The sequence below is a fragment of the Nyctereutes procyonoides genome, unplaced genomic scaffold (assembly GCF_905146905.1).
Source record: "Nyctereutes procyonoides isolate TBG_1078 unplaced genomic scaffold, NYPRO_anot_genome, whole genome shotgun sequence".
Lineage (NCBI taxonomy): Eukaryota > Metazoa > Chordata > Mammalia > Carnivora > Canidae > Nyctereutes > Nyctereutes procyonoides.
In genome coordinates this window covers 78,745,871-78,886,064 of record NW_026575146.1, presented here as the reverse complement: position 1 = coordinate 78,886,064, position 140,194 = coordinate 78,745,871, and the positions used below count along the sequence as shown (strand labels likewise).

The 140,194-nt window shown below is 49.8% G+C and overlaps 4 protein-coding genes, 1 non-coding gene and 1 pseudogene across 13 annotated transcripts; all 6 read left to right on the top strand.

The window, feature by feature from the left end:
- The first annotated feature begins 1,610 nt into the window (after positions 1–1,610).
- Positions 1,611–3,150, top strand: LOC129499630 (hsc70-interacting protein-like; annotated as a pseudogene).
- A 35,574-nt stretch (positions 3,151–38,724) lies between these two features.
- On the top strand, positions 38,725–50,599 carry LOC129500964 (cytochrome P450 2S1). Of its 3 annotated transcripts, none has more exons than XM_055311894.1 (9): positions 38,725–39,158; positions 40,285–40,450; positions 42,885–43,034; positions 43,457–43,617; positions 43,782–43,931; positions 45,521–45,662; positions 47,374–47,561; positions 49,071–49,212; positions 49,307–50,599. In XM_055311894.1, the coding sequence occupies exons 1-9, from the start codon at positions 38,988–38,990 to the stop codon at positions 49,486–49,488; spliced, it is 1,452 nt and encodes a 483-aa protein (XP_055167869.1). In that variant the 5' UTR covers positions 38,725–38,987; the 3' UTR covers positions 49,489–50,599. The 3 variants fall into 3 exon arrangements, with proteins under 3 accessions (XP_055167869.1, XP_055167870.1, XP_055167868.1); XM_055311895.1 differs by having other exon boundaries at positions 43,752–43,931; positions 47,374–47,545; positions 49,307–49,422; XM_055311893.1 differs by having other exon boundaries at positions 38,727–39,158; positions 43,752–43,931.
- An 8,715-nt stretch (positions 50,600–59,314) lies between these two features.
- Positions 59,315–86,931, top strand: AXL (AXL receptor tyrosine kinase). Of its 4 annotated transcripts, none has more exons than XM_055311026.1 (20): positions 59,315–59,848; positions 61,006–61,228; positions 61,556–61,656; positions 62,248–62,424; positions 67,385–67,465; positions 67,606–67,721; positions 72,063–72,273; positions 72,585–72,724; positions 73,378–73,528; positions 73,735–73,761; positions 75,024–75,156; positions 75,453–75,544; positions 78,076–78,171; positions 78,348–78,425; positions 79,842–79,934; positions 80,338–80,459; positions 81,051–81,160; positions 83,707–83,866; positions 84,318–84,454; positions 85,057–86,931. In XM_055311026.1, the coding sequence occupies exons 1-20, from the start codon at positions 59,785–59,787 to the stop codon at positions 85,406–85,408; spliced, it is 2,664 nt and encodes an 887-aa protein (XP_055167001.1). In that variant the 5' UTR covers positions 59,315–59,784; the 3' UTR covers positions 85,409–86,931. The 4 variants fall into 4 exon arrangements, with proteins under 4 accessions (XP_055167001.1, XP_055167004.1, XP_055167003.1 ...); XM_055311025.1 differs by having other exon boundaries at positions 59,316–59,848; positions 61,003–61,228; XM_055311029.1 differs by lacking the exon at positions 73,735–73,761.
- Positions 86,932–88,757: 1,826 nt separating this feature from the next.
- HNRNPUL1 (heterogeneous nuclear ribonucleoprotein U like 1) lies at positions 88,758–124,171 on the top strand. 4 transcript variants are annotated; one of them, XM_055309880.1, is made up of 15 exons: positions 88,758–88,776; positions 93,136–93,258; positions 95,398–95,551; positions 97,488–97,561; positions 99,056–99,195; positions 101,085–101,184; positions 102,835–102,947; positions 107,394–107,660; positions 108,827–108,949; positions 109,048–109,176; positions 118,728–118,896; positions 119,482–119,766; positions 120,775–121,064; positions 122,442–122,633; positions 123,229–124,171. In XM_055309880.1, the coding sequence occupies exons 2-15, from the start codon at positions 93,141–93,143 to the stop codon at positions 123,343–123,345; spliced, it is 2,271 nt and encodes a 756-aa protein (XP_055165855.1). In that variant the 5' UTR covers positions 88,758–88,776; positions 93,136–93,140; the 3' UTR covers positions 123,346–124,171. The 4 variants fall into 4 exon arrangements, with proteins under 4 accessions (XP_055165855.1, XP_055165852.1, XP_055165854.1 ...); XM_055309877.1 differs by lacking the exon at positions 88,758–88,776 and adding an exon at positions 89,189–89,631; XM_055309879.1 differs by lacking the exon at positions 88,758–88,776 and adding an exon at positions 89,388–89,525.
- Positions 118,099–118,206, top strand: LOC129501151 (U6 spliceosomal RNA). Its single transcript, XR_008662691.1, has one exon. It is a non-coding gene; the product is annotated as a U6 spliceosomal RNA (small nuclear RNA).
- A 2,301-nt stretch (positions 124,172–126,472) lies between the features above and the next one.
- CCDC97 (coiled-coil domain containing 97) lies at positions 126,473–137,664 on the top strand. Its single transcript, XM_055309876.1, has 5 exons — positions 126,473–126,645; positions 130,617–131,072; positions 132,656–132,934; positions 133,372–133,501; positions 135,560–137,664. The coding sequence occupies exons 1-5, from the start codon at positions 126,597–126,599 to the stop codon at positions 135,678–135,680; spliced, it is 1,035 nt and encodes a 344-aa protein (XP_055165851.1). The 5' UTR covers positions 126,473–126,596; the 3' UTR covers positions 135,681–137,664.
- Positions 137,665–140,194: the final 2,530 nt, after the last annotated feature.

Sequence of the window (140,194 nt, the reverse complement as noted above, 5' to 3'; positions counted from 1 at the left end):
AAAAAAAAAGGAATGTGAAACGATACAGCCACTCTGGAAAACTGTGTGGAGGTTCCTCAAAGAGTAAAAATAGAGCTACTCTACAACCCAGCAATTGCACTGCTGGGGATTTATCCCAAAGATACAGATGCACTGAAAAGCCAAGACACCTGCACCCCAATGTTTATAGCAGCAATGTTCACAATAGCCAAACTGTGGAAGGAGCCTCAGTGTCCATCAAAAGATGAATGGAGGGCAGCCCCGGTGGCGCAGCGGCTTAGCGCCGCCTGCAGCCCGGGGCCTGATCCTGGAGATCTGGGATCGGGTCCCGCGTCGGGCTCTCTGCATGGAGACTGCTTCTGCCTCTCTCTCTCTCTCTCTCTGTGTGTGTCTCTATGAATAAATAAATAAATAAATCTTTTAAAAATTAAAAAAAAGATGAATGGATAAAGAAGATGTGGTCTATATATACAATGGAATATTACTCAGCCATTAGAAACGATTAATATCCACCATTTGCTTCGACGTGGATAGAACTGGAGAGTATTATGCTGAGTGAAGTAAGTCAATCGAAGAAGGACAATTATTAAGTGGTTTCACTCATATGAGGAATATAAAAAATAGTGAAAGAGATTAAAGGGGAAAGGAGAGGAATGAGTGGGAAATATCAGAGAGGGTGACAGAGCATGAGAGACTCCTAACTCTGGGAAATAAACAAGTGGAAAGGGAGGTGGGTGGGGGGTTGGGGTGACTGTGACGGGCACCGAGGGAGGCACTTGACGGGATGAGCACTGGGTGTTATGCTATATGTTGGCAAATTGAACTTCAATTAAAAAAATATATACAACACCCCCCCCCCGCTCTGTTCTGGATCCTAGAACCATAAACAGGGCAAAAATAAAGTCTGTATTAAAGTCTGTATAACACTTGGAGCTACCTAAATAAAATTTAAGCAGGTTAAAGTTATTTAACCTGTTCTAGAAGGATTTTTCCCCACACATTTCAAGGAATATGGGCATACGTAGAAAAGAATTTAATTCTGTTAAGAAAACACAACCTAGAGAAACCGGGTCTATTAGTAACCATGTTCTGTGCAATATTGAAAGATTGTACTATTAAGAGGTACATGTTTCTAGAAAAAATTTTTTAAAGTGCCATTGTTTAGCTCCTCCTTGGACAGAGGGGTGGTTTTGCTTCTCAGATGGAGCTGTCCACATTCTCTAAGATGACCACCTAGGATGCACCTGCCCTCACAGGTAGATAAGAGAATATAGCATCCTGGCTCATGGGAGAATGAAGGTATATGTTCAAGAAGGAAATCAGGAAAGACTTAGCTAAGGGGTGCCTGAGTGGCGCAGTTGGTTAAGCGTTGGACTGTTGGTTTTGACTCAGGTCATGATCTCAAGGTCTTGAGATCAAGCTCTGCATAGGGCTCTGCACTCAGCGCAGAGTCTGCTTAAGATTCTCTCTCCCTTCTCCTCTCTATGCTCACCTTTCTTCTCTCTCTAAAAATAAGTAGATCTTGCTCACAGTAGCTGCCCCTTTCTGGATGGTCACACTGAGCTAGTACTCGCGCCTGGAATCAGGTCGCAATCTCAGCTGCACCTGCAGCCTGCCACCACCTCTGGACCATGGACCTCCACAAAATGAGCAAGCTTCGGGCATTCTTGAAAATGTGTAAGCAGGATCCAAGTGTTCTGCACACTGAGGAAATACGCTCCCTGTGGGAGTGAGTGGAGAGCATGGGGGGTAAAATACCACCTGCTATTCATAAAACTAAATCAGAAGACAATATCAAGGAAGAAAAAACAGTAAGAAGGTGGAAGAAAACATAAAGACAGACACATCAAAAAAAAAACAAAAACAACAACACACATAATGAAGTGAGGAAAGTGATCTAGAAATTGACAATGAAGCTGTGATTGAGTCAGATACTGACGCCCCTCAAGGAATGGGAGATGAAAATGTAGAGATAACTTAGGAAATGATGGATCAGGCAAATGATAAAAAAGTGGCTGCCACCATTGACGCCCTAAATAATGGCGAACTACAGAAAGCCATTGACTTGTTCACAGATGCCATCAAACTGAATCCTCGCTTGGCCATTCTGTACCCCAAGAGAGCCAGTGTCTTCATTAAATTACAGAAGCCATGGGGCAGCCCCGGTGGCTCAGCGGTTTAGCGCCGCCTTCCGCCCAGGGCGTGATCCCTGGAGACCCGGGATTGAGTCCCACGTCGAGCTCCCTGCATGGAGCCTGCTTCTCCTTCTGCCTATGTCTCTGCCTCTCTCTCTCTCTCTCTCTCTCTCTCTCTCTCTCTCTCTGTCTCTCATGAATAAATAAATAAAATCCTTTAAAAAAAATTACAGAAGCCAGGGATCCCTGGGTAGCTCAACAGTTAAGTGCCTGCCTTCCTGATTACCTGGAGTCCCAGGATTGAATCCCATATCGGGCTCCTTGCATGGAGCATGCTTCTCTCTGTGTGTGTGTGTCTCTCATGAACAAATTTTTAAAATCTTTTTAAAATAGATAAATAAATTACAGAAGCCAAATGCCATTCGAGACTCTAACAGAGCTATTGAAATAAATCCTGATTCAGCTCAGCCTTACAAGTGGTGAGGGAAAGCACACAGGCTTCTGGGTCATTGGGAAGAAGCAGGATATGATCTTGACCTTGCTCGTAAACTGAATTATGATGAAGATGCTAGTGCAATGCTGAAAGAAGCTCAACTGAGGACCCAAAAAATTGCTGAACATAGGAAAAAGTATGAGTGAAAACATGAAGAGCGAGAAAGCAAAGAAAGAAAGAAAGGGTTAAGAAGGCTCAGGAAGAAAATGAGAGAACCCAGAGGTAGGAAGAAGCCAGATGACAATTAGGAACTCAGTATGGCTCTCTCCTCCTAGGTGGCTTTCCTGGGGTAATGCCTAGTAATTTTCCCGGAGGAATGCCTGGAATAGTGGGAGGGGGGGAGTGCCTGGAATGGCAGGAATGCCTGGGCTCAATGAAATTCTTAGTGACCCAGAGGTTTTCGCAGCCATGCAGGATCCAGAAGTTATGGTGGCCTTCCAGGATGTAGCCCAGAATCCAGCAAATATGTGAAAATATCAGAGCAACCCAAAGGTTATGAACCTCATCAGTAAATAGCCAGCCAAATTTGGAGGTCAAGCATAACATCCTTCTGACAAATAAAGCCCTTGCTCAAGGAAAAGCAACTTTGATCACCTAATGGATGTCGCAATAATACAAACCAGTGTACCTCTGACCTTCTCGTGAAGAAGGCTGGAGTGCTGTGAAGCGAATCCCTACCCCTCAGCCCCACCTGCAACTGAAACATTCTACAGTGGTTTGCCATTAGGGTATCCATTCAGATAATGTTTTCCTACTAGAAATTACAAACTTTAAACATTTTTTTTAAAGATTTTATTTGGGATCCCTGGGTGGCGCGGCGGTTTGGCGCCTGCCTTTGGCCCAGGGCACGATCCTGAAGACCCGGGATCGAGTCCCACGTCTGGCTCCCAGTACATGGAGCCTGCTTCTCCCTCTGCCTGTGTGTCTGCCTCTCTCTCTCTCTCTCTCTGTGACTATCATAAATAAATAATTAAAAAAATAAATAAATAAAGATTTTATTTATTTATTCATGAGAGACACAAAGAGAGAGGCAGAGATACAAGCAGAGGGAGAAGCAGGCTCCCTGCGGGGAGCCCAATGTGTGACTTGATCCCAGGACCCTGGGATCACGCCTTGAACCAAAGGCAGATGGTCAACTGCTGAGCCACTCAGATGTCCTTTTTTTTTTGTATGATAGTCACACAGAGAGAGAGAGAGAGAGGCAGAGACACAGGCAGAGGGAGAAGCAGGCTCCATGCACCGGGAGCCTGACGTGGGATTCGATCCCGGGTCTCCAGGATCGCTCCCTGGGCCAAAGGCAGGCGCCAAACCGCTGCGCCACCCAGGGATCCCTCAGATGTCCTTTAAACACTTTTTAAACTTTAAAAATATTTAAAAACATTAAAAGGGGGTGTTAGTAGTCCCTACATTTCTCTACTAATTATTTCCGTTTTTCCCCTTTGGATTATTTGGGCAAGGAAACCACTTCAGCATGGAAGATTTATTGCTCAGTTTGAGGGAAATAAAAGTTTATTAGCAGGAGGCAAATATAACACTTAAATAGATGAAGTTTGAGTCGGAGATGTGGTTACTGAGGCATTTTGACTTGTCTTTTTAAATGCTTTATTTTTGAGGGTACCTGGGTGGTTCAGTTGCTTAAGCATCTGCTTGCTGTTGGCTCAGATCATGATCCTGGGGTCCTGGGATCAAGTCCCATGTTGGGCTCTTTCCTCAGCGGCGGGCCTGCTTCTCCCTCTCCCTCTCCCTCTCCCTGCAGCTCCCTCTGCTTGTGCTTTCTCTCTCTGTGTCAAATAAATAAATAAAATCTTTTAAAAAAATAAGTGCTTTATTTTTTAAACACAATTTATTTGTATAAAACCATTGGGCCATCAGTATTACAGTAGGACCTGGGGAGGGACCAGAACTGCATAGCAGGGCAGTAGCAACCTTACTCCTTTTATATAGTGTGCACCCTTGTGCAGATGCATTTAAATCTTATACTGTGGTGAAGGGATGATTTCTATAATGTACAGTAGAATTGGATTACTTAGCTGTGTTCTTGTCTGATTTACAATATAAATGTTTTGCATTATTTTCACATAGGGGAAACAAGGGAATACTTTTCTTTTTATATTTCTGTGGGTTTTTTTAAAAAAAGAGTTTATTTATTTATTCATGAGAGACACACAGGGAGAGGCAAAGACACAGGCAGAGGGAGAGACAGGCTCCCTATGTAGAGCCTGCTGTGGAACTCAAGTCCAGGACCCCAGGATCACGACCTGAGCCAAAGGCAGACACTCAACCACTGAGGCACCAGGTGCCCCTATCTGTGTTTAGACTGATCTTTCCTGGCTGGAAAATACCCATCTCTTTGTATGCTTTTTACTTGTTTACACCGCCCCCACCCCAGTACTCTTTTGGGGCTAAAGATGGTCCTTTTTCACGGACATCATCACTACTATCATCATTCACAGCACAATTGTGCAAGCATATGTAATGCTGGGTTTAATATATAATACACGTAGTGATTATGTAAGGTAATACCCACAACAGCTGTAGTTACTTACTTGGCCAAGCAATTTCATATTTAAGTGTTAGGTTTCCACTTTGGCAAAATCTTACCACGTCAAAAGATGTTGGAAGGAGGGATTCCCTCTGGTGTTCAGTCTTCTTAGGATATACCTATTGCAGTTGGAGTTTATCTTATATTATTCATCTTCGAGTTTTGGAGAGTATGAGGTTTGAATTCATTGATATACAGAGGGGAACCAAACTTCTTGATCTAACATGAATTATAAAATTGATGAGATCCATGGTTCTTCATTGTAGAATTGATGGCATTATGAGTCACCATGCTCCTATTCAGCTCTTAAATACTGCACCATATCCCCCACCTCTTCTTTTTCTCCCTTCCTCTACTCCACCAACGATAAAGGAATGATAGATTTTCTGTCGTACATTCAACTCCTACATTAATTAAGACTAAGTCCAAGTGCTGTACCAGGAAATGCTAGGTTTCTACCTATCTTTCCATTTTAAGTGGTGGTGTTTAAAAACAGTTTCAAGGGATGAGGCCCTCTGGACTTTGCTTATTTGAAGAATCAGTGGTAAGAGCAGTGAAGAAAATTCCATGGAATACATTTCTCATATAGCACATTTCTGCAGTCATAAGTAAGTTGATTTGGTTTATAACCCTTTGCAGTACGCAAGCAGATAGAAATGCATCTGTTATATAAGTGAGAAAAGGCTGTATGCTAACTGCGCATGTTTTTTAAATCCTTTAAAAGTACTCAGCATAGGGGTGCCTGGGTGGCTCAGGGGAGCATGTGCCTTTGGCTCAGCTCTTGATCCCACAGCCGCGGGATCCAGCTCCCCATGGGGAGCCTGCTCCTCCCTCTGCCTTTGTCTCTGCTTCTCTCTGTGTGTCTCTCCTGAATAAATAAATAAAATCTTTAAGAAAACTCAGCATAGGGCAGCCCCGGTGGCGCAGCGTTTTAGCGATGCCTGCAGCCCAGGTGTGATCCTAGAGTCCCAGGATCGAGTCCCACATTGGGCTCCCTGCATGGAGCCTGCTTTTCCCTCTGCCCGTGTCTCTGCCTCTCTCTCTCTCTCTCTCTCTCTCTCTCTCTCTCTCTCTCTCTCGTCTCTCATGAATAAATAAATAAAATCTTAAAAAAAAAACTCACCATATAAACTTGCATTTGAGCTTGCCAGTGTTTTTTATTGCTGTTGTTGTTAATATGTGTTCTCAAATTTTCTAATGTGTGCTGTGAATAACTCAATAACCAGTTCCTTTCTGGTTCCTTATTTGATTTACTTAATTATATATTATTTAAGTACATTCTAACATTGCAGATATTACCATAAACAGGTAAAAGTAAAATTGGTCTTCTGAAAATGTGTCCCAGGTCCTGGAGAGATCACGACCTGAGCCGAAGTCAGACACCTAACCGACCGAGCCACCCAGGCGCCCCTGACTTAAGTTTTTATTTTTAAAGATTTATTTATTTACTCATGAGAGATACAGAGAGAAATAGGGAGAGGGAGAAGCAGGCTCCATGCAGGGAGCCCAGTGCAGGACTCGATTCCAGGACTCCGGGATCAGCCCCGAGCCAAAGGCAGATGCTCAACTGCTGAGCCACCCAGGTGTCCTGAAATCTATTTTTTAAGATCAGCCTAAAAGGCTCACTCTCTACTGTCACCTTGTAAAGGGGTGAGTTATACCAAAGACGATTCTTGGCCCAATGAGTGCAGGACAGCCTAGTTGACGCTCCTTGTCCTGGCTCAATTATTAAAAAAAAAAAAAAAATGAGGTGCCTGGGTGGCTCAGTCAGTTGAGCAGCCGACTCTTGATTTCAGCTCAGGTTGCTGCGATCTCAGGGTCATGGGTCATGGGATGGAGGTTCATGTTGGGCTCCTTACTCCTCCTTACTCAGTGGGGAGCCCACTTAAAATTAGCTCTCTCCCAGCATCGGTGCCTGGGTAGCTCAGCAGTTGAGCATCCCCTGTCTGTGTCTCTATCTCTCTCATAAATAAATATATCTTTTTTTTAATTAGCTCTCTCCCTCCCCTCTGCCCCTCCCCCAACTCCTCTCATATTTTGTCTCTCTTAAATAAATAAAAAATCTTAAAAAAAAAAGATTGTATTTTTAAGTAATCTCTACATCCAACATGGAGCTCAAACACAATCCCAAGATCAAGAGTCCCAGGCTCACCAACTGAGCCAGTCAGGCATCCCATGGCTTAATTATTGATAGCACCTCTTTTGCTCTCAAAACAATCCTGGTGCAGACAATAAACTATATGGTTTCTAATTTAAATGAGCTTTGATTTTACAGCCCATTTATCTGGGGGGAAAAGTGGCTTTAGGGGCTTTAAGAGTAAGTAGTTAATATCATAAGTAGGTTGAATGCGAGAATCATGGGCTCTTCAAACAACCAAAATATTAACCACTTACTCTGTGACAGGCAATGCTGTCAGTATTTTACAGTGATTAATTCAATCCTTCACAGCTTCAAGAGGTGAGTACTGTTCTCTCCATATCGCAGCTGAAGGAACTGAGAGGGATTGGGGGATCGAATTCCACGTCGGGCTCCCGGTGCATGGAGCCTGCTTCTCCCTCTGCCTATGTCTCTGCCTCTCTCTCTCTCTCTCTCTCTCTGTGTGACTATCATAAAAAAAATTGCTACTATAATACTTTCTGGGTTTAGGGGTACCTGGGTGGCTCAGTGTCTGACTCTTGATTTTGGCTCAGGTCACGATCTCAGAGTGGAGATCAATCCCCATGTCTAGCTCTGTGCTCAGCTTGGAGTCTGCTTGAGATTCTCTCTCTCTCTCTTTTTTAAAAGATTTTATTTATTTATTCATGAGAGAGAGAGAGAGAGAGAGAGAGAGAGAGAGGCAGAGACATAGGCAGAGGGAGAAGCAGGCTCCACACACGGAGCCTGATGTGGGACTTGATCCTTTTTGTCTTTTTGACCTGTACTTGTAAGAGGTCTTTTCATGAATCTCTTTGAAGATGAAGCATTTTTACAAAAGCATCAGAGGAAAACAATAACTATAATGACAAAAAGTCTTAAAAATGTCCTTGGTTAAAGATCTGACAAGAGGGAGCCTGGGTGGTTCAGTGGTTGAGTGTCTGCCTTCGGCTTAGGGCATGACCCTGGGTCTCGGGATTTAATCCTGCATTGGGCTCCCTGCAAGGAGCCTGCTTCTCCCTCTGCCTATGTCTCTACCTCTCTCTGTGTGTCTCTCATGAATGAATAAATAAAATCTTTAAAAAAAAGATCTGATGAGAGTTCATTATAATGCAGTTGATAAGAAAATTTATTTCTGTGATAAATAATATTTTAAGTTGATAATTGGAATTATGACTGATAATAGTACATATCTGATTTTTTAGGATTCATGTAATTTCTGGAACACTTATATTAATAACATATATCCATACAAGGATACTCATTAAGAAATTTGGCATTATTTCTTATTTACATTGCTTCCTGTGCAATTTAACATGTCAAATAAGCCCAGTTAATGCAATACCTCTCTTTTTATAAGGAGAAAGAACAAATCCTTTGAGATGTTCCAGGGACCCTATGAAACATCTCAAAGTTATTTCCAAGATCAAAAAGACTTTAGTTTTTGTTTGAAGATTTATTTATTTATTTATTTATTTATTTATTTATTTATTTAATTTGAAAGAGAGAGCATGCATAAGTGGGGAAGGGAGGAAGAGGGAGAGGGAGAAGCAGATTCCTCCCTGAGCCCCCAGATATGTGACTTGATCCAAGCTGAAGGCAGACGTTCAACCAGCTGAGCCACACAGGCACCCCTCAAAAAGACTTTAGAATTGGATTTTGAGAAGTTTGTGAAAAATATCAAAAGGTTTCAGACACTTGACTAAATAGGATCACAGACCATTGTGAAACAATTATCTAATAACAAAAGTGACAAAATATTTTTTTTAAGTAGGCTTCACGCCTGGCTTGAAATAGGGCTTGAACTCAGGACCCCAAGATCAAGACCTGAGCTGAGATCAAGAGTCAGACACTTAACCAACTACACCACCCCAGAAGCCCCAAAATGACAAAATACTTTTTTTTTTTACAAAATACTTTTAAAGCAAATATGGAAGGCTACATTGCTGTGAGCAAAACTTATCTCTTTAAATATTGAGATTCAGTTTTGTTAAGTTATCAAAGACCTGAGTAAGACATGAAGCGCAGGAAATTTTCCTTAAATTTTTTATTTATTTAAGTAATCTTTCCACCCAATGTGGGGCTTGAACTCACAACCCTGAGATCAAAAGTCACACACTCCTCTGACTGAGCCAGCTAGTTGCCCCCACAAGAAATTATTTAGATGGGACACAAACTTTTTGCTTTCTAGGCAGATTACTTAAAATGTAAAGAAAACCTTTCACAATTTTTTATCAGGAGCTAACAAATACTTAAAAAAAACATAGTCCTTTCAGCTGATGAAAGAAAATTGCATACGCATATTATTGATATTAAAGTTTTTTTTGAGCACTGGGTGTTATTCTGTATGTTGGTAAATTGAATAAAATTTAATTTATTAAATTAAATAAAAATTAATTTATTAAAAATTTTTTAAAAAAAATAAAGTTGTTTTTTTTTTAAATGCTTGTAGGGGATCCCTGGGTAGTGCAGCAGTTTAGCGCCTGCCTTTGGCCCAGGGCGCAATCCTGGAGACTCGGGATTGAATCCCACGTCAGGCTCCTAGTGCATGGAGCCTGTTTGTGTCTCTGCCTCTCTCTCTCTCTCTATCATAAATAAAAAAAAGGTTTTTATTGTGGAAGATTTCAAGCACATACAAAGGTAGATATACAGTATATCCATCATCCTGTTTCAGCAATGATCAACTTACGGCCAATCTTGACAATCCTCTCCCCACAACCTCCCAAAAATCTGGATTGTTTTGAAACAAAGCCTAGACATTGTATCAACTTGCCTATAAATATTTTTAGTTATGTATCCCTAGGAAGTATCCCCATTTTACTGTTGGGGAAACTGAGGAATCAAGACGTTAAGTGACCTGACCAAGGTCTCTTTGCTGATGGGATGCAGAAGCTGGATCAAACCCCGGTGATCTAGTTGCAGAGACTTTCCCTTTAACCATGGTGATGCCTCTGGATGACAATAAGTCTGCCATTTCTTTTCAAAGTTTTCAAATTGCTTCTCAAATTGCCAAAATTAGAATACAGTAGAGATGAAAGTATGGTATCCATGTTAACTTTACTTAAATGGATAACTATGGCAGCTATATTGGAGAATATCTCTGTTGCTAGGAAATGCACACCGAAGGATTTAGGTGATTGACCCTAAATGATTCAGAAAAAGTATAAGGTAGATAGATGAGAAAGACAGACAGGACAAATTATATTGGAAATGGGGTAAGATGTTAACCAGTGTGAATCTGCATAAAGAGTACAATGGAGGGGATCCCTGGGTGGCTCAGCGGTTTGGCGCCTGCCTTTGGCCCAGGGCGTGATCCTGGAGACCTGGGATCGAATCCCACGTCAGGCTCCCGGTGCATGGAGCCTGCTTCTCCCTCTGCCTGTGTCTCTGCGTCTCTCTCTCTCTCTCTCTCTCTCTCTCTGTGTGAGTATCATAAATAAATAAAAATTTTAAAAAAAAATTTTAAAAAATTTTTTTAAAAAGAGTACAATGGATGTTATTTGTAATATATATATTCTTTTTATTAAATTTTTATTTATTTATTCATGAGAGACACACAGAGAGAGAGGCAGAGACACAGGCAGAGAAGAAGCAGGTTTCTCGAAGGGACCCCAGTGAGGGACTCAATCCCAGGACCCCAGAATCACACCCTGAGCCAAAGGCAGACGCTCAACCAGTGAGCCACTCAGATGCCCCTGTACTGGATTTATTTTTGAAACTTTTCTGAGTGTTTGAAATCACTTCCCCTCGAAAGTTTTAGAATTTAGAAAAATAATGGATACTATATATATGATTCTATGTGTGTTTTCAAACAGGCAAAAGTACTCTAGATGACAGAGGTCAGAACAGTGGTTCCACTTGGTGGGTATCTACTGGAAACAAGACAGAACACAGCCACGCAGGGGTACCCCCAAAATTCTATTATGAACATGTCTCATTCAGCCGTGTGCTTAATTAAAGGTTTTGCACTTGGGGCAACTGGTTGGCTCAGTCAGTTAAGTGACCAACTCTTGATTTTAGCTCAGGTCATGGTCTCAGGGTCCTGGGATCAAGCCCTGCATCAGTGCTCAGCAAGGAATCTGCTTGAAGATTCTCTCCCTTCCTGCTCATGCCTTCCTCATGCTCATGTGCGCTCTCTCTCTCATTCTCTCAAATAAATAAATAAATAAATAAATAAATAAATAAATAAAGCTTTATGCTTTGCACTTTATGGTATGTCAATTATACCTACATAAAAATGAAAGCAAAGAGACAGGGCAGCCCCGGTGGCGCAGCGGTTTAGCACCGCCTGTAGCCCAGGGTGTGATCTGGAGACCCAGGATTGAGTCCCACATCAGGCTCTTTGCATGGAGCCTGCTTCTCCCTCTGCCTCTCTCTCTCTCTGTGTGTGTGTGTGTGTGTGTGTGTGTCTCATGAATAAATAAATAAAATCTTTTTTTAAAAAAAGCACCAGTATAAGAAAATGAATAGGCAGGGGCCCCTGGGTGAAGCTGTAGGGGGCTGTCTGACTCTTGGTGTAGGCTGGGGTCATGATGTTAGGATATTGGGATCGTGAGTTTGAGCCCCACATTAGGCTTCAAGCTCAGCGAGGAGTCTGCTGAAGTATCTCTCTCCCACTTCCCCTCCCTGTGCTCGCTCACACTCCCTCTCTCTCTCTCAAATAATTAAATAAAATCTTTTATTAAAAAAAGAAAATAAGCAGACAAGTTACCTACTGGGAGAAAATATTCACAACACCCATCTCACAAAAGCCTTGTACCTTGAATATACATAAAGAACTCCTACAACTTGGTAAGAAAAAAAAATCTGACAAAAAGTAGTTAATAGGCACATGAAAAGGTGTTTCGTATTATTAGTCATAAGGAAAATACAAGCTAAAACCACACTGAGATACAACTCCACAACCTCTAGGATGACTACATTGAAAAAGGCAGACAATACCAAACACTGGGAAGGATCCCCAGAACTGTTGTACATCACAAATGGGAGTAGAGAATATAGCACAACTGCTTAGAAAAATTTGTTCAAGTTTCCCACTGAGCAGGGAGCCTGATTGAAGATGTGATCCCAGGACCCTGAGATCATGACCTGAACTGAAATTGAGAGTCAGACACTTAACCAACTGACCCACCCAGGTTGCCCTTGGTAATTTCTTTAAAGCGAAACAACATGCAACCAACCTAGATTAATTCCAAAACATTATGCTAAGGAAAATAAGTCTTTTAAAAACAGAATTCAGGGGATCCTTGGGTGGCTCAGCGGTTTAGCGCCTGCCTTTGGCCCAGGGTGCGATCCTGGAGTCCCGGGATCGAGTCTCATGTCGGGCTCCTTGCATGGAGCCTGTTTCTCCCTCTGCCTGTGTCTCTGCCTGAGTGTGTGTGTGTGTATGTGTGATATAAATAAATAAATAAATAAAATCTTAAAAAAAAAAACAGAATTCATGGAGTGTCATTCCATTTGTTTGAAGCTCTAGAACAGACAACACTAATTTAGCTGGGGAGAAAAACAGAACTGCTCTTTAGGAGACCCTGACTGGGAAAGAATTTGAGATAACTTTTGGAGGTTATGATAGAGTTCTATATTATGCATTTTATTCTATGTCAATTTTACCTTAAAAACATAGTTTTTTTAAGCGATGCTATTGACACTCAAGAAGTGTTTGCAGTAAAATGTCTCGATGTCGGCCATTTAGTTCAAAATGCTGGAACAGGGATCCCTGGGTGGCTCAGCGGTTTGGCGCCTGCCTTTGGCCCAGGGCGCGATCCTGGAGATCCGGGATCGAGTCCCATGTCGGGCTCCCGGTGCATGGAGCCTGCTTCTCCCTCTGCCTGTGTCTCTGCCTCTCTCTCTCTCTGTGTAACTATCATAAATAAATAAAAATTTTTAAAAAATGCTGGAACAAATTGGGATGTGCAGGGCTTGAGCAGCCCGAGGCTGATGAATTAATTTTTTACTGCACATGGCCCTACTCCTGCCTCTCCAGGGCCCGGATGTCCCTCACCAAGGGATGTGCTCTGTCTTCCCACCTATAGCATAGAGAGAGAATAAGATAGCTGCTTGCACACTGCCCAGCACACCAGAAGCCCCAGTGACAGTAACACTAACACACACGCAGCACTGCAATATACCAGGCATGGGTCTGAATCCCTCATTTTATTCTCACCTCAAACTTATGACATAACAACTATGATGATCACCATACTCTACAGTTGAAGGAACCCCAGCATCGACAAGTTGAATGACTTATCCTCAGTCACTTAGGTAGTTAAGTGTCAACACTGGAGCTGGACCCTCTTAACTATCCTACCACACAGAACCTCAGCAAACTGGAGCTACTTGTGAGTGGTGACATTATTATTATAACTTTGACCTGTATACATGGGGCTGCGGCTGTTTCATGGATGCTGGCAAGGATATTTGATACTTCTGAGATAAAGCAAATTTGATAAATAAACATTTCAGCCGAAGTGGTTTTGGCTGACTGGGTTGTTAGATGAGCAGATCTGGAGATAAACAGGACAGAGGTTTGAATGAGTTTGTGGTGAATAAAAAAGATAAACTGTAAAGGACTGTTGCCCATGAAGGGGGAGAGGGGGATGAAAATACAGAAAAGAGTCATTTCTAACCATACTTTGTACAGAAATCTGGTCCAGCTAATATACACAGACACTGAAAAACATACAAAAGCCAGTCAGCTTTCCATGACAGTGTGGTAATTGCACATGTAGTATTTCACACTCAGAAGTATCCAGATGCATATACACACACTTATGACCGGGCATGAACCCATAGTCTAACAAAGTCAGGAGTGTCACCCATTGCTCTGAGGGAGAGAGCCTCCATCCTAGAGGAACCATGGGGCATCCCATCAAACAAAAGGAAAGATACAGATTTGCAGGAAGGGTGCTGTTTTGGTTACATGTAAAGGAAATAGTGTTGGGGTGCCTGGGTGGCCCAGTCGGTTGAGCACCCAACTCCTGATTTAAGGTCAGGTCTTGATCTGATATTGAGTCCCGCCTGGGGCTCCACTCTCAGTATGTGTCTGCTTAGGATTCTCTCTCCCTCTCCCTCTGCCCCCACCCCACCGCGTGCACCCATGCATATGCACGAGCTCTCTTGCTCTCTTTCTTCAAAAAAAAAAAAAAAAAGAAACAGTCTTTTCACAGGCTCAAAGCAAGACTATGTATGTGAAAAAGGATCAACATCAGAAATGGACTAGAAAATGAGACCCTGAGAAGGGTCTTGTCGACCTAGAACTCTTTTTTTTTTTTTCAACCTAGAACTCTTAACGTTAAGTTAAATGTAGAATTGTGTGTTCAGAAACCCCTTATCCAAAGTTCTGAACCTCAGTTGGAAACGGCAGTTGCTTCTCCATATCACAGAGCCTTAGATCCACCAGGCAAGGCGGGGAAGTGTTTCATTCTCCCCATCATAACTTCAAACAGCAAAACTTGCGATTATCAGTGATTTAAAGCACAAGATTTTCTCAGTAAGAAAGCAGTAGTCACTCAAGAAAGGAAGTCATTAAGATATTTCCAGTTGACCTTGGGAGGAATACTGATTCCTATTAATATTGCAGCTGGGCTTTAACACGTGGCTATGCCAGCGTGCTGAATAACCAGGCAATTATTACTTTTTCATTAGGAGCTAATTTTTACCTTTTCCATTGAAAATTCAAATAAAATGCTCAGTACTTTGCAGCGATATGTGAAGATTTAGCAAGATTATGTAGGTCAAGGTCTTAATACAACATGGCCTGGCACATAGGTAGGAAGCCCTCAGTAAGTATTAACTACTAATGTTGTTAGAAGTATTATTAACATTATTTTCCGGGTGCCTGGGTGGCTCCCTCCTTAGGTGTTCTGAGCTGTCAATTTCAGCTCAAGTCATGATCTCAGGGTCATAAGACTGAGCCTGGAGTCAGGCTCCGCACTCAATGCAGAGTCTACTTGGCCTTCTCCCTCCCCCTGCTAGCTGCTCTCTCTCTCTCTCTCTCAAATAAATAAATAAATAAATAAATAAATAAATAAATAAATTTTTTAAAACATTACTTTCACACAGATCGTTTTGATGGGCTGAAAACCCCACCCACCTCCATGCACACTAGCCCAGTCGCATTGTCACACACGGTCCTTATGAGAAAGGGCCTTTTGCCAGATCATCTAGGTTCAAGCTCCTTTGCTTCTGAGCTGTGTGAACTTAATTGCCTCTCTGAGCCTCGGTTTCCTTATAGATAGGATGGGACTGACTCATGAATGTAGTTTCAGAGGGATTTTGTGAGAATTAAACGGGATATCATTATTATTATTATTATTATTATTATTATTATTATTATTTAAGATTTTATTTATTTATTCATCAGAAACACAGAGAGAGAGAGAGAGAGAGAGAGAGGCAGAGGGAGAATCAGGCTCCATGCAGGGAGCCCGATGTGGGACTCGATCCCGGGTCTCCAGGATCACGCCCTGGGCTGAAGGCGGCGCTAAACCGCTGAGCCACCCGGGGTTGCCCAGTATTATTATTATTATTATTATTATTATTATTATTATTACTACTACTACTACTACTACTACTACTACTACTACTACTACTAACTCTCCCTCCGTGTTTTGCCTTCTACCTCTCCAGCTATTTCTGTCGGCAATTCACCCTCGAAATCCCCCCCACCTCCCCGCCTCTGACCTCACCTGGGGCAGTCATTTGTGCGCTCACAGCGCCATCTGGTGGTCCTGAGGGTCTGAGCCTTGGGGCAAGTGCAAGGCGAGGTGTCGGTGAACGCGAGGGTGCTGGGCTGGAGAGGGTTATAGAGCCCTGGGAAGTTAACCGGCGGTGGCTGAAAAGAGATTGTGGTTTGCGTGTGGGAGATAGAGGGTGCCCCTGTGCACCCACCCCTATGTATGGGTCTGAGCTCTGTGAACGCGTGGGTGCGTCCGTGTAAGGGTGTATGTGAAGGGCAGTTGAAAAGTCTGAGACATACCTGGAGGTTTCTGAGTATGAAAGACAAGGTGTTCGCAGGTCCCTCAGAGGGGGTGTATCAAAGCTAGGTCTGGGCCCCAACTGAGTACCTGTGTTGTTGGGACGCTTGCGTAAGTGTGAATACGTGAGTGTACCGCATGGACCCGATACCTCCCTGAAAACCAAGAGAAATGCAAAAACATCTGAAGTGGCTTTCATTAATGATATTATGATAATATTGATGCTGTTATTCTGAAATCCTTAGATGGATATAAATATAGACTATGGATATGGATATATAATACTAACATAGGTATATACAGATGGTATTGATACAGATAGGCAGTATAGACATATATAGTATAAAGGTGACATAAAATATAGATAAAAGGATAAATTATGTAGATGGAGATGACATAGAGGTAGACAATTTAAACAGGTGGTACAGTACAGACATATGATATTGATGCATAGATACAAGGGATTATAGAGAATATAAAGCAGGTAATTACCATTAAGCAGTAACTACCATAAAGCAGTTAATCCCATTAAGAGCTAAGATCTTTAGCTTCAGAGAAAGGGGGTCCTAAAGTACAGTTTGTCTAGAAAAAGCCAGAGAAGTGCTTGATTCCTCTATTGCTTTATCAATTTTCAAATAATGAATTGGCTCCATAGCATCCTTCAAAGATAACCCATGAGGTTCTTTGGAGTATCATGATGCTAATTCCCTGATATGCTTGATCAGAATGAGAGTTTTATGGTTATGTCAGAATCTAGGGAGGAAATCTGAACAAATGCTTAGAAAGGTAAGCAAAGGAATGACAAGCAGTTATTAACTCCAGGAAAAACCAGCCTGTAGACAAAGGAAAGTGTAGCTGTAGGTCACTACGTGGCCCATCTGTGAACTCTATTACACATTCATGATAATGTAAACACTAAATATTGATTTAACTAGAAATGGAGATAAATTCAACTGAGGGACTGTGAGGAAGGGAAGGAGTGTTCTCTGAAGGCATCTCAGGATTTGGTCCGGGAAGGAATTCCATTGGAGACTGGAGTCCCTGCAACTGCTTTGTCCTCATGTGGAGGGCTGGAAATACTCATCACCCCCATAGATGCCCATGCCCCCATCCCCAAATGTTCTCCCTCCCATGGTGAAAGAGACTTTGCAGGTGTGATTAAATTAAGGATCTTGAGATGGGGAGATTATTCTTGATCATCCTGGTGACCTGGTAATCTCAAGGGTCCTTATAAGAGGGTGTCAGGAGGGTCAGAGTCAGAGAGGAGTGATGCAGTCAGGAGCCAAGAAATGAGAGCAGCCTCCAGATACTAGAAGAGGCTGAAACAGGTTCTCCCTGGGGCCTTCAGAAGGAACCAGCCCTGCTGACACCTTGACATTAGCCCTCTAAGACTCATTGCAGTTGTCTGACTTTCAGAACTGTAAGAGAATAAATGCTATTTTAAGCAAAGTTTGTGGTCATTTGTTACAGCAGCAATAAGCAATTAATACACCCTACTATCAAATCCATCTGAAATGGGGTGAAAGGAATGCCCTAGATCTGAATGATCTATGGAATGATCATTCCTGAATGATCTAGGAACCTCCAGCTCCTCCCTTCCATACCCCTTCTGTGGCTTTTGAGGCAACAAAGAGCTAGGGGAGTCCATCTGGCTTAAACAGCCTTGTCCCCATATCAGACTACATATACCTCACCTCCTGGCCTTTGCCCAAGCTCTCCCTGCTCCCTGGTGCCTGGTTTGAGGTTTCATTGAAGATCTAAGGTTAAGATTCATTCTGAGGCTTCAATCAGCGCAGTTAGTTTGTACCTGGAGTCAAGACTGCTGACTTTTACCCTCTTGGAATGTCCACTGGGTGAGATTATCCAGGCCCTGCTCATTTAGTCCTGGAACATGAAGCTAAGCTATTGTAGCATCTGATTTAGGCTTCCCTGAAGTCACCACAGGCAGGCCCTTGACTCCTGGAGAAATCTCCCAAGAGATTAAATAACTCATTCAGCACTTGCCATTAAGTGTTTATCTTCAAAAGAAACTGTGCCAAAGTCCTTGGTATCAGAATGTCAATAGGGAGAGGTTCCCACCCATGCCTCCAGCTCCCCCCACCCACCCCACTCTTTGCACTTGTTTGCCTGAGTGGATGACATTGTGAAAGCCACTTCCTGACTCCAGTCCCAGGCTCTCCTTCACAAAACAAAGGTGATGGGTGAGAAGGTCTCTAATGGGGTTCCAAGATTAAAATTCCACAATTCTGAGAGCCCAGAGTCCCCAGGCAATGTGGCACAGGTTGGATTCAGACTAGAGCTCAAGGCTTAAGCCTGTCAGTTATCAGTTGTTTGCTCTTAGGAAACTGACTGAACACTCTTGAGTATCAGTGTCATCTGTAAAATGGGGATTAAATAAGGCAATGCCTCTTGAGTGCATGACACAGTACCTGGCACCGCACCCACTCCATATGCCATTGCTATCATTTGTAATCGTTATTTATAATTAGGTCTGTGCTAGTGGTGCCCAGCAACTTAGGGCCAAGCATTCATCAGCACACACCGTCCTGAACACTCTGGGTTGTGATATATGAAGTACGGCCAACTCCTTTATTAACACAGGTCACAACAGGTCAGAATGTACAACAGAAAACACTGACCTCTCTTCAAGGTGGAGGCCAGTCCTTAAGCTGGGATACAGACACACCTGCAAGGGTCCGGGAAAATTGTCCACCAGATAAGCAGACACAGGGAAAAATTAAAGGAAATTAATGCCCAAATCCTCATCCTCCCAATGTTCAATTCCCTAAACGAATCTGCCTGAAAATGTCCCTGGCTGTGTAGGACTTAGCCATTTCCTATTTCAGTCCTTCACCCACTTTTTAATTTTTTTTATTTCTTTAAAAGATTTTATTGATTCATGAGAGACACAGAGAGTCAGAGACATAGGCAGAGGGAGAAGCAGACTCTCCACAGGGAGCCCAAGGTAGGACTTGATCCCAGGACCCCGGGATCACAACCTGAGCCAAAGGCAGATGCTCAACCACTGAGTCACCGAGGTGTTCCCCTCATCCACTTTTTTTTAAAATACAAAAAGCAAAAACTCTAACTTCCCTCACAGCCTCAATTCATACTCTCAGGGCAGAAAAATCCTCTGGTAACCAAAGAAAGAGACGTAGGACACTGATGTTGGTGTTAAGAAAGGGAAGAACTCTAATGACTGGATGATGAGTCCTTGTGCAAGTCTTTGCTTTTCGGGTTTTTGCTTCCAACACTTTGCATTCAAGAAAATTGGGGGAGGGGTAGACAAACTATCAGCTGAGAAATCATTAAACTATGTTTTGGAGTTAGATCACAATTGATTTCTGCCATATTGCTTAAGAGTTTAAAGAATTAAGGGACACCGCTATACTGATATTTGTTGGATTCCCATCTGTTTAATGGAGTGAACACATTTTCTCCATGCTTGCTTAAAAAGAGAGAAAAAGGGGACATACTCATTTTTCCCTGGATATCTCCTATGAATCCATGAGATATACATGTTAATATGCTTCCATTTGTTTTTCTCCTATTAAAAAAAAAAGAAAGACAAGGAAAGGAATGAAACTTTTTAAAACAAAAACAAACATAAGAAAGAATACCAGACCAATCTTATGCCAAAAATTTTTAAGAAATAAATTAAGTAGATAAATTCCTGAAAAAATAATAATAAGGGGCGTCTGGGAGGCACAGTCATTAAGCAACCAACTCTTGGTTTCAGTTCAGGTCATGAGCTTAGGGTCCTGAGATGGAGCCCCCCATCAAGCTCCGTGCTCAGCACGAAGTCTTTAAGACTCTCTCTCCCTCTGCCCCTCCCCCTTCTCTAAAATAAATAAATAAATCTTTAAATATTAATAATAATAGAACTTCCCAAAACTGACATAAGAAGAAATAATAAACATGAATAGTCCCATAATGATTAAAGAAATTGAATCCATAATTAAAATTTCCCCTCTGTTTCTGAGAGCCCCACTAGGGAATTTTGGCAAACAGTTAAGGAAGAAATAAAGCCAACCTTATACAAAATCATTCAAGGAAAAAAAAAAATCATTCAGGGAATAGAAAAAGAGCAGCTTTTAGGAGGCCTGGGTGGTACAGTCAGTTAAGCATCTGACTCTTTACCTCAGCTCAGGTCTTGATCTCGGGGTCGTGAGTTCAAGCCCTGTACTGAGCTTCACATTCCACATGGAACCTACTTAAAAAGAAAAGATAAAGAGCATTGTTTTGTGCAGCCAGCAGAAATATGATACCAAAACCTGACTAAGACAATATAAGACAATTAGGACGCTCAGTGGTTGAGCCTCTGAGCAGGGAGCCTGCTTCTTGCTCTACCTATGTCTCTGCCTCTCTCTCTCTCTGTCTCTTATGAATAAATATATAAAATATTTTTTTAAAAGACGATTCATTTACAAGTCAATCTCGCTAATGAACTTAGATGTAAAAATCACAAATAAAATATAAGCAAATAGGATTTAGCAAAATATAAAAAGGACAATATATGACAGTTCAGTTGCCTTTGTCCCAGAAAGGATCATTTAACATTAGAAAATCATTCAATGTAATTAACAGGAAAAAAATTATATGATGATCTCAATGGATCTAAAAAGTATTTGACAAAAAATGTAACACCTACTCATGATTTTATTTAAAAAAAACAACTCCTAGCAAACTAAGAATAAATGCCTTAATCTGATCAATTTTCTTGTACCAAACTGCATAACGAATAGTGAAACATTGCAACTGTTCCCTTTGAGATTGGCAGCAAGTCAAGGATGCCTACTTTTCTTCAACACTGTGCTGGAGGATTTACCCTGTGCAATGAAGCAAATAGATAAATAAATGGCATAAGAGTTGGTAAGGAAGAAAAAAAGTACCATTACTTGTAGATGACATAATTTATACATATATATACAAAAATTAACAAGTGAACATAGAAAGATTGCTGGATACAAAATCAATATATTCATTCCTTTTTTAAAGATTTTATTTATTCATGAGAGACACAGCGAGAGAGAGTGGGGGGCAGAGACACAGGCAGAGGGAGAAGCAGGCTCCATGCAGGGAGCCCCATGTGGGACTTCATCCTGGGTCTCCAGGATCAGACCTTGGGCCAAAGGCGGCACTAAACCTCTGAGCCACCCAGGCTGCCCAATATATTCATTTCTAAAAGGACAAACAGTGTATGTTCTCACTCATTTGGGGAATATGAATAATAGTGAAGGGGAATATAAGGGAAGGGAGAAGAAATGTGTGGGAGATATCAGAAAGGGACACAGAACATAAAGACTTCTTAACTCTGGGAAATGAACTAGGGGTGGTGGAAGGGGAGGAGGGCGGGGGGTGGGGGTGAATGGGTGATGGGCACGGAGGGGGACACTTGACGGGATGAGCACTGGGTGTTATTCTGTATGTTGGTAAATTGAACACCAATAAAAATTAATTTATAAAAAAAATAAATGAAAGAAACAATCAGCAGATGGCATCTTATTTTTTATTTTTTAAAGATTTACCTATTTATTTTAGAGAGAAGGAGAGAGAGAATCCTGAAGCAGGCTCCTTGCTGAGCACAGATCCTAACATGGGGCTTGATCCCAGAACCCTGAGATCATGACCTAAGCTGAAATCAAAAGCTGGCTATTCAACTAACTAAGCCACCCAGGCATCACACAGATGGCATTTTAAAATAACATTTGTGGGGCGCCTGGCTGGCTTGGTTGGTGGAGCATCCACTCTTGATCTCAGGGCTGTGGGTTCAAGCCCCATTTAGGGTTTAGAGAATACTTAAAAACAATCTTAAAAATATATAAATATGGGGCTCCTGGGTGGCTCAGTGGTTGAACGTCTGCCTTTGGCTCAGGGTATGTTCCCGGGGTCCTGGGATTGGGCTCCCTGTGGGGAGCCTGCCTCTCCCTCTGCCTGTGTCTCTGCCTCCCTCTGTGTGTCTGTGTGTCTCTCATGAATAAATAAAGAAAATTTTAATATGCATATATAATAAAATAGCATTTAAAAATATCAAACACATAAGAATAAACTTAACAAAAGCTATGCAATAACACTACAGAGAAAAGCAATGCAATATTGTTGAGATAAATTTAAAAAGACAAATAAATGGAAAGAAGAACTGTGTTCCCAGATTGGCAGACTTAATATTTGAAATGTGTCAGTTCTCCCCGATGGATCTGTAGATTCACTCTAAATCAAAAGGTTATTTTGTGAAATTTGATAAGCTCATTCTAAAATGTATACGCACGGTATACCTTAAACTTACACAGAGTTATATGTCAAGTATATCTCAATAAAGCTGGAAAATAAAAATTAAATGTATATGGAAACACAAAGCATCAAGAAAAGTCAAGGAGTGCCTGGCTGACTCAGTTGGTGGAGCACGTGACTCTTGATCTCAAGTTTGTAAGTTTTTGAGCCCCATGTTGGGTGTAGAGATTACTTAAAGATCTAAAAAAAAAAATCTTTTAAAAAAAATGAAGAAAGAAAAGCCAAGACACTCCTAAATAGGAACAAGGTGGGAGGACTTCCTCTATTCGGTTTTAAATTTTATTATGAAGCTAGAGTAATTGGGAATGCTGTGCAGTTGCCATAAGCATGAACAGAGACCAATGGATGAAAGAAATTGGGCAGCCCAATATAGGGACCCACATTTGGATGATGCCAGAGATGGCATTATGGAGCAATGGGAAAGGTACTGTCTTTTCAATAATGGGACTGAGACAATTAAGTAATGCAGAAAAAGGAAATTCAATATTTACCTCACATCACCCCAAATATTAATTCTAGGTGGATCGTAGGTCTAAACATGAAAGGCAAAACATAAAGGTTTTAGAAGATAATACAGGAGTACATCAAGGAACAGATGGCATTCCAAAATAGGACCCAAAAAAGCACTAAAAGGGGCTCCTGTTTGGCTCAGTCACTTAAGCTGTTAAATGCTGCCTTTGGCTCTGGTCATGATTTCAGGGTCCTGGGATCAAGCCCCACATCAGCTCCCTGCTCCACGAGGAGTCTGCTTCTCCCCCTGCCTCTGCTTGCCACTCTCCCTGCTTGTGCTCTCTGTCTCTCTGTCAAAAAAATAATTTTTTTTTTTAAAAAGCACTAACAATAATGGAAAAATTGATAACTGGGATTACATTGAAAAATAGTTCACGATGGGGATGCCTGGATGGCTAGTCAGTTAAGCGCCTGTCTTCAGCTCAGGTCATTATTCCAGAGTCCTGGGAAGGAGCTCCACATCAGGCTCCCCTCTCAGCAGGGAGTCTGCTTCTCCCTCTCCCTTTGTCTCCTCCCCTCTGCTCATGCTCATGCTCATGCTCATGCTCTCTCTCTCTCTCTCTCTCTCTCAAATAAATAAAAATAAAATCTTTAAAAAAAGATAGTTCAGGGATCCCTGGGTGGCGCAGTGGTTTAGCGCCTGCCTTTGGCCCAGGGCGCGATCCTGGAGACCCGGGATCGAATCCCACGTCGGGCTCCCGGTGCATGGAGCCTGCTTCTCCCTCTGCCTGTGTCTCTGCCTCTCTCTCTCTCTCTCACTGTGTGCCTATCATAAATAAAAAAAAAAAAAAAGATAGTTCACCATGAAAAGAGCGAAAAATTAAGCCATAAGGTGAAGAAGACGTTCACAACAAATAACCAACAAACAGCTCAGATCCAGAAAATATAAAGAATTCCTAGAAATCAGTCATAAAAAGAAAGACAATCTAAAAGAAAACTGGAGGGCATCCCTGGGTGGCGCAGCGGTTTGGCGCCTGCCTTTGGCCCAGGGCGCGATCCTGGAGACCCGGGATCGAATCCCACGTCGGGCTCCCGGTGCATGGAGCCTGCTTCTCCCTCTGCCTAGTCTCTCTCTTCTCTCTCTGTGTGACTATCATAAATAAATAAAAATTAAAAAAAATTAAAAAATAAAAGAAAACTGGACAAAATTTACAACAATAGACATTTACAAAAGAAGTTTAAGTGGCAAATGAACATATCAAGAGATGGTCAACCTCATTAACCAATAGGAAAGGCAAATCAAAACCACAATGGAGGGCCACCTGGGTGGTTCAATTGGGTTAAGTGTCTGCCTTCAGCCCAGGTCATGATCTTGGGGTCCTGGGATGGAGGCCCCCCCCCCGCCCCTGCCAAGCCCTAGAGTGACCTCCACATTGAGCCAGAGTCCCCTACTCAGCAGGACGTCTGCTTCTCCCACTCTATCTGCCCCCCAACCCCCACCCCTATCCTCTCTCTCTTTCAAATAAACAAATAAAATCTTTAATTTTAAAAAGACCCACAATGAAAAAAAAAAAAAAAAGACCCACAATGGAGGGACGTCTGGGTGGCTCAGCGGTTGAGTGTCTGCCTTTGGCTCAGGGCGTGATCCTGGAGTCCCGGGACTGAGTCCCACATCGGGCTTCCTGCATGGAGCCTCCTTCTCCCTCTGCCTGTGTCTCTGCCTCTCTCTCTCTGTGTCTTTGATGAATAAATAAATTAAAAAAAAAAAAAGCTTTCCGTCTCTTACTTAAAAAAAACAAATATAATTTTGTTTCTTATGTTTAATAATTGCATATCAAATTATGTAATGACATCTGTTTCGGCATTTGCATACAAATAATAGTTGTAATAAAAACCCAATTCAGGGACACCTGGCTGGCTCAGTAGATAGAGCATGTGACACTTGATCTCCGGGTTATGAGTTCAAGTCTCATGCTGGGTGTAGAGACTACTTAATAAAATCTTAAAAAAAAATTTAGTAGAAAAAAAATGTTAATTTCTTAGAGCCTAATGGTCACAAGAAACAAATTTTATTTAACATTTCCTTATTTGGGATCCCTGGGTGGCGCAGCGGTTTAGTGCCTGCCTTTGGCCCAGGGCGCGATCCTGGAGACCTGGGATTGAGTCCCACGTCGGGCTCCCGGTGCATGGAGCCTGCTTCTCCCTCTGCCTGTCTCTGCCTCTCTCTCTCTCTCTCTCTCTCTCTCTCTCTTTCTCTCTCTCTCTCTCTCTCTCTGTGACTATCATAAATAAATAAAAATTAAAAAAACATTTCCTTATTTACATATATTTGTTGGACAGAAATATGATGAATAATCACTAAAAATTATTTAAGCATAAAAATATTTTAGGATATGAGGCATCAGGCTGGCTCAGTCAGAAGACAGTGAGACTCTTGATCTCAGGGTCATGAGCTCAAGCCCCATGTTGGGTATAAAGATTACTTAAATAAATTAATATAATACATATGCATGTATAAAATTCTATGGTGGTAATGCAATGAAATACAAGTTCAAAGACAAAAAAGAACTATAAAATTAGAGAAAAACATGCTTATGTCTTTTGTAAATGGTTAATGGTAGATCTCAGTTCTTGAAGACTCCACTGGAGTCTTTCATATTTTAAGAAGTGGCACACCTTTTACTTTTATTTTTTATTTTTTTCACCTTTTATTTTGAAATGTCAATATTTACAATACACCAATGGTAATAATTTAAACTGATGGAAAAAAGTTTGCCATCTACTTGAAAGTGTGAAGATACAAAATTTTAAAAAGAATTTTATGAACTACATAAGCAAAATAGTGAGAAGACTACTACTTTTCAGGTATCTGAAAAGGAACTCAGGCAAAATTGTGGCACCAAATTCAAGGATTCACAGAGCAGGATCCCCAAAGCTATGGTTTTAAGCAATATTCAACTCTTGTTAATAAAATTTACAGTATTGATAAAAACTTCCTCGAAAATAGTTAAGTGAAAGTAGAATCATCTCCAGTGATCCCCAAGACTGGCACAAAATCCCAAAAGGATAAATTTAAATACAAAATAAAATATTAGCCACACATCATTTTTTTAAGATTTTATTTATTTATTCATGAGAGACACAGAGAGAGAGGGGCAGAGACATAGGCAGAGGGAGAAGCAGGCTCCATGCAGGGAGCCTGATGTGGGACTCGATCCCAGGACTCCAGGATCATGCCCTGAACCAAAGGCAGACGCTCAACCACTGAGCCACCCAGATGTCCCAGCCACACATCATTTTTGAAAAATATAAAATACGAATTTTGGTGGGGAGTCAGTTGAGAACCTGTGCTTCCTTTCTTCCACCTCTCCAAGGGTGGGTCTCACTTTATGGTGCCAGGTGGCCTTCCTCTTTCCCAGGCCTTCATCCTCAGTTCTTTGATTCCCTTTCCTCCTCTGCCCCATGTCCAAAAGCTGGGATTCCTAGGGGCTAGAACCCAGTCTTGCTCTCTCTCTCCTGGTGAGTCCAGCCACTCATAGGCTTCAAATGCCACCTCTGTCCACTAAGTGTGGAGCATCATACCGATTTGATGGTGGCCAGCAGCACCGTTGGTGAAAGAATTCACCCAAGGCAGAACAAAGAAGATAGAAGTTTTTTTTAATACACTGCAAGGGCGCAGCCAGCAGGACAGCAAAAGAGAGTATCTGTGTGCCACGTGGCAGTAGTGAGGGACTATAGTTATAGGGTAGAGTGAGGGAATATGGCGATGTATGGAAATCTTCCCTTTTATTGGTAATCTTGGGAGCTGTGCCTGGTTTGAAGTAGCCCATTGGGGCAGCCCTGGTGGCTCAGCAGTTTAGCGCTGCCTTCAGCCCAGGGTGTGATCCTGGAGACCTGGGATCGAGTCCCACGTAGGGCTCCCTGCATGGAGCCTGCTTCTCCCTCTGCCAGTGTCTCTGCCTCTATCTCTCTCTGTGTGTCTCCCATGAATAAATAAATAAAATCTTTTTTAAAAAAAAATAAATAAATAATAAGTAGCCCATTGGTCAGTTAGGGCCTATGGCTTAATGAGCTTATTTGCATTAGCTCTGTAGTCACTGTGGGCCCTTTTGCCTTGCTCAAGTTTCCATTGCTCAATCCTGTTGCCTAAAAGCAGCCTCTACACTAAGGACCCCCAAACCTATGCCTGCTGCCCAGATCCCCTGCCTGTTCCCTTTCTACTCCATCCACAAAGACCCTGCTGGGCCTCCAGGCTACCTCTCAGGTCTCAGGAAAGGCTGTTTCCCCACCTGGAATGTTCACTCCCTCTTTCGACCCAACCCCTACCCTCCCTGGAGGTGAGAAACCAACTGCCCCATCTGCTCCCCAACACATTGTGCTGGAATCATCATCAACAACCCTGAGCTTCTCTAATCCCCTGTGTTACCCTCTGAGCCTCCCAACAGGCTATTCCCTCTGCAGAGAACACTCTTGGCCATGATCTTCTATACTCATTCTTTGGATTCACATATGCCCTACTCCAGGAAGCCCTCCCATTCCCAGGCTAGCAGGTACTTCCTCTGGGCTCCCACAGTCCCCTGTGCCTCCTGGATTCCAGTTCTGATCACACTGGGCAGTAAATGATGGTTAATCTGTCCTCCCCCTGGACTGTGAGCCCCATGAGGCAGAGCGTTATGTCTCCACTGTGACCTCAGCATCATCCAGCCAGGCCTGGACACAGAGCTGGCTGGCATCAACCCTGGATGTAACCAGCTGAGGCCCAGGTTCTCCAGGGCATTCAGCATCTGGCACGGGCAGAGGGGCCTTCTGCATCTTCACCTTCTCATCACCTCCACTTACTCTGGAAGCTAGAAATAAATTGAAATAAAACAAGGGATTAAATGCAGATGGGATTTACTGAAGATCTGGAGACCATGGGTGCATACAGGGAAATGTGACTTCCCCGAAGTAACACTAGGATCCAGGAACCCCCTGACCCTGGACCCCACCTTTTGTCAGCTCTCCAAGGGTGGGTCTCACTTTATGGGAAGATAGAAAACAATGGAACCGGTCCAGGCTGGTTCCTGCAGGCAAACTGAGAACATCAGTGACCTCAGGAACTCCTCCCGAAGTCATGACCTGGCAGGACCAGGGAGCAAGGAGCTGAAGGGAGACAGGGTATTCTTTTTCTGTAGTCTGAAATTTTTAATGAGCTCATAATCCTCTACTATGTGTATAACTGACTATGAAAAATTATAGGAGATAAAGGCACTGAGTTCAGGCTGGCTGTTGTGCAGTTTGGGCACCACGCCCAGCTCACAGCAAACACCCAGAGCAAGATAGCAGCCAACTGTAGTGCCCTGTTGGCCATTAATCAGGCGATGCCCTTCATCCTCTGAGGGAGGACTAATATACCATCCCCATTCTACTGAGAACAGGAATAGAGGAAGGTCATGTCACCGGCCCAAGGTCATATAGCTCAAGGCCAACGCGGTACTTGAACCCACGCAGCTCTCCGGCCCCACAGGACAGGTGAAGAGGAGGAGGAGGGCAGGGAGCAGTCAGCCCCTCTAGGGTTCTCCTCATCCCGCTCAACTCCAACCCAAAGCAGACACGTGTGTGACAGAGGGCGCCCCCTGGTGGAGCGGCGGAGCCAGCTAGGGGGTGCAAGGACACGTGCAGATGGGGGCAGAGCCCTTGCAAGGAGCAGGGTACTTTCAGGTTATGGAAAGGTGGGGGTCAAAGAGGGGCTCATTCATTTCGTCATCACCACCCAGAGCGACAGGTCTGTACTGGACAGATGGCGAGTAAGGATCTCTCAAACCCAGAGAAGGGACAGGGAGGGAGGGAGGGACAGGAGTGTAGAAACAGCCCAGAACAGTAAGCGCTTAGGACCTGCTGACCTTGAGGATCTTTCTTCTGCCCCTATTTCCTCTTCCATCAGTAATGTGAGGAGAGTAGGATTCGTGCATTTTGTTGGAGGAGCCCAAAAGGGATTCCCTAACCCAGCCAGGGACTGAAGGGGAGGAGTCACACTTGATATATGTACTGAGCCTTTAAAGCCTGCGGGTTCAAAGGTGGACAGAAAACCCAGCCCCTACCTTCACGGGCTTTGTGTGTTGTGTGTGGGCTTCGGTGCAGTATAGCACCTATACAGCATTTGATGGGTACTGCATCTCTGGGAGTATTATGAGCCCATTTACCAAAGACAAAAACTGAGAGATTGAATAACTTGGCCAAAATCACACAGAGACCTGGCAGTGGCAGGGCATAGCTGCGTTCAGCTGACTTCTGTTCCCAGAAGTTCCCTCCAAAACTCAAATTTGGACTTCGGTGTCATCCCCACACCACACCACCTCCCCAAACATTTCCTGTTCCTTCTGTTATTTTTTTTTTCTTCCTTTTTAAAGTAAGTTCTATGCCCTACATGGGGCTTGAACCTAGGACCCGATCAAGAGCCATATACTCTACCCACTGGGCCAGCCAGGTGCCCTTTCCTTCTGAATGCAAAGATTTTAAGCTAGCTCCCTTGCTGCCCTGGCTTCAACTAACCAATTTTTTTTTAAGATTTTATTTATTTATTCATGAGAGACACACACAGAGAGAGAGAGAGAGAGAGAGAGAGAGAGGTAGAGACATAAGCAGAGAGAGAAGTAGGCTCCATGCAAGGAGCCCAATGTGGGACTCTATCCCAGGACTCCAGGATCATGCCCTGGGCCTAAGGCTCAACCACTGAACCACCCAGGCCTCCCTCTAACCAACCAAATCTTAAGACGCTGCCCTCCACCCTTCTTCCACTCCCCGGTCTCCACCAACCGGCCGAACCACATATTTTCCTCCACCAGGACAGTTCTTGCCTTATGAGAGAGAACTCCAAAGTCAGCTGCTGAAACTGGGACATTTTTATCTCATTTAATGTGTCTTCCTGATCAGGTGCCACATCAAGCAGGGTGCCCAGGGTGAGGAAGATGCCCTGTTCCCACCCTCATCCAGCTTTGGGCTTGGAAGTACACCCAGTGTCAGGCAAATGATCACAGACAGGTAGTTTTAAGAGCCTTGGCTTCAAGTGGAGAGTGGACTGGAAGGGGAGCCTGGGAGCCTGGAGCTCTGGGAGGGGACTGGGGTGAACCCGAGAGGGGAGAGCAGAGTGAAACCAATGCTGTAGGCATAAGGAACCAGACTTCCATGACTTGACATTTGAAATGAGGAAGTTATGGTGCCCGGCTGGCTCAGTTGGTAGATCATGTGACTCCGCATCTCAAGGTTGTGAGTTCGAGCCCCACATCGGGTTTGGGGACGACTTAACAAAATAAATAAATAAAATGAAATGAGGAACTTCTCAACTAAGTGAAAGATGTAGTGCTGTCGGGATCCCTGGGTGGCGCAGCGGTTTGGCGCCTGCCTTTGGCCCAGGGTGTGATCCTGGAGACCCGGGATCGAATCCCACATCGGGCTCCCGGTGCATGGAGCCTGCTTCTCCCTCTGCCTATGTCTCTGCCTCTCTCTCTCTCTCTCTCTGTGAGTATCATAGAAAAAAAAAAAAGATGTAGTGCTGTCTGCAAGAGGAGAAAACTGAAATATCCCAGAAATTAATCCAAAGGGAAAATGGATGGCTTTGCATCACACCCATTCACCAAGGGCAGCCCGGGTGGCTCAGTGGTTTAGTGCCACCTTCAGCCCAGGGCCTGATCCTCGAGTCCCAAGATTGAGTCCCACGTTGGGCTCCCTGCATGGAGCCTGCTTCCCCCTCTGCCTGTGTCTCTACCTCTCTGTGTGTGTATGTCTCTCAGAAATAAATAAAATCTTTAAAAAAAAAAAAAGAGCCATTCACCAAAATACCTCCCCGAAATTAAATCAAGTGAACCAGAGTGGCAAATATAGATATAAACTAATCTCAAAAACAGAAGAAAAAGGCTAGTTTTTTAATCTACAAAGGAATACTTTCCCAAGTATGGTGTAAGGATGCACAGATATGTGTAAAAGATAAAAACCAAAAAAGATGTCTCAGGCATCGAGATATTACCTGTAAGAGAGCAGTGCCCTGGGAGAGGGAGGGAGTGAGGAATATAACATTTAGGAAGGGACACAAGAGACCCCAGTTCCCTCGGGAATATCTTATTTCTCTAAAGAAATAAATGGTTAAAATTAAAATGTAATAAAAGTGGGTGTGCACACACAGTTGAGCAAGGCAATTTCTCTGAACCTGTCCTGTCTCTGTATTTGAAATAATTCTTTCTAGGGATCCCTGGGTGGCACAGCGGTTTGGCGCCTGCCTTTGGCCCAGGGCGCGATCCTGGAAACCCGGGATCGAGTCCCGCGTCGGGCTCCTGGTGCATGGAGCCTGCTTCTCCCTCTGCCTGTGTCTCTGCCTCTCTCTCTCTCTCTCTCTCTCTCTCTCTGTGACTATCATAAATAAATAAAAAATTAAAAAAAAAAAAAAGAAAGAATTCTTTCTAAAACAGAAGAAAGGGTGGCTGGTAGGGGGCCCACTGATAAATGGGTACAGACATGGAGGGGAGGGGGCCAGGGCCATGAAGACCTGCAATTTTATTGTCCTCAGCCTTTGGTTGCCTTCCTATTGTGGATTTGTGGGAGCAGCGCCTTATTTTTTTACTACCACCCCATCTCCCTAGCGTCCCTTCCACTCCCCACAGTTTATGGTCATAGAAGATATATGAAAACAAAAGAAAAGAAGGTATATAAAAACAGAGAATGGGGTGCTATGGAAGAGGGATGGGACCTGGGGATGGGATAAGGGAACAGCAGTAGAAGATTTATGAAAAAAGAAAAGCACAGTGGGACACCTGGCTGGCTGGCTCCGTCTGTAGAGCATGTGACCCTTGACCTCTGGAATCCTGAGTTCAAGCCCCACATTGGGCATAGAGCTTATCTTAAAAAAATTTTTAAAACAAAACCAAAATATAAAAATCACAAAGCTTCCAAATAGTGTCATTTTTTAAAAAGATTTTATTTATTTATTCATGAGAGACACAGAGAGAGGCAGAAACACAAGCAGAGGAAGAAGCAGGCTCCCCGCAGGGAGCCCAATGGGGACTAGATCCCAGGACCCCAGGGATCATGCCCTGAGCTTAAGGCAGATGCTCAACCGCTGAGCCACCCAGTCGTCCCCAAATAGTGTCATTTAGACCAAGTTCCCAAACCAGGGCTTGATACTTAATCTAACTGCAGTTTTAACCTCCCCAGAAATACAGACTTACCCCAACCTCCCCCAGAAATGTAGACTTAACCAGTCAGTCAGGGACTTTTCAATTAGCACCATGAGTCTGCCACTTGGACCCTCTCCAGTCTCCAAAGAAAGATGAGGTAATCTGCACGATAAGACCCCTTGCTTTTCTCCTAAGGGAAAGCCACCGTGCCCAAAACGATGGAATGAGGCTAATAACTTTCTTGCCCCACCCTTCTTCTGTAAAAACCTTCCATTTTGCACATTTCTTGGGAGCACCCCTGTATTTGCTGATTGATGAATCATTTAATAAGGCCAATTAGAGCTTTAAATTTTACTGAGTTGAATTTTCGTTACTTAACAGATTCATGAATATTGCTGCTTTGCTTCCTGTGACACAGTCAATTCCCAGATGTTACTCACGGCCAAGGATGCTCTTAGAATCTAGGGAAGCACCAGGGCAGGGGTGCCAGGAAGGAAGCAAGACTCATCCTTAACTTCTCCTTTTGCCCAGTTCTGGGTGCTGGGTTGGGAGGCTTTGAGAGAGGGGAAGGCTAGGAGAAGAGAGAGAATCAGGGGGAAGGCGTGGGAGCCAGATAGCAGACCGGATGGATCATGGCTTATCCCCACACAAGTCAAGTTCTAAAACCATGAGGCTTGGAGGATCCCAAGCAAAATAACTGCCCCCACCCAGCAATTTCCAGAACCCACCTACTCAGCCTGCTGGACCCCTAGGGATGGCAGCCTCTAGAGTGATCTAACAAAACGCATACAGTAGGAGCTGAATTTAAAGAGAGTCACTCTCCAACCTCACCCAGCCCAGATCAGAGGGTATCTGAGAAGTAGCTGGTAGTGGAGAGGGGTCAACTGTCGGCCACCCAGGGTGAAGAGAGACTGGGATCCACCAGGGATGATTCCACTACTGTGAAATCTATTTTGGGAGCCAGACTTTTTTGCTCTTTAGACTGAAGAATTTGGAAACCTTGATTGCTCTTTACACAAATTTGAGAATACTAACAAATTGTATTCATTCATTCAACAAAATATTTATTGGGCACCTACTGTGTGTCAGCCACTGGGAAGTCCCCGCCCTTCATGAAGAAGGCAAAATAAAAATGTAAATGCAGGGCACCTGTGTGGCTCAGCGGTTTAGCGACGCCTTCGGCCCAGGGCCTGATCCTGGGGACCTGGGATCAAGTCCCACGTTGGGCTCCCTGCATGGAGCCTGCTTCTCTCTCTGCCTGTGCTCCTGCCTCTCTCTCTCTCTCTCTCCCTCTCTGTCTCTCATGAATAAATAACTGGGTGGCTCAGTGGTTGAGCATCCACCTTTGGCTCAGGTCATAATCCTGGGGTCCTGGGATCTAGTGCTGCATCAGGTTCCCAGTAGGGAACCTCTTTCTCCCTCTTCCTCTGTCTCTGCCTCTGTCCCTGATTCTCTCATGAATAAAAAAGTAAAATCTTTTTAAAAAATGTAAATGCGTATATGACATGCTCAGGCTATGATGAAATTTTTTATGTGTATAACAAACACATTCAAAGAGTCCTATATGCCAGGCACTATGGTAAGTGCTTTAAAAACTTGTTTCATATTTATTAAATGCCTTATTTATCAAATTGGAGCAGGGTTTGGGGTTGAGAGAGAGAGCTAATCCAGTTTGTGTGGTCTGGGAAAGTCTCATGTGGACAGAACTGGCCTTGAGCTGGGAACAGAAACTGAGCCAACTTCAATCTCCAGATCAAACATTTTAGCCTGAGAGCTAGGACAAAGGCCCTGAGGCTGGCTTTGGTGTTCAAGAAACTGAAAGAAGGGGACACCTGGGTGGCTCAGCGATTTAGTGCCACCTTCAGCTCAGGTCATGGTCCTGGGGTCCTGGGATCGAGTCCTGCATTGGGCTCCCCGCACAGAGCCTGCTTCTCCCTCTGCCTCTGTCTCTGCCTCTCTCTCTGTGTGTGTCTCTCATGAATAAATAAAATCTTTTTTAAAATAAAAAAAAGAGGGGATCCCTGGGTGGCGCAGCGGTTTGGCGCCTGCCTTTGGCCCAGGGCACGATCCTGGAGACCCGGGATCGAATCCCACATCGGGCTCCCAGTGCATGGAGCCTGCTTCTCCCTCTGCCTATGTCTCTGACTCTCTCTCTCTCTCTCTCTCTCTGTGACTATCATAAATAAATAAATAAAATATATATAAAAAATAAATAAATAAATAAATAAATGAAAGAAATTGAAAGAAGGCCAGTGTGAGTGGAGTTTCGTGAGCAGAGAACAGAGTGGGCCAAGATGATGGCAAACTTTGCAGCCAGTGGACAGATTCTGAAGAGCATTGTAGGCCATCAGTTGAGGCTTGAATTTTATTACCAGGGTAGTGGTGAAGTCTTGTCTCGGAGTCTTTTTAGAATCTTGGAGACTTGGAAGTTTTCTTATCTATAAGATCTTGTAAAAAAGTAAAGGGAAACCTCACTAAAATGAAGTCGGGAGGTTGGACGGGGAGAGCTCTCACACCCTGCCACTCAAAGTCAATTACATATCCAACAGGAAGAGAAGAACCTTGCCCTTGCCCACTTTACTACACTGGAGGGAGAGAAGAAGACTTTGATGAAGTTCTAGAATATAGGTGAGGTCCGGAGCCGACGACCAAGAAAGAATTCTTGAGTCTTTGGTGCAAAATGGTAGTTTTATTAAAGCACGGGGACAGGACCCGTGGGCAAGAAGAGCTGCTGCCCTGGGCCTGTGAGGGGTGCTAGTTATATACCTGGGAGTCAGGAGGGGTTTGAGGATAGTGCACTCTCTAAGGAATTTTGGAAGCAAGGTTTCCAGGACCTTGAGGGGGGAGCTATTGTTGGGAAAAGGGCACTTATTACCGTCTAATAAAACCTGAGTCATGAGACCCTGCAGATGTATATCAGTGGGCCATGTGTTTGGGAGATGATTGCCAACATGTGTCTTGGGGGGTAGAGTAAAGGAAATTTCTTTTTTTTTTTTTAAGATTTTATTCATTTATTCATGAGAGACACACAGAGAAAGAGAGAGAGAGAGAGAGGCAGAGACACAGGCAGAGACATAGGCAGAGGGAGAAGCAGGCTCCATGCAGGGAGCCCAATGTGGGACTCGATCCTAGGTCTCTAGGATCACACTCTGGGCGGAAGGCAGGCACCAAACCACTGAGCCACCCAGGGATCCCTGAGAGATAAAGGAAATTTCTAAAGGAATTTGTATATGTGAAAGTAGACTGACAGGATCCCAGGGGTTGGGCTTAGGTTGCCCTTTGCCCTTAGCAAAGTATGAACAGTAAGGCAGTTGAGTCCCTAGAGGAACTTCCCTCTGCCTGTTTCAAGGATTTGTCAGTGTGCTGCCTGGGGCTTGTGCTTTGTCCTCAGCTAGCCCTGTTCCCCATCTTGGCTCCCCCCCACCTGGAGAGCCCAGCCAGTGACAGGCAGTGACAGGCAGTCACAACCAGCCAGAGAGGAGCCACTATACTTCCAACTCCCAGTTTGTTCCAATGAATTTTTTGTTTAAACAGCCTTCCTGGGCACCGGGGTGGCTCAGTGGTGGAGCCTCTGCCTTTGGCTCAGAGTGGATCCTGGGTCCTGGATCCCCTTCTACCCCAAGGGAATTTGCTTCTCCCTCTGCCTGTCTCTGTGTCTCTCATGAATAAATAAATAAAATCTTAAAAAAATAAAAAAATAAAATAAAATAAATAAGCAGCCTTCCCAACGCCCCCACCCCTTCCTCTATAAAAGAGCACACCTTGGCTTTGTTCTCTGGATTTGCCTATCTGTGCTTTGGCGGTTGCTGCTTTCCCTGTAATGCGATTCTCTGCTAATCCCAAATAAACCCATATTTTGCTAATAAAATAATTGGAAGTTTTATTTTTAAATTTAACATTTGTAATTAAAGTCACCTTAAAACATTAGACTCTTAGGGATCCCTGGGTGGCCCAGTGGTTTGGCGCCTGTCTTTGGCCCGGGGCGCGATCCTGGAGACCCGGGATCGAATCCCACATCAGGCTCCCGGTGCATGGAGCCTGCTTCTCCCTCTGCCTGTGTCTCTGCCTCTCTCTCTCTCTCTCTCTCTCTCTCTCTCTGTGACTGTCATAAAAAAAATAATAATAAAATAAAAAAAACATTAGACTCTTAGAACCGGTGCAGTCTTCTAATTTCTATCTTAGGCCAGAGCTGCTTCACTCAAAAAGCTGGTCACAATGCTCCCTGCAGTCTCCTCTGGTCTTGATTCTAGCCTCTGACATCCAAGGCGTGTGCCCTGAAACCAGGGAAGGAGAAATGTGAAGGGTAGCCTACACTTTGTTGCCACAAAATAGGTGCAACATTTGCTAGAGTTCCTTAGTTCCTCCTTTGCCTTGTTCTGGAGGGTTCCACAAGGTCCCCCAACCAACCTCTAACCTTTCTGGCCACTGGAGCTTTAGTCTTGAGATACCCAACAGGTATCTCAAACTTAATGAAACTAAATGAGAATTCATGATTTCCTGACTTCCTGCAAAACCTGTTCCATTCTGCTTCCCATAGGTTCCCTCATCTCCTTTTTCGCCTCTAGAAAAGGCATCACCGTCTTTTTCCACTTGCCCAAGGCAACAAAACTAGGAGTAGGGGGAAAAAATCGTTTAACAAGAAAACATCCTCTTAGGTTATCAAATCCCGGTTTTGTTTCCTGTCTTGTGCAATAGTCTCCTCTCTCTCCTATAATAGGCTTCTAGAAGAAAACCTCTCCTTACCTAACTCCAGAACTGTTTCTATTTAACAGGTTGACCTTGATTCCTTCCTTTACTGCCAAACGTAATTTGTCAGCAAATCTGGCAGGCTCTACCTCCACGTACATCTCAAATGTATCCATTTCTTTCTCTCCCCACTGCCTCCCACTCTACTCCAAGCCACCAGCATCACTTGCCTGGACTTCGCTCACCCTAGATTCTTGGCTTTTTCTCCACCTGCTCCCCAGTTGCCCACAACTCATTCACTAGGGGGTAGCCAAAAATATCTTTTTAAGTGCAAAAAGAAAACTAATCTGGGAGGTGGTGGGCCATAATCAGTGCCTGGGGTGGGAGAGGGGGTAGTTGACTGGGAAAGGGCATGAGGGAGATTTCTGGAAAGATGGTAACTGTATCCTATAGGAGTCGGGGACACATAGAAATAAGCAGTTGTTGGGATGCCTGGGTGGCTTAGCAGTTGGGCATTACCTTTGGCTCAGGGCGTGATCCCGGAGTCCCACATTGGGCTCCCTGCAAGGAGCCTGCTTCTCCCCCTGCCTATGTCTCTGCCTCTGTGTGTGTGTGTGTGTGTGTGTGTGTGTCTCATGAATAAAGAAATAAAATCTTAAAAAAAAAGAAATATGCAGTTGTTAAAAAGGCATCTTAAACACGCTTATGATTTGTGCACTTCACTGCATGTAAATTTACCTGGGAAATGCTCGGAAAACAAATATTGAACTCCAGCAAATGATGCGTGCTGCTGTGTTCAGAAGTGAAGTGTACTGGCGTCTGCAACTGTCTGAAATGCATCCAAAAAAATAAGATGGGTGGATGGGGCAAGATGAATAGGTAAGCAACACAGCAAGGATAGTAAAATGTTACTGGTGGAATCTAGGTGGTGAATATACAGGTGTCTACTATACGTTTGAAAGTTTTCATAATAAAATGTTTAATGAAAGTACAAAGCAAACTAAGTAACTGTTCTGCTGGAAACCCTGCACCTGCTTCCTTTTGCAGGAGAAATACAATGCTGGTTGTTTTCCAGGTCCCTGCATACCCCCCCCCCCCCGCGCTGACTTCATCTCCTACATTCAATCTTCCAATGCAACAAATATTTATTGAGCACCTACTGTGTGTACAGCTTTGAACCAAGCAGCCTGGACCTGACATTGTAACTGTCTTCCTCAATGAGCTCACTGCCCTGGCAAACCTTTGAACAACTTGAAATTATTGTAATTTATTACTGTATTTGCATATCAATGAGCTCAGGGAAGGCCAAGCCCTTCTCTCTTACCTGCATCTCCAGGTCTAGACAGTCTTGTTTATGGTTGGACCTCGGTGACAATCAGTTGAGAGAATATTAGCTGACCTTTACGTGATGACTTGGTATATACGCACCTGGCCCTGTCTGAAGTTGTTTACACGTGAACCTATTAATCCTGAAACTATCCCCATTCTGCAGGAGTTAACAGAGGCACCCAGAAGCTAGGCCGTGAACTCAACGGTCTGGCCTCAGGCAGCATGTTCCCAACCACTAGACGAAACTGCTAAGTGAAGGAATGAGTCCATCAATCATTCAGAATGGCTGGAGTTCAAATCCCAGCTCTGGCAGCTTGTTGGCCGCGTGGCCTGGGGCCAACCGATTTATCTCCCCAACCTCGGATTCCTTACTGTTGAAGGTCAAGTCCTCCTCCTGCTTTACCGTAAGGAGGTTAAGATGCTGCAGGAAACTGGCTCAAAGACGCGCACACGCGCACGCGAAGTCCCACCCGGACAGGCGGGAGCCGGGGAGGGCGGCGCGGGCTCCCGCTTCGGACACGGGGTGTGGCCTCCTGGAGGCAAAGTCTCCGCTTCCAGGTTCTCCAGCGGGCCCACGCCCTACCTGGGGCCCAAAGCGCTGTCCCCGCCCCGAACCTGGGGGACCCAGTAGCCGTCCGTGCGCGAGCGGGTCCCCGCACCAGGCGGACCCCGGGCGGGGAGCGAATCCGGCCGGGAGGTAGCGGGAGGGGCTGGCTGCCCCGCCCCCCGCGCCCCGCCTCGCCCCGAAGGAGCCGCCCGGCCCCCGCCCCCGACTGGCCCGGCCTCGTGGAGCGTCCGGCCAGCGGGAGAAGGAGCCGACCTGCCCGATGGAGGCGGCCGGCACCTGGACGCTGCTGCTGGCGCTGCTGCTGCTGCTGGCGCTGGCGCTGGCGCGGCCCCGGACCCGCGGCCACCTGCCCCCCGGGCCCCCGCCGCTGCCGCTGCTGGGGAACCTCCTGCAGCTGCGGCCCGGGGCGCTGTACTCGGGGCTCCTGCGGGTGAGGGGCCGCGGGGACGCCCCGGCTGGGGCGGGGGCCAGGGCCCAGAGAGCACGGGGCCCCAGGGCAGAGAGGCCTTGGGGCATCCTCGGGGAGGCAGGCCGCGGGTGCAAGGGCAAAGGGACTAGGGGTGTCCTGGGGCGGAGGGGGGTGGGGCGGGGGCAGCGCTCCAGAGCTGAGGGGGCCCGGTGGAAGGGGGTCCTGGGGAGAGAGGACCCCGGGATGCGGGCCCGGCCGAGAGGGGCAGAGACCTCTGCCCGCGGAATCCTGGAGAGGATGAGCCGGGAAGCAGGGTCCAGCGGCAGGGGTACGGGGCAGAGGGGTCCACAGAATCCCTGGGAAGTGATAGAAGCAGGGGATTAAGGCGGGAGGCCGCAAGCTGGTGCTGGGATGCGGGCGGGTTTATCCCTGGGGGAGAGGTAACTGGGGATGGGCCGAGAAGAAAAGGGAGGAAGGGGAGGCTTGGCTGGAGGGTTCCAGGTGCAAGTGTGCGGAGGATCTGGGCGGGGCAGTCCTGTGCGGCTCGGCTAGGAGGGAGCTGGGAGGTCCCGGGATAGCGGGGAAGGAGCGGGGAGGAAGACAGAGGCAGTTCTAACCTTTGGGGGGTTGGGGGCAGAGGTTCTCTGTCAGAAAGAGTCTGGTGGGGGGAACTTCAGGACATGGGGAAAGGGATGGGGGTCTTGGGGAAAGATGGGGCGGGGCAGGTGCCCAGCATTATCCACTCCAGAATTTGAAGGTTTAGCAGAGTGATTAAAAAAAAAGGGGGGGGGTGGCTAGTTTTGAGGTAGAGGCAGAGCTGAGGCGTTAGGAGAAGCCAGAGTCTCAGGTGTCTATTTTTGCTGCATATGTCTAAGTTGGGGGATAGAGGTGGTTCTGGGTTGTCCCAGGGTCCAAACTTGGGGCTCTGTAGGAGGTAAAGGGTTGAGGGCTTTATTGGCAGAGGGGACCTGGGAGCCTGATGCAAAAAGAGAACTGAGCCTCCTGAGGGGGCTATTTCTGTCTGGGGGTGGGGCAGTTTCCTCTTAGATGTCTCATCCAGTGACAGGGCCATGATGGGGACATCTAGACAGAAAGAGGCAATAGGCCTGCCCCTCAAAACCCGCCCCATATCCCTCTCTGCCTGCAGCTGAGTAAGAAGTATGGCCCGGTGTTCACCGTGTACCTGGGACCCTGGCGGCGCGTGGTGGTCCTGGTTGGGCACGAGGCTTTGCAGGAGGCCCTGGGAGGTCAGGCTGAGGAGTTCAGTGGGCGGGGGATGTTGGCAACGCTGGACGGGACCTTTGGCGGCCATGGTGAGTCATGAGCAGAGCTGGGGACTGCTGGCTCCTTCGCTCAGAGCCTGCCACCACCACTTACTGGTGTGACTTCTGTGCATCACTTAGTGTCTCTGGGCCAGTTTTCCTCATCCATCAAGTGGGGTGATGATACTGCCTATTACAAAGAGTCATCCTGAGGATTGAATGTGGCCTGGGTGTGGTGTGGTGGTGTTCTCACTGCTCCAGGTGAGGAGCCCAGGACTGGGAGGGACAGGGAGAGCTTTCTAGGCACTGGTAATGGGTGGGAACACATAATGTTTAGAAATGAATTTCAGCTAAGCCTGAAAGTAGAAGCCTGGTGTTGGGGGCACTGTGGGGACACAGCTGTGACCAAGAGCTTGTTGGCCAGTGGGGAGAAAGTCCTGTGCCAGGCTGGGATGGGGGAAGGTAGAGGGGTCAGGGCCAAGATAAGGAAGCCCTGAGATTACTGGAACCAGAGGAGGTGTCTGCCCCAGCCTGTTTGATAGATGTCCAGGGAATCTTGAAAGACAGGTTGTCTGAGCACCAACTCCTAGGAGTGAGAAGGGTGTTCCGGGCAGAGAAGTAAAAAACCCTGGAGGTGAGAGAAGCAGCAATCATTCATTCAGTTGACAATTTTTTTTAAAGACTTTATTTATCCATTCACAAGAGACACAGAGAGAGAGAGAGGCAGAGACACAGGCAGAGGGAGAAGCAGGCTCCATGCAGGGAGCCCGACATGGGACTCAATCCCAGGACTCCAGGATCACGCCCTGAGTAGAAGGCAGATGCCCAACTGCTGAGCCACCCAGGCATCCCCCAGTTGACAAATTTTTATCACGCCTGGCCCTGTAGTGGTTACTGGGGACACAGAGGTGACCAAGACAGATGTGGTGTACTGTCTCACTGTAGGAGAGATAGGCTTGTCCTAGGCCTGGAGGGAGGGAATAGAATTCTAAAATGAGAGGTACAGCTCTGAGAACAGGACACAGGGGAACTGTACTGGCCCAGGTGGAGGGAGGAGAGGGGGCCTGGGAGGAATTAAGGAAGGCTTCTCGGGAGGAGATGACAATCCCAATGAGACCTGAGGATGACTGGAGTTAGTTGAGTGAGGATGGAGAGGTGAGTGATCCAGGCAGAAGGAACAGTAGAGGCAGAGGCCTCGAGGGGGGATCCTGATACCACTGAGGAAGTGAGAAAAAGCCAACGCAATTGTAGCTGGGTGAGTAACAAAGCTGGTGAAATGGGTCGGTCACGCAGGGCCTGAGTCACACCAGAGTGCTCAGCTTTGGGATTTTCTGGGGGCTATAGATGGAGGGAGGGGAGTCATAAGCAAGATCCTCAGGTCACTGTGCAGGAACCCGGAGAGGAGACTGTGCTGTCCTGGGGCTGGGGGTGTCGGGAAGGGAGGGGTGGTTGGAAGAGGCATCCAGGGCTCTCTGGCCAGGGACCAGGGGACAGTGGGCTGAGACAGGAAGGAGGAGAGGTGCTGAGGCTAGTTGGGGACACACTGGGAGAGTGGATGGGGGACACCCTGGAGGAGGCTTCCAGGAGGCCACTAGGGTATGGCATTGTCCACTTGGGACCTTGAGCTCAGAGAAGCAAGGTTTGTCCAGAGCAGACCTTTAGCTAAAGGACAACAGTCCATCCTCCTCTCTCCTGGTTCAGCTTCCAAATGATGTGGGGCAGGGGACCCAGTAGCCCTCTGTAAGTGTTGGGAAGGAAGGAAGGAAGGAAGGAAGGAAGGAAGGAAGGAAGGAAGGAAGGAAGGAAGGAAGGAAGGGAGGGAGGGAGGGAGGGAGGGAGGGAGGGAGGGAGGGAGGGAGGAAGGAAAGAAGGGAGGGAGGAAGGAAGGGAGGGAGGGAGGGAGGAAGGAAGGAAAGCGGGAGGGAGGGAAGGGTGCTGGGTGGTTCAGTCGGTTAAGCATCTGCATCTACCTTCAGCTTGGGTCATGATCTCTGGGTCCTGGGATTGACCCCTGCATCCGGCTCCCTGCTCAGCGGGAAGTCTGCTTCTCCCTCTGCCTCTCCCCTGCTCATTCTCTCTCTCTCTCTCTGTCTGTCTCTGTCTCTCTCAACTCAAATAAATTAAATCTTAAAAAAAAAAAGGAGGAGAGAGAGAGGAAGAGGAAGATGGATGGATGGATGGATGGATGGATGGATGGATGGGTGGATGGGTGGAAGAAGTTTTCACTCATCCTGGTTCATCACAGATCACAAGGGGCCTGGATAATCTCAGTTACCAGCTTTCCAGGAGAATGTCCCCTTCTGCCCCAAGGGTAGGCATTTATTGAGCACCTACTGAGTCCTCAACCCTGGCTAGGCTGGAATGGACTCAGGACAGGGCCTGCAGAAACCCCGGCCCACCCCACCAGGGCACCTCACTGGGAAGGAGTAGTGCTGGGGAATGGGGAGAGGGGCCAGTCCATCCTTGAGTCTAGCCTTCTGTACAGGGGTTTTCTTCTCCAATGGGGAGCGGTGGAGGCAGCTGAGGAGATTGACCACGCTGGCCCTGCGGGACCTGGGCATGGGGAAGCGAGAAGGCGAGGAGCTGATCCAGGCCGAGGCCCAACGTCTGGTGGAGGCATTCCAGGGGACGGAAGGTCAGCAGGGTGGGGTGAGCCCGGGGTCCCCTGGGGCGCCCCTGAGCATGGGGAGGGCCTTCCTTCCGGGGCTCTGCTCACCACCGCCTCTGGCTCCTCCACCTTCTGTCTCTGTCCTCCCGTCTCCCTGGGGAATCTCTGTGTCCCCAGTACTGTCACTTCACTCTTTCTGTTTCATTTCTTTCTCTATTCTTCTGCTTTTCTCTCCTGTAAGTCTGTCTCTGTCTTTGTCTCTCCTCGTCTGTCTCCCTATCTGTCCTTTTGCCCAGTCTTTCCCAGCCTGTCTCTCTTGCATGTCTGTTTCTCTGCCTCTTTCCCTGTGTCTCTGTCCGTCTTTCTTGCCCTGTCTGTCTCTCTGGATGCCTGTCTCCTTCCAGTCCCCCTCTCCATCACGGCCCTCCTCTCTGCCCTCTCCCCCCCAGGACGCCCATTTGACCCCTCCCTGCTGCTGGCTCAGGCCACCTCTAACATCATCTGCTCCATCACCTTCGGCTTCCGCTTCCCCTACGAGGACAAGGAGTTCCAGGCCGTGGTCCAGGCGGCCGGCGGCACAGTGCTGGGGGTCAGCTCCCCCTGGGGCCAGGTAAGCCGGTGGGGCCCCTCTCCAGCCACCTTCCCCAGAGGTTCCCGCCCATGGTGTCCAGGTGACCCCCAGAGGGACCCTCCATGCTGGTGCAGGACCAGGCCCCAGGGGAACCGCTGCCCTTTTCCCCACAGACCTACGAGATGTTCTCCTGGCTCCTGCAGCACCTGCCCGGCCCCCACACACAGCTCCTCAGCCACTTGAGTGTCCTGGCCACCTTCGCCGTCCAGCAGGTACAGCGACACAAGGAGAGCCTGGACACCTCGGGCCCCCCACGCGACGTTGTGGATGCCTTCCTGCTGAAGATGGCAAAGGTAGGGAAAGGTCGGGTTGGGGGCCTTCGGAATGAGGCTGGTGGCTTGGCTGGTCCCAACTCCCGTATGGCTGGGAATCTATCAGGCCTCCCTCTCTCTCTTCTTCCCCCTTTCTCCCTCTCTCTCTCCCTGACCTTATGCCCCTGTGCAGGCCCCATGCCCAGTGGCCTGCCACCAGCAATCCTCCATGTCACTGTACCCCACCCCCACAGGACATGTCATGTCAAGTAGAATCATTTAATTATGGAACCTGGCAATATCAAATTATAGGAATAAAGTCCACTTCCTTAATTATATTAGAACAGGGGCGCCTGGTGGCTCAGTCAGTTAAGTGTCTGCCTTCACCTCAGGTCATGATCATGGGATTCTGGGATCAAGCCTCTCATTGGGCTCCCCTCCCTGCTAGCAGGGAGTCTGCTTCTCCCTCTGTCTCAGCCGCTCCCCCTGCTTGTGCTCTCTCTGCGTGTCAAATAAATGGATAAAATAATTCTTAAGATTTTATTTATACATGAGAGACAGAGAGAAAGGCAGAGGCAGAGGGAGAAGCAGGCTTCCTGTGGAGAGCCCAGTGCGGGACTCGATCCCAGGACCCCGGAATCACGCCCTGAGCTGAAGGCAGATGCTCAACCGCTAAGCCACCCAGGCATCCCAAACATTTTATTTTAAAGTAATCCACACCCAAACGTGGGACTCAAACTTACAACCCCAAGATTAAGAGTTTCACATGCAAAAAAAAAAAAGTTTCACATGCTCTTCCCACGGAGCCAGCCAGGCGCCCCTGCCTTTGCCACTTTTAAGTGTCAAGTTCAGTAGTGTTAATTCCATCCACAATGTTGTGTAGACAATCTCCAGAACTTTTTTCATTTTATCAAACTGAAACTCTTTATTGTTAAACAGCAGCTCCCCATTCCCCCTCCCCAGCTCCTGGCAACCACCTTTCAGTCTCTGAATTTGCCAACATTAGGGACCTCATTATTTAGCCTTTTGCAACTGGCTTATTTCCCTTAGTGAGATGTCCTCAAGGTTCATCCAGGTCCTAGCGGATGACAGCATTTCCTTCATTTTTAAGGCTGAATCCTTATTCCACATTTGGCTTACCCATTCATCCATCAGTGGCCACTTGGGGTGCTTCCCCCTTTTGGCCGTTGCGAATAATGCTGCTGTGAACATAGGTGTACAGATACCCCTTCGAGACCTTGCTTCCCACTTTCTGGGGTACATGCTCAGAAATGGAATTGCTGGATCATATGGCAATACTATTTACATTTTTTAAGGAACCTGATACCATTCTCCATAGCAGCTGCACCATTTGGAGCCCCATCGTTGGTGACAGGGCTCTAGTTTCTTCACTTCCTAACCACATGTCATTCTCTGTTTGTTTTGTATAGCGGCCGTGCTCTTTCATTTTCAAAAACATTGCAACCAAAGAGAACTAATATATCAAGAGTCCACTTCCCCACTTGCCCAAACATTTATACAAACCCCCTGACAAAGCTTGAACTTGCTGTGTTGCGCTCCAGGCGTGGCTGGGCTGGCCTCTGTTCCCTGTGGCCTGAGTTCTCTGAGCCCCTCTGCCTGGTTTCTCCCAGGAGGAGCAAGACCCGAACACAGAACTGACGGACAAAAACTTGCTGATGACGGTCATTTATCTGCTATTCGCCGGGACGGTCACCGTCAGCACCACGGTCCGCTACACCCTCCTGCTTCTGCTGAAGTACCCTCAGGTCCAAGGTAGGAGGCTTGTGCACCAGTCAGCCTTGGGGACGGAAGTGAGGGCTCAAGAGAAAGAATGTTCAGGAGAACGAACAGCCTGATCCAGAGCCTAGAAGCGAGAATGAGCCCAGCATCGGGGATGTCTAAAGAGCCAGAAGTTGGGGGGCTGCTGGTTGCAGTTTGAGGTGTAGTAAAGTGAGAAATGAGGCAGGAGGGGTGCTGGTGGCTCAGTCGGTTAGTGTCTACTTTGGTTCAAGTCATGATCTTGGGGTCCTGGGATCAAGCCCCACGTCTGGGTCCCTGCTTTTTTTTTTAGGTTTTTTTTTTTAATTTTTATTTATTTATGATAGTCACACACACAGAGAGAGAGGCAGAGACATAGGCAGAGGGAGAAGCAGGCTCCATGCACCGAGAGCCCGAAGTGGGATTCGATCCCGGGTCTCCAGGATTGTGCCCTGGGCCAAAGGCAGGCGCTAAACCACTGCGCCACCCAGGGATCCCTGGGTCCCTGCTTAATGGGAAGCCTGCTTCTCCCTTTCCCTGCTTGCTGCCCCCCTGCTTGTGCTCTCCCTCTCTGTGTCAAATAAATAGGTAAAATCTTTTTTAAAAGAAAGGAAAAAAAGAAAAGAGGCAAGAGACCTCTCAGGGCTGTGTCGCCTTGGTGGTACCTCATTTGCCTGATCCTGAGCAATGGGGAGCCATGGAAAGATGCTGAGGAGGGGAGAGCAGGGTCAAATTAGCATTTTAGAAAAATCCTTTGGGCTGAAAGAGGTAAGATGTGCAAGAGGATGGCAGGAGCTCAGGGAAGAGGATGAGGACAGTCCTGGGCAGGAGAGGACAGTTCTGGGCCAAGCTGTGGGGCGGGAAGAGGAGTCGGGTGGGCAGTTAGAGAACAACCTGGGAGCCCCAGGGAACTAGGGGATCCGGGGACCATGGGGCCACCCTGAGATAGAAAGAATGAGGGGCTGTTTCAGAGGAGACACTGAGGCCAGTTGGACAAGTGTGAGGGACCTGGGGCCACCTGTGAGGAGGTAAAACAAGACACCTGTTTCAGGACTGGAGACAAAAAACAAACTGGGGTCCTTGTTCTCAGGGTCCTTCCTGAGTTCAAGCAGCATGTTGAGCATAGAGTTTGCTTAAAGGAGAGGGAGGGTACCTGGCTGGCTCAGTTGATAGAGTGTGTGACTCCTGATCTTAGCGTTGTGACTTCAAGCCCCACATTGGGTGTAAGGGAATAAAAAAGCTTGGGGTCATCAGGGCACAGACAGGAAGTGAAACTGCAGGAAGGGTACCTGCCTGAGAGGCAGAACAGGCCATGAGCTCCAGGGAAGCCCAGGATTTTGCAGTCAGGCAGCTGCATTAAATGTTGTCAGGCCAGTAGGGTGGGCTGACCTGGAAGATGGGGCTTAGGGTCTGGTGGCCTCAGTGGAAGGGAACCCACTGTGACTTCAGCTCTCTGGGCCTCGGTTTCCTCATCTGGGAAATGGGGATGGATAATGGTACCCACCTCACAGGATTGCTGTGGGAATTGAGAGAGGAGAGACCTTGTGCCCAGCACACAGGACATCAGGGACCCAGGCTCAGCAAAGCCTGGGGGACTCCTCCTCCTCCTCCCCACCCGCCAGCCTGCCCCAAAGCACTGCCACTCTGAGAAGATGGGGCTTCCGAGGGTAGGATCACAGAGCCCCACCCCACCTCTGACCTCCCGGCCCTCTCTTCCTGGGTGCAGAGCGTGTGCGGGAGGAGCTGAGCCGAGAGCTGGGGGCCGGCCGTGCACCAGGCCTGGGGGACCGAGCCCGCCTCCCCTACACCGACGCGGTTCTGCATGAGGCGCAGCGGCTGCTGGCTCTGGTGCCCATGGGGGTGCCCCGCGCCCTCGCGAGGACCACCTGCTTCCGAGGGTACACGCTGCCCCAGGTGGGCCAGCCATCGGCCACGTCCAGGCGCTGCCTCGCCTGGGGCCCGAGTCTGTGGCTGGCTGAGTGTCTGGCTTTTTCTGATTATTGGTCTCTCTCTCCTCTCTGACATCTCCTTTCTCGGGGTCCCTCTCTCTGCACCCCTTTCCCTCTCTGTTTCTTTCTGTGTGCATTTCTCCTGCCTCTGACTGTCTCAAGGCCTCAGTCCAGAGGATTAGGATACCCTCTGTCCAACAGATATCCTAATTCCACCTTCTTCCAAGGTGTTTGGGACAGTCACATGCCAGAGGCTACAGACAGGGAAACAACTTGAGAACTGAGGGCCGGAGTCTCACAATCATGAGTCCCCGGCCCTCCTTCCACTCCCCCCTCCTCCCTGCCCCCCTGCCCCCCTCTTACCCCCTGCGCCCCAGCTCATGCTCTCCGTTAAAGAGCGACTCATCACCAGCACCACCAGGGGGCGATGTCTCCCCGGAAACCCCAGGTGCCTTCCCACCAGCAGCTCCCTCCTTGAGCTTCATTGTAGAATCAAACCCAAAGCAGTTAGACCTAGTCCTGGTGTTTTCTGGTCCTGGTGTTTTCGCGCTGGTGGCACCTCTCCACAGGCATCAATGACTGAGGACTTGCTCTGCACCAGGTATTATTCTAAATGCCTCATAAATATGGTTTAATCTTTGGAGCCACCTTAAGCATTATCATGCCCATTTTTACAGATGGGGAAACTGGCCTTGCAAGAGTGGGAAGACTCTTTGGGGTCACCCAGCCTACAGTGGTACAGGGAGGATTTACACCCAGGGCCTGTGCTTTAGCCACAGCTATTGGCCTCGTTTTGATAGCCACAGCGTGACCCCATCTTCTCCTGGAGCCTCCCTCCCCTTCCCAGCTCAGACCATGCTAGCCATGGACCCCAGCAAAGGAGGTCCCCGTCCCTCACACTTCCTTCCTCCACTGCACAGCCCTGGGATCTCAGTAACTGCTCCCGGCTGCCACCCAGGGGCCCGGGGTGGGGCGCCTTCAACCGACAGCCCTCACCTACCCACCCTTGGCCTTACCTCTGGAAGTGGGAAAGAGCTGGACTCGGGCCAGGTGGCTTAGGACAACCACAGATGAATCACAACGTACCCTCAAAGTTTAAAAACAAAATTGACAAAGAACTAGCCCCGCCATGTCCAAATGCTATGTTGGGCAAGTTGTTTCAGTTTGGGGGAGGAACCTCTGTTTTCCCATCTTTGAAATGGGAATCATGTTAGAAATTGCTTCGTAGACTCGTTAAAAAGATTCAATGAGTTTGAATGTGTGTGTGTGTGTGTGTGTGTGTGCGCGCGCGTGTGAGAGAGAGAGACGTACCTATTGCACAGGAGGTAGTCCCTACCCCATAATAAGCCCTTGAAATATATTGATGCCATTGTGCCATGTGAACCGGTGCCCTGGACACTCCAGACTCTTGTGTTCTGCCCTCGGGCCTGGTGGGGGAAGGATATTTGTCATTTGATTATTGCTCCCCGCTCAGGGCACCGAGGTCTTCCCCCTCCTCGGCTCCGTCCTGCATGATCCTGAGATCTTTGATGAGCCAGAAGAATTCAATCCAGATCGATTCCTGGATGCAGACGGACGGTTCCAGAAGCAGGAGGCATTCCTGCCCTTCTCCTTAGGTATCTGCTGGGGCTCTCCCTGCTCACCTGCGGGTCCCCCCAACCCTGGGTGTGAGGGGGACTGACCCAGTCCCATCCCCCTTGTTCCCTTCAGGTAAGCGCATCTGCCTGGGAGAGGGCCTGGCCCGCACAGAGCTCTTCCTCCTCCTCACCACCATCCTGCAGGCCTTCTCCCTGGAAAGCCCGAGCCCACCGGATACCCTGAGCCTCCAGCCAGCTGTCAGCGGCCTTTTCAACATCCCCCCAGCCTTCCAGCTGCGAGTCCGGCCCCACTAACCTTCCTTGACCCCCACCGTGTGGACCAGATGAAGGAGGGAGCCTTGGGAGATTGGTGGCCCCCTGGTGGAGGCGGGCATCAACTCGTCTCCGGAGCCCCCCAGGCAGCCACATCCATGCACCCGGAGCTCCTCTAGAGTCACTCACACAGATAATCGGCCTACATGTCCCCAGGGCCCTGCTTACTCAGCCTATGCAGCTGTTGAGACACACAGCCCTCACCCGGTCACCAGAGCCACGGGGCCACTCTGACACATAGGCTTCCTACAGGCATAGATTGAGTTTGTCTGGAATCGTGATCGCGTGCCTAGATAACACACCATCCCCTACATGACACAGCTCCCCTGGATTCACAACCCACATGTGGGAATTTGGCTCCTACCTTCATAAGCCACAGAAACAGCTGCTGTGTTGGACCCACAAGCCTTCTTCACCCATCCACCCGCCAATTCTGGGAGCCTGGTGTAGAGAGGTGAACATGCCGCTTTCTGGGTCACGTCCCCACACAGAGAGACCGTCCCTGAGTTCAGCCCCAGCATCCCCTCTCTTGCTGTCACAGCACGATCCAAGCAGATGACCACTGCTGTCCGCATGTCCCCAGTACTGAACCACACAGCTAGCCCACACAGGATACCGTCCCACTCCCAAATATCTTCACTCAGACACACCGTTCTTGGGGGGGCACATCCCCCACCTCCTCCAGGCCTTCAGCCCTCAAGGACACCCCTCTTTCCGAGCACCTTGATCCTCAAATTCTCCCAAATATAAATATAAGCGCAGCGTGCGATTATGCACACAGGCCTGGGAAGCAAGTCAACTAGGACACACCGGACCCTCTGCCCAGAGAAACACCTCCCCCTCCTGCTGCTTATGTAACCCTATTAAAAGCCTCCCCTGACTGCCCCTCCTCCCCACCCACACACTGACCCACCTCCCCTCCCCAAGTCCCAGTTAGACCCAGTAGAAGGGGCTAGTTGACCCAGTAGGGGCCAGATTCCAACTCCCTGGGTCAGAGAAGAGGCCATCTCTGACGTCCCTGTGACTTGAAAGTCCCCATTTTGCAATAAAAGTTCAGTTCTGGCCCTAGGTCTGGCCCACGGCAGGGCCTGGAGTGCCTGTGACAGTGTCTGTCATTGTGAGTAAGGGGTGGGAATGGGGGGTCCGCCCCTCCCTCGAGGCTGGGCGGGAGCTAAAAAACAGGGCTCCCGCCTGCCCTGGCTGTTGACATCAGTACCAGATGTGGAGATGGGGGGAGGGGGGCCTGTCCTGGGCCTGACTTCCGGTGAAGCTGATGTGGGGAGGGAGGTGTGGGCAGGGAGAAGGTAACCCGAGGAACTGCAGGCTTGGGGTTAGGCTTGTGGGGTGCCCAGCTGGGGAAGGTGGGCAGGTGAGGATCCTGATCCAGGCCCTGGGAGCTCTCCCAGTCAATCGGTTGGTTGGTCGGTCCGAAAGCAGCTGGAGCACAGTTCCTAACCCAGCTCTGCCTCTCACAGGCTCCTTTCCTCCAGCCTTTTCTCCACCAGGAAGGCAGACACATCTTTTTATGTGTTAGTTACCTAGGGAGGAAGTTTTCCAGCACACAGAAGTAGAGAGAATAGTACAGTGAACCCCTGTGCCCATCACCTGGGCTCCTTTGATAACTGGCAACTTTACTAGTTTTATTTCTGCTACCACTGTACTACGATTGTTTTTATTTTATTGTTTAAAAATGTTTTTAAGCTTTTGTTTCTAAGTCCTCTTTCCACCCAACGTGGGGCTCAAACTCAAACACCCCCACCCCACCCCGAGATCAAGAGCGCACACTCCACTGACTGAGCCAGCCAGACTCCCCTGTTACTGTTTTAAAGCAAATCCCTGGGCGGCTCAGTCAGTTAAGTGTCCCACACTTGGTTTTGGATCAGGTCATGATCTCAGGGTCCTGAGATGGAGCCCCAGGGCAGGCTCCAAGGTGAGTGGGGAGTCTGCTTGGCCCTCTCCCTCTACTCCTCCCCCAAATCATGTGCTCTCTCTCTAATATGTTTTAAAAAGCAAACCCCAGAAATCACTGAATATGCATTTCTCATAGTAAAGGACGTTGCCCCCACACACAAAGTTTTATGACAGTTTTCAAATATGCAGCAGACTTGAGGGAATGACACAAGCAATGCCTGTGTGCTCCTGCCCTGACTCTCCCACAATAAGTCCACCACCCTGCTGAGCGTACTTCCATCCACCTGTCCTTCCGGCTCCTTTTTTAGGTGTTTCAAAGTAAACCACAGACATTGGTTCATCTTCCCCTAGATGCTTCAGCAAAGCATATAACATTAGCTATGAGTTTCCTTTAAAAAAAATTTTTTTTATTTATTTATTTGAGAGAGAGATGACAAGTAGGGGGGAGAGGGAGAAACAGAAGCAGACTCCCCACTGATCAGGGAGCCCAATGCAGGGCTGCATCCCAGGACCCTGAGATCATGACCTGAGCCAAAGGCAGACACTTAGCCAACTGAGCCACCAGGGCACCGCCCCCCCTTTTTTTTATTTTATTTTTTGTTTCCTTTTTTAAAAAGTTTTTCATGAAGGATGCCTGGCTGGCTTAGTCCGCGTAGCATACAACTCTTGATCTTGGAGTTGTGAGTTTGAGCCCAATGCTGAGTGTACAGATTACTTAAAAATAAATTAAGTAAGTAAGTAAATAAATAAAATTCACACTGAGGGAAATCTGGAATCAGAAATATCATCACTGGGGGATCCCTGTATGGCTCAGCAGTTTAGCCCCTTCCTTTGGCCCAGGGCGCGATCCTGGAATCCCGGGATGGATTCCCACGTCGGGCTCCCGGCATGGAGGCTGCCTCTCCCTCTGCCTGTGTCTCTGCCTCTCTCTCTCTCTCTCTCTGTGTGTGTCTATCATGACTAAGTAAATGAAAGAAAGAAAGAAAGAAAGAAAGAAAGAAAGAAAGAAAGAAAGAAAGAAAGGCCATCACTTAGGGAAGGACAGACTGTGCTACATCAGTATGAAAGCTGGCATGAATTAGGATCATTTCAGTAGCAAGTAAAAGAAAATCTAAATTCAAAAGGGCTTAATAGGAATTATTGGACCCCAAAGTGAAAATGTAGAATTAGTGTGGTCTTCAGTTTTGTGTGTCCGGTAAAATACATAAAACATCATTTTAACTATTCATAATTGTGTAAGTCAGTGTTAAGTGGTGTTAAGCATGTTCACAATGCTGTGTAACCATCACCACTATCCTCAAAAATTTTTTTTTAATTTTTTTTAATTTTTATTTATTTATGATAGTCACAGAGAGAGAAAGAGAGAGAGGCAGAGACATAGGCAGAGGGAGAAGCAGGCTCCATGCACCAGGAGCCCAACGTGGGATTCGATCCCGGATCTCCAGGATCGCGCCCTGGGCCAAAGGCAGGCGCCAAACCGCTGCGCCACCCAGGGATCCCCTCAAAAATTTTTATATTCCCCCCAAAAGTCTCTTTATTAAGCAGTAATTCCTCCCTTTCAATTTATTTTATTTTAAGATTTTTATTCATTTGACAGAAAGAGAGAGCACAAGCAGGGGGAGCAGTAGGCAGAGGGAGAAGGAGAAGCAGCCTCTCTGCTGAGTCGGGAGCCTGATGCAGGGCTCAGTCCTGGCACCCCTGGAACACGACCTGAGCTGAAGGCAGACGCTAACTGACTGAGCCACCTGGGCACCCCTCAATTAAAAAAAAAAAAGATTTATTTGTTTGAGAGAGCTCAAGAACATGGGGTGGGTGGGGCAGAGGGAGAGGGAAAGAGAATCTCTAGCAGAAACCCCCACCCCCAGTGCGGGGCTCCATCTCCCAATTCTGAGACCATGACCTGAACTGAAATCAAGAGTAAGACCTTTAACCAACTGAGCCACCCAGGCACCCCACCTCCTTTCAGTTTTTTTTTTTAAAGTCAAGGCAAAAACACACTTCACTCCACTCACAAATAACCGAACATGCAAACTCTATATTCACCATTTCCCTGACCATCTCATAAGTGTACTCAGTAGTTGGGTTTTGTTCAAATAAGGATCCAAAAACTCACCACACAGTGCCATCCTTTGAACCTCTCAGGTCTTTGAAATTTGTAGCCATTCCTCAACTTGTATATGCCACTTGTTTCTTAAAGAAACTAGGTCACTTGTCCTGTACCAATTTTCACCAATTTTCACATCCTGGATTTGGTGGACACCATCTTTGTGGCACCACTCAAGATGTCTTTCCATTCCAGGAATTCCCTGTAAAGTGGGAATTAGATCAGATTCTGGCTCATTCTGGCAAGAGCTTCTCACTGGAGGTGCTGGGTCCCTTCCTGGTGTATCATGGTGCAATAATCTATGACTCGATGTACTGCGGCCAGGTCTTGATCTCTCTGTGAGAAAGTTTCCCATCAACCTTTCACTTACTGGTCTTGGAGGGATCCTCTGACACCAAATCAAACCAAGTTTCTCCCCTGCTCAAGCCCCACCCATCCACCCCCGCCCCTGCAGTGGGGAACCCTCCTGCATTGTAGGTAGCAAGATAAACTGGTATAGCCACAATGGAAAACTGTGGAAGTGTCTCAAAAAATTAAAAATGGAACTACCATTATGACCCAGCGATCCAACTTCTGGGTATATATTCAAAGGAAACAAAATCAGTATGTCGAAGAGAGATCTGCACTCCTGTGTTCATGGCGGCAGTATTCACAGTAGCCAAAACAGAAATAACCCTAGTGTCCATCAGCAGATGAATGGATAAGGAAAATGTGATATATATGTGCGTGATGGAATACTATTCAGCCATGAAAAGGAAGAAACTCCTGCCATTTGGCAACAACATGAATGGACCTCGGTGCATGTGCTAAGTGAAAAAAGTGAAAAAAAGACAGAAAGACAAATACTGTATGATCTCACTTATAGGTGGAATCTAAAAAATAGCTGAACTCAGGGAAACAGGGATGTAATGTACAGCATGGAGCCTATAGTTAATACCACAGGGGTGCCTGGCTGGCTCACTCACAAGGGAATGTGACTCTTGATCTTGGGTCCTGAGTTTGAGCCCTATGTCTGAGGGTAAGGTTTACTCAGAAAGAAAGAAAGAAAGAAAGAAAGAAAGAAAGAAAGAAAGAAAGAAAAGAAAGAAAGAAAGAAAACAGAAAAGAAAAGAAAAGAAAAGAGAAAAGAAAGAAAAGAGGGAAGGAAGGAGGGAAGGAGGGAAGGAAGGAAGGAAGGAAAGAAGGAAGGAAGGAAAGAAGGAAGGAAGGAAGGGAAGAAGTTCTGTATTACATATTTGAAAGCTGCTAAGAGACTAGTTCTTAGAAGTTCTCATCACAGGGCCCCTAGCCAGCTCAGTTGGAAGAGCATGCAACTCCTGATCTCAGGGTTGTAAGTTTGAGCCCTGCATTGGGTATAGAGATTACTTAAGAATATAAATCTTAAAAATAAAATGAAAAGAATATAAATCTTTTTTTTTTAAAGATTGATTGATTGATTTACTCATGAGAGACACAGTGAGGAGCAGAGACATAGGCAGAGGGAGAAGCAGGCTCCCTGCAAGAAGCCTGATGTGGGACTTGATCCCAGGACCCCAGAATCATAACCTGAGCCAAAGGCAGATGGTCAACCACTGAGCCACCTAGATGTCCCTAAAAATATAAACCTTAAAAAAAAAAAGTTGTCATCACAAGATAAGCTCTTGCATTGGTTGGTGGCAGATGGTAACTAAAATTGTTGTGGTAATTATTTAGAAATAGACGCAAATATCAAATCACTAGTTGTACACCTGAAGCTAATGTCCTTGGTAGGCCAAGGCCCTCTCTGACCTTATCATCCATTCCAGATGCTCAGTTCTCCTTGAATTTCTTCACGTGCCTGCCTCCAGGCCTTTGAACTAGCTGTCCCTTCTCCCTAGAAGGTCCTTTCCTCCATGATACACTTGCTAATTTATCCTAATCATAACCTCAGAGTGCTCTTCCCTGACCACCCCGTTTAAAATGGAACTCTCGGGCAGCCCGGGTGGCTCAGCGGTTTAGTGCCTGCCTTCGGCCCAGGGTGTGATCCTGGAGTCCCAGGATCGGGTCCCATGTCGGGATCCCTACATGGAGCCTGCTCCTCCCTCTGCCTGTGTCTCTGTCTCTCTCTGTGTCTCTCATGAATAAATAAATAAAATCTTAAAAAAAAAAAAAAAGGAACTCTCACCCCTTGGTATTCCCTTCACTACTTTGTTTTTCTTTGCTGCCCATACTGTGCCTTGATAAATTTTTATCTGGTTGTGGTCTCTCCTTCCCTGTGAAATATGAACCCCATGGGGGCAGACGTTCCTCTCGCCCACTGTGGAACCCCCAGTCCTGGGCACAGGTGACATTTCTGTTCACCTGTTCATCTCATTTTGTTAAATGCATCTGAAAGCAAATTGCAAGCACATAGTAGGTGCTCAGCAAATTTTTCTTGAGTGAACAAACACAGATACCAGTTGGTAAGGCACACAGCGAGGTGTACAGAGAGCCCTAGGTGTGGAGGGTCCCCCAGCGTATTTAAACAGGTGGGCAGGGGATCCCTGGGTGGCGCAGCGGTTTAGCGCCTGCCTTTGGCCCAGGTAGCGATCCTGGAGACCCGGGATCGAATCCCACGTCGGGCTCCTGGTGCGTGGAGCCTGCTTCTCCCTCTGCCTGTGTCTCTGCCTCTCTCTCTCTGTGTGTGACTATCATAAATAAATAAAAATGAAAAAAATAAATAAACAGGTGGGCAGGGCAGCCTGGGTAGCTCAGTGGTTTAGCGCCACCTTTGGCTCAGGGTGTGATTCTGGGGACCCAGGATCGAGTCCCACACTGGGCTTTCTGCATGGTGCCTGCTTCTTCTTCTGCCTGTGTCTCTGCCTTTCTCTCTGTGTCTCTCATGAATAAATAAATAAAATAAAAATAAAATAAAATAAACAGGTGGGCAGAACTTTGCACAAAGTTTGCACCACCCTCCAAAAAAGCCACGATAATTTTTTTTTTAAAGATGTTACTTATTTACTTGAGAGCAAGAGCAAGATACATCACAGAGGGAGAGGGAGAAGCAGACTCCCGGCTGAGCAGGGAGCCCTGACCTGGGGCTTGATTCCAGGACCCCGGGATCATGACTTGAGCCAAAGGCAGACACTTAACTACTGAGCCACCCAAGCACCCCAAAAGCCACGATAATTAATTCGCCCTTTATCACAGGCCTTTTTTTTAAGATTTTATTTATTTATGATAGAGAGAGAGAGAAAGAGAGAGAGAGAGACAGGCAGAGGGAGAAGCAGGCTCCTTGCAGGGAGCCCGATATGGGACTTGATCCCTGGTCTCCAGAATCCTGCCCTGGACCAAAGGCAGGCACTAAACCACTGCGCCACCTAGGGATCCCCCTATCACAGGCCTTTTATAGGCTGATGGGGATGCAGTGGTGACCAAGATAGACCCTGTCCTTGTTCTTTCAGAGCCCACAGAGCAGCAGGACAAGACAGACAGCAGATACATAATGTGGCAATAAATATATCATGACTACCCATGGGGCATTGCCAGAGTAAAGGACGGAAGTATTGAGGGCAGACAATGGGAGACCTAGGGTAGACTGGGAAGGGCCAGCAGAGTTGTAATGGGAGGAATGACTACATGGGGGTGCAGGAAGTGGGGACAAGGCTGCGGGAGGATGCTCCAACACCAGTGAGCTCAGAGAGAAGCCTGGGGACAGGAGAGGGAGAAGCAAGTTGATGCCAGAGGACCTGAGGTAAATAGTTTAAGATCTTATCTTGGGGGCACCTGGGTGGCTCAGTGGTTGAGCGTCTGCCTTTGGCTCAGGTCGTGATCCTGGGGTCCTAGAATCAAATTCTGCATCGGGCTTCTCGCAGGGAGCCTGCTTCTCCCTCTGCCTATGTCTCTGCCTCTCACTCTGTGTCTCTCGTGAATAAATAAGTAAAATCTTAACAAACAAACAAACAAAAAAGATTTTATCTTGAAAGGTTTGGGGCAAAGGAAAGAAAAAGTCTGATTTGGGATTGAGAAACATTTGTCTTGTCTCACTGGTGACAGGTTAGAGGGAGGGAGAGTGGTGGTGGCTGGAAGACCAGGAAGAAGGTCAGGCTGGACCAGGGTGAGGTCGCAGGAAGGAGGGCAATGCCAGGTGGGAGAGAGGTCTCTGGAGCTGGGTCCTCCGCAGGGACTTAGTAACTTACTGCAAGGTGGGGAGATGTCCAAGAGGACCCCGAGAGTCTGGCTTTGGTGGTGGGACAGAAGCTGAGGCCCTCAGTGAAGTGAGACACACATAAGACAGCTCAGGGATGCTTTAAGTGAAGAGCACTGAGTGCCAGGCTGAGGAGCTGAGAGCTAAACCCCGGCACAGTGGAGACCCACAGTTAAGCAGGAGAGGGATGGGGTCAGATTTTTTTAAATAAAGATTTTATTTTTATTTATTCATGAGAGACACAGAGACAGAAAGAATGGCAGAGACACAGGGAGAGGGAGAAGCAGGTTCCATGCAGGGAGCCTGATGTGGGACTGGATCCCGGGTCCCCAGGATCAGGCCCTGGGCTGAAGGCGGCGCTAAACCGCTGCGCCACCCACCCAGGCTGCCCAGATTTTTTTTTCTTTAATTTTTATTTATTTATGTATGATAGTCACAGAGAGAGAGAGAGAGGCAGAGACACAGGCAGAGGGAGAAGCAGGCTCCATGCACCGGGAGCCCGACGTGGGATTCGATCCCGGGTCTCCAGGATCGCGCCCTGGGCCAAAGGCAGGCGCTAAACCGCTGCGCCACCCAGGGATCCAGATTTTTTTTTTAAGATTTTATTTATTTTCTCATAAGAGACACACAGAGAGAGGCAGAGACACAGGCGGAGGGAGAAGCAGGCTCCCTGTGGGGAGCCCACTGTGGGACTATATCCCAGGACTCTGGGATCATGACCTGAGCTGAAGGCAGATGCTCAACCTCTGAACCACCCAGGCATCCCGACAGGGTCAGATTGGAGTTTCAGAAGTGACAGGGGTGGGGAGAGCACGCCGTATACAAGCAGAACCGGGACCATAGAGATGAATGTCCGACCTCCTCCTGCGCAGACACCCAGGCTTGCAGAGGACCCCCACCCCCATGTGCAAAAACAAAGAGGGATGCGAAACAGAGAAACCGCAAAACCGACACACACAGGCACCGGATCCATCTACAAGGACCAGGGTGCACAGTCCCACCAGAGGGAGACAGCCAGGAGGAGACAACAGATGAGGGACAAACAGATGACAGGCAAACACTCCAGGGCACCTTGTCAGCTGTGTTACCGCATGCGAAGAACTGCATGTGTCCTGACCTAAGACATCCTCCCTCCGGCTTACCAAGCGGGCTCTATCCTTATTCCCCCATCTTACAGACGGACACACAGAGGCTCAGGGAGGCCAGTCACTTGCAAGGTCACACAGCGAGAGGTAGAGCTGGGATTCCAACCCGGCTCTTTGGGCACCCCTAGTGAGTGCCCCTACCCTGGTGTCCTGTTTCTCTGCCCTCGTGGGGTGGGTCTTTTTTTTGTTATGAGGACCCACGTCTGCCCTGAGTCTACGCAGGGGATGCCCACCCAGCTGCGTCCTCCCGTTTCTGGTTTCCGAGTTTCTGCGGGCACGGAGTTCCTGATCCGGCTTGTCTGAGTGGGTCCGTGGGCCAGCAGCGTGCCCCTGCACGCCTCCCGCTGTCCCAGCCCCCGAGTGTGGATGACATCTGAGTGTGTGTGTCCCGCCGAGGAGCTGAGAGTGTGAGGGGGAGTGCCTGGCCGGGCCTGGGCTGGGGGGTGGAGGCAGAGGAGGGGGCTGTCTCAAGGGCTGAGAGAGGAGTGGAGTTCTGGAAGAATGTTTACCAGACACTGAAGAGCCTGGAGGGACAGCGCCCAGAGCCGGGATAGAGAGCCACCCGCACAGCCTCCCTGCCTCGCTGGCCGGGATTCGGGGTGCAGCCTCTGGGGACCCCTTCCCCCTCCGCAGCCTCCCTCCGAGGCCCCTTTAAGACAGGGCCGGTCCTCCCCTCCCCGAGTTAACCCCTCCAAGCCCGGTGGCCCCCAGGGCTCCGGCCTGGTGGGCGGAGGCGGAGGGGGAGCCAGGGGCGGGGAAGGGTTGCCCGAAGTCTGGGAGGGAGTAGGAGGCTGGGGAGCAAGGAAGGCGGCCGCTGAGCGAGGGGCCCGCCGGGCAGGCAGGCAGTGCCAGATCCGGGGAGCCCGCAGCCGGGGGGGAGGGCCGGGGACAGCCCGGCCCTGCCCCCTCTCCCGCGGGGTGCCCAGCAACTTCTGAGGAAAGTTTGGCATCGTTTGCGTGGTGCCCCGAGGATGGGCAGGGTCCCGCTGGCCTGGTGCTTGGCGCTGTGCTGCTGGGGGTGCCTGGCCCCCCCGGGTGAGTGACGGGGCCCGAGGGGGAGGACCCCCGTGGCTGGGCTGGGGCAGGAGGGAGCGGTGTGGGGGGTGGATGGCAGGTGTTGGGGGAGTCTGGGCTGGCTCCAGGAGCGGCTGAGGGACAGCCGAGAGGGAGACAGGGAGGCCCAGAGACAAGCGGAGAGAGGCCGGCGAGAGAAAGGGGCTCAGAGAGGAACAGGACCAGAAACAGAAACTCGGAGGGTCGGAGTCGGAAAGAGGTGGACATAGAGGGCTGGAGCGGGGCTGGGCTTGCCTCGGAGGGCCTTAGGGAGAGGGGCTGAGCTGGGGGCTGCCCCGGAAGGAATCTTCCAGAAAGGAGTAATTAAGTCAGGCAGTGGGTTGAGGAGGGCTGCGGAGCTCTGGGGAAAACCCTCCTCACTGTCACCCCCCCACACACACTTGTCCTTACCCGGTCACTGCCTGTCTGCTCCACCTCTGGGCCAAAGTTCTCTGGTGCTGGCTCTATCTCCACCATCTCTGTGAGATTCATTTCTCTGACCTGGTCTCCATCTTTATCTCTCCCTACTTTCTAGATGTCTCTATGATGTCTCTTTCTCTGTCTCTGTCTGTGTCTCTGTTTCCTTCAGTGTCTCTCCCCCAACTTCCTTCCCTCTCACTGTCTCTCTCCTCATCTCTCATCCCCTGTGTCTCTCCAGTCTCTGTTCTTTGCTGTCTCTGACTTCTCTTGCCTGACTTTGGCTTCTCTCTGTCTCTCCTTCCCTCTTTCTCTCTCTCTCTCCTCTCCCTCCCCACCTCTTTTTCATCCTCACCATCCACCAGCCCGATCTATCAAGTCCCTAGAGACCCTAAGGGAGGGCAGCAGAGGTGGGGGGGGGTGGGGGAGCCAGGGGGCTGGCCCTGCCGGGCAGGCCGGGCAGTCCAGGGGTGTGGGAGGCTGCCAGACCCGGGCCTACTTCCCGACGGACCAAGGATAGGGGCCCCTAGGAAGGATGGAGGCCGGACCCCAGTCCCCTGGGAAGGCTCCCATCCTCCCCCGAAGCCTCCACCCTCCACCGCCCCCCCCCCCCCCCCCCCCGCTGAGGTCACTTTACAACTATGTGAGCCTAAGGGCCTGGCAGGCTGGGAGGAAGCAGGGGTTCCTAAGCTAAGTCTTCCCTGTCTCCGGTCTCCCAGCAGGCACACAGGCTGAGGCAGACCCCTTTGTGGGGAGTCCAAGGAACATCACCGGTGCCCGGGGACTCACCGGGGCCCTTCGGTGTGAGCTCCAGGTTCAGGGGGAGCCCCCCGAGGTGACGTGGCTTCGGGATGGACAGGTGCTGGAGCTGGCGGACAGCACCCAGACCCAGGTGCCCCTGGGTGAAGACGGGCAGGATGACTGGAAGGTGGTCAGCCAACTCAGGTGCCCAGCCTCCCCCGGACCGGCTTCACCCCTCCTGATCCCTGTCCTCCCCCACTGCCACCTCCAGCACGTGGTGGGTGAAAAGCTATGGGCAGGAGCCCCACCTGGGCTAGGACCCTGGTGTGGCCACTCGCTAGCCCTGTGGCTTGGAGCATGTGATGTAACTCTGGGTTTCACTTTCCTGTTCTGTAAGACGAGTTAATAATACTACCCACTTCTTAGCTCTGAGGAGTTTCTAGTCCAAACCCCCTTTTTCGGTTCTGATTACCCCCGCCCAGTGTCCAGCACTGACCCTGACCCTTTCTCTCTCTCCTCTTGCCCGGTTAGAATCTCATCCCTGCAGCTCTCAGACGCCGGGTGGTACCAATGTGCCGTGGTCCTGGGAGGAAAGACCTTCGTGTCGCAGCCTGGCTATGTTGGGCTGGAGGGTGAGCCCTGGGCTCAGAGGCCATGGGAGGGGAGAAACCTGAGTGATCAGAACGTGCTGGAGAATTCAGGGTGTCCCCCGGGGACACGCAGCCTGGGAGTGTCAGCGATCTTTGGGGGTCAGGAATTACTGAGGAATCTCTGAATTACTAGGGGCAGGACTGGGTGAGATGATCTGTCCCTGGCGGGGGAAGACATCTTGGGGGTTGTGGTATGTCCTAGGGTCATAGTGGGGGTAGGACATTCTGGGGATCGGAGAAGGGGTCAGAGGTACAATTCAACCCTCTCCCCCACCCCTGGGGCCCTCACTTTACCCATTGGTAAAATGGAATGAGAACCCAGACATTTTAGAAAAGAGACATGAGGGACTCAGATGTCCCTCGGGTCAGACACTGGCTGGGGCATCAGATACTGGGATCGTGTGATCTGAGGGTAGAGGCCTGAGGGGTCAGACATCTGAAGGAAGTTTGGGTGTCCTTCGGGATCAGATATGAGGGGAGGCAAAGAATCTACAGCCTGCAACCTCCTAGCAGTGAGTCAGACACCTGGGGAGGGGGACTCAGAGGGACCTCAACGACTACCACCCTCCCCAGGCCTGCCTTACTTCCTGGAGGAGCCCGAGGACGGAACCGTGGCCGCCAATACCCCCTTTAACCTGAGCTGCCGGGCCGAGGGACCCCCAGAGCCTGTGGATCTACTCTGGCTCCAGGATGCCGTCCCCCTACCTCTAGCCACGACCCACAGCGCCCAGCACACGCTGCGCATTCCAGGTAAGCCTGGGGTTGTAGCCAGCTCAGCACCAAAGGCCAGGCAGGGTGGGAATGGGGAGCATGGGCACCTCCCGTGCCTCTGTCCCTCTGTCCTTCATTGTCTGTCTCATTGTCCCCCTCTCTCTCTCTTTCTCTCTCTCTGTTTTCTCTCTGTCTGAGTCTCTCTGTCCCTGCATGTCTGTCCCTATCTATCCCCTCGTGTCCTTTTGTATGCTTTCTCCAGCCCCTTCTGTCTCTCTGTCATCTCGTTCTCTGTTTCTCTTTTTCTGCTTCTCTGTATGTGTCTGTCTCCCTGTCCCTCTGTCTCATTCATCCCAGCCTGTCTGAATAGAACCCTTTGTCCTGGGTTTCCTCTGAGCTGCCCCATGGCCCAAATGTGTGTGTGGGCCTAATGCCCCGTTGTCAGCCCTTGACCCTAAGCAGGGCACCGGAAGTAACCCTGCCCTCCTCTCCTCCACCTCCTTCAACCTGCCCACCTCTGGATCTGAAAAGCTTCACTGGGGCAGGCCAAGCTGAAAGCAGAGACAGAAGAGAGAGTGGGACAGTCACTGGGAGAGAGAGAACAAGAGACACAGGAAGGGACAGGCCACCCGGGGAACCTAAGATGGAGAGAGAGACAGGACAGGGAGGTCTGAGTAGCAGTAGAGACTCTCCTAGTTCCAGGGTGACCATCCCCTTCAGCATCGCATCGATGGGCAGGACCTCACTTGGGATCACAGAGCAGTCAGAGGCAGAGCTAGGGCCGCTGGATGCAGAGGTCCCCCCTACCACGCTCACTGAGGAAGGAGAGATTGGGGAACACAGCCAGGTTAGGATCAGGCAGAGGGAGGCAGCTGACCCTGGAGGGCTTCAGCTTCTGGCACCTCCAACCTGCCGCCTCATCTGCAGAGATGGGAGGGGAACCTCCTGCCTGAGGGTCTCCCCAGGCAGGAGAGGGAGGGGTCCACATTCTCAACATTCTGGGGACCCTGAGTGTGCAAGGATGAGGTGGTGAGCATGCCAGCCCTTAGAGGGGTGACTCAGGCCCATGGCTCTGGGGTCTGAGTCAACCTGGCAGGACCCTGGAGATGGGAAGGGAGTGGGGGATGGGCCCCGCACCCCATCCCAGGAAGGAGAAATGCCCCACACACACCCCTCGCCATGGGCATGAGAGGGCCTGCGTGTGTATCAGTGTGTGGTAGAGCTGTAGGGGGAGGGTGTCTGTGTGTGTGTCTCTGTGTGTGTGTGAGGTCTGGGTGTGGATGCATCCATGTCCCACTGGATCTGCGTCTCTGTGTCTCAGTGTCTGTTGGCATCAACCTCCTTGGATGAGGCTGCACTTTAGGGCAGGCCAGCTTCTATGGATTTTTAGTGTGTGCACGCACGTGTGTGTGTCTAAGAATACCAGTGTCAGCCTGGTGTCCATCCTCCTTTGTGTTTGTGTGTTCACAGGTGTGACTCATTGTGTGAAGGTGGAGTGTGGGTGTGGGGGCGGGGTGGAGAGATGGCAAAGTGAGGGAAGGCAGTGTTTTGTGGCTATTTGGTATATACCTCCCTGCAGAGAGGTGACAATGTCACCTCACAGGTGTGCATCTATGGCTATGAGTGTGTCTTGGTGGGGGCATCTGTATCCTTGTGGAATCAGGATGTATCAGTGGACAGCTCGGCGTTCCTCGGTGTGTTGCTACTGACTATGGCTGTCCGTGTGTATTTATGTCTGTGTCCATGGATGTCTCTGTGGTTTCTTGTATGTGTCACAAGGTGAGTGTGTTGGTCTGTGACTCTCACATGGACCCTGTTATCTGTGCATGTGTGTGTGTCTGTGTGTATGAAGGAGAGAGATTCACAGCAGGCAGCAACAACTCACGACAGCTTCTGTCCTGTTTCCCTGTGTATCAACCTCTTGGGCCATAAACTTACCAACCAGCGTGTATGTGCGCGTCTATGCGGCCTCCGTGCACACGGCAGCTGAGTGTCTGCATCAGTGTTTATGCAAGCGTGTGTTTTTGTATAGTCTGCATCTCCGTATATGTGTCTGAAGCAACCTGAGTGTCCAGCTGTGTTTGAAGGACTGGCTGTGTTTGTTTGCAAGCAAGTCAACATCAACCTCATTCATGTCCTGGTGTGTATCCGCGGGGCTGCCTCAACTTCCATGTGCGTGTGTTGCTCGCTGTGTGTATTTCAGCCTGGGGGAGGCTTATGTGTTTGTCAGGGTCAGCCTGGCACATTGTGTTGCTAGGTGTTTGTATTTGTAGTCAAGGTACCCATGTTTGTGTGTTTATGTTTGTGGATATATGTTTGTGCGTGTGCCCCGATGTCAGCCCCTGTGTACCTGCGTGGGAGTCGCTGAGTGGATATTGGTGTCCCTGCGCATTTGCCATCAGCCCTGCGTCACTTAGCCAGTGCCCGGTTTTCTGTTTTTGTGCCAGTAACGGCCCCTGTGTGATTCACTGTGTGTGCTGGGTGGGGCGGGAGGGGGGGCTGTGTCAAGGAATTTTGTCCGTTTATGTGTGTCTGTCCCTCGATCTCTGACTCAGGGCGTGCCCTCTCTCCTTCCATCCCTCTGATTCCCTCGGAAAAAGCGCGGGGGAGGGGGGAGGAGGAGCGGAGAGGGAGAGGGAGAGGGACAGTGCATCTGGAAAGCACATCTGGAGCAGGCCCGTTCCAGCCGCGGAGGCAGAGCCCGCTGGAGGGGAGAGGGTCCCAGGGCCCCTCATCCCTGCTCTCCCCGTCCTCGAGGTGCGCGCCGGGCCGAGGAAGGGGGATCCTGGGCCGCGGCCCCCCAGGCCGCCGGAAGTGCGGGAGCGGGAGGGGGGCGCCCCGGTGACTCAGGCGGGGGCAGGAATGCTGCGGTTGGAACGGGACCGGGTTCCAGAACTCCCTCCCGCCCCCGGGCTCCTCGGGCGGGCGGGCGGGCGGGCAGCGCCAGCCCCCGCACGGTGACCCTGGCGGGGCCCCACATGCCAGGTGGCTGGAGCGGCCCCAGGCTCCCCCCTCGGGCTGCCGGCCCGGGGCGCTCCTGCCCCTCCCCCGCCGGCGGGGGCTGCGCCCGGGCACCTGACCTTGGCGGGAGCTGCTGCCCGGGCAGCGGCGCTGGGGAGCGCCCCTGCCCACCCCCTTCCGGCCTCGGCCGACTTTCCCTGGGTCCGCTCCCTCTGCCGACTGAGAAAAGGAAACTTTGTGTCTGTCTGGTGGTGGGAACACAGGCGCGCGCGCACACACACGCACACACACACGCACACGCAGACCGAGCCGGAGACACACAGGCATGCAACATCCGTAGACACACACAGACCTGCGGCCGCACGTGCAGACTCAGACTTGGTCCTCCCACATCCTGTCACCCACCGTGTGTGTGTCTCTATTTCTCTGTGTGTGAATCTGTGGATGTTGTATAGCTGTGTATGTCTGTGTTTGTGTGACTGTGTCATGTTTGTCTCTCAATGCGTGTCTTTGTGCCGGTGTGTGTCTGCCTGTGTTCCCACCAGCACCACACTGCGGAGGGGGGGGCAGTCCACCCCCAGACACCCAGAAACAGGTACTCAAGACACATATTGGGGCATCTGGGTGGCTCAGTTGGTTAAGCATCTGCCTTGGGCTCAGGTCTGGATCCAAGAACCCTGGGATGGGCTCCCTGCCAAGCAGGGAGTTGGCTTGTGCTCTCTCTCCCTATCTCTCTCTCTCAAATAAATAAATAAATAAATAAATAAATAAATAAATAAGACCTTAACAAAAGAAAAAAGACACATATTAAATCACTTACCGGAGAATTACAGAAGCTCACATTTCTACATACATACATACCCAGAAACATTCCTAAGTGCACAAAGGCATACGCATAGATTCATTCACTCGTTCAACAGGCACTTATGGAGTACCTACTGTGTGCAAGGCCATTGTAGGCCCTGGGGCAGACAGCAGGGAAAAGAAGAGATAGAAACCCCCGCAGTCCAGGAGCTGACAAGTAGCTGAGTGAGCAAGATATACAGGTAATAGGTAAAGGTAATAGGTAATAGGTACAGGTAATAGGTAAAGTATGTGGTGATGAGAAGAGCCAAAGAGGAGAAGTAAAACTGAGGAGACGGTAGATGTGGACGTGAGGTCCCAGCTCTCAATAGGGCATCCAGGGACAGAGCCAAGGAGAAGGGGGGGTCTGGGTACCAAATGTGAAGGAGGGCGGGAGGGAGCCATGTGCACATCTGTGGGAAGACTGATCCAAGCAGAGAGAACAGAAATGCAGAGTTCCTGAGGTAGGAACATGCCTGATGCCTGTTTTCCAGAAACACCCGGAGGCCAGGGAGGGAAGGAGAGGGAGGGGAGCTCCTAGGAGCTGAGCTTTGAGCTTTAAAATGAGCAAACACCTCTAGCTTTACACACATCCATGAGGGTGCTCCTTTGGTGTGTGCCTGTTAGGGATCTGTGCCACTAAGTGCATCCGTGAGGCTCTATGTGATCCTGTGTGCGCGTGCACATGAATGTGTGTGTTGGTGTGTGTCTAGGTATGAGTATGTGTGCTTTTGCAAGTGTGTGTATAACTGTGTTGGTGTATGTGCCTGGTGTGTCTATTTGTAACTACCTCTGTGCACACGCATAAGTATGTGTGTTTTAGCATGTGTGTTTCTAAGTGTTGCCTGTGTGAGTGTATAAGTGTGTGTGTGTCTATGTGGGTTTTTATAAATCTATGTGCTAAGTGTGTATATATGTATGTGTGTATCTGTATGGGTGCTGGTGTGCATCAGTAGGTGTGTGTGTTTATGTGGTGGAGCATTAGGACTGAGGCCATCAGCCTCTCCTTGGGCTGGCGATGGAGGCCTGTGCTCACAATTCATCCCGCCCGCCCCCACAACTCTCCCTTCAAGCAGGTGCCCATGTGGGCCGCCCTGACTCTATCAGGCAGGGCATGATAGGAGGCGGCCCAGCATGCCTGGGAAATCCTCCCTCCCCTCTCTGACACTGGGCCTCTCTTTCTATGACTCCCCAGGCTTGAACAAGACATCTTCTTTCTCCTGTGAAGCCCATAATGCGAAGGGGGTCACCACATCCCGCACGGCCACCATCACAGGTGACAGGAAAGGGAGCTGGGTGTCAGAGGATGTGGGGTCTGGGCCAAAGGTCGGAGCTGAGGTAAAGGGTAGAGTGGGGGTGGAGGGGAGATTGGGCAAAGGCCCCCCAGGGTCAGTCCTTCCCCTCATCTCTCCACAGTGCTCCCCCAGCGGCCCCGCAACCTCCACCTGGTTTCCCGCCAGCCCACAGAGCTAGAGGTGGCTTGGACTCCAGGCCTGAGTGGCATCTATCCCCTCACGCACTGCACCCTGCAGGTGAGACCTCACATTTGCTCAGCCCTCCTTCCACCACACAGAAGCCCCCATCTCCTCCCTGGGAAACCCTCCCTCCCAGCCATTCATGTGTTGAGAGGCAGCAGAGCCTCAAGTCCCACCAGATGTCCTGGGTTCAAATCCTGACTCCCCCAGCACTGGCTGCAGGAGCTTAGACCGTGACTTAACATCACTGGACCTCAGTTCTCTCATCTGTAAAATGGGCAGATAGGCTTGCTGTAAGAATTCAATAAGTGAATGTAGACAACAAACTTAAAATAGCATCTGGAATACGGGAAATGCATAATAAGCTATCACCTGTTCTAACTTTTTTTTTGTATTAGTAATATTGACTCTGGCCAGAGTAGGAGTCCTGAGACAGCAGGGCTCAGAGCCATCTCTTTCACCATCGGGTGCCCACAGCCTTGTGCTTCTCCCATCCCAGCCCTGATCACTCTGGGTTGTCACTATCTGGGGGTAAGTCTGCCCCACACGAGATTGGGAGCTCGGGGAAGGCTGGTCCCGGCTATCTCAGTCACCACTGGGTCCTCACGATTGCCCAGCGCTGACTTCAAGTAGGGCACCTATTTTTTTTTCTTAAGATTTTATTTATTTACTCATGAGAGACACAGAGAAAGAGGCAGAGACACAGGCAGAGGGAGAAGCAAGCTCCTCAGGGGGAGCCCAATGCAGGACTCGATCCCAGGATCCCGTGATCACGACCTGAGCCAAAGGCAGACGCTACAACCACTGAGCCACCCAGGTGCCCCTCTAGTAGGGCATGTTTACTGGAGGAGTACGTGACCTGAAACGCTCTTGACCCAGCTTTCGGCACCAAATTCATTCCAATTCTTTTTTTTTTTTTAATTCCAATTCTATACTAAGAAAAGCAAATGCAAATCTCTGAGTACAAGACAAAGTTCTGGCTTGATGTTTTCTGAGATTTGGAAATTGGAGTGAGGCTGGGATAGTGCCTGCCAAGACAGATGACAATAATTAATAATGACCAGCTTTTATGGAGCGTCAGTTCTTTACGCACACCCCCTTGTGTTTATGGAGCAGGGTCTATGGTTACACCTGCTTTCCAGATGAAGAAACTAAGGCTCAGAGTAGTTAAACAACCTGGCCAAGATTACAGGTGGGAAGTGGCAGAGGTGGGATTCAAACCCGCATCTCCCCAAACCCATACAATCCCCTTCACCTCCTTATCCTTAGAGTCCATTCAGAGCCAGTGCTCCATCGAGTAAGAGCCGTCTTTCTTATTAATTGAGCATCTGCCTTACATGCCCCAGACATAATCTCATTCACTTGTCATTTTAACCCTAGAAAATAAAAAAAATTAAAAAAAAAAAAGCCTAGAAAATAATCTGCTAATCTTCCCGTTTTCAAGGTAAGGAACTGAGGCCCAGAGAGGGGAAGTGACCTACCCCATTGGCCAAAAAGGATAAAACTGATTCAATCACCGATACTGGGCCCATTTGGGAGACCTCAAATGCCAGGTCAGGCATCAGCCGTACCCCTAACCCACATGAGTCTAGTGGCAAAGGAAAGCAGAAGTGTGTCCTCTTCCTTCTCCAGAGCTCACTTCCTGCTGTGCCTGGCCTGGGTGGGAGGGTTCGAACAGGAGGGTTACAGGGAAAAGAGAAGTGGGAGTGGGCACTGGGAGGCTGACTGTCTGGACTTCAGTCCCTCTCTCCCCTTTGCCCCAGCAGAGGTTCCCCTTCCCATCTGTCACTGCAGGTCAGAGAGCAGGCATGGGGACAGCTCCCCCCCACCCATCCTGTTACCCACCAGCTGCCCACTCCCTACCAGGCCTCATGGTGCTATCCTCACCACACAGGACTCTGTGTGGCTTCGGGCAAGCTGCTGAACCTCTCTGGGCCTGTGTTTCCTCATCTGTGAAATGGGAATGAAAAAAGAATTTGACCTCAGAGGGTGGTGGTAAAAAGCCAGTGAGTTCATCTAGGATTGCGCTTGTATCAAGCAGGGTGCTTGACACAGGGTCGGCCCTCAAATGTTAGCTGTTGACAGGGTGTGCAAAGCAGCTTACATGCGGTATGTCATTAAGTCTCACACCCTGCCAGGTAGGGGGGACTCGTGGATGCCCATTTTCCAGAGATAGAAATGGAGACTCAGAGAAGTAAAGACACCCACTCTAGGTCACACAGCAGATTATAACCAAGCCAGGACTTGGATCCAAAGAATCTTGGGTCCACACCCATAAGCAGTAAACTCCTTCTGAACACACAGTGTGGCAGTGTGGGTTGGGTCTCCTGGTTGCTTCCTGAGGGGGGATGGCAGCGTCCTTACCGTGTGGGACTGTGCTTGTATGGCTGTAGAGGGTGTGTGGTTCTGTGTGGCAGGGCTGTACAAATATATTGCCCAGCTGTGGCCCCTGCCATGCCGATCATGCTATTCCCGGGGACCAGATGAGCCTCCCAGCCTGTGCTGCTGTGTAGGGTGTGCAGAGTTTGACATTTGTATTCTGGCAACCTCTCACACACACACAAAATAATCACGGTGAGCACTCAGTGTGCACAGGTTCTTCTAAACGCTTACATGTTAAACGCTTGCAAGTCAACCCTGCAAATCAGGGAACCATCACTATTATCCCATTTTATAGATGAGGAAACTAAGGCACAGAGAGAGCTAGGTGCTGGTAGAGGCTGGATTAGAATATCAGATCCAGCATCCGTGCTTAGCACTGAGCTACACGGCCCCTCTGAACAGGGGAGAAGTATTGTTACTATCACCCATGTTCTTTTTTTTTTTAAGATTTATTTATTTACTTATGATAGAGAGAGAGAGAGAGAGAGAGAGAGAGAGAGAGAGAGAGAGAGAGAAAGGCAGAGACACAGGCAGAGGGAGAAGAAGCAGGCTCCATGCTGAGAGCCCGATGCGGGACTCGATCCCGGGACTCCAGGATTGCGCCCTGGGCCAAAGGCAGGCACCAAACCGCCGAGGCTCCCAGGGATCCCCTATCACCCATGTTCTTAAATGGACATCCTCACTGTGAGCGGGGCAAAGGTTTTGAAGATAGGTTGGGGTTTAGTTCCCAACGTCGTCAGTGACAAGCTGGTGACTTTGGGCAAGTGATTCCATCTCTCTGAGACTCCATGTGTTCATCTGTCAGTGGAGACGCACACAGTACCCACAGGCAGGGCTGACGCCAGGGTCAAATGAATTCAGATGTGTAAAGGGATTTTCTTTTTATTGAGCTGTGACATACATAATGTACAGAATCTTTCATGTACACCTAGATCCTTTATTTTTTTAAGATTTTATTTATTCATGAGAGAGAGAGAGAGAGGCAGAAACACAGGCAGAGGGAGAAGCAGGCTCCACGCAAAGAGCCCAGTGTGGGACTCGATCCCCGGACCCTGGGATCACACCCGGAGCCAAAGGCAGATGCTCAACCGCTGAGCCACCCAGGCGTCCCAATCCTTTTTTTTTTTTTTTTTAAGATTTTTTTATTTATTCATGAGAGACACACAGAGAGAGGCAGAGATGCAGGCAGAGGGAGAAGCAGGCTCCAAGCAGGGAACCCAATGCGGGACTCGATACCAGGACTCCAGGATCACGCCCTGGGCCAAAGGCAGACGCTCAACTGCAGAGCCACCCAGGCGTCTCCACCTAGATCCTTAAACATGAATGTTCACATATTGTCACGAGCCTCCAAATCACTACCCACCAGCTCCCCACAAGTATCCCTCAGCCCCTAGAGGTGCCCACTCTTCTGATTTTTTTAAAGATTTTATTTATGTATTCATGAGAGACACAGAGAGAGGCAGAGACATAGGCAGAAGGAGAAGCAGGCTCCCTGTGGGGAGCCCGATGTGGGACTCGATCCCAAGACCCCAAGGTCACGCCCTGAGATGAAAGCAGATGCTCAACCACTGAGCCACCTAGGCATCCCTACTCTTCCGACTTTTGCCTGTGGTTGAATGTCATTGTCATTCTATTGATGCTGACCACCTGCCACACGCTGTGCAGCTTGTCCTACTTTCAACCTTTAGGCAGCCCTGGAAGGTGTTTGCTCCTCCAAGCCCCCATGTTCCAGATAAGGAAACTGAGATTCAGAGAGGGGAAAGTCTTGCCAGAGGTGGCTTTTGCAAGTGATGACAGAGCCACACCATGCAACTGGGTGGTCTTCTCGCTTTGCAAATGCAGGTGCCCATGTTACACCAGCATGGAACTCACTCACACACACACACACACACACACACACACACACACATCCTTGCAAAGTTGTGTAATCACACTGGGGCCACCACCAACGACTTGTGTGACTACCTCTTGAGATTTCGTGACCATCCCGTCCTCATGCCCCTTCCCTGTCCCCAGGCTGTGCTGTCAGATGATGGGGTGGGTGTCCAGCTGGGAGAGCCAGACCCCCCAGAGGAGCCTCTCACCTTGCAAGCGTTTGTCCCCCCTCACCAACTTCGGCTGGGCAGCCTCCATCCTCATACTCCTTACCACATCCGGGTGGCCTGTACCAGTAGCCAGGGGCCCTCACCCTGGACCCACTGGCTTCCTGTGGAGACACCAGAGGGAGGTAAGAACGGGCTGGTCAGAGGTAGATGTCACTTGCAGCCCTGCTGGACCATGCTCACAGCAGTGCCACCCCCAGCAGCTCTTGTCCCCCATTTACCCCATGTGGCCTCAGTCCTTCCCATCCAGTCCCTGACCCCTCAGCATGGCCCACTGGCATCTCTCCCAGACCTCTTCCCTCCGCTTCCGCTCATGGGAGGCCTGCACGAGTTGCCCACGCGCATGCCCTTTGCACTCTGCCCCTGCTTCCTGGGAACAGGGGAGGGGGCCAGGAAGAGGTGGGGGTGCCAGCTTCCCCTCTTCCCTGTCCTCCAGTGCCCCTGGGTCCCCCCGAGAACGTTAGCGCCTTGCGGAATGGGAGCCAAGCCCTCGTGCGTTGGCAGGAGCCAAGGGCGCCCCTGCAGGGCACCCTGTTAGGGTACCGGCTGGCCTACCGAGGCCAGGACACCCCCGAGGTGGGTGCTGCTGGCTGGGCTGGGGCGGAATGGCTGGGTGGAGGGAGATGGGGAGGACAGGACACGGGTGCAGTTGGGGTAATAAGAGATCACACTACACCTAGGAGGGCACATCCTGGGAAGGGGGTCCAGGCAAGGGGTAGGGAGTGGGAGTGGCTATTTACAAGTCATTGTGAAAAATATTTCAGTAGACTTACAAATGTACTATCATGATTTTACAGCAGATAATTGTATAACATCTTGAAGAAGGGGTGACTTTTCCTAATTTGCACAAAGGTGGTCTTGGAGCAAGCAGCACCCTGGGTTGGAGAGGTGGGTGGGAGAGAGAGGGTGGGGGGTTAGGAGGGGATAGAGAGAGGAACGAGGGTGGAAAGATGAGGGTTCAGTCCCTCACTTGCTAGCACTTGACGACGGGCTGTGAATGAGGCAATGGCCCAGTCCCGGTGGAGCTGATGTTGGAGTGGGCATGGGGATGGAGAATGGAGGTGGGGGTGACAGTGAGGGATGATGGGTCGGAAGAGGTAGGGGTGAAGGGCTAGGGGGTGGGGAGGGGGCTTTGAGAAAGATAGGGACTTAACGGTGAGGGTGAACTCTTAAGAGTTAGGGGTGGCAGGGTGGGGGCTTTACCTTGATGCTACATCTGGACGTCCTAGGTGCTCATGGACATAGGGCTAAAGAGAGAGGTGACCCTGGAGCTGCAAGGGGATGGGACGGTGCCCAACCTGACAGTGTGTGTGGCAGCCTACACTGCTGCTGGGGATGGACCCTGGAGCCTCCCTGTGCCCTTGGAGCCCTGGCGCCCAGGTAACTCCAAAGTCCTGCTCAGCCCCCTTCAACTGATTCACGAGGACCCTGTCTTGCCCAGAGAGCCCTGACTTGCTCCCTGTACCTTTCAATGTTACCCCAATCTGGGCTCTTTTCCTACCCAAAACCTTACTGAGAGTCTCACCGGTGTCACACCAGTCTTATCCTCTCTGAGTATGTCCTCCCTCTGTCCTTTCTCCTCACAGGGCAAGGACAACCAATCCACCAGCTGGGTAAGGGCTTCACACCCTCTTGCCTCCCTCCTTTCCCTTCATGCCCAGTGAGGACCCCATCACCACAAACATACCCATTGACATTTCTTTCATGTTTCTCAAACTCATCATTCTAATCTTCTACTTCTCGGGTTTGTGTGGTCCTTGATGTTGTCAGGAATGGCCCCCATACATTGTAGGTACTCAATGAATGGTGGATGGATGGATGGATGGATGGATGGATGGATGGATGGGCAGGCAGATGAGCTATCCCCCTCAAATCCATCCCTCTCAAATATTTCTCCAGCAATTCTCAAACACCCATTGTACCCTCCTAGCACTATTATAGTTCATCTCTTGTAACTCAACCTACTATTCTTAAGGATTCCTTATGTGCCTTCCTGCATTTCTTTGCATACCCTTTCCACACTAATGCCAGCCTTCTGTCCCATTCATCCTATTATTGTCCTTCATTCCTCACACATGCCTCCCAAACCCAGTGCACACCCACACTTCTCATTCACAGACTGCACACTTTTTACACACTCGCCGTATATCCCACATTGCAAATACTGGAAAATTTTGGATCCACACTATCCCACACTCTTCAATTCTCCCTGCACACAGGGAGTGATGCTCCTTACACATTACTCCCTCAACACTCGCCAATCCTAACCCGTTCCCACTCTGCACACACCCACACCAAACTCCTGGGACACTCAGCACGTACCTACCCATTTCCATCCCTTACATACCCATTCCCACCCTTTGACACCCCATTTCATCTCCTCCCATGCCCACACTCCTCTCACAGCAACGTTACATCCTTACCAAAAAGTTGCTCATGAGGTGTATCTAAAATGCCTTAACTACTCCTCACTCACATACCTCTAACTCCTCCAATACCCATCTGACATTCTGTGCACCCTTCTTTTGCACATGTATTTCACTTCTATCCCTCGCTTAATAGAAGCCCCTCCATTATCAGTGCATGTTCCTCAAGACCATTCCTTGGCCATTTGTCCATGAGCCTCATACTCCTTGTATACTCTTCGCATGCGCTCCACACACCCATCCTACACTCCACACATCCCCTCCCCTGCTCACACAACTTGTGTGTTTTCCACACCCAAGTCCATCTCCCTGGATAAGTAGATGCGCCTACCTACTATATGCCTCATTAGATATTTCCACATCTGTCTCCCTCCAACATTATATCTTTGGGTCCTGGGGAGCAGGATCCAGGGCTTCATCCATGACCTGTGTGCCATACCCCCTGACAGTGAGTGAGCCCCCAGTCCCTGCCTTCTCATGGCCCTGGTGGTATGTATTGCTGGGAGCAGTCGTGGCTGCCGGTTGTGTCCTCATCTTGGCCCTGTTCCTTGTCCACCGGCGGAAGAAGGAGACCCGCTATGGGTGAGTTGGAACTACGTGAGTAGGGAGGCTAACTTGGACTGGGAGGAGAGGCTGGAGTCAGGGAGACCATGAGGAGGCTGGTGCGAGATGAGAGATTTCCAAGAGTCAGAATGACGTCAAGGGTCTGGGTAATAAATGGAAGGCAGAAGGTAGAAGTCCAAGCCATACTCAGCAAATGCTGGAGGAGAGGGCAGGCAGGGCTTGGGGTTAAGGGTGGTGTTCACTCTCACTGTTGCCCGAGAAAGGGGGTTCCACCTGGTTCTTCCCTGCCCTCACCTCCTGCCTATTCCCCCCAGAGAGGTGTTTGAACCAACAGTGGAGAGGGGTGAGCTGGTGGTTAGGTACCGTGTTCGCAAGTCCTACAGTCGCCGGACCACTGAAGCCACCTGTAAGTGAACCTCATGCCTCCCTGCCCTGGTGTGGGGATGACAAGTGTAGAGATTGGGGTCTGCCGGGCTTCTTTCGATGCATGAACCCAGAGTTTCCAAAGACCCCGGAATACTAGGATGTGAGAACCATGGACTAAAAACAACAGAATTGTGAAACCACACAGATCCTTAAAATAACGGGGTCCTAGACAATAAATTATAGAAAGACCAAACTTTAGGGCCACAGGATCCTAGAACAGTATAATGATGATGACGATAATGATGATGATGATGGCAATGAAGAGGACAAGGATGGTTAGATAATTGTAAAGCCAATAATGACAGCCAGCCCTAGCACTTCCTATGTGACAGGTGCTGTTCTAAGTGTCCCACACGTCATTTAATTGAATTCTCACGACAACCCAATGAGGTAGCTAAGTCACCCTCCACTTTCACAGATGGGGAAGCTGTGGTACAGAGTGGTTAGTAACTTCTTCAAGGCCACACAGCTTTTAAGTTAGACAGCTGGGCTTTGAACCCTGGTCATTTTGCTCTGAAGCTCATCCTCTTAACTACCTCTTGGAATTCTAGAATGCTAGAGAGTGGAATCGATCTTGGCCGAAACAATCATAGGCTCAATATCATAGACCCTTAAGATCTGGAAAACCATATGCTCTAAGAGCTCTAGACTCTCTGTAGACTGTGGAATTTTGAAGGGTCCCAGCTAAGGAAGGACCTCAAGGCGCACCTTGTCAAATCTCTTCATCTTTCCAGCTGGGAGAAACTTAAATCCAGAAAGGAAAGAGACAGAGTGATGTCTCTTCCCAGGACACAGTGAGAAGGCTGCCGGGGCCCCAGGGAGATATTGGAAGGGGCTGGGAAAGACATTTATTTAGGAGAAGCAAGAATAAGAAGCAAGGAGGTCATGGCGCTCTAGTGGGGTGACATGCAGCAGCAGTTCTCAGAGTGTGATCCAGGTCCCTGAGGGTCCCTGAGACCTTTGCAGGGGGTCCATGAGGTCAAAACTATTTTCATAATAATTCCAAGATGTTATATGCCCTTTAACACTCTCGTTCTCTCACATGTGTTCCGTGGAGTTTTTTTTAGAAGTTCTCTGATGTGTGATGGTTGACACTCTATTGGTTGACAAATGTGTGTCGGTTTATTCTTGTGTTTGAAAAATCTATCCATTTTAATTTTGAATACAGTAAGTATTGATCCATATAGTCTCCCTGAATGAAAGCTCTATGTAGTCCTCAGTAATTTTTTTTAATTTTTATTTATTTATTTATTTATTTATTTATTTATTTATTTATTTATTTATTTATTTATGAGACACACACACACACACACACACAGAGAGAGAGAGAGAGAGGCAGAGACACAGGCAGAGGAAGAAGTAGGCTCCATGCAGGGAGCCTGACGCGGGACTCGATCCTCAGTCTCCAGGATCACACCCAGGGCGGGAGGCGATGATAAACCGCTGAGCCACCAGGGCTGCCCAGTCCTCAGTAATTTTAAGAATGAGAACAGGTCCTGAGGCCAATAAGTTTGAGAACTGTTGCCATATAGCAATGAAAATAAATTGCAATTACACACAACAACTAACTACATGACAGCTGTCTCATAGACACTGTGTTGAATGAAAGAAGCCAGACATGAAAGAAAACATAGTATGTGATTCCGTGTTTATAATTATATTCCCAAACAGAGATGGGCAATCTATGAGAAGAGAAGTCAGGAAGGTGGCCACTCTTAAGAGGGCAGGTCATGGTCTGTTCTTGACCTGGGTGCTAGTTATATTATTGTGTTTGCTTTGTAGAAATCCACTGAGCTGGTGGGGTGCCTGGGTGGCTCCGTCACTTGAGCATCCAGCTCTTGGTTTCAGCTCAGACCATGATCTCACGGTTCGGTTCGTGAGACCGAGCCCCATGTGGGCCTCCCCACTCAGCTGGGAGTCTGCTTAAAGATTCTCTCCCTCTGCCCCTCCCTGCTTCACTCGTGTGCACTCTCTCTAGAAAAAATAAACTTTTCACCTGGGTGGCCCAGTTGGTTAAGCAGCCAACTCTTGTTTTCAGCTGAGATCATGATCTCAGGGTGGTGAGATTGAGCCCTGTGTCAGGCTCTGTGCTCAGCAGGGAGTCTGCTTGGGGTTCTCTCTCCCTTTCTCTCTGCCCCTCCCCCTGACTCATGCATGTGCAAGTGCTCTCTCTCTTTCTCAAAAAGAAATCACCAAGCTGCTTGATGAGGATTTGTGCAGATTATATTTCAATAAAAAGTCAAGAAATGTCTTTGGCAGGACACTGACCAATCAGTGTGCCCACTGGTGCAAGATTATGTGCCAGGCTCTAACCCTTTAGCTGGTCTGGGAGAAGATTCAGGGGGTCTAGAGGAAGAGTGAAGGTGATGTGTGCTCAGGGCAGTAGCTGTTTTTGAATGAATGTAGAAACATTTCAATATTTTAACAATGGATACATCCCTCATGATATCCAAATGTTACCTGAGTGTCAGACCTGCTGCATGGCTCTGTCCACCCCCATCTCCCATGCAGTGAACAGCCTGGGCATCAGTGAAGAGCTGAAGGAGAAGCTTCGGGATGTGATGGTGGACCGGCATAAGGTGGCACTGGGGAAGACCCTGGGAGAAGGTGAGTCCTTCCCCTGCCCCCTCACCCAGAGTATACACACACACACACACACACACACACACACACACATCCCCCTGAACCATGAAGTCCTTCACTTCCCCACCCCTACCCAGTCACAGGAAATGCAGTCCCCACAAGCCCCCCTGAGGTCAAAATCTCCCTCTGGTTCCCCACAGGAGAATTTGGAGCCGTGATGGAGGGCCAGCTCAACCAGGATGACTCTATCCTCAAGGTGGCTGTGAAGACAATGAAGAGTGAGTCTGTACTTGCGTGTCCACGTGGATGGGACCCTTACCCCCTAACTGTAGGCCTTTTCCCTATGCCCCCAACGAGGCAGAAGAGCAGAAAAGTGAGTAGCAAATTAGCCCTGTCACAGAATCCCAGGGTTTCTGGGCAGGAAATGGAGTCCACGCTAGGTACTTCAAAAGAAGGAATTTAATATGGGGACCTTTACTACAAAGGCATAGGAATGACATGGAGCAGTGAGGCCACCTGGAGATTAGCAGCAGCAAGGCCTGAAGGGCAGAGGGAGGAAGTGGTGTCACCAGAGCCTACAGCCGGGCACACATGGTGGGATTTGGGATCACAGATTTAGGGGCTGCCTTGTGGGAGCTTGAAACACACAGCTTTCACCAAGGCAGTGCTGAAAGCAGTAAGGGACAGGGTGAAATACCCTGACTTCTCCCCCTCCACCCTCCCACCTGCCAGTCTCCCATCAGTGCTTCCCATTGGCAAACTCCAACAGGAAAACAGTATGGAAGGGAGCCTGAGAAATCTAGTTTTTGGGGATCAGCCCCCTGAGTTACCTAACAGAACAGGGGAAGGTCTGGAATGAGGCACACCTGGCTTCATTGGCCAGCTGTGTGATCTCAGGCAAGTGACTCTGCCTCTCTGAGCTGCCTGCCGTTCTTCATCTGGAAAAAAAAAGGATCATAATGTCCTTGTTTCCTAGGGTGAGCCAAAGCACTTAATGCTGGGAACCGTATGTAGTTGTGTGCAATGAATGTGGAGTGTGGCTGTATTATTTACATGGTCAGAGACGGTGGGAGCCAGTCCAGGGTCACACAGCATAGGAAGTCTGGGACCAAGCCCCTTCCATACAGGGAAGAGGCACTGAGGGTCAGGCTGCCGCTGGTGGTGAGGGAGGAAGGATCCTTCCTGCATCACTGGGGCGAAAAGCCTGGGTTGTGGGGTTATCAGTCTCTCCCCATTCATTCATTATTGAGCACTTCTTACATACCGGGTTATGCTCTCCACCTCGGTTTGAATCCCAGCCGTGTGACCTTGGGCAAGTCGCTTTGCCACTATGAGCCAGTGTCCTGAGTTATAAAAAGGGAGAAATCGTATGGATCCCCAGGGAAGCAACTTAGCATGGTGTGTGCACGGGGACCTCAGAGCCAGACGACCACCGGGCTTCTGATTCTGCCTAATTCACTTGCAAGCTGTGTGTGCCCTTAGGCAGATTTCCTGACCATTCTGTGCTTTGGCTTCCCCATCATTAAAACAGGGAGAACCTCAGAGGGTTAAATGAGTTAATATATAGAAAGTGCTAGAGTGTGGCACCAGGTACTTAGTAATCATGTTTGATGAAGAGGATGATGATGAAAGGGAGGAGGGGAGAAAGGGTCCTCCCTCCCCTCCTCCTTATCCACCTTTCTCTCTCCCCCAAGTTGCTATCTGCACAAGGTCGGAGCTGGAGGATTTCCTGAGTGAAGCCGTCTGCATGAAGGAATTTGACCACCCCAACGTCATGAGGCTCATTGGTGAGGGAGGGGCAGATTTAGGGGGCTCTACAAGCCCCATGGAGGCCACTCCAGAAGGAAGACCCCTCCCTCTGGCACTGGGAAGATCAAACCTCTAGGCTCTCTGCTTCCCCCTCCTTCAGAGTCAACAAGCTCCCCCCCCTCCTTCTTTCTCTCAGCTTGGAATGTGACCTCTGACCTTTCCCAGAAATAGCTGAGGTCCCCAGGAGGGCTCTGGAAACTTCCCTGGGAACAGTGCTACAATCGGCTTCTCTGAAGCTTGGTCCTTGCCACCCCACCCCCTCCCACCCCCAACAATTTGGAAGATTTGAGGGGGAGGGAGAGACAGAGTGGAGGGAGGGGATGTCTTCCCCTCTCTGTCCAACTGGAATGACAGGGGCTGCCTGGGGGTGGGGGGGCTCAGGCGTCTGTTTCCAGGGTTCCGAACGAGAGGGCTTCCCGGCACCGGTGGTCATCTTACCTTTCATGAAGCATGGAGACCTGCACAGTTTCCTTCTCTATTCCCGGCTTGGGGACCAGCCAGTGGTGAGGGACGTTTCCTTGTCTGGTCTACAGGTGTTAATTGAGCACCTGTTAGGTACCCAGTTCTGATCAGACCACGGTGACCAAGAACTTGCCCTCATAGAGCTGTCTGCCGTGAGGGGTCCAGGCAACAAATAAGTTAACAAATAAATAAGCAAGATAATTTTAGGTGCCAGGAAGGAAATAGAGTCAGATGAGCCACAGAGTCCAGGCAGTTAGTTTGGGTGGACAGAGAAGGTCTTACTGAGGAGGCAATCTTGAAGGAAGAGGCAACCAGCAGGAGATGGGGAGACCTGGAGGGAAGGGGTGCTGGCAGAGGGCACAGCATAGGCAAAGGCTTAGAGGTGGGAACAAGCATAATCTGTCTGAAAACCAGAAAGGAGGCCCCTGGCTGGAGTGAAGGTCACATGTCCCAGGCAATGACATTAGATAGACTTGGTGGGGAGGGCAGGAGGAGATTGTACAGGGCCTTATTGGAAAGATGTTAGATTTAATTCTTGGAGCCATGGGACACCACTGCAGGGAAGGAGGGAGGGAGGAGTCCTGGATCTCAGGGTCTTGGCCGACCTCGACTCCCTCCTGCTCTGCCCCCAGTTCCTGCCCACTCAGATGCTGGTGAAGTTCATGGCAGACATCGCCAGTGGCATGGAGTATCTGAGTACCAAGAGGTTCATACACCGAGACCTGGCCGCCAGGAACTGCATGTGAGTGTTGAGGCTTCCAAAGATACCCCCTCACTCTCTCCTTCAGGGAGCTGCCTCCCTCTTCCATTCCAGGATGGAAGATGGGTCTAGACATACATACCCTTCAGGCAGGCCAGAACTCAGGACTGTGTTAGAGAGGTCAGCAAAGGGATTGGAGGAGCCTTCCTGGAGGAGGTGTGCTTGGAACTGAGATCCTGGAGAGGGGTACTTGGATGTGGAGGAGAGGCAAGAGGGAAGGTTCGGTGGGTGGCATGAGATGAGCAAAGGGGCAGAGATGACCAATGATGGTGGTGGCACTGAAGCCTCATCTCTGTCTCCCTCCCTGCTGAGTGTCTTGCCTGGGGCTGCCCTTAGGGAGGCGCCACATTGAAGAAGGGGACCAGACACCACCACCACCCCTGCCCTGCCAACAGACATGCCAGAAAATAGGGCAGAACTAAACTAAGGTGAAGGTGGTGTGTGTATATACCTACATATATACGGTCCTACCCGTCCAATCCATATTCAGATTCTTCAGTTTTCCTCCAAAATGTCTTTGAGGGCTGTTTTATTTTTGCACCAAATCAGGATCTATTCAAGATTCTTTTCCACTGAGTTTGGTTGTTACGGCCCTTTGGGCCTTTTTAATCTGAAAGAGCCTCCCCTACCACCACCTTTTTTTTTTTTTTTAAGATTTTATTGATTCATTCAGGGGAAAGGAGTACGCATGTGTGCCAGGGGAGGGGCAGAGAGGGAGGGAAAGGGATAAGCAGACTCTGCGCTGAGCGGGAGCCCTATGTGGAACTCAACACAGGGCTCATTCTCATGATCCTGAGGTCATGACCCAAGATGAAACCAAGAGTCAGATGCTTAACCAACTGAGCGACCCAGGCGCCCCCTATGTTTTATATTTTTACAGCATATTCTTTGGAAGAGACCAGGCCATCTCTCTTGTGGGATGTGACATATATGTATGTGTTTCCTTGTGGTGGCATTTGCCTTATTCCTCGTTTCCTGTATTTCCTGTTAAGTAAACAATGTATGTAAAGGGTTCAATAGACTCAGTGAAATGGAAATTCCTTTCCTTCTGCAACTTGGGCTGATCCTCATCAAGCCCCCCCATGGAACAATGACATTGAAAATCAGAGTAGACAACCCATTGCGGGGTTTTTTTGTTTTTATTCATTTGTTTATTTTTTAGACAACCCTCTGTTATGCACCTGTCCTTTTTTTTTTAAGATTTTATTTATTTATTCATGAGAGACGCACAGAGAGAGGCAGAAACATAGGCAGGAGAAGCAGGCTCCATGCAGGAAGCCCGATATGGGACTCGACCCTGGGACTCCAGCATCATGCCCTGAGCCAAAGGCAGACACTCAACTGCTGAGCCACCCAGGCATCCCACACCTGTTGCTTTTAAGTTAAAATATTGAGGCGCCTGGTCAGTTCAGTTGGTGGAGTGTGCGACTCTTGGTCTCCAGGTTGTTACTTTGAGCCCCATATTGGGCAGAGGTGACTTAAAAAAAATCTGAAGGGGTACCTGGCTGGCTCAGTAAGTAGAGCATGCAACTCTTAATCTCAGGTTGTGAGTTTGAGCTGCATGTTGGGCATGGAGCCTACTTAAAAACTAAAAATAAAATAAAATATTTTCTTTTTTAAAAATTTTTTTTATTTATTTATGATAGAGAGAGAGAGAGGCAGAGACACAAGCAGGCTCCATGCACCGGGAGCCCGACGTGGGACCCGATCCCGGGTCTCCAGGATCGCGCCCTGGGCCAAAGGCAGGTGCCAAACCGCTGTGCCACCCAGGGATCCCAATAAAATATTTTCTTAAAAGGAAGCTCTTGGGGCACCTGGGTAGTTCAGTTGGTTAAGCATCCAATTTTTTTTAAAGATTTTATTTATTTATTAATGAGAGACACACAGAGAGAGAGGTAGAGACATAGGCAGAGGGAGAAGCAGGCACGCTGTGGGAAGCCCGATGTGGGACTCGATCCCAGGATCACGCCCTGAGCCAAAAGCAAATGCTCAACCACTGAGCCACCCAGGTGCCCCTAGCCCACATCTTTGTTAGCTTGTTTTTTTTTTTTAAGATTTTTTATTTATTTACTCATGAGAGACACAGAGAGAGAGGCAGAGACACAGGCAGAGGAAGGAGAAGCAGGCTCCATCCAAGGAGCCTGATGCAGGACTTGATCCCAGGAATCTGGGATCATGCCCTGAGCCAAAGGCAAACGCTCAACTGCTGAGCCACCCAGGTGTCCCTAGCCCATAACTTTGTACATATTGGTTAGTTCCTTTTTCTTTGCTCTGTGGTATTCCTTTATACAGATGATGTCCCACGACATTCTGTCTCTTAATCTGGGTGGCGGTTACATGGGTGTGTTTATGAAACTTCATTTGGAGGGAACAAGAAACAATACATTTCCCTTCCATCTGGGGTTGACAGATCCTCACCCCCAAGGACAGCCAGAGTGGGAAATGGAAACGGAGTCTGAGAGTTGAGGGCAGGCTTCCTGGTAGAGGAGGCAATGCGGTCACCCTGTTCCTCTCCCCAATCTGGGCAGGCTGAATGAGAACATGTCCGTGTGTGTGGCGGATTTTGGGCTTTCCAAGAAGATCTACAATGGGGACTACTACCGCCAGGGACGCATCGCCAAGATGCCAGTCAAGTGGATTGCCATCGAGAGCCTGGCTGACCGTGTCTACACCAGCAAGAGTGATGTGGTAGGTGCACCCTTGAGAGGAGCAAGGGTCAGTGGCCTGTTCATCACTCACTGCAGTGGGGAAGCACAGGGGCCTGACCACATGGGCTAGGCATGTCTGCGGGTGTGGTGGGAGTCTGTGAACGGTGGTGTGGACATGCTGGGGATATGTACAGGTTCATGCGTGCATGGTGGCAAGTTCATACAGGGGACATGTGGCCAATTTAGGTCAGGAGAGGCAGAGGTAAGTATACATGTGTGTACAGCCAGGGTGTGGAGGGTGACACACGAGACTATGTGTCTATGAAGTGTGTAAATGTGTGCATGGAAGTTACCTCTGTGAGTGTGCAATGTACCAAGATAGCTATGTACACATGTGTACATATATGTGGGTGTACCCAGGAACCTATGTGTTGGGGGGTGTCTCTGTGCAGGAGAGACCAGCTAATTCTCTCCCTTCTGCCCCCCCACAGTGGTCCTTTGGGGTGACGATGTGGGAGATTGCCACACGGGGCCAAACCCCATATCCAGGAGTGGAAAACAGCGAGATTTACGACTACCTGTGCCAGGGAAACCGACTAAAGCAGCCTGTGGGCTGTCTGGATGGACTGTGAGGATCCTTAGGACCCCCTCACCCAGCCCCGTCCCATCCTAGATTTCACTCCAAAACCCAGAGCACCCCACATGGCCCCAACCCTCTAAAACTTGCACAGAATCCCTCAGGCTGTTCAGGAACCCACACTGAGACCCCCCCACCCCCAAAATTCTAATTCACCCCAGACTCCTGAGCACCCGTATTTCTCCAGTGCTCTTCAACACCCAGGACCCTCTGCCAGCCCTCCAGTTTGCCATATTGGGCTTCTCCAAACTCACAGGTCTCCTCTGAGATATCCTCAGGATCCTTTAGGACAGTGCTTACCAAACTTTGCTGTCTTACAACACGCAGAGGAGAGCAGAACATTTGTCCAGCACTTTGAAGGCAAAGTCTGCTCTAGCAAACCCTCCCTAGAACACTACCCAATACCCAGGGAGGTTCCCCAAGACCCTTTCCAGCTCCCGCGTGTCCCAGGAGCCCCCCTCGGAAACTCTTGAGAATTCCCAAACCCCAAACAGCTAAGGTTCCTTTCAGTTCCATAAAATGCCCCCAAACTCCCAGAATGCTCCCCTTCTGAGCTCCTGCTCAGTCTCCCACCCCTCATTTTGCTGCCCTAGGTATGCCCTGATGTCCCGGTGCTGGGAGCTAAACCCCCGGGACCGGCCGAGTTTCTCAGAGCTTCGGGAAGATCTGGAGAACACACTGAAGGCCCTGCCCCCTGCCCAGGAGCCCGAGGAAATCCTCTATGTCAACATGGATGAGGGTGGGAGTCATTCTGAACCACTTGGAGCTGCTGGAGGAGCTGACCCCCCAACTCAGCCTGACCCCAAGGATTCCTGCAGTTGCCTCACCGCGGCTGAGGTCCATCCTGCTGGACGCTATGTCCTCTGCCCTTCTACAGCCCCTGGCCCTGCTCTGCCTACCGACAGGAGCTCCCCAGCTCCTCCAGGGCAGGAGGATGGAGCCTGAGACATCGCTCCACCTGGGACTCCTTCTCAGGACCCAAGCTAGGCACTGCCACTGGGGGAGCCTCCCCCTCCAACTATTTCACCACTCCAGGCCTCATCCTCGACTATAGCCTTCTCTTCCTACCCTATTCCACTTCCATCCCAGATGGATCTTCTCTTTTCTTCATGCCTTAGTGTCCCCATGTGTAAAAGGAAGCGGTTGGGCTGCAATCCCTATGTATATGTTCTCCCAGGTCTCATATTCCAAGATTCTAGATTTCTAAGGTTCAAAGAGTCTAGATGTAAAGGTTCTAAGTTTCAAAGATGTTATTAGTCTTTGGATCTAAGGACTTAAAATCCCAAAGTCTCTAATTCTAAAGTGCTAAGGTTCCAGACATGGAAGTTGTGAGGCCTATATTCTAAGGTTCTGAGAGTCCATGGCTCTAGATTTTTCTGATTCCAGGATTCTTTTTTTTTTTTATTCCAGGATTCTTGATAAAGCCCACAAGACTTTAAGTTCTGAAGCTCTAAGATTCTAGTTCTAAGACCCAAGGCTCTATGATTCTAGATTTTGTTTTTCTAGGGTTTAGAGTCCTTAGAGTATAAGATTCTAGATTCTGCAATTCTAGACATGGAGATTCTAAGGCCTAATGTTTTAAAATTTGATGTTCTAAGCCTCTTAGACTGTAAATCCTCTGGCTGTAAGACTCTATATCGTAAGGCTTCTAGATTTTTGTCTTCTCAAGTTCTAAGATTCTAATAATGGTTAATTATAAGTTCTAAGGCTTTATGATCCTTGAAACTCTTATTATGAGATTCTGGATGCTAAAGATTTAAGATTCTAAAATCTGCCATTCAAAAGTTCTAAGAGTCTAAAGATGGAGGCCCAGAGGTCTAATGTTCTAAGATGTGGTGTTCTAAGACTTAGTCTAAGAACCTAGATTCTGTGTCTAAGATTCTAGACCATATGCTTCAAGATTCTAGATTATTAAACTCTAAGATTCTAATGTTGTTCTGTTCTATGTTCCAAGACACTCTAGACTTTATTGGTCCAAGATTCTGGATCCTTAGCATCTAAGGTATAAGACTACAGTTAGTTGTGACTAGCTAGATACCAGAGTTCTAATCATTTCCAGTGTTGGATATATTTAGTTTCTATGCGGCATTCCACCTGCCTAGGATTTTAGTTAAGGGTCCAAGAATCTACAGTTCTAAGTCTTAAGATCCTAGGCACTGTAGTTCTAAAATTCAAATACTGTCAGATTCTAAAGGTCTACAGGTCTAGAATTCCAAGGGATGATTCCAAGGTTCTAATTTTATAGCATTCTTCTGTTTGACTCTCCCCTTCTGAGCCACCTCTGCTTCCTCCTCCCCTTAAGCCTGTGCAATAATGCATTAGGGATGCCTCCTTTCCCCAGGGGGCCATTTCCCTCCTTTTGGGCCATGCTGCCCCCGCCCTGAGCCAGTCCCTCAAGCCCCCTGTACAGAGGTGTGGACTCTGGCACTTCCAGAGGGGCTCAGATCACATAAAACTTTATAACCACACTTCTGTTTCCTCTTGTTTCCACTCAGCTGCCATGTGGCCCCCTCTCCCTGGCAACTTCCCATCAGTAAAAAGAAGGGTTTGGTGGGGTCTTGGAGTTCTTCCTTTACAGAGAGGGCAGAAATGAGCATCCATATAAACAAAAAGACATGCAAACAGCAGCCTCTCCCTAGTGAGGAACAGGCACTCAGAGACTCAGTGTCAGACACACTCTCCTCTGCACCCCAAAGTAGCAAACCCATTAGGATATACTCAGGCATACCTGGCCACGAATAAGAGAGATGCTGAAATTCAGACACATGTAGTAACAGATGCAAAAGATTACACAGACACAAACATATTTACAAACATATGAAAGGCAGATATACTCACCAGGAATAGGAAGAAACCCGAGTAACACAGATTACAAAGAGTACACACAGAGCACAACAGGTACTCACAGACTCAAGTGTTCAAATTCACAATGAAACACAGGCACAGGACACCTCCGATCATCACGGGCCCACAAAGGGATTCCTGCCAAGGCAAACCCACTGTGCTTTGCATGCATCCTGGGCCCGCGATCCCGGGTGCACCCGACAGCACATGGAGAAACCCTTGCCAGCGCCCGGGCGCCCCCCGGTGGCGGCTCCTGAGAACCGGGGATAGTTCAATCCGGGCCACAAACTTTTTTAGAACAAACCCTTGTGGGAAGCTGGGAGGAGAGAGGAAGTCGGACGTGGGCGAGGGGCGGGGTGTCTGGACTGGAACCTCCGGGCCCACGTGAGTGTCTGCCCCGTTTCTGAGTGGGTGCTGTGTGTCGGGGTTGCCGTGTCAGCTCGTAGCGTAACTTGTCCTTTGTCTTTATCATTCGGTGCCGCCTGCCAGTGCGGACGTTAGCGGCCCCGTCTACGTTCCCCTTAACTGATGCATCCAATCTGACCCACGGCCACTTGTTTATCTGCGTCGCGTGTGTTTCTGTCGAAGTAGAGGTGGTGTGCGTCTTCCGTGGGCTTAACGGTGCGGCTTAGCGGGCAACGGGCGTTTACATCGCACCCCCCCCCCATTGTGTATCTTTGAAAGTTTTGTGTCTTTTGAGTTAAGAGGCGACAGGTGGTGGTGCAGCGCGGTAGACACTGCGAAACTGGCGTTTGCCCTTGCAGCGTGAGGCTGAACTACCAACCTGTGTGTCTGAACTTGTCAGTGTCAGACGCCAAACAGCCAGAACTACTCGACAGCGGTTTAGAGGATTTGGAGTGGAGACCTGCGAACTCCTGGAGGTCTTTCCGGAGGGGAAAGGCTCTATGGTCGCGCGCAGAGCGCCCACTCCACGTAAGATCCCAACCATAGAGAACGGCGGCGGCGAAGCTATGATCGTGGCAAGAGGCGCCCCTTGAGATCAAAGGGAAGAGGGTGCGATTTCCTTTACAACTTTTCTCCCGTGTGTTTGCTTAGCCTCTTTCAAACCCGCGGGACTCTCTGAAGCCAAGTTTCCTTTGCATAAAGGCGATGGAGTTAGAAGATGGATAATTTGTCTGCTTTATCTCGCCGCTCCCCGCCCCCCCCCCCCTTCAGCGACATTTGCGAGGCCGTCCGGGGAAGAACGGCCAATCTGGTTAGCTTTTTCCAGCGAGCCCAACTGTACCCGCTTTATAAGATAAAACAGTCATCGCGATTGGCGGGCAGATTGTTTTGAAACCGCCCTAACGGCAAGGGGCGGGCCCTTGGCGAATTCATCTTTCCGGTTTCTTAAAGGCGACAGTGGAACGGAGGCGGGGGGAGTGGGTCGGCCGACCCTCCCTTTGATTGGTTCTAGTCGTTTTACCCGCCTGGACTCCTCTAGGGGCGGGAGATCTCGACCAATCAGGGTAGGTGTTACAGGAGACCCCAGTTTGATGAAAGGACCGCTCAGGAAAGGCCGAGAGTGTGTGTCTGTATATGTGTGTATGTGTTGGCGGGCGGTGGGGGTTCATTCTAAGATCTCGTCGCTGATTGGGCCAAGTCTTTACTCCTTTTTCTTCATTTGACCCTACGGGAGCGGGCGCGCGGGCGCTACCCAGTCACCGCGTGCTCCGCCTCCCGCCTTTTCCCGCCCTCCGCCCTGGCGGCGGCAGCGACGTAGGCCAACGCTTCCTCTCTGGCGGCTCCAGAGCCCTTTCATTGCCGTTCTTTTGAAAGCTATGCTCTGATTGGCTGAGCCTCCAGGCCCGCGCCCGTTGTCTCCAGGCGGTGGCCAATCGACACCCGTGTTGCATAGTAGGGAGACACGGAGGAGGGGGAGGCGGCGGCGGCGGCCATTTTGAGCCGCCGCCGCCATTGGAGCGGGCCCCCCCCCTTTCCCCCTTCGCCTCCTGACAGGAAAGGTTTAAGGGGGACAGAGCCCTGGGAGGCCGGGCCGGGCTCGGGGGCCGCCCCGGGGGCCCGGGCCATGGATGTGCGCCGTCTGAAGGTGAACGAACTTCGCGAGGAGCTGCAGCGCCGCGGCCTGGACACTCGCGGCCTCAAGGCCGAGCTTGCTGAGCGGCTGCAGGCGGCGCTGGAGGCCGAGGAGCCCGACGACGAGCGGGAGCTCGAGGCCGACGACGAACCGGGGCGACCCGGGCACAACAACGAGGAGGTCGAGACCGAGGGGGGCTCCGAGCTGGAGGGGACCGCGCAGCCACCGCCGTCCGGGCTGCAGCCGCACCCGGAGCCTGGCGGCTACTCGGGGCCGGACGGACATTGTGAGAGTGCGCGGGGCGGGGGTCGGGGAGCCCGGAGTGCGGGCCGAGGAAGGGCTGTGGGACGCGGAGTCCGGCGCCTGAGGTCGGGGAGACGGTCTGAGAATTGGGGGATCCCGCTGCCCGCCGCTGAGAAGGATCTAGGGCCGTGGGCCTCGGGACGACGAGAGGGTGGACCCTGGCATTCGGGGCAGGGGAGGTACTGGAGTGGGGGCTCTGGGTTTCGGAGCTGAGGAAGGTCCGGTGGGGGGAGGGGGAGCGTAGAGGATTCCGGAGCCTAGTGCTCGGAGACCGGAAGCTGTGGTTTCTGGAGCCGAACAGTCGGAAGAACAAGAGGTTTTCTAATCGGGGACTGAGGAGGGTCTTGGAAATGACGATTATTTCAGGGTTTGGAGCTGGGTGGGCTTAGGGACTCTGCTAAGCCCAGCGTCTCGGCTGCGCGTCGGGAGCCGTGTATTTTAGAGCTGGGAGAGTTTTTGAGAATAGAGGATCTTGGAGTTTGCTGCTGGGTGGGGTATGGGGAATTCTCTTGTTTGGTACTCGGATGGGTTGGTGAAATGGAGGTGCTGGTGTCTGGCCAGGAGGGAGCTGATGGACTGGGTGCTCTGGTATTTGGCTAGTGAGCATTTAGGGAATGTGGGAGACTGCCATGTGTTTGGACTGTGGAGGACCCACTTCTTTCTGAGGATGGTCTGGGGGTCTCAGGGCTGGAAGGCCAACGTTGAGGCAGGGCCAACTTGGGCATTTGGTGCTGGGAGAACCGGGAACATTCTGGTTGACTTCCAGAGGAGGTAGGTATGGGGATCCCGGGTCACTGGAGGCAGGCAGGAGAGGGAAGAATGCTTCGCTGGGCAGGGAACCTAGAGGTATTGAGCTGGTAGGTTCTGAGGACAGGTAATTTCAGCGGCTACTGCTGAATGGTTTTGGTTTAACACTATGGATTGTTTGAAGAACCGGAGGTAGCTGGGGGTGGGGTGTGGCAGAGAACAAATTGGTGGAGCTTGAAGTTGATGGAGTATCTGTGGGACAGAGGATCCTTGTGTCCAGTACAGGAGTGTATATGTGGTCTAGCATAAAATGGGAGGGAGGAGACTCTAGAATGGAAAGATAAAGAAAACCTGTTGACTTGGCTAGGGGCCTCTGGATGGAGTGAGGGCAGTGTTTCTGAGGCTGAGTGTCTTGTCCATGACAAAGCTCCTTGGTCCCCAGAAACAGTTATTTGCGTGCCGGGCGATTGGGGGTCTCTGGTGTAATAAGGAATCATTGCATGAGCCAGAAGTTATGACTCAGAATGAGAAAGGACAGGGTAGATGTAAGATTATCTGAAGAGAGAAGACCCTGGAATGGAAGGGAAGAACTCTGGAGTTGGAAAAGTGTGGTTTTCTAGCAGGACTGGGGAGCCGGGATTGGAGAAGTTAAAGAGTAAATAGAAAGGACTCTGGCATCCAGCGTTTGTGGTTTCTCTGAAAAGAAGGTGCTATGGGGGTGAGAGAAGAGACAAGAAATTGGGTTGGCATTGGGTGTTTACTGACTTGGTTCATGAGAGGTGGGACGTCCTGGAGTAAAGATTTGCAGTGGGGGCAGCCTAGGGATTGTCCAGGACCCACGTGCCCCTGCAGGGAAGAATACTTCCCCTTGCAGAGACCTATGTAGGAAGGAGAAGTGGTCAGTGTGCTTGTCTAAGGCAGGAGAGACCCTGGCAGGAATGCCTAGGAGGAAGGGCCAGTGGTCAGAGGTGCCTCAGAAGAGGGCATGTTGGACTTAGACGGACATTGTTTTAAAGATGGCTCTATGACTTGCGAGCCCTAGTTTCCTTGTGTGTACGACAGGGGTAATTACAGTGCCCCCAGGATTGTTATGAATGAGGTCACATGTGTAGGGGTTTTAGCACTGGGCCTGCCTATTATTGGGAGGCAGATGTTTTAAAGAGCAGAGGACCCCACAATCATGGCTTGTTAGGGTGAAGCTTCCTCCTTGAGCACAGGAGAAATTCTTAAGAAGAGATGTGAATATTTGTGGGAAGAAGAGCACTGTGCTTGGAGCCCCAGAAGAATACCAAATGGTTTGATAAGCCTGCCCTGTGTTCCAATTAAGGAGATATTCTATTTCTTCCTTTTTCTACTAACCCCTACAGCAAAATCCTCTGAGCCCGTTTCGGGCCCCACTGCAACCCTTCCTTCAAGCTCTGGTAAACAGGGCTGTAGCAAAAACCACGTGATCTGTTACTTTCCTCCCTTTGGGCTGCACCTGGTTTGTCCCCAGATGTATTTGTCCTCTGAGAAAGGATCCAATCAGTTAGCAGGTGGAGAAGAGTCTCCTTCCCTCTGCTCCTGTGGGTTCTGGCCCTAGAGGCACCTAGCAAAGCTTGCTCCTGGGTGGAAAGCCAGCTTGCTGCTCATCCTAGGTTTCCAAACTTCTCTCTGGGTTTGGCTGTAAGGGTCTTGAGTTTCCTACTCTGGTTTTGGTCTTACCTCGGAGCTTTCACATGTTATTCTAACCCCAGGAATGTTTTCTCTATTCTCGTCACTGAGCTCTCACCTATGTATTCTCTGAGCTGAGGCTTATCTTACTTTCTGGATCCCTGTCTTAATTTCTTTATAGACCTGAACACAATTAGAATATGCTTTTTGTCTCTTAAGTATTTGTTGAACGTACATCCATTTCACTAAACTGAAGGCTTCAGCGAGGCAAACTTATTCTTAGCTGTACCCCAGGGTCTGGTGTATAGTATGCACTCTATGGATAGTTAATATTATTCTTATAAGTTTCTATTCTTCATCTTATTCCATAATATACCTTCTCAAAACCCTTCCCATCTAGCTCCAAGTATTTCAGGACTTATTCCTAATGAGTCTAAAAGGCCACTGTTATGACTCCTGTTTTCTTAACAGTTCCTTTCCCCCCCTCCACCCCAGTTCCCCTTCAACTGGTATGGTTACCCTTTTATTTTTGCAGCTATCGTGGGGTGGAAGGGATTCGTAGAGAGGGTGGACTGTGCAGATGGTAGTGAATTGGGTCCACCAGAGGACTCATAGGTGCCCTGAGCAGTTTTTAAGGTTGTGCTCTACAGCCAACTCCCTACACATTATACCATGTCAGAGTACAGCCAGACTGGTGGTTTTTAAACTGTGCTACGTGGAATCCAAGGTGTCTGTAGAGTTGCCCCAGCCTTGGAGTGGGGACTTCGGGAGTAAGGTCAAGCTGGATACCTTCTCTGACCTTCCCATCTCCTCACTTTAACCAGAGCAGTTCTACTTCATTTGGTTTAGTTTGTTGGGATTCTGTACAGCCCAGTCACAGATGCATCACCAACCATTTGAGGGACTAGAGGGCATGTCCTCAGGCAGCTGGGGCCGCTGACTGCCCAGATATGTTTCTATCTGAAGGCATTGCCACACCTCTTAGCCTTTGGCAGGCTATCCCCAGTGGGGATGACATTGTGTAGCACCAAAAAAGCCACCTCTGGTCCCAAGAAGCACCTTCTAACTGGCCACTTTTTGTTTTAAGATGTCATGGACAATATTACCAGGCAAAACCAATTCTATGAGAGCCAGGTCATCAAGCAAGAGAACGAGTCTGGCTACGAGAGGAGACCGCTTGAAATGGAACAGCAGCAGGCCTATCGCCCAGGTGGGAAAGCGCACATGTATACTTCTTTTGAGGGAAATAAGATCTGTACGTGGCTCATCCCCTCTGCTGAAAGCCTGTCTTTCCAGAGAGATTTTGCATCTTCCTCTTGGGCAGTCCATTTGGGCTCTGTCACTCTGGCAAGGTTCTTCTGAAGGAGAGAACTTAATCCTGCTCCCAGGTGTTAAGAGAGGGGAGTGGTATCTGTTTTCAGATGTTAGTATCAATACTGGGGAGAGTTTAGACTCGGGCCAGTATTTAAGTCTTATTTAAAATCTTAAAATGTAGCATTCAGCAAGGACCTTCTAAATCTAGTCCAGTTGTTCCCATGTTCTGAAGAATATTGTTCCAGGAGATATCATTAGGGACTTCCCAGGAAAGGGTTCCTTGGCCAAAATATATCTGGAAAATGCAGCACGTGCTGTCCCATCCCTGGGAGAGTCACTGTAAAGGCTCTGAGAAGTCCTGGACTGGGAAAAAAAAAAAACTCTGTGTCACATTGTTTAAACTCATGGTTTCCCAGATGTGTAAATACGTCTTTTCAACAAAGTTCTCTGCAGTGTCAGTTTGGGAACCACAGATATACCTCAGCTCTTGCCTCTCATTTTATAGACTGGGGAGGTGGCTTGTCTGATGGCTGAGCTTGGGTTAAAACCCGGGAAACTGGAGTCCAGGCCACTGCTCTTGGTTAATGAGGAGCATTCCCAACCATTTGTGTCCTACTGTTTGAAAAGCAAGCTCCCACTGTTGAGTAATGATGGAGCCAGGACTGCCTCCCAGCTTGTGCTCCTTTCACTGTGTTGTGGCCCCAGTGCCTTTTCTTAGTGAATCTAGTTGAATGTATCTAATTTCATTCTTGGTTCATCCACAAAGTGAAATGCCCAGACATTTCTTGTGGGTGGCTCAGGATTGATTGATTGATTGATTGATTGATTGATTGATTTTAAGATTTAATTTATTTGTTCATGAGAGACAGGCAGAGAATAGGCAGAGGGAGAGGCAGGCTCCTTGTGGGGAGCCCGATATGGAACTCGATCCTGGGACTCCTGGATTGCGCCCTGAGCTGAAGGCAGATGCTCAACCTCTGAGCTACCCAGACGTCCCTGGCTTAGGATTTTAATTTTTTTTTTTTTTTATTCAGAGGCGGAGAGAGAGAGAGGCAGAGACACAGGCAGAGGGAGAAGCAGGCTCCATGCAGGGAGCCCGATGTGGGACTTGATCCCGGGTCTCCAGGATCACACCCCAGGCTGCAGGCAGTGCTAAACCGCTGCGCCAGCCAGGCTGCCCATGGATTTTAATTTTAATGTAGGTTAAACTGTAGATTCATGTCAGGCTCTGTGACACTCGTGGGATCTTTGGCCCAAGGAGAGAGTCAGCCTGAGACTGAGCCTTTCCCTTGGTTTACAGCATGTTATCCTATCCTGACTTTCTATTTGTGGTGTGACTTAATAAGGCCGTCACACCTATAGGCTGGCTTAAGTGTAGACCCCTCCCCCTTCCCAGGGGTGATTCTGGGCTTTGTGGTAGAGTGATTGAAGCCAGTGGAGTTAGCTATAGGACCACAGTGTCCTGTTGAATTGACCTCCCCCCTCCCTTTCCCTTGCCAGACTGAAGAAGCTTTGTAAGAACTGAGGTGGAAAGGTTCTCTGGGAGGAGAAATTAAAGAATGTCAGATCATGGGATCTCAGCTTAAAGGAATCTTAGAAATTTTCTAGGGCTATCTCCCACTTGGTATGGGCCAAGGTAGCTGCTAGCTTTCATGGGGCCTTTGGCAAAGTAACCAGAGGCAGCCATTCCACCTTTGGGTGGGCCTGTAAGAGAGCTTGCCTTTATTTAGTGCTGAAGCCCCTCTCCCTCCCCATGAGGCCTGAGAATCATCTGGCTGACATTGGTCACCCCATCAACAGTCAGTGCCAATGTGCCTGGCTAGCCATCTCCGGCCTCCCTGTGCCCTGGCTCTGTTCTGCAATGCAGCCTCCTTGGCTTCCTTGGCAGGCTTCTATTGAACCCAGCAAGCTGCTTATGCCCAGTCCATCATCACTGTAGTCAGGATCCTGTGAGCATCTCCTAAGGTCGGGGGACCAGAAAAACGATAGCTAAGGAGTTTCCCATCTTGACCACCTGGATTTGTCCTGACTGTAGAAGTGAAGACCGAGATGAAGCAAGAAGCACCCACCAGCTTCCTCCCGCCCGAAGCTTCTCAACTCAAGCCAGACAGACAGCAATTCCAGAGTCGCAAGAGGCCTTATGAAGAAAACCGGGGACGGGGGTACTTCGAGCACCGAGAGGATAGGAGGTGGGTGTGTGAGGTGATGGTAACCCCTTTTCCAGTGGGTTTCTGTGCCTGTAGCCTGGTCCCCATGGGGACCTTTGTACTGAGCCAAGGGAGCAGAGCTCTTCTTGCCCTTACACATTTGCTTAGTCCTCCAGGCACTCACTGCCAGATTTAGCTTGGCTAAACTTTTGCTTCTTCCCTCAGCTCTTACCTCCTTGTTACCTGCAGGGCGAAGTCCAAACACTGCCTTTCATGTGTGAGATGCCAGCCTCCCTTTTCAGTCCTTTCTCTCACTGCCTGGTCTTCCTGCATGGTGTCCTACTATTCTTCATGGCTGCTTAATATTGATGGAAAAGATTTATTTTTCCTGACTCTTTTCCCAAACACACCCTTCTGTCCATCTCTCATTAATTCATTTTCACACTCATGCTCTTTTCACAAGGTACCTGCCTTTGGGCTGAACACAGATACGGACGGTGGGTTTTACCTTCTTTTGATCCCAATCTAGGGCCTGAGACAGGCGCATATGTAAGTAAGTCACCACCTAGAGGGGCTAGTAGGCAGGGTGCGTTTCAGTGTCGGATCAGAGTGAGGAGTGGCCTATCTGCCCTGGTCGTTTTCCTTTCCTGACAAGCTCTCCCTGTCTCCCTGCCCTTGCCCCCCCTTCCGTTTCTGCACGAAGATTTTTCTGATCACGGAAATTTAAGATGACCATACCTTCTCTAGTTATGTGGACTAGTTGTCTGACAGGTTTTATTTCCTACTTGGTGGAGTCTGTTCTCTCACCAGCTTGTGATTCAGACAGGGCCTGGGTCTGTTGGCTGCAACTAAAGGTAGGATGCGGAACTACCTCTGAGGAGTTTCTCCCAGTGCCTTCTGCAGAGCAGAGGCCTAGGCTACTAGTCTGTGGAGAGAGAGAAGGAATACTTGCTCTGATTTGTGGCTGGCAGGGATAGCTTTCTAGGATGGACTTAGTGTGTGCTGCACTCCTTCTTTGTACAGGTCTTTGTGCTAGCCCTAGACTGGAAGGGCCAGAAAGGCATTCCACCAGAGGGAAGCCTCCCGGGTGGGCTCTGGTATTTGATCTGGGCACATGGTGGACAAGGGTCTGATGTTCCAGGCAGGACCCTGGGCATTAGGCCCCATTCCTTCCACATCTCTCCTTTATTCCTATAAGGTGGAAACCAGCAGTATTTTAACATTAGTCCCTTTTTGGTGTTTTGGTTTTTGTTTTTTTTTAAGATTTTATTTATTTATTCATGAGAGACACAGAGGGAGAGAGAAGCAGAGACACAGGCAGAGGCAGAAGCAGGCTCCACGCAGGGAGCCCGGCGTGGGACTCGATCCTGGGTCTCCAGGATTAGGCCGTGGGCCGAAGGCTGCAACAAACCGCTGAGCCACCTGGGCTGCCCCCTTTTTGGTGTTTTGATAGGAGATGAATCTCATTCATAATTTAGGACACTTGACAGAAAGGCTGAAAAAATGGGTCATTCCAAACACTTGTGGATGTGGAGTCTTAGGAAGATGTAGACAGATGGTGATCACTGGGGTTGACCTGAGCCTTTGCACATTTCCCTTCCTGGCTCAGTCCCTTCTGGGCTACTGTATCCTCTCATCAGCAACAGAACCCAGTATGGAGGCAGCTCTCGACACTCCCAGAGTGTGGGTCAGAATCTTGGAGTATGCGAGAAGAGTCATCTTCTGGCCAGTTAATTGTGCCGGCCCTTTCAAGCAGAGCATGCCCTCTCTAGTCCCCGTCCCCACCCTAGGAGTTAACAGTCATTGCTCTCATGGCAAGGGTGTGAGGTGGCCAAGTTCTTTTGCTAACCTCTGTGGGAAGAAACTGAAATCCAGGAAGCAGTCTGGAGGATACTTGTAAATTCTAACAGAACCTCCATTTCCCTTCCTCTCTGCTTATCCAATCCTTCTTATGGGACTTAATCCCTTTTTCTGACAGGGGCCGTTCTCCTCAGCCTCCTGCTGAAGAGGATGAAGATGACTTTGATGACACCCTTGTTGCCATCGACACATGTGAGTCCTTGGGATGCCCGTCTAATTCTACTTTGCAGTCAGTATTGGGAGACTGGTATGAGAGAAACGAGGCTCAGGAGTGAGGTATTGGTTCAGAGGCCAAAGGTCTCCTCCCACTTTTAGCTGGTATCCTGGGCAGATCATTCTGCTTCTCTCACCTTCTCTTCAGGGAGGCATAATCCTGCCCTGATGACCTCAGAGGACTTTCAGTGACACTCCTCAGAATGGGTACGAGAGCATTTGGAAAACCCCGAACACCCAAGGGGTTGTCATCTAATCAAGAAGGGAACCTGAGTGCAGCTGAGGAAACTTAACTCTTTGACTACCAGTCCACCAGTTTCCATCTACTGCTCACTTTCCTGGTGAAACCAATGCCACCTTGTCCTCTGAGGCATTAGCCTGGCCCGCCCTGTTCTCCGTCCTCCGGTTTCTTTCCACTGGATAAGTGGCTTCCCCTTGACTGTGCATCAGAACCCTAGGTGTAGTGGTGATAATAGGCCCTGCCTCTCCTCAGACAGAATCTCAGCGGTAGAACTTGGGAATCTGACTTTAAAAAGAAGCCCAATCAGGTCTGAGAATACTGTACTTTCAACAGAGCAGAAACTCACCAGTAATTCATGTATTTCTTTACTTAGCTCGTGTTTATAGAGCAGTGGCTATGTACTTTGGAAGAGAGACGGACTTCTCTTACGTAGTCCCCTCTATCTCAGGATCTCAAAGCCCGTATACCCAGAGTAAAACCAAACTTTTTTAAAAGTATAGGATGGCAGTGGTCAGTGAAGTGGTGGCCGATCAAATGCCAAATGTACAGACCACAACTCGCAGCCTTTTAAAAAAAAAAAAAGGCAGCCTGCTGGATGGGATGGTCAGGAATGACTTTCTTGGAGGTCTGACTGGCTCCTTAAAGAACGGGAAGAATCAGAACTCCAGCAGGAGAGTCTGAGGCCTGCAAAGGAGGTGGGAGCCTGCAGTATACTTGGACAGTGGTGCCCGAGTGGCAAGTGTAGATCCAGGTCAGAGGTTTGTGCAGCTGTTGCCAGCAGGAGTCTGGCTCCCAAACTGATAGCATTAGCATGGAGAAATGGTTAAAGTGTATGGCTGTGGGATCAGCCTTTTTTTTTTTTTTTTTAATGCTAAATCCCTTGAACATGTTGAGGTACTCTTCCTATCAAATGTACATTCCTTCCTGCAAAGTGCATTTGTGTACAACTTCTAGGGCTTCGCCTAATGGCCATCTTTGGCCTCACCAGATGGAGAGTCCAGTTCCTATGTCTAATGGCAGCTTTGATCCTGTGCAGGCCAGTTTGAAGTAGTCTGGAGCCTTGCTACTAAATGGGAGAATGGCTGGCTGGTGTTGGTTTGTCATGAACCATACTATGTCTGCTTGTGTACTCTGGTTAACACTTTCAGAGGACTTACCTTTGCCTGTGCCTGTGCCTGTCCCTTGCTTGGATCTTTAAAATATCAGCCAACTCCTGGCTTTTTCCTCCACAGATAACTGCGATCTCCACTTCAAAGTGGCACGAGACCGGAGTAGTGGCTATCCTCTCACAATTGAGGGCTTTGCCTACCTGTGGTCAGGAGCCCGTGCCAGCTACGGAGTCAGAAGGGGCCGTGTGTGTTTCGAGATGAAGGTGAGTGGGAGGAACAGACAGGTTAGGTACAGAAAGCATGTCTATCCTTTAGAATGAGCCTGTCATTAGGTACTTCGGTCAGAGCCATTATTATTTTTTTTTTTTTTAAGATTTTACTGATTTATTCATAGAGACACGCAGAGAGAGAGAAAGAGAGAGAGAGAGAGAGGCAGAGACATAGGCAAAGGGAGAAGCAGGCTCCATGCAGGGAGCCCGACTTGAGACTTGATCCTGGGTCTCCAGGATCACACCTCAGGCTGCAGGCAGCGCTAAACCGCTGCGCCACGGGGGCTGCCCGGTCAGAGCCGTTATTATAAAAAGAGACTTAATAGAGCATAGACTGCATGTCAAAGCAAAAAAAAGCATGGTGGACTCTAGAGAGTTATGCCATTGCTAAATGTCCCATTGGGAAGACAAGGCAATCATACATTACCTCATTGAGCTGATCTTTCCTTGGTGGGATTTTTTTTTTTTTTCCCCTCAGTAGGATTTGATCCAGGTATTATACAGCCAACTTTACTAGGGATGACTGGTTGTAGAACTGGTAAAAAGAGTTGTTTGGAAGAAAAAATGAGCTAGAAAGAATGTAAGTGGCCCCTTAGAGAGAGGCCAGAAGGAGACCTGGGCAAAGAACAGTCCTGCTACCAGGCAGTCCGCTACCATCATCTACCATGGTGTGTGACAGGTTATATTTAGGAAAACAATATGTTCTTATGTTCAATGAAATTGAGACAGCACAGAAGAGTGTAGGGTAAAAACAAAACAAAACAAAAAAAAAACAGAAGTTAGACTCAAACCCTCCCAGTCCCTACTCTACTTTCCAGAGAAAACACGTGTTAACAATTTCTTGCACGTCCTTTATCCAAACTTGTTTAGAATCACTAATATTTACAGAACCATTGACATGCACTAGATAATGGTGCTGGGCCCTTTACATGGACATCTGCATTAATCCCCAAGGTACCATCATGAAACGGGCACTGTTCTTCCCCCTTTTTTAAGAGGGGCGAGTTGACACTGATACCATTTTTTATTGACTAAGTCTGTCAGTTGTGAGTTGCACATTGTTTGCCGCTCAGAAACAGTGTCAGTAAAACTGCCAGAGTGCTGTCTTACCACATCAATTATAAGATCTGCCCTGATTTGGACATGTCAAAATGTGGAAAACGTGCATCCAAAAGTAGAGTAACTTTACAGAAGCTACCAATTAATACACATAGGTGTAGGTGTTAGGCAGTTAACCTGTAAGGTAAGTCAGAGGCGAGGTTCATTCTTTCTGCTTCTTGTACTTAGTACTGTGTCTTGGACAACATGTTCCATACCGATCCCTTAGCCCTGGTTCATTCTCTGGCTGCTTCACCTATTCTGTGGCATGGATGTGCTGTAACGTGGCAGTGCCTTACTGATGGTTTGAGGGGGGTGGTTGTTTTTCATATAAATAGTATCACATTGAATATTTGTGTGTGTGGGGGGTGTGGTCATACATACACCTATGGGTGCATCTGTAGAGTAAACGGGAAGTTGAATTGCTGGGTTATAGAGCATATGCTTTTGCAGTTTTGATAGAGGTTGCTAAATTGCCCTCCAAGAACATGGTGCCAATTTGTCCTTCTACACTAAATATGAGAGTCCCCATTTCCCACACAGCATGTTAAAATTTAAAAAAATTACTGTACTTTGAAAGCCTATCTCTGTGGCCCTATACTTCCCGAGCCCTTCAGTGGCTCTGCTTTCAGGGCAGCAGGCCCTTCTGAGCAGCTTCAACACCTTTTCCCCAGCAACAGAAGCCACTGCTGATTTTTAATGCCTGCATGCTTCTCTCTTGTATTGCCTTATAACCTGCAAGTCTCTGAGCTTCAGTTCTGAGCCCTCTAATTCTTTGTCCCCAGATCAATGAGGAAATCTCCGTGAAGCACCTTCCTTCCACAGAGCCCGACCCACATGTTGTCCGCATCGGCTGGTCCCTGGACTCTTGCAGCACACAGCTGGGTAAGGGGAGGTCAGCCTAGCAGGCCAGAGAGTGGATTCTCAAGCTCCCTAATCTCCTCTTTCCAGCGTGGGACTCAGAACACAGCTAGCCTGGGGTGGGACACCTGCCTGTCTTCAGGCATATAAGATTCAACTGAAAGAACTACAGTCATCTTAACTTTTCTATGAAAAATGTATTCATCTTTTAGGAGAGCGTCCAAAGTTCTCTTCAGAAGGCTGATCCTTTTCTTTCTTAAAGATTTTATTTATTTATTCATGAGAGACAGAGAGAGAGGCAGAGACATAGGCAGAGGGAGAAGCAGGCTTCCTGTGAGGAACCCAGTGTGGGACTCAGTCCCAGGACTCTGGGATCACACCCTGAGCCAAAGGCAGGCTCAACCACTGAGCCACCCAGGCATCCCTGATCCCTTTCTTTAGAAAAATCAGTTGTCTTCTGTCCTCAAACCATGCTGAAAAGAAGTTCCTCAAGCCCTGTTTGATTCTGTCTGGGGTTTTCTGTCCAAAACCAAACCCAGAGTAAAAGGGGAAGCAGGGGGCTGGTTGGCAGAGAGAGGCAGGGGCCGACCATTGAGAGATTTTGAATGTTTAACAGGCCTCCAGGCCTCAAGTGACATCCTGGCCCCGGGTGGCTGATTTCAATGACTATTGCTGAGACCTTTTGCTTTGGTCATAAAAACATTCTGATTATGAAAGTAGTACGTGCTGTTTGTAAGAATTCAGGCCACATGGAAGGGGGGGTGGGGAATGAAAATCCTCCCAAAACTGTGAGATAACAACCAATGTTAACATTTTTATCTACAGTCTTCTGGCCAGTTCTTTTGTTCTTTGTATATCTCAAACTGGGTCACACTATGTGTACTATCTCATAGCCTGGTTTCTTTTTCCTACTCAATAGATCCCAGGCATATTTTTGTAAATAAGTAGAGCTGCTTGACCACTACACAATTTTCCATTTTATAGTTGTGTCACTTTCTTGTTAAGTGTTTTGTGGATCGTGTAAGTTGGTTACAATTTTTTTCTGTTAGACTCTTGAGCCATCCTTTTGCGATGATCTGACCATTCACTTAATTAAGACTGACCCTTAAAAGTAGAAATGTTAGGGATCCCTGGGTGGCGCAGCGGTTTGGCGCCTGCCTTTGGCCCAGGGCGCGATCCTGGAGACCCGGGATCGAATCCCACGTCGGGCTCCCGGTGCATGGAGCCTGCTTCTCCCTCTGCCTGTGTCTCTGCCTCTCTCTCTCTCTCTCTCTGTGACTATCATAAATAAATAAAAATTAAAAAAAAAAAAAGTAGAAATGTTAGGTCAGAAGGAGTGTATAGTTTCATTTGGATAGATATTCACACTTTTTACTTCAGATGCCTATGTCCTCTTGATTTCTCTCTCTCTTGGTTTTTGGGTGTAAGCGATGGGTAGTTGATACAGGTAAAGATTCAAAACCCAGAACGGTCAGATGTCCAGGGCCAGCAGCTGGTATGTTGAAGCACTGGTCTTGGAATTCATACCTGTTGGTTCCTGCTTTTCTGGCAGGATGCGCCTTGGGTTCCTGGCCAATGATTTCCATACAACCCAGGTGTCACGCAGAGCCCTCAGGATCTCACTCCTCCTCCCATTGGCAGTCTTAACCAGCCTTTGCCTGTTTGTTCCATCAGGTGAAGAGCCTTTCTCCTATGGCTACGGAGGCACTGGGAAGAAGTCCACCAACAGCCGTTTTGAGAACTATGGAGACAAGTTTGCAGAGAACGATGTGATTGGCTGCTTTGCGGTGAGTCCCGGCAGCCTGTGGGAAGGGGCAGAACCAAATGTTGGTCCTATCAGCCAGACCCGTAGGCTTCTTTCTTAGAATACCTCTGTCCATTGTCTGCCTCGTGTCCAGCGTCTCTTGCTACAGCTTTTTTGTCTCTCTTTACCAAACTGGAATGCTGGCTGGCTTTTTGGGCAAGGTGCTGCCATTCTCCTTTCTCTGGTCTTCTGTGCGAAGCTGTCAGATGGCACCTTGGAGAGGTTTGGGGACATCAGGTGTGTGTAGCCTTTCCTCCGATCCTAGGTACCAAAGGGACATTTTCTGAACAAACTGAGGATTTCTTTTCTTTCTTTGCTGTGGAATACCCTACCTGCTCTCAAGGGCAGTGCTGTTGGCTCTCGCCCCACTGTGGCATCCTCTCATTCCCAGACCTCTCCCTTCCTTCATATCACACTGGTGGAGCCAGACCTCCTACAGTGCACTGTTTTCTAGAAGGATGGTGGTAGGAGTAGATGCAAAACAGAACAAGATAGAGAGTGGCTCCCCTGCAGTCCAACTTCAGTCCCTGAGAACAGTGACTGACCCTTGACTTTGCTGTACACTATGGCTGCCAGCTGTGGGGGCAGACTCACTAGACCTAGTTCTGCTTGTCCATTCAGCCCTGGGCAGCCCCCCTCCCAAATACTCCCCAAGTATTTCAGCATGCTTTCAATGAGAGTCGACCCCTACCTCAGAGTTGTGTGTAGGGTCAGTAAGCCAATTCTTTAGAAATACTTCTAACAATACCTGGAGCATATTAAGTGTTCAGTAAATATTACTTAACATTTTTATCATTAGGTGTTCTAGACATTGTAGAGCGTGTCACAAGACCTCAGGTGGGGTGGCTACCTGGTGCTTCCTCTTGGTCTTGTTCTCCTCCCTCCCTCTTACTTGTATCCATGTACTGTTTTGTTTTTCCTCATTCTCACTTTAAAATGATTTCAAACTCAAAAGCCCTAAGAAATCTCAGTCCTGCCCAGATTATAACATTTGCCAATTTGCCTTTACCATTTCTTAAACATATATGCATATGTGTCTGATTTGTATCTGGTCTACTTGAGAGTAGGTTGCCTATATCATGTCTTCAGTTTTTAATCCTCCAGCCTGCATTTCCTAAGAATAAAGCTGCTGTCTTAACCACAACAGTTATCAAATTTAACATTGATGTAATGCTATTATCTACTCCACAGGCCGCATTAAATTTTGTCAGTTGTCCCAACAGTATCCTTAGAGCAATTTTGTTCCTCTTCCAGGATCCAGTCCAGGATCACGGATTGCATTCTCAAAGCTTTTTTTTTAGTTTGAAATAGTTTATCAGTTTTCTTTTGTTTTTCATGACCTCATTATCATTTTAATAAAAAACATGTTTTCTTCACCAAAAATTCACCACATTTATGCTCTATAAACTGCTCTAAACCTTGCATTTTTTCCCCATTTAACAGTCAATCTTGGCTGTCTTTCCTTCTCCACACAGATAGTATAGATCTAGCTCAGTTAAAAACATTTTTGAATAGTTAATGAATTCATATGGCTTCCAAAGATATCAAGAGAGATATATCAAAAGATATGCAGTGCAAAGTCTTCTGCAGACCTTCCCCTTCTGCCCATTGTTCACATACCCCCTCCCCTCACAGGAACCCACCAATCTTAGGATTTCTGTATCCAAATACAAGAAAGATGATTGTCATTTTTCTTTTGTGCAAAAGATAGCATAGCATACCTGTTATTCTACATTGTTTTTGCTTAATTATCTTAGAGATTTTTTTTTTTTTTGTCACTACCTAGAAGACTTTTTGTTCTTTCACATAGTCTGCAGTCATTGTGTGGACCTACCGTATTCACACAATCAGTTCTCCATTAGTTGGCATTTGATTAGTTTCTCTCTTTTTTATTAGGTGGTGCCTAGTAAAATATTCTGGCACAGGCACCAGTTTACCCTGCATTAATTTAGCCAATCTCCTGTCGCGATGGCTGGGGAAGCTGTTTGCTGGGGTAGTCAATGCTGCAGTGACAGGTTTTCCTTTTCCCACTTATCAGAGTATCTTGAGGATCTTTTTGTGTTTCCACACTTGGATCTCCTCTGTCCCATAGTCTCTCCCACTTCCCCATTGGAGCACAGTTGGCAGTGCTGTGTTAAGTGATTTGTATATACATCTTTGCATTATTGTGGGAATCCACCTGAAGTGTTTATTTCTGAAAGTGTAATTTCTGGGTCAGAGGTGGGTTTTTAAATTTTGATCACTGCCACCAAGACCATGCTCCAAAGAGGCTGTGTCAGTTTAACATGTCACCAGCATGTTAGGGCAGCATCCCCCATACTGTCTCCCATCTGAGCATGAGGCTCTGAGTCTGTGCCAGTTTAGAACTATAGGCCTTGACTGTTACTGCAGCTAGATCATTCAACCAGGGACCCCTCTACTTCTGTTTGTAAGATTCCATGCCCAGTTTCCTTTTTTCAAAGGGTGCTATAACTTTTTAAAAGGCTTGGGGTGAGGAGTTGGAGGAGGTGTGAAAACCAGTGGCCTGAGGGAAGCCAAGGGGAACCCATTTGTGTTAGATCTTGAGTTCTCAACAGTCACAAAACACAGGACAAAATGGCTGCCAGGCAGTGAGAACAGGATAACCCATTTCAGCAGACCGTAAGGAGTAATATACTTGGAGCCTTAGGGACAACACAAAGAGGTGTGAGAGATGAGGCTGCAAAACTGATGGGCTCTGAATAACACTGGGCATGATGATGACTTTGAGGTTTGAGGCCCTGGACGAGCACCATGTATTCTAGCAGGAGTGACAGTACCACACTTGCCTCTTGGACAGGTGGCCCCAGCAGTGGTAGATTGTCAGTTGAGGAAGCTGGTTTCTGTACAATATGGTAAATTTCCTCAGTGAAGCTGGTGGCCTTAAGGAAGGCTGACCCCCTCCCCCGGATGTTCATCTCCATGGTGGAGCAGTGGGGACCTGGGCCACTCTTGCTCAGGTAGGAAGATATGGCAAGGATCGTGCTGCAGAGATTGGGCAGGATTCACTCTGGCAGATGTTTGTGTGTCTACTCTGCATGGCCTTGACCTCTGTGAGCACTTAGAGATGAACAGGTAAGCACTATATAGAGCTGTGTCCTGTGAGCACTGAGGACAGTGGTGAGGAAGCTACTTAGGAAAAGGGATTCTCACCCCTTCTTAAAGGACAAGTCCCAAGGTGGCCTCCCCATCAAGGAGGGAAGGAATATCACATCTTGGACTTTTATATCAGAAACCTGACCTTGTACTTGGCTTTAGTCTGGCATCTGATGACAAGTTTTGAGTCTCTCTTAAATGTAAACCTTTACCCTGCACCGAGTGATCATTTTGAAACCACTTTGACGGACCATTCCCCTGTTCGAAAAAGGGCAGGTGATCTGCTCTGCCATCAGCATGGAGTCCACACTCCTGAGGTGATTGAGAGCCCCTCACAACGCTGAGGGCAGCCCATGATGCCTGGCATCATTGCTCCTATTGACCCACTTAATCCTCAGAACAACCCTTTGCAACATAAAATCTTGTCACCCCACCCTTGTTTGATAGGGAAGCTGCAGATGAAACCCCAGGGTCACACAGTGTGTAAATAGGAGAGCTAAAGCAGCCTGCCTTCCCAAACGGTCTGAACCACTAAGTTCTAAGCTCCAGCTGCTCCACAAGAACTCCGTAGTTGTTGAATGAACAGATACGCCTGACTTTCCCGCTGCACCTGAAGTTACTTCTCCCTCATCTTTTATGCTTTAGCCAGGCTGACCCTTTGTTCTCTCACCATCAGATTTATAAACAAGCCACACTTCTCTGTAGGACACTCTCCTCCCACCGAAGACTTGGCTCGTTTCCATGTATTGTTCAGGACTTGGCTTACAGGTTTCCTCCGAGAATTTTGCTCCCAGATAGGTGCTCTTACCGAATCAGGACGGTGTTCTTGTCTGATTCCCCACTAGGCCCCGAGCTCTGTCAGGCCCAGGTCACCTTAGACGTGTGCATAAGGAAGAGCAGGAGCTGTGCAACATGTGTTGAACAAACATGAGTGCATTTGTAGAGCTGGGCTTGACTCAGAAGGCCCTGTGTGGCTTGCTTTCCATCTGTTCTCTTCGCAGACTGCCCTGACTGGGCTTGAGGAGAGACAGAATCGTCTTTTCCTTCACGATTATCTCAAGCTCGGCACAAGACTTGGCACTTCCTAATAGGACACATGTCACATCCCCTGGGTTTGGGGGCAAGGAGGGCTTTGGCTGCACTTTCTTAGCAGTTCCCTGGTGGTGCTTCATGTATCTGTGCTGGGGGAGGGAGGCCCTTAGATGTGGGCAGGCGGCTAGGTTTCCACTCCCTATGTCTGCTCCCACCCAGCTTTGGCTCCTAATGCCTAAAGCCAGAGCGTTACCAGTTATCTTCCTTTGGCTTTTTCTCCTAGGACTTTGAATGTGGAAATGATGTGGAACTTTCCTTCACCAAGAATGGGAAGTGGATGGGCATTGCCTTCCGAATCCAGAAGGAAGCCTTGGGAGGTCAGGCCCTCTACCCTCATGTCCTGGTGAAGAATTGTGCCGTGGAGTTCAACTTCGGGCAGCGGGCAGAGCCCTACTGCTCCGTTCTCCCAGGCTTCACCTTTATCCAGCACCTTCCCCTGAGTGAGCGGATCCGGGGCACCGTTGGACCAAAGAGCAAGGCAGAGTGTGAGGTGAGTGGGACTGGAAGACCGAATTGAAGGCCACCACTCAAGAGCCACGTCCGCTGCCAAGGCAGAGGGGAGACACGGCAGCCAGGTGATGAAAGGGGCACAGCCTCTCTTGAAGGAGTAACTGTGGGGCCAGGGGCCTCTCCCTCCAGGCTTCCCAGAACTAGGAGAGAGAGGTGAGGGTGGTAGGTGTGGCTCGGGCTGAAGAGGGGAGGGGCTGAGCTAAGAGACCTAAATCTTGGAAGGGTTCCCAAAGGAAGTTGTCATGTGGCTTCTTCCACACTGCATTTTCAGGGAGTCCAAGACTGTCCAAGAACAAAAAATGACAGTTGATCTTGGGGGTTATTTGGCTGCAGAAGCTGTACTGGCGAGCTTTGCTCTCAAAATAATGTTTTTTCAGATACATAAGTGATTTTAAGTTTATTCCAAAAAAAAAAAAAACTAAACATGAAGATTAGTATCCAATAATTCCACTGTCTGCAAATAAGTTCACCGATAGAGTTTTCAAGTTTATGCTGTCCTTTTTGCTGTGCTGGGTGCCTGTTTTATACACACACACACTTATAATTGAGATTGTAAAGTATAAGCATTTTGATATCCGCCCTTTTCACTCAATATTATTTTGTCAGCTTTATCCTATTACATGAACCCCTTTTTAAAATCTCATTTTTAATGGCCTTACAAACGAATCATTCCCCTCTTGGTGGGCATTTAAGTTGTATCTAGTGTTTAGCAAATTCTAAATGTACTAAATAAATAAATACCATGCTTGTACTCCTGTGTATAGTCTGTCCCTTTCTCAGACTCCAGGAAGGTTGTACCACTACTCACGGCCACTACATGTGCCATTTTTGCAGTGCATGACCCTCTCTGGGCTTTTCCCTGTCAGTAGCCACTTAATCCTGCCTGAACAAAAACGTAAATATTCATGATAATAATACATGATTTTGTGCTCTCCCCATGTGAGGCCCTCTGTTAAGCATCTGACCCCTCATGTCTTTGAATCTCAACAGCAGCACTGTGAGGTAGACACTATTATTGCTTCTGTTTTCTGGAGGCAGCCATGAAGTTTAGAGTTACCCTTGAGATCACCAGTGAGTGAATGTGGTGCCAGGCTGCCATACCACCTGCTGCTACTGCTGCAGTGTCACTCTGTCCCATTCTTGTAGATTCTGATGATGGTGGGCCTGCCCGCTGCCGGTAAGACCACATGGGCCATCAAACATGCAGCTTCCAACCCCTCCAAGAAGTACAACATTCTGGGTACCAATGCCATCATGGATAAAATGCGGGTAAGCATGGTTCCTGGTTTCTTTGTAACCACTTCCCACCCCTCAAATGCTGCCTGGCAGCCAGGACCACCCAGCGTTTCACCACCCTCTGCCTGCAGGTGATGGGCCTACGCCGGCAGCGGAACTATGCTGGCCGCTGGGACGTCCTGATCCAGCAGGCCACCCAGTGCCTCAACCGCCTCATCCAGATCGCTGCACGCAAAAAACGCAACTACATTCTAGATCAGGTATTTACTGGTGACCATCATGTCCCAGGAAAGGGAAGGGGTCTGTTGAGTGCCTCAGAATTCTCTGGTCCTTTTATTTTTTTTCTCCGGAATGTCTGGGACTGCAGTGCTGATCAGGGAGTCAGCCATACATGATGACACAGTCCCAGACTCTTAGCATAGTTGTCTGAGCCCAGTCTGTGGGTAAGGTCTGAGGTCATGATCCAGATGTAGCTCAGGCTCTCAGCAGCCCAAAGAACATCATCAGGTAAGAGCTATTTAGTGAAATGGAAGGGACATGGTTTTCTGAGCCGTACAAACTTCGGCTTAAATCCAAGCTGTGCTACTTCCCAGCTGAGTGCCTGTGGGCAGCTGGCTTCATCCTTCAAATCTCAGTCTCCTGGTTGGGAGAGATCATAATGGTGCCCACGTAACACACGTTTTGGCACATAGTAGCTGGAGATTGTTGTTAATTGCTCTACAAAATAGGTATGTCCTAGCTGCTGTTAGCCTGGTTTTTGTTTGTTTTTAAAGATTTTATTTATTCATGAGAGACGCAGAGAGGAAGAGGCAGAGACACGGGCAGAGGGCGAAGCAGGCTCCATGTAGGGAGCCCAACATGAGACTCGATCCCAGATCTCCAGGATCACACCCTGAGCTGAAGGCGCTAAACCGCTGAGCCACCCAGGCTGCCCTGTTAACCTGTTTTTATGACTGTTGGATACATACCTAAGTATGTATTTTCTATCAGTTATGAGGAAGGTTCTTAGCATCAGGCAATCTGAGAACCTTTGAAATTAAACCATAATTTTGTATGCAAGCAGAGATATGTCTTTAAAAAAAAAAAAACTGGACATGGGCAGTCCCGGTGGCACAGAGGTTTAGCACCGCCTGCAGCCCAGGGCGTGATCTTGGAGACCCTGGATCGAGTCCCACGTTGGGCTCTCTGCATGGAGCCTGCTTCTCCCCCTGCCTGTGTCTCTGCTTCTCTCTCTCTCTCTGCATCTCTGAATAAATGAATAAAATCTTAAAAAAAAAAACTGGACAGTTTTGAGTTAGGCTAGGAAGATTGTTCATGGCTTTCAGCATTCTCAAAAGAATGAGTGACCCAAACATGGTTAAGGATCCCTTTCTCAGAGTAATGAATTCCTTAGGTTGGGCGCCTTGAGACGTCCTTCTTGATACTGTCCTAAAGGCTGTCTCAAGTAGTAGATCCTATATTTTGGGATCTCTGAACAAGCCTCTGCTCCCCTTAACCTTGTGCACGGGCTTTCTTAAAAATCTGTGAGTGCAAATACGAGTAGCACCCCACCCCCACCCCACCCCAGCCCTTACTGGAGTGCCTTCCATACATGCAGCCCTGGATACTTGATTACCATGAATTCAAAGAGTTTCCTGATGAGGGTGGAGCTGGTGGGGGTAGGCTTGTCAGAAGGGTGGTTGGAAACTCCAGGGAACCAAGTTGGCTTTGTGTAGGAGTGAGCATCTTCTACAAAAACAATTGAGCAGGAACTCCAGGTTGGGCTTGTGGACACACGGAGATTTGGGGAGAGTGGTGCCCAGAAAGCACAGAATTTCTGTGCCCATTCCCTATATCTTGCCCTATGTATCTTCCACCTAGCTGTTCTCGAGTTACATTCTTTTCATAATAAACCAGTAAGTTGATGTGTAGAGTGGAAGAAATGAAGTCTCATAGCCAGCATTTGAAAAGAGCACATAATAAGAAACTAGGTTTTTTTAAGTAATTTTTTTATTTTTATTATTTATTTATTTATTTTTTTAAGATTTTATTTATTTATTCATGAGAGACACACGCAGAGAGAGAAGCAGAGACATAGGCAGAGGGAGAAGCAGGCTCCATGCAGGGAGCCTGATGTGGGACTCGGTCCTGGGACTCTGCGATCACGCCCTGAGCCAAAGGCAAACGCTCAACCACTGAGCCACCCAGGGTTCCCCTAAATAATTTTTTAAAAGATCTATTTATTATAGAGAGGGCACACAAGTTGGGGGAGAGAGAAGCCAACTGAGCCAACAGCAGCCAACTATGCCTGCTGAGTGTGGGGCTTGATCTCACGACCTTGACATCATGACCTGAGCTGCCATCAAGAGTCAGACACTTAACCGACTAAGCCACACAGGTGCCCCAATGAGAAATTAGTTTTTAAAGATAAAAAGAAGCTATTAGCTGGTGATAGTTTTTTATGGTAGACAAATTAAAAGATCCTGAGAAGTTAAGTGTTGAGTGGAAATATGGGGTTTGCTGATGAAACCCCATACTACAAAACCTTAAAAGTTGGCCAGGGCTATGCCACACCTTTGGCTCTCTTACATGATGGTGGACATGAGAGATTCACCCTAGATGTTGCTTTTCTAAAAGATGGACCTGAAAGGTGTATTTTCATCCAGTGAGCAATGCTGCAATCATAAGATTGAGCCCTGAAGACTCCCATTTGTAAAGAACACAAGACATGAGACACCTGGGTGGTTCAGTGGTTGCGTCTGCCTTTGGCTCAGGGCCTAATCCTGGATCCAGGGATTGAGTCCCATATCAGACTCCCTGAGAGGAGCATGTTTCTTCCTCTGCCTGTGTCTGTGTCCCTCATGAATAAATAAATAAAATAAAAAAAAAAAGACATGATCCTATAATATTAAACTTTGATAAAAAATAAGTCATTGAAAAAAAATAAAAATTTAAAAAAATTTTTTTTAAATTTTAAAAAAATAAAAAAAAAATAAGTCATTGAGCTAATGAAAAAAAAAAAAACACAGTTGAGCACAGGATAGTCTAAGGGCCACCCAAGGTTACTGTCCCAGCTCAGCCCCATTCATGATGCATATAGCCAGCCTTTTCCCCCTTTAAAAGACTTTGTCTTTTATTTTTCTTTCTTTTTCTTTTTTTCTTTTTTTCTTTTTTTCTTTTTTTTAATTTCATTCTTCTATACCCAAGGCAGGGCTCAAACCTATAACCCCAAGATCAAGAGTTAATATGCTCTACCAACTGACCCAGCCAGGTGCCCCAAAGACTATGTTTTTTAAACAGGCCTCACTTTGCCACATACTTGGGGTATTTTGAAAGTGTAGTCCACCTTGACCCCAGTGTGACTCCAGGTCTTGAAAAATAGCTGCACCCTGAGGATTCCTTGTTTGGATACCCAAGAATCCTTGCCCTTTTTTTTTTCCTCCGTTTCCTAATTATTATTTTTTTTTTTAAATTTTTATTTATGATAGTCACAGAGAGAGAGAGAGAGGGAGGCAGAGACACAGGCAGAGGGAGAAGCAGGCTCCATGCACCGGGAGCCTGACGTGGGATTCAATCCCGGGTCTCCAGGATTGTGCCCTGGGCCAAAGGCAGGCGCTAAACCACTGCGCCACCCAGGGATCCCTCCATTTCCTAATTAAATCATTTGTGAAACCCATTTCAAATATGTGGCCCAGTGGAGAAGGATTATAATCCTAGGGGAAAATGGTCTTTAATGGCTGTATTCAACATTTCAAGGTGGGCTTTCCCTGGAAGTCAAGCCCCCAGCATCTCAGCCAGGCACAGAACAGCTGAGCTCTGAAAAGACTCACTGTTGGCCTTCTTGGTTTGTGCTAGCTTGTTCAGGGACAGGGTCCAGGGCTGTACCAGGTGCACCTATACTCTTCAGGGCTGCTGGCCTCCTGGTACAGGGACCTGCAGGTCAAGTCAAGTGACCCAAGCCAACAGATAGGCAGAATAACCTAAACTCTGAAGGAGGAACAGGAGAGTTCTCTGATTAACCACAGATTGGAGGATTGAATAGGGGCCTGAAGCTATAGATTATTCAGGCCTCAGAAGAGGTCTGAAGCCAGTGGTTTGACCTGTTGTGGGCTTAAGCCCCAGAAGTGGGTTCCAGAAAACCGTGGAGGTAGGATGTAAGATTCAGAGCAGAACCCTGGCCAGATGCTGGCACTTCCCACTCCACCAACTTCAACAGTGAGGGATAAGTCGATGTATAGCTGAATCCTGAGCTAGATAGAACTCCCAGAGCAGAGACAGTACTGCCGGCAAAATCCCTACAGTCCTAGGATCTTAGCTTAGGGCTATCTTTTCCCTTTCCCCTCTGATTTTTCCTAAGTGGTCAGACCTCCCCACATTTGGCTCTCCCGAGGTTGGCCTCAGAAATGCTCATCCTTAGAGGGAAGGAGAAAGAGGCTATGTGAGCCAGAATTCTGCCTTTGGCCAGAATCCCAGCCCCTATCCCAGGCTGTGTTGGAGCCTGGACCTATATATCATGATGATTTCAATCCTCTTGATATGGGGGTGTTAGAGCTGTGGGACATCTGAGGAGGGCAAGAAAAAAATAGCTGGATTTGGGGGGAAGCTGAGGCCTCATCAGAGAAAGGAACCTATTTGAAGTAATGTAGTCAGTTTACTGGTAGAACAGGTTTCAGCTGACCTCCCAGAAAAATCACAGCCAAGAATGGTGGGGTCTATGGTGGAAAATTAGGAAAGCTGTCTGGAAATGGGGTGCCTGGCCAGGACATGGACGATGATAAAAGGAGTTGAGACTTTGTCCTGAGGGCAGTGGGGAACCAGGATCATGTTTTCATCAGAGAGGGACATGGCTAAAGGCGAACAGAGAAGTAGGAGGCCACATTGCCTCAAGTGCTCTTTAGGGCCCTTTCTTACCCATGGAAAGCCTCTGGAATGAGTTCCTGCCTGGCCTGCCCCTGGCCTACCATAGAGCTTTGAGATGGTGCAGAGCAGGGGCAGGAACTCTCCTGAAGGCTTTGAGAAGGCCTCTGCAGGGCCATGTATGAGGGCCCCAAACCATTCCCAGAGTTGAGGGCTGCAGGCAATGAGTTCTCTTAGGGCTCTCACAGCACAGAGCCAGGCCAGGCAGTAGTAATCAGAAGCAGAACTGGATGTGACAGCATTGCCAACCCTGTCTCAGTCATCAGAACCTGTGGTATTAGTCCTAGTCCTGCTTTGCATCCCCGTTGATGAGTGCCATGCCTTCCCGTGAGACAGAAACCTAGAGCTAAGAGGAGGGGTCCAGAGTAAACCACCTCTTGATGGCAGTTGTTGTAGAGAGGGAGGTGTTTCTCTTCTCCACCTTCCCCATCCCCAGAGCCTCAGCCTGTTGCATTGTTGACAATTCCAGACAGTTCTCTTCCTCCATTTGTGGTTCCTTCCACTGGGTTTACCTCCAAGCCCAGAGTTCTTTTGTCACTGACTTTGTCACCTGCTTTAAATGTGCTCCTCTGGGGTCCAGCCAGGTTCCTGTCATGGCCAGCCTGACCCTACTATAAGCTCTGGACAGGAGACAGTGGGACTCTCACAGCCGTAGTTATTTCTGCTACTGTATTTCTCCCTCATTCCCCCAGACCATCATACACCAGAACTGCCCACAGAACTTCTTGGAGAAACTCAACTCCTGTCCTTTGGCCCACTTCGCTGGGGATTGAGGATAGCTGGGGAGCCAGGGAACACAGCCCCAGACCTTCTTAGAGTCAGTATCTCTAAGCAGGGTGGGACTGGGAGAAGCAGGAGCTGGGCATAGGGATCCCACACAGCTGGAAGAGCTGACCTAGCTGTTGTGCTGGTCTCCTAGCAACAGCCACTAGCAGCCCCCAGTGACCATAGCATTGCTGGGCCAACCTAAGGGCTCTGACCTCACTGTGTTTGCTGTAGCAACAGCCACCAGCAGCTAACTCCCTTTCCTCCAGGAAGCCAAACATTTGGATTTCTGCTGGCCTTGTTCAGACTCTCTTCTTCCCTTCCCCAAGACCAGGAATAAGGGGAGGGAGAGACACTCTTAAAAACACTCGCCAAGTGTGTTCTCAGTACCTCCGTTCCAGAGTGTCTGAGGACCCATCCCTCAGAGTCTAGCCACTTCCCAGGACAGGGGCTGACTATTATTAGGAGTCCAGTGTGCTCCACCCCCACTCCTCCCACTCCCATGAAGCTTCAAGGACTAGCCTTCTTGACCACATTGCTTCTATTTTCTGCCCCCTCATCAGCACATTTGCAGGGCAGGTCTGCCCTTGGAAAATCTCCAGGAGGTGTTTATCCCTGTCCTTGGGGTTTGAGGCAGTCAAAATAGGATCATTTCTTATGGGCAAGAACCGTGGAATGGGTTGTCCACAGAATGGTCTGGAGCCACAGTCACTCTGGCTTTTGTGCCAGGAGAAAACCTCATTATTTAGCTGGAGGAGGCCAAATTCTATCTTGTTATGATCAGATGCCACCTTGTTTTGCTTTTAGGAATGAGTCCAGGAAGAGCAGTGGGAAGAGGGACTTTTCCTCTGTAACCTGATGTGCCTCTTAACCACTTGTGGCCCACGACCTCTCCAGGGGCCAGTCTTCAGGGCCCAGATCCCAGCATGGGTGTGTGCTTGCAGCATAGACTATCCTCCTCCCTCTCCTTGAAGGGTGGAACATTTTCCCTGGGGCACAGGGAAGAACATCCCTGCCTGTTGTGTGTCAGGATCAAGGGTCTGATTGGTTTAGAGAACAGCTGCACCCACAGCCCAGATCTCCCAGCAGATGTGCACTGGGGTCCTTGGCCTCTGGCCGACCTACAGCCCAGTATCCTCTTCCTTGTGCCTTGGGAGAGGATCTCTTGTGTCTTGTCTTTTCTTCGAATTTAACTTTCCTTGGTCCTTTCCATTGGGAAGCCTCTCCTGGGACAGTGTCAGTCCTCTTGGCCATATTTTCAGATCCACCCTATGTGTGTTGACTTGGAACTTTCCCTGCCCCCTCCTTGCCACATTCCAGACACTCACATCTGCAAATCCTCATCAGAGCCAAGAGGAGGAATATCTGATCCCTCTATTTCAGATGAAGAAATTTGAGACACAGGCTAATGAGGTGACTTGTCTACAGTCTCACAAATCGTAGAAGGCACAGCTGGGATTTCAAACCCCAGCTTCTTCCCCAAAGCCTGTGTTCTTTCTACCCTGTCTCACTGTACCTGCCTTTTAGAGTATGAGCAGGCAGAGGGAGAGAGAGAATCCCAAGCCCACTTCATGCTGAGCACAGAGCCTGGCTCAGAAATCAGACCCACGACTCTGAGATCACGGCCTGAGCCAAAACCAAGAGTCAGATGCTTAACCAACTGAGCCACCCAGGGGCCCCTGTCCCTGCCTTTTTTTTCTTTCTTTTTAAGATTTTGTTTATTTATTCACGAGAGACACAGAGAGAGAGGCAGAGATACAGGCAGAGGGAGAAGCAGGCTTCATGCAGGGAACCCGATGCGAGACTTGATCCCAGACTCGAGGATCATGCCCCGAGCTGAAGGCAGATTCTCAACTGCTGAGCCACCCAGGCGTCGTCCCTCTGTCCCTGCCTTTCTGATGGGAAGTCACTATTAATTTGATCTTCCCCTGGTCTGGATCACTTCACGTTTACTTTACAGTGAGACTAACCATGGCATACCTCCCTCCCCAGTAACAGCCATAACAACAGTGGCTCCCATTTGTTGAATGTTGGCTGTGAACCAGGCCCTGGGCTAACCAAGGGCTTTTACTCAACATGAATTCCTGAAGTCTTAATAGTGACCATATGACATTCATACTATTTTCCCCTTTCAGGGCTTGAGACTCATTAAATGCAAAGTCTGTTGATTTTACAGACAAGTAGGTTGAGTGCAACTTGTTCACCCAGGGCCATGGGGGTGTGACCTGACCACACTCTAACTTAGGTTAGAGTTGGGATATGCCAAGCCACCCCCACACACACTGCCTGCCTCTATCAAGACAGCTCCCATGCTGGAGGCTGCCTCAGAAACCCCACTCAAGGTCTTAATTGTGTTTGGGGCAGTTGTTCTATTATCCTTTTCCGCTCAGTCTTTAGCAGCCCTGGCAGGGAGGCATTTCATCTGATTTACAGATGAAGCAACTATAAGGACTGGCCAGAGTGAGTTAATGGCCAAGCTAGGACTTGACCCTGGGCTTTTCCACCCTATCAGGATGGAAATACAGTATTTTCTGTGTCTCTTGGTACCTGCCCCTCAAGGGCTTTTCCCTTGAGTCCCTTTCAGAGCCACTAAAAGTTGTTCAAAAGCAGGTATTCCTCAGGACTCCTAATTCTCTTCAGTGTCTTACGTTTGGATAGGGAGGATACCTGTATGGTGCCTGGGTCCCGTCTCCAGAAACGAGTTTGGTAATTCCTGAGTGACATTAGGGCTATTCTCTTTTCCAGTAGCATCCAGGTGATTTGGGTGTACAGGCTGAATCTGTGAGCCCTGGGGTGCCACAGGTCTGGGTCTCAGTTCCAAAGAGCACATAGAAGGTACTCAGTAAATGGAAGCTGTTGGCAACTGCTACTCTTGGTCAGGTGTGTTCTAGAGCACCACTTTGTGTCAGCACCAGCCCAGGACACACCTGTGCATCACCTAGAGGAAGGGAACAGAACGTTAGCAGCAAAACTGCACTTGTGAAAAAGCATGGGCTGTTGCCTTGTCCCGCTCTCTGGGTAGAAGCCTGTGGGTAAGCCTGATGGCTTTAGAGAAGGACTAGGGGAATAAAAGAACCACAGTGTTGATGACAGCAGTCCACAAAACTGTCAGAAGGGGCTAGTTAATTATGGCAAACATTCTGTGAATATTATGTAGCCATTAAAAGAGAACACTGGCACAGAAAAACGTTAGAGAAACATTAAGTGAAAAAAGCCTTCCAGAGAGTATGTAGCATGATTCCACTTGTATTAAAAATCACACACATCGGGATGCTTGGATGGCTCAACAGTTTGGCGTCTGCCTTCAGCTCCGGGCATGATCCCGGGTGCAGGGATCAAGTCCCATATTGGGCTCCCTACAAGGAGCCTGCTTTTCTTTCTGCCTAGGACTCTGCCTCTCTCTCTGTGTCTCAGAATAAATAAAAAATAAAAAAAAATCTTAAAATAGAATAAATAAAATTTATTCTTAAATTTACTTATTCTTAGAATAAATAAAAATCTTAAAAATCACAAATCTGTGCTGATTTCAACAGCACATACACTAAAATAAAATTGGAACGATACAGAGAAAATTACCATGGCCCCTGCTTGAGGATGACACGCAGATTCGTGAAGCGTTCCATATTTTAACTATGAACAATTTCCCATGTGTACCTCTAGGATTTTTCCATCATATCTCAAAGTAAATGCTTTAAGAAAGAAAAAAATTCATACAGATCTTTCTAGAAATACATAAATTCAATTTGGGTCATCTCTGGGAAGGAGGAATGGCAGTAAGCGAATAAAGGGATTCTTAAAATAAATTCTTATTCCTCTGACGTTTTTACCATGAGCCTGTGTTTCTTTGGAATTGGGGAGAGGGTATGAAGTGGCGTACCAAGAACAGATAGGAGTTAAAAGCCTAACCATTGGGAACATCCCCATGTCCTGTCAGCAGCTATCAGCAGCTGTCAGCAGCCGCTTTCCCAAGTCCCATTTTCTGAGGACCGGCTCAAGAATATTAAGAGCAGTAAAAAGAGCAGTTTCCTGAGTTTTTCTGCTTAGGAGAACTATCATTCTTTTCTCAAATCCTGGCCTACATAATACCTGACAGAAGAAAAAGCCCAATTGTAATGTACCATCTCTTGCCTCTTCTGTTATCTCCCCGTAGACAAATGTTTATGGGTCAGCCCAGAGACGAAAAATGAGACCATTTGAAGGCTTCCAGCGCAAAGCCATTGTAATTTGTCCCACTGATGAGGACCTAAAAGATCGAACAATAAAGCGAACCGACGAGGAAGGAAAGGATGTCCCAGATCACGCGGTCCTAGAAATGAAAGGTAGGAGATGAGCCGTTCCCAGGGGGCCGGCACAGCAGGCTCCTCCAGAGAAAAGCTCCTTCCGCAGTCCCTTCCTCCCCAGCTCCTGGCTTATTCCTTTTTTGATCTTGTCCATTCTTCCCTTACTCCTGTTCTGCCCTTCCCTGTCTGGTGCAGCTGTGAATGGAAGAGCTGCTGGCAGTCTTGTAGCACAGTTTTCAGACTAGTTGGGGCTGGGGCAGGATGAGGGAGAAGATGTGTGGGAAAAGACAGAGCCCCGCACTCAATACCACCAGTGGGGTACTGAGCAGGCTTCAGTCTCCTCCTCTGTAGAAATAAGAATGCTGGTTCCACGTGCCTGGCCCACCTCCTGGGGAGGCTGGAAGGAGTGTTTAAATTTGGTGGCACTTAGCCACCTCTTCAGAAGAGAGGAGGGTCTTTGTTAACTCTTGATCATTGTCAGAAAGATTGAGACTCTTCTCACTTTGTTACTTCTCATCCCCTCTGCCATCTCCCTTCTGGCAGGCCAGTGTCCTGGGGGTGTAGGGGACCAGACCTCAGAAGATAATGACCTCTGTTCCCTCTGGGGCCCTGCCTTCTTCCTAGCCAACTTCACATTGCCAGACGTCGGGGACTTCCTGGATGAGGTGCTGTTCATTGAGCTGCAACGGGAAGAAGCAGACAAGCTGGTGAGGCAGTACAATGAGGAAGGTCGCAAGGCTGGGCCACCCCCTGAAAAGCGCTTTGACAACCGTGGAGGTGGTGGCTTCCGTGGCCGAGGCGGTGGTGGAAGCTTCCAGCGCTATGACAACAGAGGCCCACCAGGGGGCAACCGAGGAGGCTTCCAGAACCGAGGGGGTGGTAGCGGTGGAGGAGGCAACTACCGAGGAGGTGAGACATCTCAAACAGGGCTTTCTCCGCTTTTGGCTCCCAGAGCAGGGTTGGGCTTTGTGACTGCTTACTCAGTCAATAGATGAGATTTCTGTAGGACTAGCTATGGGCTGAATTCTGGTGGAGAACGACAGCAAGTCCAATTCTGGACCCTCAGGGGAACTCTCCTGCTATCTTGCTTCCCCTGGGCATTGCTCCTGAAGCCCATACCCCTTTGCAGGTCACTCTAGTGTCATTGGTGAATCTTCCCTTCCATCTGACCATGAGTTTAATTGCCAGTCTTGGGTTCCAGGTCAGGACCTAGTACAAGATCGATGTTAAGACTGTTTTGGGTACCAGGTGTTAAATAGAGAAGTGGGCTGAAAAAGGTAAATTTGCCCAGCTAAATCCAGAGATGGGACCAAGTGGTCCAAAGCCCAGGCTTTCTGTCACTAAGTTTGCTGTCTCTGAAGCAGAGTGTATGATGATCTAAGTAGCATGCCCAACTCTGTTTCAGTGTTATGCTAGATGATTCTGGGGACACAGCCATGACCCAGACAGACACATCAGGCTGTAGTGACAGTCCAGAAGGATTCTGGGCCGAGTGGCAAAGCCCAGGGTTAGTGTGGGCTTGGCTGATACCTGATCCAACCTGGGAGGGAGCTCAGGAAAGGCTTCCCAAAACACCAGTGGCTAAGCTGAGGTCCAGAAACCTGTTGGAGCTGGCAGGGGGAAGGATTCTGGGCCCAGCCACATCTGTTCAACGACTCAGGAGAGACCGGCTGTGTCCTCGGTACTTAGTTTCCCTCTTCCTGACCACCCCTTCCCATTGGTTCAACAGCCATTGAGTTGCTGGGGACACAGTAGAAACCCAAACAGCCCTGGTCCCAAGCTCACAGTCTAGTGGGCAAGACAAGCCTGTCTGCAGATAGCGATGACTGAGTTATTAAGGCTGCATGGCGGTGGGGAGGAGCCCGGGGGTCTGAGGGTTCAGAGCGACCAGACCTCTCCCTGGCTTCTCCGATACAGGCTTCAACCGCAGCGGAGGTGGTGGCTACAACCAGAACCGCTGGGGTAATAACAGCCGGGATAACAACAACTCCAACAACCGAGGCAGCTACAACCGGGCTCCCCAGCAACAGCCACCACCCCAGCAGCCGCCACCGCCGCAGCCGCCACCCCAGCAGCCGCCCCCACCGCCCAGCTACAGCCCTGCTCGGAACCCACCAGGGGCCAGCAGCTACAACAAGAATAGCAACATCCCTGGCTCAAGCGCCAATACCAGCACCCCCACTGTCAGCAGCTACAGCCCTCCACAGGTGAGAGAACATGTGTGTGTGTGTTTGTGTGTGTGTGTGTGTGTGTGTGTGCGCGCGCGCGCGCAAGCCAAAGGAGGTGGACCTGGGGAATGGCCAAGATGGCTCTCTGCTTTTCCCTCCAACCCTGCCCTTCTTCCTGGCAGTGCTTTTGACTGTGACGGACCCTAGACTAGATATTCCTTCCAAACCCAGATAAATTGGGAACCTACCCATTCTCCCAACCCCTTAGGGTTGTGTGCTGTGAGCATTGGTTGCTCCAGCAAGTACATTTCTCGTGGTGGTGTCGCCTCTGCTAAATCCTGGTGGAAGTACTTGATTGGGTTTCCTTTTCCCTAGGTTGGAGGAAGGAGCCAACCCCCTTATCTCCAGCATATGGAGACAGACCCTAAGTTTGGGAGGTCTTGCCCTGGGCCCTGAGAGCTTCACTCTGGAGCAGCTTCTGGCTTGGTTCCAGTTCTCCAAAAGCCGGTGCTTGGGCTCTGGAATGTACAGGCCCCTGTTAACCAGAGCAGTCCATAGCCCTTTCGTGAGTGTCTTTCAGATGCCAGGCCTGAGAACAGCTGACAAGAGACAGATGAATGGCTCCCAGTCCTGGTCTAACCAGAATATTTCCTAGAACAGGATAGGAAGGCACAGATTCAAACCCCAGCCCCACAACATCTTGGTTCTATAACCTTGCACAGTTTAACCTCTGTGGACCTCATTTTTTTCATGAAGGACTAGAGCTGTTAGTAGAACTCATTTTCGAGGTTTGTTGCAAGGGATGGGTGGTATTACAACTTTGTGGGTAAGACTCTGGAACTAGACAGACCAGAGGCTGAGTCCCTGCTCCACCACTTTTTACTGTGTGACTTGAGCTCAGTGATTTCACTTCCCTGAGCTTCGGCTTCTTTCTCTGTAAAATGAAGCTAGTAGAACCTGCCCCACAGAGTTGATGGGGGGATTAGATGGGTTAATGATACCATCTGCACGTAGGAAGCACTTGGGAAATTGCTACTACTTTTCTCAGCAGACCTTCCCAAACAACTACCACCATTTATAGAGTAGCCAGTGGCTTGTACACTCAGGCTTACTGAATACACAAGGCAATCTGAAGGGGTAGTTCTGTTGTAATTATCATTTTACGGGGCGGAGAAGCAGTGGAATTTCAGAAGATGCTTCTGCCTTGCTCCCCCAGGGTCTTAGAGCTGGGAGTAGAGCCCAAAACACAACCCTACCTCCTACCCTGTCTCAGCATGTCACAGAGCTGATCCATTTCCTCAGCCTTCAAATAACCTCCACCAGGGAAGTTCCTTTGTGGCCCACTGCTTATAAAGGTCCTTTCTCCATCCCAGCTGAGCTATTTCACAGAGCCCTGGTTTTCCCCCTATTTTCCAGCCGAGTTACAGCCAGCCACCCTACAACCAGGGAGGTTACAGCCAGGGCTACACAGCTCCACCACCTCCACCTCCACCACCACCTGCCTACAACTATGGGAGCTATGGCGGCTACAACCCGGCTCCCTACACCCCACCACCGCCTCCCACTGCACAGACCTACCCTCAGCCCAGCTATAACCAGTATCAACAGGTAGGTGCCAGACTCGGGAGGGAGTCTGGGACTTGGGGGGCGGGTGCATATAGAGAGACTTCTGGGGGACCCACATGAATGTGTATTCCGTGATTGGAGTCCCTATTTATTCCTGCTGCAAAGATGGGCAGGCCTTGAGCTGGCATTCAACTGATGTAGCCATTTCATTTGGTCAACACTAATGCACTGGCTGCTAATAAATAACTGTATCTGAACCTCTTCTCCCCAGTAAAGCCAGCAAATGGCATAGTAGAGGCCTCCAAATCCTGCTTCAGCACCATGGCCAGTGTCCATTCCCTTGGTTGATGCTAGACCATCATACCTGTTACTGTTTTGAATATGGTATCTACCTACACCTGCAAGGACATTAGGTTGGCAGGCCAGGAGGTCTGGGCTGTAGCCCCTGACTCCCCAACGATGTGGCATTAGGTCAGTCACATGTCATCCCAAGGGACCTTGATTTCTCTGTCAGGGGACCTGTGTGTTGGCTATCGTCAACACGCTCATCTCTGCCCTGGGTGAGAGTGGGGTCAAAGCAGCAGCCATATGTGGATCTGGGTAAGGACAACCTGGTGCTCTTGGTTTCTCTCTCCAGTATGCCCAGCAGTGGAACCAATACTATCAGAACCAGGGCCAGTGGCCACCATACTACGGGAACTACGACTACGGGAGCTACTCCGGGAACACACAGGGAGGCACAAGCACACAGTAGCCAGTGTGCTCTGGAGGCCCCTGCCGGCTTCCTCCACCAGCGCCCACCTCGGCCCCCTCGTCTACCCACCCTGGGTCCTGTGGTGCTGGGGGACGGGTCATCCCAGGGCTGCCTCCTTTCAGCCCACTGCCTCCCCTCTGAGGGGCTTCTTCCCCAACACAGGGCTGGGCATTTTTCTCTGGATTCAAACAGGCAACAATGACCTTTTATTTTCTGTTTGTCCCCTTACCTTCTTCCTCCCCCTCTTCCTCCTCTTCCCTTCCTCATTTTTGACTAAAGACACATACCCCCCTTGGTCATACAGTGAGGCTACAGTGGCTGAGGGGGGGGTCCTTCTGCCCACCTCTCCCAGCCCTGCTCCAGCCCCTCAGCTTCCAGACCCTCATGCAGTTGGTTGTACATTCTTCCAGGAGCTGTTTTACTGTCTACTTTTCAGGATTAAAAAAAAAAAAATCAAAAACTTAAAAAAAAAAAAAACCCACAAGTTTAAAAAGTAAAATGTGGAGGGAGGAAGCAGTGACAGATATTTTTTGGAAATTATGCTTTTTTTTTTTTTTTAATTTTTAGAATATCTGTTTTTACTGTGGCTGTTGATATTTCATCAGGATAACCATTTCTTTGCTGAGTTCAGGTGACTGAGGAAGAGCCACACCCTCAAAACAAAACAAAATACACAAAAAACAAAACCACAGAATCATCTTTAACCTAACTTTTTATACGATGTCTCAGTTTCCCGTAACCTTGCACACGAGCTTCTGTGTTGAGTTGAATTGTAACTGCTTTTTGTATTTGGAGAGAGTGTGACTATTGAACTTGAAACCTTTTATTCCGGGCGTCTTGGTAGTTTCTGGTGGGATTAAGCGGGTGAGAGGGAAGAAGGGGAGGTTGGGGGGGGGGCTCCTTCCCTTCAGAACATGAAATTTCTCCCACCGCCTCCTCTCCAGAGGTCTCCCAGGTGCCAGACCTAAAGGTTTTTCCTACAATGATCCTCTGATTATTTTTACTCCCCCCTTGACCCATATGTTTTAACAGGATTTTAACAAACTGCACTTATTAAGAAATGTGTTTGCTTTGTTTTGTTTTCTTTCAATAAACGACATGGCACCTCCTAGCAGGAAGGAAGCAGGGTTGAAACCCTGAAGTGTTACTGCAGTTGGCCTTTAATTGGGGTGGGACCTTTTCAAGGGGACATTATTTACTCATCCATTAAACACCTACTGAGGGATGCCTGTGCCTGGCCCTGTTTTGGTGCTGGGGATGCCCCCCCTTAAACCTGGGGCTCTCAGTTTAAAATCCACTAGTTCATTTTAAAGTGGTTCCACTTCTGGTCCACTCACAGCCCCAAATCTCTCCTGGAATTTGTGTAAAGAAGGCATGGCAGGTCCCTAGGTAGAGCTGATGGGATGGAGACCAGGGCTGGACTGTTGGGGGTTATCATTGGGTGTGACTGCCCATCTACTTCGGTCCTGGCCTTGGGTGCTGGAGTTAGGACAGGTCCTGCCTGCACTCCTGGATCCAGGCCAGTGGGGATTCCAGGAACTTTTTTTATCCAGCAACTATGTGTTAGGTACTTGCTCTATGCCTCACTCTTTCGACAGTGCTGGGAATATACCATGGTTAGGGCAGTCCTGAGCCCTGCTCTCGCATGTCTCCCAGTCCAGAGGTAACACAGACTTGTCATCAGACGGTGACAGCACCAAGTGGTCAGCTGTGAAAGCCTGAGAGTGGGGAGTGTGGTAAGGGGAGATCTTCCTGGAGAAGGGAACAATTTTTTAAATAGCCAGGGTAGAAAGACTGTGATTGCATCGCTATAGCCCAGTATCCTCCTTCCCCAGCAACTGGAGTCATTTTCTTTATCACTTTGGGATATATGGTGTTCCTGGCCCCTTGTGAGGGACAGTGCTGGGGCACAGGAGTGCCATCTCAGTCCCATCCCTTCCCTTACAGGAAGACCTCAGAGCCTTAGGAAAGCAATGGCTGCAAAAGGAGGAAGGCTGACTAGTTTGGAGGTCAGGGATGAGGCATCTGAATGTGAGGTGGAGCCAAAATTGGTGGCCAGTTAGACTAAAAGGGACTCTAGAGTGCCTCCATCTGCCTGCTCAGGGAGAGCAGGAGGGGAAGGGCCTCAAGTCTATCCAGGAAGTCCCCTTCTTTGCAGGTCCACGTGTTGGGCAACAGCACCCTCTGCTGGCCTCTCTGGGCAATCTCAAGTGGCAGTCCCCACCTATCAGCTGTAACAAATGGGCGTCCAGATTCCTCATCCTGGCAATGCAAATGGGAAGTTTTTCAGCTCCAGTCCACAGGGTCTGGATCAGTGCACCAGCCTCCTCACAGATCTCCCTTACCTCCAAACCCTTACCCTGATGCTTTCCCTGCCCCAACCCCGCCACCTGAAGGATAAAGGAACACAAGCTACTTAGTGTGGCTTAGGAGGCCCTGTGTGCCTGGTCTCCAGTGACCTTTCTGGCTTCACCTTTTGCTACTCCCCCTTTGAACTTCAGACTGCTGGTTTGTTCTTGGGGAGTCACAAATCTCAAGAAAGTTCGTAACCCTCCAGGCAACCCCAAGAGAGCCTGGGCCAGTCAGGGTACTCACCTGTGATGGGTCTATCCACTTTGTTGCTAACACAATTGAATGAGTCAGTACCCATCACCCAGAGCAGATCCAGGACCAGGGTTATCACCCTTCACATCTGCAATTCTTCAGGTCCTGGAACACACTGGGAAGTTCTATCTGATCTCACCACCCATATCGTGCTAGTCCGGGACTGGTTTTGATGACAGAAGTAAGAGACAAAGCTTAGTAGATACTCTTTGAAGTGGTGAAGGAAAAACGGATGGAGTCTAAACCAAAGTACAAATCTTCAAGAGGCTCTGGACTATGGCCATTCAACCATCCATCCCAGAAGTAAGCATGCCAGGCTCTGGAGTCAGCGGTGAGCAGGTTGAACGATGGGTCACATCCTTTTCTGATAGTGCAATTCCGCAGCAGGTCGGATGGGGGCGGGGGGGTTGGGGCAGGGAAAATCCACTGACCCGGGCGCCCTTTAGGTTCCCGGCTGCGGGGGGGGAGGGGCGCCAGGGGGCCACGCATGCGCATTGGAAGGTCCGCCTTCAGCCCGGAACTGTTGTTTGGGACTCCGCCGAGCACCCGGCCCCCGGAGTGTGCTCAGCCGGAAGTGGCCGCCCAGGGCTTGGGCCCGGGATTGGCGTGCAGACCCCACCGCGGCGGCTAATTAGTAGAGAATCAGTATGGAGGCCGTGGCGACCGCGGCGGTGGCGGCGAGGGAACCTGATGAAGGTGAGGTCCTGGCCACGCGGAGGTGGCGGGAGGGTGGGCCTGCGGTGTCACTGGGAAATGATTCCCCGTCGGCGCGCAGGAGGACTCTTTATGGGGGGACGCTTGCGGGTTTACCAGTCCCCCTCGCCACTCTGTCCGGATTAATTCCACTCTCGTCGCGGGCTGCCGCCCTCGCCCCGTCCCCTCCCCCGAAACTCTCCCCTTCAGAGTTCCAGGCCAGCCCTTTCCATGTGCCAGGCTAGCCCGACTCCTCACCAGGTATCAGGTCAACCCACACCTGGCCCCTGCCCCCCGGCCAGTCAGCCGTGGCTCTCAGTTACCCCCTCCCTGCGTCGCACTGCCCCTTGCCTTGCTCCAGGCGGGCCTTCCTCTTGTCCCACGCAGACTCCGCTGATGCCACACGTACAGCTCCTCCGCTTCGTTCTCATTCCCCCGAAGTCCACAGTGCCGTCTGCGTTCTTAGGTCCCTAATCCGTTTCTGTGCTCCCTCCATCTCTCTCCTTTGCATTTTCATCTTATCTCCCCTGATGCTTTCCCATCAGTATCTAAAACGCCTTCCTTCTGCTCATCTTAAAATTTCATGCCTGGGACCCTTGGGTTTCTCAATGGTTGAGCGTCTGCCTTCTGCTCAGGTCATGACCCCGGGGTCCTGGGATCGAGTCCCTCATGGGGGGCGGGGGGGGGGTACTCCTCGCAGGGAGCCCGCTTCTCCCTCTGCCTGTGTCTCTACCTCTCTCTGTGTGTCTCTCATGAATGAATAAATAAAGTCTTAAAAAAATTCCACCCCCCTGTTTCAGATTCATCCCAGGTGGTGGGAGATGTAGTTGAGAGGTTGGCTGAAACATCACTGGCCAAGAATTGGTCATTGTTGAAGCTGGATGATGGGTATATGGGTATATTGTATTCTCTACATTTGTGCATGTTGGAAATTTCCCATTAAAAAAAATTTTTTTTGCTTAACCTAAAAAAAATCTATCGCTGGATTCCATGGGCCTTAATTAATTTTTTTTTTTTTTAACTTTATTTATGATAGTCACAGAGAGAGAGAGAGAGAGGCAGAGACACAGGCAGAGGGAGAAGCAGGCTCCATGCACCGGGAGCCCGACGTGGGATTCGATCCCGGGTCTCCAGGATCGCGCCCTGGGCCAAAGGCAGGCGCCAAACCGCTGCGCCACCCAGGGATCCCCCATGGGCCTTAAGATACCATGTATCTTCTCCAGAGTCCTCCACACCTGCCTCCATTTCTTCACCTCCCACTGACTTGCAGTCCGGATTCTGCATCCACAAACTGCTCTGATCAGGGTCACCAATGACCCCACCCCCCTCGGTGTAGTTAAAAGGAGTCACCCCAGTCAGGTTTTCTCTTATTAGACCACTTGGAGAATTCAGTGCCATCGACCCCTCCATCCTTCTTGAAAGCTGTCCTTTGGTTGGTTGGTTTCCTTCTTTCTGAGATTTATTTATTTATTTGAGGGGGAGGGCAGAGGGAGAGAATCTTCAAGCAGCCTCCCCACCAAGTGAGGAGCCTGAAGCCCAACTCCACGCTCTGTCTCATGACCCATGAGATCACGACCTGAGCCAAAACCAAGAGTTGGACACTCAACCAACTGAGCCACCCAGGGTCCCCCTTTGGTTTCTGTGACACCACTTTTTGCCTTTCCTTCTCTCTCAACTCCTCCCACTCATCCTCTCACAGTTTCCTATGGCTGCTGCAGCAGAGGACCACAAACTGGGGTCATCTTAAAACAGAAATGCATTTTCTCACAGTTTTGAAGGCCAGAGGTCTGAAATTGGTACCATGAGACTGAAATCAAGGTGTTAGCAGGACCGTGGAGGGCTCCCTCAGAGGCCCTTCTAGCTTCTGGTGGCTCCTGGCATTCTTGGCATGTGGCCACATCACTCTGATCTCTGCTTCTGTCCATCTCCACGTGGCCTTCTCTTCTCTGTATGTCCAGTCTCCCTTGGACTCTCTTATGGACCCTCCTCATGACATGTAGGGCCCACCTGGACAAGATAATCTCCCTGTCCCAGGATCCTTTAACTTCATCACATCTGTAGAAACCCATTTTTTGGCCATAAACAGTCACACAGGCTCCAGAAATTAAAGCGTGGCTGTCTTTCCAGGGCCCATTTTGTAGCCTTCCATGGCCTTCTTTGTGGGCGTGGCTTCTCCCCATCCAGTCAGGCTCTTTCCTAGCCTACTCTTCTCCCATCCTCACACACTCCCCTTGCCCTCCCCAAGAGCTCTCATTTCCTTTGGCTTTGGTTCTTGACTTGGTTCTGCTGACTCCATGGCTCTGTCCCCAGCCCTATACTTTTCTTCTGAGAAGTCTCTAGCCCCACACACCAGCAGTCTCTTAGATGTCTCCCCTTGGAAGTACCCTGGGCCCATGTCCCAGCCTGGCCTCAGCATCTCTGCTTCCCCCGCCCCAAATCTGCTCCTCATCCATTACTGTCTCAGGGACATTTTGATTAGTTCCCAGACCAGAGCCCCAGACCTGAACTGGTTGCACCCCTCGCCTCCCAGCCCTTCAGCGCCATGGCTTGTCTACTCAGCTTCCTGAGCATCTTTCTAACCACCAACCGCCTCATGTGCCCTCCTCCACGGCCCCTGCCCTGGTTCAGCTTAGTTTTCTCTGGTCCCAATGATTAAAACCCTCTCTGAAACCCACTGCACTTGTAACCCTTGCCCCCTCCCTCTTCCCTGTCCCAGCCAAACTGCCCAAAAGAGTTGCCTGTACTTTCTGTCTTCTCTTATTTTCTGCTTGCTCAGCCTCGCTCCAGTTCCTACACATTTTGAGAAGCAGCTCTCAACAAGGTTTGCCTAGCGCCCAGTTTGCCTGTTACCAGTACCTGTTTTGTCTTTGACCTTCCTGTCTTCCCCATCATACTGCCTGTTCCCTGAGGGCAGGAGTTGGGCTGGCTCATTCCCATGGATCTTCAGCATGGTCCAGTTCAGGGCCTCACAAGATTTGGAGTTGCTGAAAAGTGGCTAGATGAATGTGTGAATGAGTAGGAGAGAGCGAGGGAGTGAGTGAACAATTTAGTGGATGTGTTAGTGAACAAGTGAAAAGGCAAGGAATTGAGTAAGTCAATGAATGAGGTGGTGAGGGACCAACTTAACACACCAAACACACTCCTACCTCAGGACCTTTGCACTGGCTGTTCCCTTTCTGTGGAACTGTCTTCCCCAAAAAATGTCGTGGCTCAGTCCCTCAATACCTCAGGTTTCTACTGTCACTTTTTGGCAAGGTCTTCTCAGACTGCCCCATTTAAAATTGCCGCCTGGTGTGGCTCAGTCAGTTAAGCGTTTGACTCTTGGTTTAGTTTCAGGTCATAGGATCGAGCCCCACGTTGGCTTGTGCTCAGCACAGAGTCTGTTTCAGATTCTTTCTCCCTTTTTCTTCCCCTCCCCACCTCCCTCTTCCCTCTTTCAAATAAATTAAATTGCAGCCTGCCCACCACTGACCCCATTCCCTCCTCCTTCCCTCCTCATTTTTTTTTTAAAAGGAAAGGCTTTATTTAATTTAATTTTTTTTAAGATTTTATTTATTTATTCATGAGAGATACAGAAAGAGAGGCAGAGACATAGGTAGAGGGAGAAGCAGGCTCCCCTCAAGGAGCCTGATGCAGGACTCGATCCCGGACCTCAGGATCATACCCCAAGCCAAAGGCAGACATTCAGCCCCTGAGCCATCCAGGTGTCCCTCTTCATTTTTCTACATAGTTCTTAGAACCGTACAACAGACTGTATGTTTGCTAACACATCATACGTTTTCAATAATTCTATTTTTCATTGTCCATGTCCCCTATTAAAATGTCAACTTTGTGCTTCCTACGGTATCTTTAGAACCTAGAACAGTGCCCAGGAGATAGTAGGTACTCAGTAAATGTAAAATGAGTTCTTTCTACCCACTCCACCTCTCCCGCATTCCCATCCCAGGACTAATAAATCTCCCCTCTCTCCATAGACTGTACACAGGCCAGTACTGGGCACTGGGGAGAACTGAGCTGGACACCTGTCCCACCCAGACCCCAGAACAAGTTGGAAGCAGCAGAGAGAGCACCAGGGGCCCCGGATGATGGCTCCCCTGGGGCTGAGAATCCGGCGGTGAGTGCCATGCTGCGTGCTGTGGCTGCCAGCCGCCTGCCTGTGTGTAGCCAGCAGCAGGGCGAGCCTGACCTGACTGAGCGGGAGAAGGTGGCCATCCTGGGCCAGCTATACCACGAGAAGCCACTGGTGTTCCTGGAGCGCTTCCGCACAGGCCTCCGAGAGGAGCATCTGGCCTGCTTTGGCCACTTGCGCGGTGACCATCGTGCAGACTTCTACTGTGCCGAGGTGGCCCGGCAGGGCAGTGCCCGACCCCGCACCCTGCGCACCCGCCTGCGTAACCGACGCTACGCTGCCCTGCGTGAGCTCATCCAAGGTGTGGGGACAGGTGGGCTGGGTGGGTAGGGATACTGAGGCAGAGGAAGTAAGAAACAGGATGCAAGGACAGAGACATGGGCAGAGGTCCTGGGAGGTAAGTTTTGAGACACAGACACAGGGAGGTTGAAACAGAAACATGAAGTGATGAGGCAAGATAGGTAGAGACAGGAACCCAGGGAGGAGAATGGGACAAGCAGTGAGAAGGGCCAGAATTTAGTAGATGACATCAGTGGATCACAGACACAGAACCCAGCACTATGATGGCTGGTTATCTCTCAGGGAAACACGATTCCCTACCTCACACCATACACAGAGGTGCTGAGGAAACCCAGGACAGTATGTCTGTGACTCTGGGGACACAGAGGCCCTCCAAAACAAAGCACACATGTGAAGGCCATGAAGGAAAACACCCATACCTTTTTGACCACAGCAGAATTACAAGCATCTTTCTGAACAAGGACACCAGAACTGAAGTTGAAAGATGAGAGCACACAAAGCAGAGAGTGAGTGAAGATTCTGGTTAGGGAAAAGACACAGGCCCTAGAGCAAGGGAGGTGGAGAAGATAGGACTCCGTGACAGGCAGAGAGTGAAGAAAGATGGGAGGGAGGAGGATCGAATGAATGGGGTAAGGGGGTGACAGACACAGAACCCAGGAGGGACAGGAGGCAGAAGGGCAGAAACAGACTGAGGGAGAGAGGCTGACAGCCAGGGAAATGGAGGGAGAGAAACACTATGGTGGGAAACACCAGAAACAGATGGATGAGGGGGACGGTTAGAACAGGGATGGCCACAGACCCCAGCGCTGCAGAGGCCAGGATTCTGGGCAGATTCTTGCCCTGGGCCCTGAAAACGGGGCTGAGACCTGTGGGTAGGAGGGACTGGGCAGATTTAACTGTTTTCTGAGGGTCAGAGCCACCCTACAGGAACAGGCAGCCAGGGGAGACTCAGAGATCCTGGGTTTGAGGGTGGTGGGGAAGCCAAGCCCACCTGAGGGAGGACTACTGAGAAGAACACTCTGGGAGAGAGGTGAGATCTGGGGTCTAGAAGACCACCAGGGATGCCCACATCTGGCATGTCCAGCTTGTGCACAGACGGCCACACATAGTCTACATCCTGGCTCCTGTGTGCAGGCCACTTGGCTGTGGCATCCTACACGCCGACTCCCAAACACGCCCAGTCAGGCATTCAGGAGGCTGTGTATACCTGTGTGACCATGGACACCAATGGGCAGGGATGTATGAACCCTGCCCAGGCATAGCTGTGCACAGGCCCCAGGCCACCGGTGCTCGGGGGCCAGAATGTACATAGCTGACCATGCACGCGTGAGTACATGTGCTGATACAGGGCTGATTGCGCACACGTGCTCAGATGCATGTGCGAGTACTCCAGTCACGTGACCTCAGTCCCCTGCACATTTCCCTACGTGTCTGAATGTACACACATACGCTTGCACTTGTGCGCTCATGGCTCCCTACAAGCATGATCACGGACATGTGTCTGCTCAGACATGCTCATCCTGCACCCAGGCCCCAGCTTCACGCATAGACCCCTGACCCCATACCCACCCTGTCCCTGTGCAGGCGGCGAGTACTTCAGTGACGAGCAGATGCGGTTCCGGGCCCCATTGCTATACGAGCAGTACATCGGGCAGTACCTAACCCAGGAGGAGCTTAGTGCCCGCACCCCAACCCACCAGCCGCCCAAGCCCGGCGCCCTCGGCACACCTGCCTGCCCGCTCTCCGACCTGCTGCTCCAGTCCTACCAGGAGCGGGAGCTGCAGCAGCGGCTGCTCCAGCAGCAGGAGGAGGAGGAGGCCTGCCTGGAGGAGGAGGAAGAGGAGGACGACAGTGATGAGGAAGGTGAGGGACAGTACCAGGGAGCCTCCCAGGCTGGGCCTCTGACCTGCAGGAGCAGACCTCACGTCCCTCTCCTCCCTGCATGGCCTGAGTGCCCAGACTATTCCCAATCTTTCCAGCATCTCTGTTCCCCACTCCCCAAAGGCACCCAGCAATCGCTCACCTCTAGGCCATTGTTCATGCTGTTCCCTCTGCCGGGAATGCCTTCCCTTTACCACACTCCAGGTAGCAGGTCGTGACCCTGTTCTGCAGCCTCCAGAGCACTGTACTGTCATTGTGTCTGGCATGGACCCCAGGAGGGCCGGGCTGGGGCTGTCTTGGTCACCACTGTATTCCTAGTGCCACCAGCACAGAGGAGGTGGCTCCCAGGGTCTGAGTGTTCAGCACCTCCCCTAGTGGCCTGCTCACATCACCCCCACTGTGGGTGTCCACCCCTACAGACCAGAGCCCCAGCAAAGACTCAGAAGCCTGGGTGCCTGACTCAGAAGAACGGCTGATTCTGCGGGAAGAGTTCACCAGCCGGATGCACCAGCGCTTCCTGGACGGCAAGGACGGGGACTTTGACTACAGGTGACTGGGGCCCCACTCCCCTTCCCCCAGCCTGGCACCCCACAGCCCTTACTCTGCTCAGATGGCATGAGGGTTTCACATCAACCAGAGATTGGTGGGTGTCCTTGGTTGAGCTTTGTCCATCTCTGAGTCTCCGTCCCCTCACCTGATGAAGGGACTAAGCAGGGCTGACGAACAGCTCAAACTGGATAAAACATTGAAATATTTCCATTCAGGTGAGTGGTGGTGGCCTTGTAGGATGCCACCACCCCAGGCCTCTCCAGGTGTCTCCCAGGCACCCCAGCTTCTTCCTCAGACTTCCCTGTGCTCAGGAAATAACCCCTGGCAGTCAGTGCCTGGCACAGGGGGTACTTTGGGGGCTGCCCCCACAGTGCTGCTCGTTGACATCCCCATTGTAACCCCATGGCAAGACACACAGCCACTGCTTTGGAAAGGATTCTTGCCATCAGTGAAAAGGACACAGGAGCAAAGTATCCAAGATAAATGGTTTTGACAACTGAGGCAGTCTCGCCTTGTGGGTGTGCCAGCCAAGGGCCGGCTTCAGACCCAGCCCCAGCAACACACGAACAAGTGGAGCCTCACCAAGTGGAGCCTCACCAGCTGAGTGGGGGGCGCCATTGCCACGGCCCCCAGGAGTATCGCGAGCCTGATCTAGGGCTACCCCCACCCCACCACCCAGCTCTAGAGGCAAGGCTGGTTGATCCACTGCCAGCTGTGGTAGAGCCTCTGGGCCTGAGTTCCCACACAAAGCGGGGCACAGAGTTCCTGGGCCGTGGGGAGCCCTCAGAGAGCCAGGTGCCCATGAGGAAACTGGGTATGACGTAAGGGAGAGGAGTGAGTGGTGAGCAAAGCCCGTCCCCTCGGAAGGGCCACTGCTGGGCAGCAGGGCCAGTGGGTCCCTCATCTGCATTCAGCTGCTGTGTGCTGAGTACCTGCCGTTTCCAGACTCCCGGGCTAAAGCAGTGAACAAAACCGACAAAAGGGTTCCCTGCCCTGAAGAGAGTCCCACTCTAGTGAGGAAGCAAAAGAAGTATTTAGCATCTAGTACTGATGGGCCCGTAAAGAAAATGAAGGCAGGGTCCAGGGGCGGGGGGTTGGGAGTAGTGACGAAGTGGCCAGGGAAGGCTCTCCAAGCAGGTGACGCTTCAGCACAGACTTACATGATGTGAGGGGTAAGCAACATAAATATCTGGGATGAGAATGTTCCTGCAGGGAGAACAGCAGGTGCAAGGGCCCTGAGGTAACTCGGAGGAACAGCAAGGTGGCTCAGGTGGCTGGAGCAATCCACAAGGGGTGAGGTAGGTGGTCTCATCAGAGTTTGCGGGACCAGATTAGACAGCTTTCTGCACCCAGGCAAGTGTGGTGGAAGTCATGGAAGGGTTTGGTGTCGAGCCAAGGGTCCTCGACAATTCAGGATCACTGGTCACCTTAGGGTAGACATTTCTCAGCACTGTTGGCCTATTGGGCCAGATGATTCTTCATGTGGAGCATCGTCCTGTGCACAGTAGGGTGCTGAGTGGCTTCCCTGTTGTCGAGTCCCCACATGCCAGTAGGAGCCCCCTAGCTGTGACAACCAAAGTGTCTCCAGTTATCCCCAAACGTCCCCAGAGGGGAGAATCTTCCTGATTGAGAACCACTTGGGAGTGTGAGTCCTGTCACCACATCTTCCAGCTTTTTGAGAGAAACCAGAAGTTTTTTGTTTGTTTTTAAGATTTTATTCATTTATTCATGAGAGACACAGAGAGAGAAAGAGACAGAGACACAGGCAGAGGGAGAAGCAGGCTCCCGCAGGGAGCCCGATGTGGGACTCGATCCGGGGACTCCAGGATCACACCCTGGGCCAAAGGCAGACGCTTAACCCCCAAGCCACCCAGGCGTCCCAGAAACCAGAAGTTTTTATGTAAAATCTCTGCTTTGGAAAATGTTGCCTTTTGTTTGAAGCTCTGAGAGACTCTGTGCCACCCCTCCAGGGGTCAGCTCCCATTTACAGCTGCCAGCATATGGCCTTTGACCTTGGGGCCCACAGAGCCAGCCCCTGACAGCCCCCTCCCTCTGCAGCACTGTGGACGACAACCCCGACTTTGACAACCTGGACATCGTGGCACGGGATGAGGAGGAGAGGTACTTCGATGAGGAGGAGCCTGAGGACGCACCCAGCCCAGAGCTGGACGGGGACTGATGGCCTGGCCACCTGCCCCACCCACGACTCCCTCTAGGGCACAGCCTCGCTGGCTCTGGTGCCATCCCAGCCGACTCCCTGCCCCTCTGTGTGTGGGGTTCCCTGCTTCTCCCCCCCCCCCCCCCGCCCTCCAACGCCCACTCCGCCTGTGTCTCACTATCTCTCTGGCTCACTCGCTTTTTCTCCCTGCTTTTCTCTTGCTTTCTGCATCCCTTCCTCCGTCTGCACCTGTCTTTCCTCTCTGCCTTTCTCTGTCCCCTTCTCTGTGCCTCTCTTCCCACGACAGGGCCCAGGCCGAACATCCTCCCCTTGAGCGAGGCCAGTGGGCCTCTCGTAGCTGTAGGCCATGTGAGGCCAGGTGGATGGAAGTGCCCAGTGCAGGGTCCGGGTCTGCCCCCAGCCTCTCCTCCGAGCCTGTTTCTCCGCCTCTGCACTGCGGCTCTTGCCTCCTTGCCTCTGTTCCATCCTGTCTCCTTCAGCCTCGCTCTCCGGGGCTCTGGCTCTTCCTGCCTGTACGCTCCCATCTCTCGCACTCCACGCCGCCTCTGGCCCTCTGTCTGCCTCTCAGCCTTTCTGTCTCTGGTTTCCATGTGGTCCCTCCAGAGCCCTGACTGCGGAGGAAGGTGTCTACCAGCAGTAACCTCTCCGCCAGGACCCCGGCTTGGGAGGAGGATGCAGGGGCATCACTGGGGCCACGAGCCTGCCAGCTTGGGTATGGCGGGAAGGGGCAGGGGGCTCTCCCCTGTCAGCCCCACACCCCCGTCTGCTGGCCACAATGTTCCCTTCCTTCATTTCCTCCGCCTCCTTCTCCCTCTCCTGTTTACACTCCCTGAATACGCACAGGCTGTTATCATGGGTCCTGAGTCATCCCACACACAGCCTGCCCCAGCATCCCTGCCCCCAGCTGGCCACAGGGCCCGCCCCACAGAGCCCCCTGCCGCCCCGGGCTAATGGGAGCCAGATGGCCTCCCAGTGACTCAGCCACTGGCCTGTGGGAACCCAGGCGTCCCGCCTTCCCATGCCCCCACACCCGGCTCCTGCTACCCCAGCAGACACACATGGAGACAGGGTCAGCATCTTGCGTGGGGGTGGGCGGCAGAGGCCACAGGTCAGAGAGGCGGGGCCTGGGGACCCTTTGCTCCTGGAAGCCAGAATGGTGGCACCTCACCATAGCCAAGCCCACAGGACCCTCAAGACCACTTCAGGCAGGCAGCCCAGCGTAAGGGGAAGACCCCGAGGCCTCCTGGGGCCACAGCTCTTGACCCTTGGGCGTCAGCTCTGCCCTCTGGGTCAAGCAGGACTAGAGCCAGACACAGAAAGTGAGAGCTGGCCTAGAGGCCAAGGGACATTCACATGGAGAGACTTAAGTATGGAAGCATCCAGTGACTGAACAGCCCTGTCCTTTGCCGGGCCCGGCGCCACACTGAGTCCTCCAAGCAGCCCTGTGAACCGGGGACTCACCTCCATTTCATAGGTGAGTCAGGGGAGGCCAGAAGGGAGATGTCACTTGGTGAAGGCCGCCTGGCCAGTGGAGATGGAACACTGGGTCTAGGACCTCACAGGTGCTGGAGACCATTGTCGTAGGCTGCGTGTCAGGAAGACCAACGAGGAGCTGGCTGTCAGGATACCAGCGCTAAGCTTCACCCCCTCCCCACGCGCTTGGCACCGCCCCGCAAGGGCTCGGAACCGTCTGGATGGCGTGTAAGTCAGCACCTGGGCCGGAACCATCACGGCGCTCCTGCGCCCCATGTGCCGCCGCGTCGCTGCCCCGGCTCCCAGAGAAGCGCAGCATCCTCCGCCGGCCCGGCTTGCCCCTGGGTATGTGTGTGCCCGCAGCCCGCAGCCCGGGAGAGTTTGCTAACACAGGAGCAGCCCTCCGTGATGTGTGCGGGTTTCGTCCGTCTGTCATTTGGTCATTAAGGCTGTTTGTGATATACTTTGCCGGACGTAGATTCGTTACATAATAAAGTGATGAGAGACAACAGCAGCTGAGTCAGAATTAGGGTTAGTCAGATGGCGGAGACGGGGAGCGTTGGCCGCTTAGACAGAGGTGGGGCCAGTGGAGAGGGCCTGTGGGAGACACACCCCCGACACAGCCCGCTGCGACCTGGAGGTGCCCCGGGGGGCGCCTGGCCCTCCGCCCCCAGCCCTGGGTCGGGGTGGACGGAGAGGCTGAGTCAGGGAGGGAGAGCCCCTCCGTGGGCATCCGGCCCCCACCCCGTCTCCTGTGTGTCCTGGCTGGCCCTGCCGGCCGCCACCCGCACCCCTGTCTGACCCCCCTGCATCTCCTGCCTTCTCATCCTGTCCCTCCCACCGCTGCCCCCCTCCCCTCCCTCCTCTCAGCCCCTTGGGCCTCCCCGGCTGCTCTGATCTCCCATCATTTCCCACCTCCCCTCTAGCCCTCTACTCTCCACGCCCCTCCCCGTCAGTCCTGCCCAAGAAGTCTGCCACCCTTCTGGCTTCCCTCCCGTTCAGCCCTCCACACGCGTCTCTGCACCTCGCAGACCATGCCTGTGCCTTCTTACCAGAGGCTCCACCCCCTTTTCTCCCTTTCCCTGGGGTCCCTGGCCTGCCCCCTCACCCCTGGCGGCTAGTCCCTCTTCTCGGTCTCCCAGACCCTGGGAAGCCCAGTGAGGATGTTCAGGTCAGAGGGTCACTGGTGGCCCCTGGGAGCCCAGGATGAGGGGTCGCCGCCACACCCCCATCCAGAAAGGGGGCGGGAAGGGGCAGTGAGGCTGTGGCCTGTCTGGCCAGAAGGAAGTGTCTGCGCTGTGGCCTGGTCACCCCCGCCCCCAGGACCTGCTGGGCTGCCGCCGCCCCCAGGCTGGGGCCGAGTAAACACAGCCGCCGGCAGCTGGGATATTTATACCAAGGTCCGGGCGCGGGTCCAGTGCCCACCACAGCCCCTGCCCTGCCCGCCTGCCACAGCCAGCCCCGAGCCAGCGTGGCACCAGCCGGCAAGGGGACACACCGCAGACGCAGCCTCCACTCAGCACAGAGGCCACTGGGCGTGTCGCTCGGGATGCCAACGGCTTCCCTGGGGACACACCATGCGCCCCCCCCCCCCCCGCCTTGCTCCGGCCCTGGAAACACCAGCACAAAACACAGACCTGCAGGACACAGTGCCACCCCCCTGAAAACTCAAAACACCTTGAAGATCACATGATGCAAAATAGAGACCCACACTAGAGCTCACACACCGAAGTCACCAGCCCACATGTGGGGAGACAAAATGCAAACACCATCTGCTCCTAGAGCTGAGGATACCAGTCCCTGAATGGACAGATGGACACACACACACACACACACACACACGAGGAATATGACAGCAAGCATGCTGGAGACACACCCCACAGACGCAACGTGCTCCGAATACCAGGGATGCACACACTGATCCCGAACATCACCCAGAAACAAGCCGCCCACAGCACGCAGACGCTGCGAACTGCCGCACACAAGCACTGGAAAGCCAGCTCCCACAGCAAACTCCTGGAAACACCTTTCTCGCAGACGTGTAAACATGCACAGAAAACATCCGCATTTCAAGTCAAACTTCCCGCAGAATGCACGAATTTACGCCCCGAGAACAACAGCAAAAGTGCTGAGAAAAAACTCACACAGCCCACCCCAGGGAGACGACCCACTCCTGCACACAGACTTGCTGAGACACACAGTGTCATGTCACAGAGCCCAGAGAGAACACCAGCTTCTAGACCGAAACACAAAACTCGGACCCACGGAGGGGACACGTGCTGGGGACACACTCTGACAGTACCTGCCCACACTCAGCACAGCTGGAGGGCATCTCAGGGTGGTTAGAAACCCCCATGCTAGACACAAAACTCGGAGCACAAAGCTTGCACACACACACACACACACACACACACACACACACACAGGGGTCCTGAACGTGTTTAAATATATATTAGAAACACAAGATACCAATCAGGTTTGGAGGAAGGGGCTTTAAAAAAAAAAAAAAAAGGAAGGGAGGAAGGGGCTTTCTCTCATCCCCCTCCCCCACCCTTGCTCCCCCCACTCCCTCCAGATGACCTAGCTCCCAGGCCTCTAGGGGAGGGGGCAGGAAGGCCTGAGCTGGCCTCCCCGCCCGCTTCCTGCCCCCGTGGGGGCCGGACGGGAAGCTGGGGCTCCGGCCGGAACCCAGGCTCCCCCCACGACTTCCCTCCCCTCCAGGGCTGCCCGCAGAAGTGGGGGAGGGGAGTGGGGCGCCCCGAACCCCCGGTCCCGCCCCACCACTTGGCTAGGGGCCAGGACTCCCTCGTCCCAACGGCCCCCAGCGCCCCTGCGGCCGGAGGTGCCGGGTAGCAGGGCAGGGGCCGCCTGCAGGCAGTCCAGGAAGGTGCTGAGCCCGCAAGTTTCCCTTCCTGGGCGGCCTCCCCGCCAACTCAGCCCGGCCGGCAGGTGGGCGGGGTGTGTCACGAGGGCGTGGCAAGGGCTCAGGCGACCGCGGGGCGTGCCACCCCCAGTGTGCGGCCAGGACTTGTCCTCGGGCC

What these genes read in the sequence shown, in the direction of transcription:
- LOC129500964 (XM_055311893.1), top strand. Translation starts at nt 38,988, where the DNA reads ATGGAGGCGGCCGGCACCTGGACGCTGCTGCTGGCGCTGCTGCTGCTG. An exon ending in CGGGACCTTTGGCGGCCATG is followed by an intron (nt 40,451 to 42,884) that starts GTGAGTCATGAG and finishes CCTTCTGTACAG; the next exon opens with GGGTTTTCTTCTCCAATGGG. An exon ending in GAGGGTACACGCTGCCCCAG is followed by an intron (nt 47,562 to 49,070) that starts GTGGGCCAGCCA and finishes CTCCCCGCTCAG; the next exon opens with GGCACCGAGGTCTTCCCCCT.
- AXL (XM_055311025.1), top strand. Translation starts at nt 59,785, where the DNA reads ATGGGCAGGGTCCCGCTGGCCTGGTGCTTGGCGCTGTGCTGCTGGGGG. An exon ending in ACAACCAATCCACCAGCTGG is followed by an intron (nt 73,762 to 75,023) that starts GTAAGGGCTTCA and finishes ACCCCCTGACAG; the next exon opens with TGAGTGAGCCCCCAGTCCCT. An exon ending in GGCTGTGAAGACAATGAAGA is followed by an intron (nt 78,426 to 79,841) that starts GTGAGTCTGTAC and finishes CTCTCCCCCAAG; the next exon opens with TTGCTATCTGCACAAGGTCG.
- HNRNPUL1 (XM_055309877.1), top strand. Translation starts at nt 89,337, where the DNA reads ATGGATGTGCGCCGTCTGAAGGTGAACGAACTTCGCGAGGAGCTGCAG. An exon ending in CTCTTGCAGCACACAGCTGG is followed by an intron (nt 101,185 to 102,834) that starts GTAAGGGGAGGT and finishes TTGTTCCATCAG; the next exon opens with GTGAAGAGCCTTTCTCCTAT. An exon ending in ATGTGATTGGCTGCTTTGCG is followed by an intron (nt 102,948 to 107,393) that starts GTGAGTCCCGGC and finishes TTTTTCTCCTAG; the next exon opens with GACTTTGAATGTGGAAATGA.
- CCDC97 (XM_055309876.1), top strand. Translation starts at nt 126,597, where the DNA reads ATGGAGGCCGTGGCGACCGCGGCGGTGGCGGCGAGGGAACCTGATGAA. An exon ending in GGCGAGGGAACCTGATGAAG is followed by an intron (nt 126,646 to 130,616) that starts GTGAGGTCCTGG and finishes CTCTCTCCATAG; the next exon opens with ACTGTACACAGGCCAGTACT. An exon ending in GGACGACAGTGATGAGGAAG is followed by an intron (nt 132,935 to 133,371) that starts GTGAGGGACAGT and finishes CCACCCCTACAG; the next exon opens with ACCAGAGCCCCAGCAAAGAC.